This window comes from Gordionus sp. m RMFG-2023, chromosome 1 (assembly GCF_954871325.1).
Source record: "Gordionus sp. m RMFG-2023 chromosome 1, tfGorSpeb1-WG-v2, whole genome shotgun sequence".
NCBI classification, from domain to species: domain Eukaryota; kingdom Metazoa; phylum Nematomorpha; class Gordioida; order Chordodea; family Parachordodidae; genus Gordionus; species Gordionus sp. m RMFG-2023.
Window position 1 is genome coordinate 51,756,959 of NC_088775.1, and position 127,545 is coordinate 51,884,503.

At 27.0% G+C, this 127,545-nt stretch overlaps 2 protein-coding genes and 3 long non-coding RNA genes across 6 annotated transcripts; 2 read left to right on the forward strand and 3 right to left on the reverse strand.

Annotated features, from left to right (window-relative positions):
* Window positions 1-14,200: 14,200 nt before the first annotated feature.
* LOC135931885 (uncharacterized) lies at window positions 14,201-105,751 on the reverse strand. 2 transcript variants are annotated; one of them, XR_010573196.1, is made up of 4 exons: window positions 105,642-105,751; window positions 15,906-16,029; window positions 15,803-15,864; window positions 14,201-14,768 (listed from the first exon to the last, which is right to left on the reverse strand). It is a non-coding gene; the product is annotated as an uncharacterized LOC135931885 (long non-coding RNA). The 2 variants fall into 2 exon arrangements; XR_010573195.1 differs by lacking the exon at window positions 105,642-105,751 and having other exon boundaries at window positions 15,906-16,105.
* LOC135922360 (uncharacterized) lies at window positions 76,366-78,121 on the forward strand. Its single transcript, XM_065456742.1, has 9 exons — window positions 76,366-76,527; window positions 76,572-76,637; window positions 76,678-76,734; window positions 76,777-76,842; window positions 76,883-76,939; window positions 76,982-77,047; window positions 77,092-77,151; window positions 77,195-77,260; window positions 77,304-78,121. The coding sequence occupies exons 1-9, from the start codon at window positions 76,488-76,490 to the stop codon at window positions 78,119-78,121; spliced, it is 1,296 nt and encodes a 431-aa protein (XP_065312814.1). The 5' UTR covers window positions 76,366-76,487.
* On the reverse strand, window positions 100,172-100,694 carry LOC135922820 (uncharacterized). Its single transcript, XR_010571039.1, has 3 exons — window positions 100,504-100,694; window positions 100,341-100,460; window positions 100,172-100,297 (listed from the first exon to the last, which is right to left on the reverse strand). It is a non-coding gene; the product is annotated as an uncharacterized LOC135922820 (long non-coding RNA).
* An 8,966-nt stretch (window positions 105,752-114,717) lies between the features above and the next one.
* Window positions 114,718-115,515, forward strand: LOC135927118 (uncharacterized). The gene has a single exon (XM_065463058.1). It carries the CDS (start codon window positions 114,718-114,720, stop codon window positions 115,513-115,515), a length of 798 nt encoding a protein of 265 aa, XP_065319130.1.
* Window positions 115,516-116,110: 595 nt separating this feature from the next.
* Window positions 116,111-116,874, reverse strand: LOC135928152 (uncharacterized). Its single transcript, XR_010572250.1, has 3 exons — window positions 116,763-116,874; window positions 116,553-116,722; window positions 116,111-116,132 (listed from the first exon to the last, which is right to left on the reverse strand). It is a non-coding gene; the product is annotated as an uncharacterized LOC135928152 (long non-coding RNA).
* Between the last annotated feature and the right edge of the window lie 10,671 nt (window positions 116,875-127,545).

The following is a 127,545-nucleotide window of genomic DNA, read 5'->3' on the forward strand; positions in this document are numbered from 1 at the left end:
AAATTTGAGATATTGTTAATATTACGAAAATAAGAATATTCACATATATAAAAATGAGAGGAGGATTTTATACCAGTTCTGAGGATGCTCGACTTAATTTCACCAATATCCAGATAATGGTATATTTATTATTTTTTTAAAAAAATCTAAAATTATGTCAATTGAACGAAAAAAGTATGCAATTTTTAAAACTTTTGAGTAATTAAACTTTGAATTATTATTACATATCATGCCCCTCTTTTGGCAAATTATCATTCCTCACTAAATCAGGTAAACTTTCATTTCATGGTCCCAGATCTTCAAGATGTCCTGCGTCTGGATTTTTCTTCTTCAATCCCTCTTTACCACCTTCTAGCCTCCCAGCCTTATTCTATAATCCTGTTCTGCCATCCTTAAGTAATAACGACCCAATAAGCAATAATGACCTTGATGATAATAATCTTTTACCCACTAATGTTCCTCAACCCCATTGTGTCCAGAACATCATGACTAATCCATATGCCTACAATCTCAAAAATACCTCGTGGTGCTCGCTTTTTGACAGCCCAAAAATTACTTGATCTTATTGGTTTGCTTAATAACAACATCAATAATTCAGAAAATTGGAAAGATCTATTCTTTCACCCCTACTCATCTGAGTTCTCCTTCTCATAAAGATAACCTATCACGCCAAATAAAATCTCTTTTGACCTTAATGCCCTACCTTGCTCCTTATTCACTAAAAAGCAAATCAACAACTTTCAACCCTCAAATAGTGTTGTTAAATTGCCGGGTCGGGTCAGCTTGGCCGAAAACCCAGCAAGGTTTGAGCCGAAAAAACGACCCTAAACCCGAGTGATTTAGCCATAGATCAGACCCGACCCATAAGGTCTCATGAGCCGGCCCATCTGATCGGCTTGCTGGGTCGGCCTGCTGGGTTGGTTTGCTGGGTTGGCTAACTGGGTCAAAAAAATATTAAACCAGTTTGTTTTAATCCGGGTTCAATGTTTTTGATATTAGAAAGATGTTCAAAAATCTTTGGTTCTAGTAATAAATTGTCACTGTTATTATATCTTATTCCATGAGGAAAAAATAAATTGTAAATTTTTTTTAAAACATATCTTAGGCCTAGTTAAAAGTTTTAGATACTAGAATAATGTTCTAAAACCTTTGGGACTAGTAATAAATGGACACTGCCATTATATTATACTCCACGAGGAAACAATAAATGTGAAAATTTTAGGCCTAGTTTATGGTTTATGATATTAGAAAGATGTCCTAAAACTTTTGGGTTAGTAATAAATTGGCACTATCATTATATTTTACCCCACGAGGAAAAATAATTATGAAAATTTTTTTAAATTTTGTTTAAGCCTAGTTAAAAGTTTTTGATACTGGAAAGATATCCATAAACTTTTGGGTCTAGTAATAAATTGGCACTATCATTATATTTTACTCCAAGAGGAAAAAAATTTATGATTTTTTTAAAATGTTGTTTTAAGCCTTGTTAAAACTTTTTTATTTATGGTAAAAACGTGTTCTAAAATATCAAGTCTAATAATAAATTGGGACTGCCATTTTATTGTGTTCCTCGAGGAAAGAAGGAAATTTTTTAAAACATTGTTTTAAGTTAAATTAAGCGTTTTTGATACTAAAAAGATGTTCTAATACCTCTGAGTCTAGTAATAAATGGGCACTGCCATTATATTTTACTCCAAGAGGAAAAAATATGTTATAATTTTTTAAAAATTTATTTTAAGGGTAGTTTAAAGTTTTTCATACTAAAGAGACGTTCTAAAACTTATGGGTCTAGAAATAAATTGGCACTTCCACTATTTTACCACGAGGGAAAAAATTATGCATTTTTTTAAGATGTTGTTTTAAACCTTTAAATATTATGTATTAGAAAGATGTTCAGGAACCTTTGGGTCTAGTAATGAATGGGCACTGCAATTATATTTTACTCCACGAGGAAAACATAAATGTTAAAATTTTTTTAAAATTTATTTTAAGGGTAGTTTAAAGTTATTTATACTAGAGAGATGTTCTAAAATTTTTGAATATAGTAATAAATTGGCACTTCCTCTATATTTTACCACGAGGAACAAATTATTAAAAAAAATTTTTTAATTTTGTCTTAAGCCTAGTTAAAATTTTAATACCAAAAAATGTTTTAAAACTTTTGGGTTTAGTAAGAAATTGTCACTGTTATTATAATTTAGTCCACGAGGAAAAAATTATGAAAATTTTATAAAACTTTGTTTTTATCCTAATTAATAGTTTTTAATATTGAAAAGACGTTCAAAACTTTTTTGTTTATAAATAAATTTATAGTGCCATTTTTCTAAACTCCATGTGTGAAATGTAAAATGATAAAAAAAAAACTATTTCGTTATGTTAGAACCTAATAAAAAGTTTCTGATATTATAAAGATTTTGTTAAACCTTTGGAGCATTAATATGGTGTCACTGCCATTATAATTTATTCGAAGACGAAAAATTTTATTTTAGATCTTTGCTTTAAGTTAATTTATATAAATTTGATATTGGAAAGATGTTTTAAAACTTTTGGGTTCATTAAGTAATTTTTAATTTCATTACTTTTTAACTTCACACATAAAAATCTAGAAATAAAATATTATATACTTGTTTTGAGCCATGCAAAAAGTTTTTGATATTAGAAAAATATTCTAAGCCTTAGGGTCTCGTAAAATTTTGATACTGCTATTATTTTATTCTTTTTTTTTAAATTGGGTTGAGGGTATAAAATATGAGTAGTATATCATTTGAAACTATTTAGGAGATTGGTAGTTAATAGAAAAGACAGGACAAGTTCAGCAAGGATCTCATTTTCTAATTTACGGCATTCGGATAAATGAATTTTCCCTAATTTTAAAATATGCTAAATTTCTTTTATATAATTACTATACATATTTTTCATCAAATTTTAAAAATTTGAAACACAAGATTATATTTATTTAGTTTAAGATCTTGGAAATAATTTTAACAAATTTTGAACTATTTTTTATAATTTATGAGTTTTACAAACAGTTATTATATTTACATATTATTTAAATCACGAGTTGAGTCTGCCATAATACGCCAATTTATATGTTCTATTCATTCGTAATATTAGTGTATTTAAATTACATACATGCAATTCTCGAACGTCGATTATTCATTCATATGAAGTTACATCATAAAAATAACAATGTTCCCCTTATATCTGTTTTACAAATTATTATATTCATATCTAAATATATAATCAATAAAAAACTTACCATCAATATCTATAATATGTAATCATAAATCATAATAAATACCTATTACTACAGGCCTTACCCCATAAATACTATCTACCACTGCTTCATTATAAATTATAATTTTAAATTGACTTTTTTTTCTTTGGTAATTGTGTGAATGACTTATCCAAAAGCATAATATTCGTGCTTAAAAATATATCATAGACAAAATTTTGAAACATTTAGATCTTAAGAGTTGCTACTAATTAGGAATTAAATTATTTTTATTTATGAACTACTCTCCCTTTCTTTTTGGAAATTATCATAACAATTTTTAATTTATAAGATATCTTTAGAATTATTTATTTATCGTAAATAGTCTCTTTTACATTTTATAAGTAAAAAATTTGCAAATACAAAATATATAATACGCCACATTTTCAATATCTTTATTATTTTCATAAATAAAAAATAAAAATTTATATTCATAAAATAAATTTTATAAAATATTCTTCGCGCAAATTTAAAATGTTAACATCCCACGAATTCACACATAGACATTGTTTCAAAGTTGTCGCTGACATTCGATTCCTTTACTTAGTAATAGTGTTGCCGGCCCTAGAAAAAATACGTTCGCTGGCTACGGACGTAGATTGTTGGGATAAGTAAAGCTTTGGAAAATGTTTCGAGTTTCTACACCACCAATCCACTATATCAACGGACGTTTGAGCTACCGGATCTGCAAGGTATTCTTCGATTTCTTCTGTAGCTAAATTTGGTATAATGTACGCATTCCTTAATATAAAATATTTAAATTAACTAATTATTATATCGTCGAATCTATTGTAAAACCTTGTAACAAACCTATTTTAAAAATGCCTATTTTGCAACGATATGTTTTATTAATATTATAAATTCTTAGGACTCTATTTTTTTAAATAAATATTTTAATTAACTCCAATAACTGTTATAAATTTTGTTAAACGTAAGCATAATATTTAAATTTAGTCTCTCCAATTAAGTTTTAAAAATGTTATTTAGGTTTTATAATGAGTATTCTAAATTAAGTATTTATATTTACCTTCTTAGCTCGTTCAAAATACTAACAGACATTAAATTTGATTCGTTATTTTCCTCTTTTTCGAATTCATATATTGATTTCATGTATTGTAGTCATTTAGGGCTGGAATGGAGGAGCGCCTCTCCACCCCTCCTTTAAATTATATGTATAAATTAAATTATTTTATAAATATTAATAATATTTGTTAATTAAAATTCAATAAAAATCATAATTTATTTAATTTAAATTTATCCATTATTAAATGTTTAGCCGAGTTTTATATTGATTTATCATCTAATCATTTTAAATATTAAACATCAAGTTTTTCCTCTTTATATTGAAAATTTTTTGGAAAATCTTGTAAGTCAATATTCATTTTATAGATATATAACAAAAAATAATTTTAGATATTATGGATTTAGTGATCATAAATGAAGAAATCGAATTTCCATTTCCATCATATAAAAAATATCTTAAACTTTTAAAAGATTTTAATCCAAATGATCAAACAAATTTAAGGGCAAAATGTCTTTTCTGTTTGAAAACTATTTAACTTTCAAAAGTGAGCAGCTTCAATCTAAAAAAGCATCTAAAAGTAAAAAATCTTTCTTTTAACAAAATGATTTAGAAGATTTTTTTGGATTCCATGAAATTGACCATCAGGAAGATAATATATTGCACAAATATTTTTTAAATAATGATACCAAAATTACTATTTTTGAGAAATTCCCTTAATTAAAAAATATCTTTATTAAATATAATACCTCGCTTCCCTCTAGTGCTCCTGAGGAGCACCTATTTAGTATTGCAAAAGAGGTCTTAGGGGAGAGGCATGAATGTTTGTTAGATTCTAATTTAGAAAACTTATTACTTTTAATTGCTAATAAAAGGTTATAAATATTTTGATAGATTATAATATAAATAAAACTTTTTGATAAAAATATATCATTTTATTTAGTATATCTTCTAAAAAAATGAAAATCAAAGGAGCGGTTATGGAGTGGCACTCCATTACTTGAAGCGGGAGCTAGCTCCTTTTAAAAATGTAGTAGCGGTAGCGGGAGCTATTTCCTCTTGAAAAGGTAGTAGCGGGAGCGGGAGTTAGCTACTTTTAAAAAGGAGCGTTAACAACTCTGCTTATTAATAATGTATTATGATATTTCTGTGCATTTTGAAATAAAAAATATTGAAAAAATTAACACCCTATTTGAAATAAATGTTGATTATGACACACTAAAATAATAAAATTTTGAAATTGCAAAAAAACTAAAATCTTGTGTTGTTAAAAAGTGAGTTTTTACTGCTCAGACCGAATCGGAGTCCTAAAATTTGGCTCAAGCTCAAACCCACTCAGGAGTTGGATCATGCCGGCACTGGAACTTCTCAAGTGTAATTTTGAGCCGAAGTTTATATTTTTATTTTACTATTTAGAAAGAATATAATACAATAATCTAGAATTTGTGTACCATGCCAAGCTGCCTCTATATTTTTTTTGCTTTTAACTTTTTTTTAATATAATAATTTTTTTTTAATATAGAAATTAAAATATAAACAGTAGTTTCTAGACAATCGCTCAAATATTGATGCATCTGCGATTGAGGATTTTTATAAAATAAACATTTTTATTCCCCTTATTGATAAATTTTTATTTCAATTAAAGAAAAGAATATTATTCATAATTTTATATTAAAATGCTATTTTCTTTTATCGGTCGAGTCCAACTGTTGATTACATTTGAAACACGAGTGGATAGTAAGAAAATCTTTTACAATGCAGTAGTCTCACATATGATAGTTACTTTGTGATATCGAATTTTGGTAAAAAAATCTTGACAGAATAGAGTATTCTTTAAAACTAAAAAATGTTATGCAAGCTCTTTCCATGTGCACTTTAGATTCCCTGCCTAAAATATCAAAACATTATTAATTATTTTAGCTCATCTACCAATTCGTATCTTCACTAATGAAAGATCTTTTTCAACTTTAAAAAGGTTAAAAACTTATTTTAGAGATACCACCGGTAAAAAACATTTAAATTTAACCTTATTAAATATTTATAAGGTGATTATTATAGATAAAAATTTGATTCTAAATGAATTATCCAAATCTCAAAGAAAAGTAACCTCATAATCATATTTTTTCATAAAATGAATTCATAATTATAACATTTATATAATTTTTGTATTAACTCATAAAATTTATGCAATTAATCAGGGTTGGCAAGTCGGTCAATTGACAAGTCTAATTCAGTCAATTGACCTGGTCAAACACTCTAAAAAAAATATGAAGAAAAAAATATTAAAAATATGTTTAAAAAGAGAAAAATGATATAAATACATGTCATCATAATGTATTATTTTTAGGTCCCTGAAGGTGGTGGTTGTCGTAAATTATAATATTTTTTTTATATTTGAAATGTCAATCATTTCAACTTTGATTTTTGTATGTTTTTTTATGATTTTTATTACTCATTAATTTTTTTATGAAAAACTTATTGAAATGGATTAATTTTTTATCAAGTGGATGTAAAATTAAGGGAGGGATTTTCATCTATTTTTCTAGCGTGTCGACGAGTTCCTTTTGAATGGAAAAAGGAAGTTGACGAAAAGTTGGATCAATGGATTAAAGATGGTATTATTGTTCCAGTGGAATATAGTGTATGGGCAACCCCTTTGGTACCGGTTAAGAAATCAAATGGTAAATTGAGGCTCTGTGCGGATTTCAGAGTAACTTTAAATCGATGGGTAGCAGAGGTTAAATATCCGTTGCCTCGAATTGAGGAAATTTTGGCTCAGTTAAAGGGGGTAAAATATTTTTCAAAGGTTGATTTTTCGTCATATCTACAATTACCTTTGAGAGAGGAAATTCGTAAATTATTGACGATAACGATTCCTAAAGGGTTGTTCGCTTTTTGTAGATTACCATTTGGGTTGAGTGTGTCGGCCCCTATTTTTCAGCGTACCATGGCGTCCATTTTCCAAGGACTAGAGGGGGTATTTTATTATATGGATGACGTACTGATTACAGGGATGACGCCTGAACAGCATAACCAACGTTTGGAAAGAGAATTCATGGTAAAGGCTTGAGAGCCAGTAAGAAGAAAAGCATTTTGGGCGTAACGGAGGTAGAATATTTAGGCCATCAAATAAATGGGATTGAGGTGAAGCCATTACAAAAAAATTTGAAGAATATATTAAATTTGAAGCAGCCCAATAGTAAGGCTGAGATGCAGTCCTTTTTGGGTATGGTAAATTCCTACCATCGTTTTATCGAGGATTTTGAGAAGGTAGCTGCCCCGTTGTATGAGTTATTAAAAAAAGGTGTTCCTTTTGATTGGAAAGTGGAACAACAAGAAGCGTTTGAAATTTTAAAGGGAAAGATTGGGGAAGAGCCAATTATAGTATGTTTCAACAATGATTTAGAAATCATATTAGCTGTTGATGCATCTAACAAAGGAATTGGAGGAGCCTTATTACATTTAATTGATGGTGTGGAAAGACCCATCCTTTTTTTTCTCGCGAGTTTTTCGGGATGTAGAAACGAGATATTCTGTGATTGAACAGGAGGCCTTGGCCGTGATTTTCGGTTTGACAAAATGCCGTGAATATTTGATTGGTAAAAAATTTGTAATTTTTTACCGATCACAAACCGTTAATCCACTTATTCCGTAAGGATAATAGGGAGTTGATGTTATCTTCCCGGTTGCAGCGTTGGTTATTGTTAGTGGGCAGTTTTAACGTGGGGGTTAGATATCGTCGAGGAAAGAGAATCATTTGGCTGATATTTTGTCTAGGTTAGGTTCTGGCTGTGCAAATCCGGAAATAAGTGATAGGATAAGTATTGATAGAGAGAAGGCTTTAGTGCGTACTCTGTCGTATATTTTAAAAGGGGGTCCTACCAACTGGTAGGATTTTAAAACAAATACTGTGAACGACAAAGATCTAGGTCAAGTAAAATTGAGTTTAACAGGAGAAAAACCTTGGAAAAACAAATATGATTCCTATAAAAAAATACAAAAAGAATTGTCTATTGTTGATGATTGTATTATGAGGGGAAACAGGGCCGTAATTCCTTATAAATTACGGAGTAAAATTATGAATATATTGCATGCCGGACATCAAGGTCGGGAGATGAAATCTTGGGCTCTGGAATATGTATGGTGGCCTGGTATGGGCAATGATATTGAACGGATTACCAGGAAATGCGTTCCTTGTAATACCTGTGCCCCTATGCCCCGTAAAGAAGTAGGGCAAGTTTGGCCTAGATCAAAGAAACCTTGGGAACGTATCCACATCGATTTATTTGACATTGATAAAAAATCATATTTTTTAGTGGTAGATTCATTTTCCAAGTGGATAGAATATGCAGAAGTGCATGGTTATACCACTAAAGTAGTTATCAAAAAATTAAGGGAATTATATGCCCGATTCGGTTTTCCCGACATGATAGTGTCTGATGGGGGTCCCGCCTTCGTCAGTGAGTAGTTCAAACATTTTTGTGCTGAGTCACAGACCCAGTATATTCTTACGCCGCCATATCATCCCAGCTCGAATGGACAAACTGAGAGGATGGTAGCAATTGTTAAAAATTGGATTAGGAAGGCTGGTGATCGTAAGGAGGAGGCTTACATGTCTCAATTATATTACCTTAATTCTCGCAATCGAGAGGGGGTTACGCCTGTAGAGTTATTTTTAGGTATCCTTTAGATTTCTTAAAACCAAAAGGCAAAATTGGGGATAAAGTTTTCAGTGGGCCAGAAGGTTTGGACCAGATTGTTTGACAATCGGGGAAAGAAGTGGGAAAGAGGTCGGGTAGTAGTAAACCGGGGTTCGAAATTAAGTGAAATTTTGTTAATAACCAGGGTTACTGTGATCCGTCATCACGATCATGTAAAATTGGGATAAAATAAGAAGGGTAAATAATATGAGAAGATATACTCGATTTTTTTTTGTTCTAATTTATCTTAAAAGTAATATTTAAAAGGTTTATATCGGGTCAAGGTTCAAAATATTTGGTCATATTTTTATGTTATTCAATTTATAAAGGTATTAGACAAGGGTTAAAAAATTGTTTGGTATGAGCTTGTACAAAAAAGAAAAGAAACAAATTTTTGTATCTGCCAGATAATAGGGGTGATAAATCATTTTTTTTTTCAAATGAATAGAAAAGTTTTTCATGGTATTAAAAGGTTTTTGTTCTCAGAGTAAGTCGAAAGGTTTTTATTTGGATCAATAGAATTTTTTTTAAAAAATATTTTATAAAAAAATGGAAATTGTTTGCTTAATGTTATTAAAAATTGTTTGTCGTGAGTAATATGTTTTTGTAACCAGATGACTGTTTTAATGAATAGGAAGATTTTTATGGTATTAGTAAAGGTTGGTGGATAAATTTTTGTTTTAAAAAATTTTTTTATGGCCATTATGTTTATAAGTCAATTAGAGAAGACATGAATAAGGATTGGGGGATTCGCCTGATTGACCTAATATTTGAATAGAAAAGTTTTATTTTTGTGTTAGTAAAAAAGTTTTTGTTTGGTCATGTTTATATTTTGATTATTCACATTGATAAAAAGTTTTTTTTTTAATCAGCAGTGTCTGCCAGTTGTTATTTTTTTTATCTGGTTTTATGTTGTAGCCAGATATAAAAGTATATATTTGTTGGAAAGAAAATACAGTATTATTTAGTAAATGTCTTTTTATCATGGTGCTTCATAATATATAATGAAAAGAAAATCTTAAACATTTGGTAAAAAAAAATTTTTTTGTTAAATTTTTGTTCTCCCAGCCCTTCTGTTGTATATTTTTTTTTCTCCTAACTTATTTTTATTGGAAATTGCCTCTAATTTTGTAATTAATGTTAAGGAATGAATAATACTGACCTGGGGATTCGCATGACTGGGTTAGATGTTTTTGTGGATAAAATATTCTTTTTGAGGCTTAAATATCATTAATTTTTTTTACGGTCACTTATGATAATTTATTCTCTTTTCGTTTGTGTTTCACTTATGTATTTTAATAATTTTTTTTAAAAAAAAATAAAAATAATAATAATTTAAATAAATTGCCAAAATCACATATGAACGTATTCCCCATTATCAGACTCTTGTCAAGTTAATTATCAAGCCAATGCTCATGGAAGTTTATCGTTTAGTCAACCTTTCGGAGCTATGACAACCAAGCCCCGATAACGATGTATGACGTCAATGTAGACGAATAGAGATCATATCCCTTTACGCTATGAATATGATATGGTATGATAATTCGTATTAGCCAATTACCGTTCCAACAATTTACACGAAGATGTCCATATAGCATAGCTTTGTAGACCATGAACATTCATTATTCTCTTAATATCAGTAATAATCAAGAGGCGTAATTATATAAATATGGAGTAAAAGTAGACAACGGGATATCAGATATTCTTCCTATGAACATGATATGAAGAAAAATTCTCTTATTATAATAATCCACAAAGTTCCGCGATACTTACATCCGATAATTCTAATTATATATCGCGAGATTTTACATGATTCACCTTATTACATCGAAAATTTTGTAATAGTATGCAATATTATTTTTTTATGTACATGCCATTGGCCCATAAAGGGGTGGCATGTAGTAAATTATAATATTTTTTTATATTTGAAATGTCAATCATTTCAACTTTGATTTTTGTATGTTTTTTTTATCGTTTTTGATGAAAAATGATTTTTATTACTTATCAATTTTTTATGAAAAACTTATTGAAATGGATTAATTTTTTTATGAAAAACTTATTGAAATGGATTAATTATTTTTATGAAAAACTTATTGAAATGGATTATTTTTTTTATGAATATTAAAGAAATAAAAGTGTATAAAAAACCCATACGTTTCTTTGCGATTTTTGTAATTTGAATAAGTTATTTCTATATTTAGATCTTTGCCAGTTTGGATTGTTTGCGTATTTTTATTTCTATTTCGGTTTTTTTTGAGGTTGTTTAAATTTTTGACAGTGGTGACTAATATTTTAAGTGATATAATTAATTTCAGAAGTATAAACGACATAATAGTTATATGATAATCAATAATTTCCGTAAGAAATAATCAATTCCGTTTGTCAACCATGCTCAATTAAGAGACTACCAATTTCTAGTTTTATTTTTTTTTTAGAAATAAATAGGTTGATTTGGGATATTCTTATAAAAATAGAAATCGATTGAAAATCTTGACATCAGGATAACCGATTAAAAATATTAAAGAAAATGATAATATTGAATATGAATTAGAACACTACTGAGAGCTAAACGTTAGTTATTGAATTACAATGAATTTAAAAAATTGATAATATCGATTCATTCTACTATTATATTCAAAATAAAGTTAATATTGACTTATATATTTATATTTGAAAATATCGTCTTATTTTTATCATTATTTGCATAAGAATCACTTATATTTTATGTAATTGTTAAATTACTTTTTTTTAGAGTTTTTATACAGTAAAAATTTTTAATATTATAATCTGTATAAAATACCTACATTTTGAAATTTATTTTAAATAATAAAAATATATAATGAAATATTCTCTAAAATTTTGTTGGTTCGGGGCCGAAATATTCCCACAGCTGTTTGGAGTCAAATGAAAGAAAGATGGTGAATACAAACAAGACACATTTAACATTTAAATTTAATAAATTTTAAAATATTTATATTATAATTTATGCAATATATATTTATGAATATTTAAATATATCTAAAGTAATATTTAAGTATATATATAAGGTAATATTAAATTATATATAAAGTAATATTTAATAAATAATTATATATATCTAAAGTAATATTTATATATATATATAAAGTAATATTTAAATATATATATGAGGTAATATTAAATTATATATAAAGAAATATTTAAATATAAATAATTAAAATATTTATATGATAATTTATGCAATATATTATAAAATATTTAAATATATCTAAAGTAATATTTAAATATATATATAAAGTAATATTTAAATATAAATATAAGGTAATATTAAATTATATATAAAGTAATATTTAAATATATATATAAAGTAATATTTAAATATATATATAAAGTAATATTTAAATATATATATAAGGTAATATTAAATTATATATAAAGAAATATTTAAATATAAATAATTAAAATCGTTATATGATAATTTATGCAATATATTATAAAATATTTAAAAAGTAATATTTAAATACATAAATAAAGTATTATTAAAAACCTTAAATATATATAAACTAGTATAAAATAAAATATAGGAAGAATGTATTTAAATTCGCTAAAATAATTGGTTAATTTATAATTAATAAAGTTTTGCCACCATAAAGTTTTTTATGATAAATGATGTAATGATACGAGTTTTCTAAATAAAAAAATGTAACCATAAAGTTTTCTAATATAAAGATTGTTTATTTTATTTTAAATTATTAATTTAATTTTATATAATATATTTTAAAATTTTACATTTTTTTTATCAAACTAAAAAAATCAGGTTTATATAATAATTTTCATATTAATATATAAAAATTTATATAATAAAAATCAATCTACACAATTTATAAAAAAATCAATTTATATCAACATAAAAAAAACAATTTAAAGGTTAGTATTAATCGGTCATATTAACAATAATAATTAATTAATATAAATGATAATTGTTAATAACAGAATGTAGACTATCTGGCTTATATTAATTGTTAGGTATAAAAGATTATTAAAATTTTTTAATTACTTCTAGTGCTGTAAACGTTACTACAAAAAAAGAAACGCATTACAGTTACTCGTTACATCTGAAAAAGGGAACCCGTTACGGTTACCTTAAAAAGAAACGCGCATTGAAGGACTTGTCTTTATCTGAAAATCTTAGTAATTCAGATATGTCATAAGAGTCGTCATATGCAATTATCCTTATTAATATGACTATCTATTAATTTCCTTCTTTCCCATGCTTCCCTTAAAAATGGCTGCAGAGTTTGAAGATTGCCCCCATTTTATTCCATAATATCTTACTTAGAAAATGTAATTTTTAAAATAATTTTAGAGTGTACATCGTCGACATGGACAAATCGGCCAATAGAGGAATCATGCATACACTCCTAAAAAATCGTAGATAACATACAAAACAAAATATTTTGAAAAGATGATGATGGAAATAACAGTCGACCTGGACAAATCGGCCAATGGAGGATTCAGACATACACTCCCAAAAAAAATCGTAGATACCAAGCAAAACAAAATATTTTGAAAAATTTATGTGATTTTTTAAAAGAGAGAAGAGACTTACCTAATTTTCTCTTGGAGAACATATTGTTTCATTTGAATAATATAACTTATTTTTTTATATATCATTTATATAATATTATAATAATTTCTTATCTGTAAATTTAAAAAAAATTTGATAAGCAAAATAATAATTGTAAGATTTGAAATATATAATATTCACTGCTTATAATCACCTCTGAAATAGATATTTTTATGAATAAAATTCAAGGTTACAACGTTAGTAACTACATTACTTTTTTTTACATTACTTTACAGCACAAATTAATATATAAATATTTATATTTTAGAAGGCAGATTTTATAATTTTTATTCTGATCATACTTAGGGTTGAACATCTATCGGTTACCGGATTAATTTATTAATCTATTTAATTAAAACCTATGATTGACCAAGACATATAAAAGTTTAATAATAAATTAATCAATTGTTTTAGTTAAAAAATCAGCAATATATATTCAAAAATGATTATTTGAATAAAATAAGGATTCAAAATTTAAATTTTGTATTTCTTTTATCAATTATCTCCTTCCTTATAATTTTTTAGATGGTACAAAAAAATTTGAATAATAAAATTTTATGTTACAAATTTTATAAATTATGGATTTTCTCAAATGACAATAAAATTTAAAATATCCTTTATTAAAATATAATAAATAGTAATATGACATTTTAAAACAACTACAACTTAATTAATATGGAGAAAAAAATTTCATAGATGGAAAAGATGTAATCCATTTCACCAATCTTTTCCTCACAGATATAACACCATTCAATCTCAATATAAATATAAACTTTCAATATAATTTTACTTTCCCAAAGAATAATAAATTCAATTTTTATATGTTAGCATTTTTTACAATTAATAATAAAAATATCTAAAAAACAATTGAATTTGTAATAAAATGAAATTTACATTGAAACATATTCACCACCATCCTGATAAATCTAAAGAAGAGCATTATGCAATTATGAATAAACAAAGTACAAATTATCCCCACATCACTGTCTCCAACTTCTTGTGGAGGATTGAACATTTGACTTTCTTCCAACAAGTTCCCAGAAATCCCCACATCACTGTCTCCAACATCTTGTGGAGGATTGAACATTTGACTTTCCTCCAACAAGTTCCCAGAATTCCCCACATCACTGTCTCCAACTTCTTGTCAAGGATTTATCAAAGGAGGCACTAATGTCGTGATTAAGGAAAAATATATTAAGAAAAATTTGATTAAATATTTATAATAAAATTTAAAAATAATTTTGTAAAATACTTCCTCCTCTTCCACTCAAAATAATTATTGTTCTTCTAATGTTCTATTTCTTAGAAAATATAAATATTCCTAATTTTATCCATGTGTTCAAATACTGTTAAAATTATAAAAGATATATGATAAATTTTAGAAAAAAAAATTTGCCATACATCATTAAAACCAATTACCTTGGCCTAGTTCAGAAAAATATATTCTAATAATATAGAATCTTGCTAATACTAAGATAGAATCTTGCAAATACTAAGATAGAATCTTACTAATACTAATATGTAAATATTAATTAAAACCAATTACCTTTGCCTTGAGGTACTGTATTTATATTTGATATTAGCTTTTAAGGTTTAGTCTTTATTTTATAATTTTCTACAAAAATGGTATGTAAATAGCTTTTGAGGTTTAGTCTTTATTTTATAATTTTCTACAAAAATGGTATATAAATAGCTTTTGAGGTTTAGTTTTTATTTTATAATTTTCTACAAAAATGGTATGTAAATAGCTTTTGAGATTTAGTCTTTATTTTATAATTTTCTACAAAAATGGTATATAAATAGCTTTTGAGGTTTAGTTTTTATTTTATAATTTTCTACAAAAATGGTATATAAATAGCTTTTGAGGTTTATTTTTATTTTATAATTTTCTACAAAAATGGTATGTAAATAGCTTTTAAGGTTCAGTCTTTATTTTATAATTTTCTACAAAAATGGTATATAAATAGCTTTTGAGGTTTAGTCTTTATTTTATAATTTTCTACAAAAATGGTATGTAAATAGCTTTTGAGGTTGTCTTTATTTTATAATTTTCTACAAAAATGGTATGTAAATAGCTTTTGAGGTTTAGTCTTTATTTTATAATTTTCTACAAAAACGGTATGTAAATAGCTTTTGAGGTTTAGTCTATTTTATAATTTTCTACAAAAATGTGTATGTAAATATTAATTAAAACCAATTACCTTTGCCTTGAGGTACTGTATTTATATTTAATTGCTTGGTTTCGTCTTAATTTTAGAATTTTCTACAAAAATGTGTATGTAAATATTAATTAAAACCAATTACCTTTGCCTTGAGGTACTGTATTTATAATTTTAGAATTTTTTTGGCTTTATTTATGTCTACCCTATAAATGTAAGGATGCGAAAAAGATTCCGATTCCAAGCGCCGATATTAATTTTAGAATTTTCTACAAAAATATAATTTTATAATTTTAGGAAAAATAATTTGCCATTTGACTCCAAATGGTTTGATGACAAAAGAAAGAAAAATGAATCGGACCGATACCAATATCCTTAAAATAAAAAATATATTCTATAAAGAATAATAGCGCCTGGCTTCTAACACGAATTAAATATATCTATTTATTTGACAAAATGTAATTATATCGCAAGATAAAAATTTAAGCCCCGACCCTGTTCGAAAAAAATATATTAGGCCTTAATCGAAATTATTTTTTTAAAAATAGGGTTCGGGCGTATAGTGCCATCTAAAAGTTATGGAACAAATTTAGCTAGCTCACTCATGTTGCTCATCGAGCTAGCTTAAATTTTTTCCTTCAAAATAGAGATGACACTATTTCTACATAATTATAATATTAAAATTCTTATTCACAAATAAATAAATTTCTGCTCAAAAGTCGGCTTGAGCCAACTACTGATCCGACTTGAGTCTGAGTCGATTTTTCGACTCAAAAACTGACTGAGTTTAGGGCTAAGTTGGTTTGGCTCAGCTATTTAACAATACTAATCTTATTACTTAAAAACGAAGGTTAAACAAGGTAAAAAAAATATATTAATTATAATCATCGTTCGTTACAAATTTTCGGCCTAATAATTTTACGTCTTTTATATATTAAAATAAAATTACTTGTTGATGTAATTATGCAATATGTTCTATTACACAGGGAGCATATGCCCCTTCTTCGGTGTTTCCACAAATATTTTTTTGCAAAGGTCATTGCTAAATTTCAACGGGATCAAACTTTCATCTCGTATCTTTAAAAAATTATCATTTATATGATTTTATAATATAGCTAACAGAAATATAAATTTACCTGAAGATCTTCACCAAATTGAGATTGACTATTCAATAGTGAAGATTCAAAGAAATTTGTGGAATCATCCAAGAATGATAAACTGTCTGATGGGGTGAAAATAATGTCATCCTGATCCATAATTTATAAAAGTAATCAATTTTTTAAAATTAAAAAAAAATCTATTTTAATAAAATAATAAAAATTTTATTTTAATAAAAGTAATTTAAACACATGCATAATAATTATAATCTTTACAAATGTACAACAAAAGAAATAAAAGAAATTTCAATAATGCTTATAAAACTGAAAAATATGGTCAATATGTTTCATTAAATCATCATAACATATTATTATATAAAAGTTATAAAAATATTATATTTTAAAATAAAAATATGTTGGTTTATATATCGGGCTGCAAAGAAAATTTTCTTTATTCGAACGAAAATGTAAACAGAGGAACAAAATAAATTTCCACATCATTTTATAATTTAAAAAAAATATCAATTTTTTTTCAAAATTTTTTTCTTTTAAGATATTTTTCTGGCATTCTGTTACACCCTTTTTGATTATTTATAGATATTTTATAACAAATAAATAAAATATATCTATTACTCACTTGACTGTTAATTTCTAAATTAATGTTTTCTAGTTTTCTAAATTAACTATATCTTACCGATAAAATTTTATTTTTTATGATAATGTTATTTTATACATCCGTATAAGATTAATATTCATCATGACTAGGCACCTTACCTTATAGACCCAAATAGTATGATAAAGGTATATAAATTTGATGTTAGAAAAAAACTATGAAAAGCAAAATATAATTTTTTCCGATTACAAAGTGAAGTTAAGAATATATAACGTAAGGAAAATCTATCAAGTCATATGTATTTTACTGATTACATAATATTTAGTTAGAAATACAATATCTAAAATGAAATTTTTTTTAACTAAATAATTAATAGCTATTTTGTATTTACTTACCTTTTTCTCCTTCACACCCATAACTATACCTCACTCTAGAACTACAAATTGGATAGGGCGTAATTCCACTCATTTTGATAAATATTGTACAAGTGTTGGTATCTCTGAGAAAGAATATTCAGCAAAATTATAGGGAGGGTGGGCCTCCTTATAATTTACATTCGCTTACTTTCGGCAGATCTATGACCAATGTGATAGATAAGATAAGAAGATATAAAAAGTTATAATAAATAAATTTAAAAAAACATCTTTCTAATTTTAAAAACAATGAACCCGGATTAAAACAAACTAGTATAATTTTCTATATATTCAACAAATTGACCCAACAAGCCAACCAAGCAAGCCAACCCAGCAGGCCGACCCAGCAGGCCGACCCAGCAGGCCGACCCAGTAGGCCAACCCGGGTCGGCTTAACAGGCCCAATGGGTCGGGCTGGGTCGTGGTCAATTTTTCGACCCTGGCTCTGGGTTTGGCCAATTTTAAGAACTTCGACTCGCGTGGTCGAAAAATACCAACCATTTAACAACACTACCCTCAATGTCCCAGAAAGCCAAATTGATTGGAAAAAAAATTAATTTATGCAACATTAAAAGCACACTAAACAATGCAGTTTCCAATGATGTGTTTGCCCCAAATGACCATTCAACTATACAATCCCTTTTATCTAAACATCCCCAAGAATATATTGGCACTACAGCTGCCACCACCATATCTCTAGACCGACTTTCAAGTTCCGAAATTATCAAGGTTATTCATTCATTTAAAAAGGACTGGAGGATTATATGGTTATCGAGCAATTTACCTTCAGGATCTAATAAAGCTATCCATTCCTTGCCACCAAATCAGCCTTTACCATACTTCTTAATAACGTCTTTAATAGGGCTGTGCCGATCCACATATTTTTCACCGATCTATCCGATCCGATATTTACCGATATTGCTTCAAACACGATCCGATACTGATCCGATATTTATACTGATTTTTAATCACCCCCGTTTGAACCAAATGTAATTAATAAATCAATATTTTTTATCCAAAAAATCTTATAAATTTAATTTAATTTTTTTATTTATACAATTAAGACTATAATATAAAAATATATATTTAATAATATATCCATTTTATGTTGGTATGAATTAAAAAATTGTAATATTTAATATTTAAAATCATAATATATTAGATTTTTTTAATAAATATGAGAGCCTCCAGATTTTCTGGGAATAGGCTTCTACGATCGATATGAACTATCTATATCTCCTGCCGTACTGAAGGCAGACTCAGATGATTCCGCAGATAACGCATTTTGCAAAATTATCTTTGTCTTTTGTAAAATATTTATATAATTCAGATACCATATTTTAAAAAATTCTTTTATTTAAAGTATAAATAAAAAAATTGGCGTTATTTAAAAAGATTTAAATAAATAAAACTTTGGGTGTTCCTTTCTATTTTTATAAAAAAAAACTTTTAAAATACTATAAATATATTTTAAAAAAGAAATAAAATTTAAAAAAATTATTTAGAAAATATTATAATAATGTAAAATAAATATACATATAAAATAAAATAACAAAAAAAAGAAAAGTAAAAAGATCGGATCGGTTTTTACCGGTATCGGCCCGATCCGATATTTTTGGAAAACGCTAAATATCGGTACCGATCTGATATTTAATATCGGCACAGCCCTAATTTTTAATAACCTTGTTCCTCCATGTATTCTACCCTTAATTTTTGGTGCTTGACTCATTGCGCTATCCAAAAAGGATGGAGGCATTCGGCTCATTGCTATTGGGTCCATCTTCCGAAGAATCATATCCAAAATCATTTGTTGGCGCTTAAAGGCAAAACTTTCAAATATTTTACATCCTCACCAATTAGGTTTTAGCATTCCTGCAGGGTGTGAACAGGGTTGCCATGTCGTTAAAGTTTTTTCCTCGGATAGTGAAAAATCCAACAATGTAGCTAGCCCCATAGTGGTAAATATAGCTGATTCAGGGTTATCAATGATTTATATGTCAGCTTTATGCGCTGATAATGCCTCTGAAATTTTGGCAAAAACCAAAGTTACCTAATTGAGGCAGCAAAATAATGAATTAATACCAATTAGAGTTAATGAATTAAGAGAGTTGGTGAAGTGGTCTGACTTGGAATGGTGTGAGTTGTTGCGATATATACCTATCAGGTGGTTGTCATTAATACCTGCCATCGATAGAATTTCAAAATTTTACAAACCCTTAAAAAAATACTTCTTAGATAGAATTTTAAAATTTTACAAATCCTTAAAAAAATACTTCTTAAATAGAGATTTTAAAAGCTGTCCTAAAATTTTGAAAAAATTTATCGTATGAAATGGCGAGAAGCATATTTGGGATTCGTTTCACATGTAGGAAATTTACTACATGCAGTAAATAATCAGTTGAAATCAGAATATTCTTTATTAAAAAAGATTCACAAAATCATGCTACAGCTCTGTTCATCTATACATAAAATTGATAATAAATTTTATAGCGCTATTGCTAAAAATATTATATTAAAATGTTCAAATAATACTCTAATTAATACATTTTTAAATGAAGCAGATATTTTTATTATGACAATATTAGAATATTTACAATCAAATTTTGATTTTAATAACTCTATTTACAAATGTATAAATATGACCTTGGAACAGAAACCATCAATTGATAGTTTTTGTAATTTAATAAATATATTAAAAATACCGAAAGACATTGATGTCTTGTTTTAGGAGATTGTAATTTTCTCTATTTTTTATGATTCACCAAAATACTTAAAGTTAGATGGTCTAAAAGCAGAGAAGAAATGGGTATAATTTTTTCGTAATAACGATAAATCCCCATGCTTGGAAAAAATATGCGAGCATGTCTTCTCCTTACCTCATTCTAACGCCTAATCCGAGCGCATTTTTAGCCTGATAAGAACTGCCTGGAAAAAGGAGAGAAATTGGATTGATTTAACAACGTGACTCAATTCTGTAAATACACTCTGTTTTTTCCAAATTCATTGAGGCATTATCAGATCAGAAAGCTGACATGCAATATATTGATAATCTCGAATCTGCTATATTTACCATTATATGGCAATAGCTATGTCTTTGGATTTTTGAGGGGAAAAAATTTAATAGTTTTATTGAAACGACCTTTGTTTTATTGAACGTGATAATTAAGCGCCTATCCCTATAATATTTATACATACACGGTAGATTTATAATTGCGGTCGTTTCGCGAGACATTCGCATAAAATATATTTTTAATTGTAAAATTAAAATCGTTTTTTTTTATAAAATTTTATCTTGTTTTCTTTTATATTTAAAAAAGAATCGTTGGTTTTTTATAAAAAAATATATATTTATAAAATCAAGATGTTATTTTATTTTGAAAAATAGTTACCGACTTTGTATTTATATAAACTAATTATAAAAAATAATGGGCGGATAATTAAGTCAATTCAAAATCCCGGCCGAAGCCCGCAAAAAAATTAGCAATTTTTATATTTCTACAGCAATTTTCATATTTCTCCCGCATAATACCAAATTTCCCTCGCAATTTGAAAATTTTGTGGCAACCCTGGCTATGATACTTGCATTTGGATAATTTTTGACTATTACCGCTGTCCATAACGGTAAAAGTTTTAGAAGGTGTAAAATGGGAGTAATTATCTCAGGAAGATATTGTAGATTGTCATGATCTCCATGATCTCCTAACATAATTTTGGCTTCTTTTAGAATATCAGAGCCCCATTTCGCGAATATATTACCACCTGAATCAGAATCGAGGAAACAATCAATATCATATAAAAGCTCCACATTGTTATCATTCTCTTTTTCTGATCCATTTTCTCAAAAGTCTATATTAAGACTTGCAAACGCAAATTTTTCATTAGCCAACTTTTTGCGATTTCACATTTAGTAATTCTTTAGGATTAATATTACTCATTTCGTTTCGCTTAAAGCTATAATGAATATTGAATATAGTTTTTGGAATATTTTGAACATTTCTCCTGCAATTTAAAAATTTATACCTGGCAACCCTGGGTGTGAAGCTGCTTCACACATCGCACGCCATCTACTCCACAAATCAAACAATATTATTTTAAAAAAATTAGATTTTAACAATGCATTTAACTCCCTTAAGAGAGAATATTTCATTCCTTCTTTTTGTAACACATTCCCAGAATATCAACATATATATCAGCTTGGTATGGTCATGTATCTTTTTTGAAATTTCATGAAACTACTACAGAATCCAGTCAAGAAATACAACAATGGGACCCCTTGGGTCCCAGCTATCTTCTGTGATGATATTCGCACCATCATAGACAACATCAACAACAAATGCAATGTCATTTCATAGACGATGAATTAATTAAAATTCCATCAATCATTTCTGATCTCACGGCTTTCCCTCAATTACAAAAAATGATAATTTTATATGACCAAAAACTTATATCCTACTCCTGATTACTTTTCTATAATCGAGAAATCAAACTTTATTCATTTAGGCTCACCTATTGGAGGCAAAGCAGCAATATCCAAATTTACCGAAGACTTCCTGATTAAATTCGACATACTTCAGAAAATTTTATGATTTTTACCATCTCATCATGCATTCTTTCTCCTAAAGAATTTCCTGTATATGCCAAAAATATTACATGCCTTCCGTTCCGCTCCTCTTTTCCAATTCCCAGACATGCTACTAGATTTAGAACTTAAAGTTAAAATTTCTATTGAATCAATACTCAACCTCAAATTCTCGCCCATTTGCTGGATGCAAGCCGCTCTTCCATGTAAATTTGTGAGTATAGACTTTCGATCCCCGGTCTTATTGAGTATTGCAGCGTTTCTCTCATCATTCACCAAAAGTCAAATAATTTAAATTTTTACCATAACTATAGATCCCCTCTGGGGTTGGCACTAGACCTATGGAAGTATCATTTAAAAAGGACTCAGCTGGAGGATTAGATGGCTTCCAATTCCTTTATCCTCCAGGCAACAAGATTGGGACTTACCTTTAATCCAGCATTCCGTTGAATACCTATACTTGAAAGGACATTTCCTTGTTCTTTAACCCAGATATCCCCTCCCCAACAAATCAAAGTATTGATCCCCCCCCCCTCCATTAAATCAAAATAGTAATTCTCCATCATCATTTCAAAATTTCAACACGGGATATGTATGGCTTGAGGCTATCCCTAGCTCCAACCTTCATCTGCTTCTTTCCAACGAAGAACTTCGGATAGGAATAGGTTTTCGTTTATGCTGTGATATCGTCACACCCTCATCTTGCAAACAGTGTCAGCTTCCTATCGACAGTCTAGGCCATCACTTTCTTCACTGCCGTTTATCTAAAGGCCGCTATCCATGCCACCAAGCAATAAATTCAATTATTGCTAGAACTCTCTGTTCAGTTAATATTCCATCAACTTTTGAACCTGTAGGTCTTAATCTCGATAACAATATCAGGCCAGACGGAATGACGCTTATCCCATGGAGCAGAGGAATCCCGCTAGCCTGGGATTATAAATGCGTTGATCGCTTTGCATCTTCCTTTTGCTCTAATTCCTTAGTTAGGGCTGAAATTAGAAAGATCAATAAATACATTACCATTCCCAATAATACTCTAACTCCTATTGTTTCTGACACAATCGGTACTTTTGGACCTAGAGTATTGGAATTTTTCAAGGCACCCTGCCAAAAGATACATTTAATTTCGGGGGACTTTCAAGAAGGTTTTTACCTACGCCAACGTATCTCAATGGAAATTAGTAGGTCGCATAGCATATCAATCCATGGTGCTATAACCTAGATGCACCTCCTCATGTTCTTTCTCTTTTTTTTATATTACATTACAGTATTTTATTACCTTTTTTTAAAAAAATATATATAGATTTTATATAGCTTATCCTTTTATTGTAAATTGTTTGCATTTTTAAATCGGTATTTTATTCAAATTATAAATAAATATGTGAATTCCATATCAAATCAACCAAGGTTTCAACCCGACCCCTTTCAGTTTTTCTTAAATTTTGCATACTGGTAGTATATACTATAACTAAGAAAAAAATGAAATTTTACCTCTCAACAAGGTTTACCCGCTAAGATATGGGCGTTTAAAGCGCGGAAAAATGGTACATTTTTGACAAAATGCACCTCATTTATTTTCAAATATCTCGATAAATAATTATGTTAGAAAAATAATTTAAATTTTACTTTGTAGCTTAATAAAAGTTCTTTAAAATGACATAAAAATAATTATAATAGAAATATTATAAATATCGATGACCGGATGTATAAAACCGGAAACGGCCATAAAAAAGGTATATTTTTTTTCAAAATATTTTTCCTGTAGATAGATATTACACTGCTTTATATTTGTGCCAAATCCTAGATTGGGATGAAAATGGGTCTAAGAATTATGACCCTTTATATGGCTTAAATTGATCAAATTTAACATAATATCTTCATTTAATGAATACTTATGAAATGTTTATTTAAAAATTATGTCTAAATGATAGGCCCTTACCTTTTTTATCTTTAAGAAAACTTTTAGGAAGTGGCTGGGATATTTATTTAATACTCAAGTAATATTGTAACCTTGACAAAATAATTCTAAACATATTTATAACTTTATTTGTCTGAAATGCATAATTACATATAATATAATAATTCATAATTATATTTATAATATATCATATATGAAATCATCTAAAGAATATGAATAAATTTTGACTTTTAATTTGTTTTCGTCTAGAGGAATAAAAGCATGGTACTTTTGTGTTCCCGAAATTCTTTTTGCTCTAAAGAACCTGCTTTCTAGATGATTTTCCATGTTGATATATTCATTATTGCTTACAAATATATAATTTACTCCATGTATATTATTTTTTGCAAAGTTAAATAAATCCATTATTGTCAAAATATGATTTTGGTATGGGCGTTGTAAGCTATTTCGAGCTGCTAGCCGTTTTGTAACACCCCCTAAACTGTCACAAGGGCTTTTGCCATGAGCTGTGGCAAAAAAATGCCATTCAGCCTTTATACCAAAATCATTTTCATGATTATAGAGATTTATGAAGTTCTTTTTATTTTTATATTAGGTTATGGCCCCATTAGAAAAATAATAAATTTTGGTCAATCTATCAAATCTTTCTTTTAAGAATATTATCATTTTTGTTTGAAATAAATAAAAAGCACATGCATTGTGCTTTAAGCAATCGGATATAATCACAAGACTTATATGTTTTAATGTGTTGTCTTCACGGTAATAAATAATAAATGGGTGAAGAGTGGACTGATTATTTGTCCAATGGAACCCTTGTGCATTATCTTGCACTATAAATGCGTAGTTTTCAGAAAAGTCAACAATGACTAGAAATTCGCCAACATTTTAATTAGATTTTAAAAAGTTTTGAAATAGTGATTGTTGTGAAGCTATGAAGGAGTGAGGGATAAAATTGTTTAATTTCTCAATTAAATAATCTACGAATTTGTCTGCTGATTTTGTCAGCGTTTCGAGGGTAGTCCTATCAACGGCTAACCATTGTTTGAAAGTTATATAATCAATGGAATTCTCGTTAAATAATATAATCAGACTTTCTTTTATTTTCGAAGATCCGAGACAAAATTTATATTTATTTAGATAACATCCAGGCTGGGCTGGATTGCAAAGACTTTGTGCAATGCAATGTTTGTAATTGCTGATTGGAGGATAATTATAATGATCAATATCGTTTGTTAACTGTTTTAATTTTCCACCTATTAAGCTTAAAATTTTGATGTAATGTGCAGATACACATGGTATGTGTACCTGGACCTCCTGCGAAAACACAGTTTTTAGGACGTAAGAAAGCAAATCTACTCAGACCTAGCTGTATCGTTATGAGTCTCTCTCAAGTGAATGAAAATTTCTTTCAGTGGCGTCACTAGGGGGGGAGGCGCAGGGGCTCAAGCCCCCTGAAAAATTTGAATAGCCCCCTGAAGCAAAAAAAAAATTTTTTTTTAATGGTTTCTTAATATCCCCTTAAACTAAAAAGAACTTTTTTTGATTGTCCACTGTTTATTATAATTCTATTAAGTAATATATAGATTTAATTTTATTATTTAAAAATTAATAAGACTATCTAAATTTTATTAGATTAGATTAATACATATAAATTATATTTTCACTATGTCAGCTTGCAATCAAATTCTTTGTTAAAAATAAAATATCAATACCATGAATAATCTTTAGTTGAAGTTTAATTGATTTTTATTAATTAAATTATTATATAACCCTAATTAAATAAATATAAAGATTTATTAATTGAAAATTAACAAATTTAATATTGTAAGCCGAGTTTAAAATCACTATTTAAATAAAATGACTTTGCGATTTAAAAATTTAAGCATTAAAGACTTTATGAAAAAAACTAAAGATAAAAGTAGCAATAATCTTGAGGACCAAAGAAGAGGATTCAATAATAAAGCTGGTGATGAACAAAGTATATTTTATACAGTTTTTAAAATTCAAACTTTGATTTAGTTGAAAGACGATTAATTGTAGTTTTAAAAGATATAAATATTGAAAACAAAAATGTTAAAAGAAAGAAAATAGGTAAATAAATTTATATATAAGTCTGTGTCCAAAATGTTTGAAAAAATCCTTAAAATTTTCACAAATTAATAACAAAACATTTTGGACATTTAAGTTTTAAAAAATAAAAATTTGTTAGTTAATTATCTATTTTAATGGAAGGTTTCTTTTTCACTTGATCATAATTGAAGTTATATGTTTTTCCTATTTCCTCCCAAATTTGCCTAATTTCTATAGAATTATTTAAGTCATTTTTCACCAGAGTTTTAAACAATATTGATTTCTTTAGTTTTCAAGTTAAGCAAAAATTGCTTTACAATATATTTTCACCTTTCAGGAGCAGGACACTAGAAATGGGAAATTTTTTTTAAATTTTTCTATTATAATCACATAAGGTGATGTCAAAATATTAGCTAAATAAAACATAGTAAATATTTTCTATATAAATAGTCAATATCTTAAAAAATCATACACTATTATTCTTTTTACATTAATAAAGATAATATTGGCTAAATTGTTTACTCAATAATTCTTTCATAATTTGATAATTATATATTTATTTGTTTATCCTAACTTAATAATAAACTATATTTTAATAAAAATGCTAAATAAATTTAGAATAGTTTGCTTATTTATATATATTTTTGAAAAATGGACACTATAATTTGGAATATTACTTTTTATATATTATATTTACAAAAATAAATACACTGAAAAGAAATACATTTTAAAATTAATCTTATTTAGATTCATTGAATAATGAAGAAAGTATTGTGAATGACATGATTGTAAATAATGTAAGTACAGAAGGAAAGAAAATAGGTAAAAAATTAATTTATATATAAGAAATTTTATTTGTAAAATAATAGAAGCACTATGTGTGGCTCAATCTGAAGATATATGTGAGATCCAATGTACAGATATCTCTGAATGTATTAATTTTTTAAATATAATTAAATTTTATATAAAATTTTATATAGACATAGAATCTGAAGAGGATACTACAACAAGCCAGATTCTTGGTAGCAGTAAATATAAAGGTATATTGGATAAAGAAGTTTTATTGCAACAAATTACATTTGATGAAATACATTTTAAAATTAATCTGATTTAGATTTATTAAATAATGAAGAAAGTATTGTGAATGACATGATTGTAAATAATGTAGGTACAGAAGGAAAGAAAATGGGTAAATTAATTTATATATAAGATATTTTATTTATAAAATAATTGAAGCAATATGTGTGGCTCAATCTAAGATATATGTGAGATCCAATGTATAGATATCTCTGAAGGTATTAATTTTTTAAATATAATTAAATATAAAATTTTAGGCATGGATTCTGAAGAGGATACTACAACAAGCCAGATTCTTGATAGCAGTAAATATAAAGGTATATTGGATAAAGAAGTTTTATTACAACAAATTACATTTTAAAATTAACCTTATTTAGATTTATTAAATAATGAAGAAAGTATTGTGAATGACATGATTATAAATAATGTAGATACAGAAGGAAAGAAAATAAGTAAATTAATTTGTTTATAAGATATTTTATATTTATTTATAAAATAATAGAAGCTATACGTTTGGCCCAATCTAAAAATAACAACTATTCAAGTATTTTTTTCATTTTAACAATATTTTTCTTCAAATATATAATATTTGTCATAATTTTCATAAAAGCAATAATATTTTAATTTTTATATTAATATTTGTCACTTTTTTAGAAGTGCTTATACAAGTATTATTTTTATTTTAACAATGTTTTTCTTCAAATATATAATATTTGTCATAATTTTCTAAAACCAATAATATTTTAATTCATTTATTAATTTTTATCACTTTTTTCAGAAGAATTAGATCTGGGTACTAAAACAACTGGTCCTATGCAACCTATATTAGGTGCCTATCTATATATTGGAATGGGTATAGATAAACGATGCTTACAAACTCAGTGGTACAAATCCTTTCCCTGGATTGAATATGGCATAACCAGAAACTCTATTTTTTGTTTTCCTTGTCGTAATTTTCCCACTCAACCTCAAAAAGGATACCTTTTTAATCAAGGTTATCAAAAATTTCGTAAGGTAAAAGAATACTTAACAACTCACGGAGCAACAAATGGTCATGCAACGAATGTAATTCTCAGGAACCATTTTAAACAATCTTTGATAGAAGGCACCATTAAAGAAAATTATAGCTCTAACTAAATCAACAATACTTGAAAGAAGAGAATATTTGAAACGATTATTCAAAATTATAATACTATGTGGTAAGTTATAACTTCCCCTTAGAGGTCATTATGAAAGTAAGACAAGCAATAATCAAGGAAATTATTGTGAAATATTAAACTGTTTGAAAGAGTTTTTTAATAGCATATAAACCACCAGGCAATGCTCATTATTGCTCACCTCAATCACAAAATCAAATGCTGTCTGCAGCTGGAAACTTAATCGTAAAGTACATAGCATCAGAAATAAGGGAGGGAGGCTATTTTGCTGTCATGGCTGATGACACTCGTCATGTTAGCTCATATGAGCAATTTAGTGTATGTGTTAGATATGTTGATAAAACAAAAACACCAAAGGAATCTTTTATATCTTTTCAAAAAGTTGAAGACTTAGATGGAGAGTCATTAACGAAGACATTAATAACAACCTTAAACAACAATTCCATAAATGCAATTTGCGTTGCTCAAGCATATGATGGTGCAAGTGTTATGAAAGGGCATCTTTCAGGAGTCCAGGAAAGATATCGCCAAAATCACAAAATGGCTATATATGTGCACTGCTATGCGCATAAACTCTGCCTGCAAATCAGTACCTCAATCTAGAAAGTTTTTTAATGTATTAGAAGGTATTCATGCTTTTTTCTCAATATCTGTTATCCATCACAATAAATTTCTTGATTTGCAATTAAGATTAGGGTTAAAATCCAAAAATATTGATGCCTTGAGTTCTACACGTTGGGGATCCCATATTAGAACTATAGAGGCAGTAAAAATGACTTTCCCTGCAATTATTTCTTATCTAGAAAATATAGACCATGGTGATGTGGTGAAAGCAAAGGGAATTTTATATATTCTTTTACAATATGATACAATTATGTGTATGTTTATATTCCAAAAATTATTATCTATGTGTTCCAATATTTCTATTTTTTTGCAAAAATCAGATTCGGACATATCAACAGCATTGGCTCTTATTGAGTCACTTATCAGTTCTTTTTCAAATTTAAGAAATAATTCGTATTTTTCTTCATTATTTACCGAAGTAAATAAATTTTGCAATTTATATAATATAAAAATAACAAATAAAAGAGCAAATATACCTTCTACCATTTTGAATAATTATATTCAAATAGATGATATTGTTTCTTCTAATCATTCTGATCAAACAGAAACTTTTTATAAGTGTCATGTCTTTTATCCAATTTTGGATATTATGATAAATGAATTAAAAAAGAGATTTTGCCAAGAAAACACAGATATTTTAATAGCTATAAATGCTTTACATCCCTCCTCCCCCCTTTTTTTAAATAATGATATCATTAAATCATTTATCTTACATTATAATCTTCCTGATCCAATGGAAGAATACATAATATTAAAGGCTTATATTTTAACCTATAATAAAAAACACGAATCTACGTGTAAATCAATAATAGATTTGATAAAAATCTTACCCATAGATATATTCCCTCGTATATTTAATTGCCTTAAAATTGCGTTAACTATACCTCTTAATTCCTGCTCATGTGAAAGATCGTTTTCAGCATTAAAACGGGTGAAAACATATCTTCGATCGACAATGGGTCAGGAACGATTAAATTCGTTGGCTCTACTGAGCATAGAAAAAAATATTATTAATACCATTCCTATAGATCACATTATAGATGAATATGCAATAATTATTAGCCGGCGTAGAGAATTAATTTTATAAATAATTTAACCTTATAATTTTTGAAACGCAATTTTAGGCGTTAGTATCTGCGAGTAAATATATCGTTTAATATTTATTTTATAAATTTTTTTTTCATATCCAAAATTAGCTAAAACACATGGTGCTTATAAAAAAATTCTTTTTGAGATAGGAAAAAAACAGTAAATGCTTTTTTTTGATATGACCAAAGTTTCTGAAAAATTTAATTAAAAATATTTGAATACATTGACAATACAATAATATATAAGATCTTAATTGCTTTCATCATATCACTATGGTACTTATTTTCTAGCTCCCAAATTATTTATTTCTAATTTGGCACACTTAAATTGTAAATAACTCAAGGCTTCAATATATTTGCATAATTTCTTCAAAACATAATTTCTTCCAAGATTTTAGGTGTTTTTGCTTTATCAAATCTAACATACTAGATTTTGATATGAGTTAACATCGTGTATGTCATGGCTATGACTGCAAATTAACCAGCATCTATTATTTGTGTGGCTATGTAATTTAAGATTATTACTACAGCTGCTGAAAGCATATGATTGCATAATTAAGATGAGCAACAATGATCAACTGTCCAGTAGTTTATATAGGATTAAAAATGGAAGATAATATTTTAGAAATTTAATATCTCACAATAATTTTCTCGATTACTTATCTAGCTTCCATCATGTCACCTAAGAGGAAGCTCTAACCACCATTTAGTTTTATGATTTGGATTGGTCGTTTATATTCTCTTCTTCAAGAATTGTTAATTTGGTTAGGTCTATAAATTTTTCCTTATTAGTCCATTCTATAAAACTTTGTCTAAAATGGTAAGAGAGAGTTATATTAGTTTCATGACCTTTTGTTAATGTTAGTTTCTTAGAATTATATTGCCTTATGGGGATTTTAAAAACATTAACAATTGAGGCATATGTATGAATTAATTAATCGGTTTTATCACTTGTAATTCTTTAGACGCGAAATTTTTTATATCAGCAATTTAAAATACTTTATACTGTAGTAAATCGATTTTGTATTGAAAAATTTGTAGAAATGTATTGTTTTAATTATTTATATTCTAGTTTTAATTATTTATATTCTAGTCTTAATTATTTATATTCTAGTCTTAATGATATTTATATTCTAGTCTTAATGATATTTATATTCTAGTCTTAATGATCAATATTCTAGTCTTAATGATCAATATTCTAGTCTTAATTATTTATATTCTAGTTTATTTTGTACGTATAATATAATAAAAAACAAAATATGAAAATAAGAATAATCCTTCAAGAGTTTAGTAATTTTTAAAAATATATTTATATATTTTTTTTAGTTGAGCCCCCTGAGATTGTAAAGGCTAGCGACGCCCCTGAGTTCTTTAATATTACATAAAATTAGTCTTTTCTGGACTTGATTCTTTTTCCCATTTACTTTCATTGATATAAAATTATTTTTGCCTGGCATAAGCCGACTATTTTCTTCAGAATTATAAAAATTTTTTACTTTCTCCATAATATCTTCTAAAATAATACGACTTGGCTTAATAATATTGGGATTCGAGAGAATACCCTTTTCCCTAACTAATTGCTTGGCTTTTCTGGCCATAAAATTTGTTGTGGAAAATTCTTCTTCAATTTTTTTAACAGTCCATGATTTTGGTAAAATTGTTAAAATTAATATTTTTTCGCTGCGAGAAGTTGTTATTAAAAATTTTTCTTTCAATTGATTTATGATTTTAGATTCATATTTTTCAACTTGATCTGACTCTGAATTTATACTAAAAATATCCTTTTTAATCTTTTTCTGAATTTTAATAAATTTTTTTGTAGAATATTTTTTTTCACTAATTCGCTTCTTTTTAATAGGAGTCTCATCTAAAAACGGTAATGTCTCATTTAAAACTTCTATAGAAATATCTCTATCAATGTATTGTTCGGGAATTGTGGAAATAGATGGTAATGGTAAGTCATGTTCCGTGGATATATTTTTTAATTTTTTTCGGCATTCACTGCAAATTTTATCTTTTAGTGTTAACGACTGGTTTTTTTCTATCATCCATTGCAAGACATTTCTCAGGTCTTTACGAGTGGAATGTTTTTTATAGTTGTAAGGATTGGAGCAATACAAATTAATTGTGTTCATTAAGTTAAATAATTGTGTAATTAATAAAATATTTGTTATTTGATAAAAGAAAATTATGATTATGATTTTAAAGAAGTAAAAAGAGCTAACACATTTACGAAAACTACAATTGAATGTGAATTTATTTCAGACAAATAAAGTTATAAATATGTTTAGATTAATTTTGTCAAGTAATTTCTAGTTACATATTACTTGAGTATTAAATAAATATCCCAGCCACTTCCTAAAAGTTTTCTTAAAGATAAAAAAAGTAAGGGCCTATCATTTAGACATAATTTTCATTAAATGAAGATATTATGTTAAATTTGATCAATTTAAGCCATATAAAGGGTCATAATTCTTAGACCCATTTTCATCCCAATCTAGGATTTGGCAAATATAAAGCAGTGTAATATCCATCTACAGGAAAAATATTTTGAAAAAAAATATACCTTTTTTATGGCCGTTTCCGGTTTTATACATCCGGTCATCGATATTTATAATATTTCTATTATAATTATTTTTATGTCATTTTAAAGAACTTTTATTAAGCTACAAAATAAAATTTAAATTATTTTTCTAACATAATTATTTCTCGAGATATTTGAAAATAAATGAGTGCATTTTGTCAAAAATGTACCATTTTTCCGCGCTTTAAACGCTCATATCAGCGGGTAAACCTTGTTGGGAGGTAAAATTTCATTTTTTTCTTAGTTATAGTATATACTACCAGTATACAAAATTTAAGAAAAATTGAAGGGGGTCTGGTTGAAAACCGACTTTTTTTTGTTGTTTTGATATGGAATTCACCATATATGTTTTTAATTGTTAATATGTATATGAAACCTTATTTAAAAAAAATTTGATGGTAAAGGGGTAAATCAAATTATTCGTAGGTATTTATATTTATGATTCCTATAAATATCAGATTAACTCATATATTTTAATTTTTGGGATTTCTAACGATTAATGGGACTGTTAATCTCTTTTTTACTAAGAATTCTAATAAATTTTTTATAGTAGCTATTTATAAATATATTTTAATTTCTAACGATTAATGGGACTTTTCTTTTTTTTAATAAAGAATTTAATAAAATTTTTATATTAGGCATTTATATATATTTATTTTTTGAGATTTCTAACGATTAATGGGACTGTTAATCTCTTCTTTTTTTTACTAAGAACTACGTTAATAAAATTTTTATAGTAGGTATTTTTAAATATATTTCTATTTTTTTTTGAGATTTCTAACGATAAATTGGACTATTAACTTCTTTTTTTTACTAAGAACTCCTTTAATAAAATTTTTATAGTAAGAATTAATAAATATATTTTAATTTTTTTGAGATTTCTAACTATTAATTGGACTGTTAATCACTTCTTTTTTTTACCAAGAACTCCTTTAATAAAATTTATATAGTAGATATTTATAAATATATTTTAATTTTTTTGAGATTTCTAAAGATTAATGAAACTGTTAATCTCTTCTTTTTTTTACTAAGAACTCCTTTAATATACTTTTTATAGTAGGTATTTATACATATAATTCCTATAAATATCAGTTTTGCTCATATTTCTTTTGAGATTTCTAATGCTTAATAGGATTGTTAATTTATTTTCTTACTATAAACTTTAATAAAATTTTTATCGTAGGTATTTATTCAATCTAACTTTAGATACATAGGAAAATTTAGGTTTATTTCAAGTGCATAATTTGACAACACAAAACATTTAATTATTATTCATAATAAAATTTTTATAAAAATTTGCGAATATAAATTTTTTTATTCATGCCTGTTGATAATATATAATATATTTTATAAGGATTTAACTATATATATCAGGTTAAATAAATAATGTTATAATAGTGCGCGCAACAATAATATAAACGATTATTATCGATATAGGATATCACAATACAGGCGATATTCCTGTATGCGTCTTTCGATGCATTGACAGAAATGGAAATAGCAACCCGGTACGATGCCGATGAGGTTTTGTCTTAATGCAGCTTAACCTTAATTCATAGTGGCGCGATTGCGATTTAGTCGCGATAAATACAAAATGCAGTAAATATTTACCGATCGCGCGAGTTGAGTCGCAAAAGCTAGTCGCCACGATTTTTTAAAAATACAAATCATTTTGTATTTGTCGCGTGATTTTGGAATATTAATTGGTTAATACTGCCTTTGGTGAATACATCACAAGTTATTTTACATTTAGTGGTAATTTTAATATAATCTTAAATGACTCAATTTTTGAAATGAATTCAATGACTACTTTTTTTGACGATATCAAACCTATGAATCAAGATAAAATGATCATTTAAATTACAAAAGTTCTCATTAGATAAGGAAGGTGAATTTATACCACCAGATGTTACAGGTGTTTAATGAAATAACAGGGGAGATAAATGAATGTAAAATATAACAGAGGAGATAAATGAATGTAAAATATAACATTTGAATTGGTAATATATTTATTATTTAGCTGATCTCATTGATAGTGACAATATATTGGATGATATAATTATTCCAAAAGTACCTGCGCATTAATTAAGCTTAGTACTCAGTCTGGTAGTTAATAATATCTAAAAATATATATTATTATATTGAAGAATCCATGTCTTATGTTGAATCTACAAGTTCATATTGTATTGATTATGTTTAAAAAGAATAATAAATTTTATTTATAATTCTATTGATATACTTTTATATAATTATCAAATTTAACTTCTAATAGTATGCATGATTAACCCTTCAATACTCCAGTGAAAAAATGACATTAGTACACGGATGGGGTTTAATAGACCCCAATTTCAAATGTATATCTTGTAATTTTTAAAGGGATCCGAACTATCCGGGATCATCACGGGATTTAAAGGGATAACTAAAAAATTAGGGTCTTAAGATAAGGAATGATAGATAATACGGTATAATATCACGTTTTAATCGTGATAAAGAGGAATCTTATTTTAAAAATCGTTTTACGCGCGTTTCGTTTCGTTTTATTTCTTTTTAATTTTATTGTTATTTATTAATTTTTAATGTTATTATTTTTTGATTTATGAAATAAGATATGTCTAATATAGGGTATCAAACGATAGCTAATCAAAAGATCTATTCAACTGGAGGCCAATCTCTCCTCCTTAATGAGCGAGTCTAGGTCTGGGGGGTAAGGAATATTTTTATAAAAATAAAATATCGATATGGGTATCAAATAATAGCTAATTTTAATATCTTTTGACTGAAAATCTTAATTCTTGGTCTTAATGATATGACTTGATCTTTGGGGGGGATGTAAAAAATAATAATTTTTGAAATGGGTGTCAAATAAAAGGTAGTTAAAATATTTTTTTATTGTAATAATAATAATCACATAGAGGGCGGGTCTAGGTCTTGGGGGGTCAGGAATATTTTTATCAACACAAAATATCGATATGGGTATCAAATAAAAGCTAATTTAAATAGCTTTAGATTGAAATAATTCATTTTTTGTCTTGATGGGTATATCTTAGTCTGGGGGGTAGATAGAGAGGAGGAGGGTGGAAAAAATAAATTTTTTTGATATGGGTATCAAATATAAGGTAATTAATATTTTTTTAGTAATATTAATAATCACTCATAGAGAGCGGTTCTAGGTCTTGGGGGTTCAGGAATATTTTTATAAACACAAAATATCGATATGGGTATCAAATAAAAGCTAATTTAAATATCTTTCGATTTAAAGTATTTTTTTTTGTCTTGATGGGTATGACTTAGTCTGGAAGGTGGATGAAGGGGGGGGGGTAAAAAATAATTTTTTTTGATATGGGTATTAAATAAAAGTTAATTAAAATATTTTTTTATTGTAATAATAATCACTCATAGAGTGCGGGTCTAGGTCTTGGGGGGTCAGGAATATTTTTATCAACACTAAATATCGATATGGGTATCGAATAAAATCTAATTTAAATATCTTTAGAAAGTATTTATTTTTTGTCTTGATGGGTATAACTTGGTCTGGGGGGTGGATAGAGGGGTGAGGAGTGTAAAATGGGCATCAAATAAAAGGTATTTAAAATAATTTTTTATTGTAATAATAATAATTCCTTATACCAGGCGGGTTTAAGTCTTGGGGGAAGGGGGAGGTCAGGAATATTTTTATCAACACAAAATATCGATAAGGGTATCAAATAAAAGCTAGTTTAAATATCTTGATTGTAATAATTATACTCTAACAAGACGGGAGATCTTAGGTGGTCAGGAAAATTTATATAAACACAAAATATTGATATAGGAACCAAATAAAATGTATTTTAAATATCTTCTGACTGAAAGTATTTATTATCTTAAAGGGTTGGACTTGATCTGGGAATGGGGGTGGGGGGGGGTGGGTAAAAATAAAAATTTATATGGATATCAAATAAATAGTATTTAAAAAATCTTTTGATTATATTAATTATATCAGGCTAAGCGGGCATCTTAAGATATCATAAATATTATTATTAACGCAAAGCATAGACTTGGGTATTAATAAAAGTTAAATACAAAATATTTAGACTTCAATATTAAATATCATTATATGCAGGGGTTAAATATAGTCATTGCTTTTTAAAAACTCATTGTAGCCTAATGATAAAATTATTTGCTAGCAACTTAATCTAATTTTTAATATTTTTAATCTCAAAATTTCGGCTATATTTGAAACCATCGATTCACAAATTTTAAAATGACATAAATTTTTTATTGCAGTTATAAATTATTACACTTCTTTATAAGCAAATCATCTCTATTATTATATTTTTTTTCAAGCCATATAATCAACACATATTTTATTGATTTTGATAATTGAAATTTAAAATATAATTTTGAACAATTATTTATTATTTACACAAATAATATTTAAGTGACATTTTGTGGAACATTAATGTTTTAAAACATTAGCATTTCTTATTGTTGCAACTTTTGGCAATTGCAAATTGATTTACAATTACCATAAGAAGATGCACTTTTTGATGCTTTTATTATGGAGATGATCTTATTAGGAATGGTCAAAATAGTAAATTTTATTGATTTATGAACGTTCGTTTTTAAAAATGGGGAATCAATTTTTCCCAAATTAGTTCGAACCCATAATTTCTTGTCCTCCATTTGGATAATTTCGGCTACAATATTTTTGGGGCATAGATTTGATCTATCATTTTTATTTATTGGGATCAGTACGTGATCCCTAATGGAAAATTTAATTTTTTTAATTATATTTTTGAAAACATTATCTTGCTTTATCTATTAAATGTGCAATAAACGATGGCAGTCTAGCTAAAATATTTTCGATGCTATTGCCTATTGAGTTTGTAGTATTTTTATCTTTCCATAATATTGTGTTGCCAATTTTATATTTCGTTCTCTCCGAAAGAATATATTCAATATTATAAAATGATTAGGACCCACTCTCTATGAGTGATTATTATTATTAAAATAAAAAAACATTTTAATTACCTTCTATTTGATACCCATATCAAAAAAAATATTTTTTGCCCCCCCCCCTCTATCCACCCTCCAGACCAAGTTATACCCATCAAGACAAAAAATGAATACTTTTAAGCTAAAGATATTTAAATTAGTTTATTTGATACCCATATCAATATTTTGTGTTGATAAAAATATTCCTGACCCCCCAAGACCTAGACCCGCCCTCTATGAGTCATTATTACTACAATAAAAAATATTTTAATAACCTTTATTTGATACCCATATCAAAAAAAATATTTTTTACAACCCCCCCCCCCCCCCCAGATTAAGTCATACCAATCAACAAAAAATAAATACTTTCAATCTAAAGATAAAATTAGCTCTTATTTGATACCCATATCGATATTTTGTGTTGATAAAAATATTCCTGACCCCCCAAGACCTAGACCCGCCCTCTATGTGATTATTATTATTACAATAAAAAAATATTTTAATTACCTTTTATTTGACACTCATATTAAAAAATATTATTTTTACACCCCCCCCCCCCCCCCCCCCCAGATCAAGTCATATCATTAAGACCAAGAATGAAGACTTTCAAAAGATATTAAAATTAGCTATTATTTGATACCCATATCGATATTTTATTTTTATAAAAATATTCCTTACCCCCCAGACCTAGACTCGCCCATTAAGGGGGAGAGATTGGCCTCCAGTTGAATAGATCTTTTGATTAGTCGATTGATGCCCTATATTAGACATATCTTATTTCATAAGGCCAAAAAAACAACATTGAAAATAAATAAATACCAATTAATTTTAAAAAAATAAAGCAAAACGCAAATTAAGATTCTTCTATATCATAGTTCAAAGGTGATAATGACGTATATTTCTTTATCCTTTAAAAAATTGAATTTTTAAAGGGATCCCTTTAAAACCCGTGATGATCCCGGATAGTTCTGATCCCTTAAAAAATACGACATATATATATCTCCAGTTATATTTATTATTTTTATTTAATATTTGGATATAAGATAGCAATAACCTTAAACTTGATAAAATATTTATTTAATATGTTAAATTTGACATGCAAAACATTTATTACATAAAACATTAATGTGTTCTAAACATAAATTTATTTTACATATTTGAAAAAAAAAATTTTATTTTTTTATTTTGATGGTTAGATTTAAAAATTCCAGCTAAAGGAAGATTTCCAAATAATGTCTTGAATTGTGTTACATCAACTTCTTTGGTAGAACTTTCATATTGGTCAGTATAGTTTTTACATATAATTTCAATTTTTAATTGGTATAATAAATACTCTCTTCAATTATTTTTGTCAAAACATTTTTCTGGAATGTCAGCTTCTTTCCCTTATTCTCTTACTCCTGGCAGATGAATTACTAAATTTTGTTGATGAGTTCTTATTCTTTTAGGAAGATCCTTTTTCCATTTAGTAAACTTATTTTTTTAGCTAATTTTAAAGAGAAATATACTATGATAAATGATTTCATATTTACCTAAATAATATTAAGTTTATTGTCTTCAACTAACATTTCTTCTTCATCTAATTCAGATTGTGTATCATGATCACTATCAAAGATTCAAATTCATACACTATTAAAAATCGTGCAGTGTTATCTTCATCCTCACTATTAATTATATTGTCATAATCACCTCAAATAAAATGATATTACATCTTAAATAATTATATATTTAGTTTCAAAATCTGCAAAAATCATTATAAATGATAAAAATAATTTGAGAAATGAGTCAGCTGGCGAAAAATAATAATAAAAAAACTTCACCAGATAAAATCTTTACGTTTTCTTTTTCATATATCTCATTCAAAGATATTTAAACTTAAAAATTTCTTAAAAAATTACATATTTACTCTGGTGGGGTCTCACAAACCCCAATCAGTCACAAAATGCTTGTATCTTAAATACTACTCAACAAAAATTATGAAATTTGGAATATAGATTCTAAGATATATTTGATGATGCTACTGAAGAATCCAGATCATAATATTTAGCCATTTTTATGTAATATCATTTCTAGCATGCCTGGGGTTTCATATACCCTACCAGAGTATTGAAAGGTTAACCTCAATAATATAATATTAAATGTAGGAAAGTTATAATATTGTATTACAAATATAATATTCAAATTATAACCGTTTAAAATATATAAGATATTAAATTTCCCACCAAGTTAAGATCTTCTATCAATCTTTTTGTTTACCAGGTTCAAGTTCATCTATTTATTTCTACTGTTTTATCATCTCCTAACTTTATAATGTCATTTGATTTTTTAGTACGTTTTCTTTTTCTTCTTCCCTTTTCCGGGATTGTGATGGCGGATTTCCCTGGTATATGGCAACACTTGGTATATCTCTGCATTGTTTTTGACATCCAATACAGTTGTTTACTAGTTTTTCGACATCTTTATCTAATTGGTCCCACCATATATAATGTCTCGTAATGGATTTCATTGATCTAATACTCGGATGTCCCTTATGCAATATATGTAAAACTTTTTTTTGAAGTGAGTACGGAATAATTATTCTGCCATTCCAAAATAAAATACCGTCATCATTCTCTATTTCATCTATTCTAGTTCTAAAAGCTTGTAATTCTTGTACTTGATTTTGTATATTTGTACCATTTCTTTTCTTGATAGAGTTAATATGTCATAAGTAAGATTTCTTGTATATTTTACTGTTTTATTTTCGCTTGTTATTCTATCATTATTTTTCTCTATTGGGTTTGGCGATAAAGCATCTGCAATTATATTATTAGCGCCATTCTTGTACATTATATCATAATCATATGCATATAATTTATAAGCCCAATGTAATAATCTTTGGTTTGTTAATGAACTTAAATCTCTGTTATTACCATATATCTTTATTAAAGGTTTATGGTCTGTTGGTATTGTCCATACAAATAGTTGTGAAATTTTTCTATGCCGTTTATTATTGCTTTGGCTTCTTTTTCTATTGTAGAATAATTCTTTTCAGCATCATGATAGTTCTCGAGGTGTAAGCTAAGGAAATTCGTTACCATTATCATATTTTTGCATGAGTACAGCTCCAAATCCTTATCTGTTTCTAATATTATCTCGAGGTCCGGTTTATAAAACTGTATAGTATTTTGTTCAGTTTGCTTTTTCAAATAATGTGTCATCTTTTTTAGTCCAATTCCAAACATTTTTACTAGTTTTATTATGTAATTCGGCTATGATTCCATGTAAGTTTGGTATGAACCGTGTATGATAGTTTAATATAACTAAAAATAATTTTGTCATGTCTACTTTTGGAGTTGTATATTTTTGTATTGCAATTATTTTATTTTTATCGTATTCCAATTTGATCAATTATGTATCCTAAATATGATACTTTATCTTTCATAAAATTTATTTTGCTAGTTTTGACTTTTAATCCCGCATTTTGTTTTTGAGGACTTGTTTTATATTCTCTATATTGTCTGTATCATTTTTTCCTGTGGTTAAACATCATCTAAATAAACTGTTGTATCTTTACGGTCAGCCAGTAAATTGTCCATATACCGTTGAAATATTATTAGTGCTGTAGCTATACCAAAAGGTAATCTTAAATCGGTAGTATCTATTTGGTGTCACCATTGTTAATAATTCTTGTGTCGTCAATGCTCATTTGTAGATATGCGTTTTTGAGACCTAATGTTGTATATTTATTTCCATTAGCAATCTTTGCGATTAATTCTTCAAGCGTTGGTAGAATGTGATAGTTTTTAGTAAAAATTTATTCAATGTTACTTTGTAATTACCACATAATCGTAGTTCACCTGAAGTTTTACGTACCACTACCATTGAAGTACTCGAGGTTACTCTTGTTGTTGATGGATCTATTTCTTTATTATGTTATTTTCTTAACGTTTCAGTTCATTTTCAATTTCTACTTTTAAAGGTAATGGTACTCTTCTAGCTGGCAGTGCAATTGGTTTGTATTTTCTTCCAATTGTAGTTTTACTGGTTCGACATTTTTTATTAATCCTAATTTATTATCAAACACCGTAGCAAATTCTTCATATAGCTTGTCAATATTCACGTTACATTTAATTTTATCATCTAATTGCACTTTTACATAAGCTTCGCCTAAATTTTTATTCTATCATTTCCATATGAAGTTGGAGCTCTAGCCATTCTAAGTTTTGGCCTCCCAATTTTATTACATATTGTTTCATTAATGATGGTTACTGCTGAACCTGTATCATATTCCATTTTAATTTCGTGGTTGTTTACTAATACCGTAATTGTTGGGTGCTGTTCATATTTGTAGACTTTTCTTATTGAGAAATCTGAATCGTTGATGTTTCTATTGTAATTTATACCTTAAACATTTCTTCTAGTTTTGCAACTACATTTGATTTCTTACATTTGTTGCACGTTTTTCCGTATGCTGGACAATTTCTAATAGCATGAAAACGATTAAATATAGCATGGTTTTCTTGTATTATTATTATTTGTGTGATATTTATTATAACCTTGCATTGGTTCTCTTTTTACGTATGTTTTATTTTCATTTTGATAGAGTCAATTATCATTATGATTATACTGTCGGTTATTTTTATCATTTCTAATCATTTATTATTATCATTATATTTGGTCGTCTCTTCGATTTTATAAACCATTTTAGTAGTATTAGCTCATTACGGATTATGTTGATCTGCGACTTAATCTAATGAAATCAATTCTAGATGCTAAAACAGTTCTTTCATCTTTATAAAGTTGTTTTGCAATTTTGTATAGATCTGCCCATACCACATCATCAATTTTTCTTGGAAAGGGTAATTTTTTTATACCAGTTATAATATTTATTCCTCCATAAGCTATAAATAATTTTTTCAAAGTGGCGTCAGCTTGATGAATATTTTTAACATTCAGAATATATTTTGATGTAGTCTTTATAGTCAAGAAAACATTCATCTTTTTGAAATCTTTTACTATAATTTTATCCATAATTTCTAAACAGTTTTTTATAAACAGAAAAAAAAAATTACAACTCTATATAATATTTAACTTGACCGAAAACCACGACTTTTTTTATACCTTGTCGTCCAATATTGTATAGATTATGTTTAAAAACAATACTGAATTTTATTTGTAATTCTTTTGAATATATATACTTTTATATAATTATCAAATTTAACTTCTAATAGTATGCAATTTGATTAACCTCGATAATATAATATTAAATGTAGGAAAGTTATAATATTGCAGAGTTGTTAAGGAGCTAAAAAATAGTTTTAGATATTATGGATTTAGAGATCATAGATGAAGAAATCGAATTTCCATTCCATCATACAAAAAACATTTTAAAATTCTAAAAGATGTTAATCGAAATGATCAAACAAATTTAAGGGCAAAATGTCTTTTGTGTTTAAATAAAAGTATTTAATTTTCAAAAGTGAGCAACTTCAATAAAAAAGCATCTTAAAGTAAAAAATCTTTCTTTTAAATACAAAATTATTTGGAATATTTTTTTGGATTCCATGAAATTGATCATCAGGAAGATAATATATTGGACAAATATTTTTTAAATAATGATACTAAAATTACTATTTTTGATAAATTCCCTAAATTAAAAAATATTATAAAATACAATACCCTACTTCCCTCTAGTGCTCCTGTGGAGCGCCTATTTAGTATTGCAAAAGAGGTCTTAGGGGAGAAGCGTGGATGTTTGTTAGATCCTAATTTAGAAAATTGATTACTTTTAAAAGCTAATAAAAGGTTATAAATATTTTGATAGATTATTTAATATAAATTGTTAATATATAAATTTTGCATAAACTTTATATATTTTTTACTTTTGTAATTAAATGACCTTTTATATTTTCCTAATTTTAGTAAATTTTATTTGTTAAAATTTAACCTATTAAAAAACTTATGTAAAAAGTGTAAATTAAAATTGTATATATATTATATAAAATTGTAAAATTTTTAGTATTTAGTTATAAAAATAAAATAAAAAGAATTAATTTTTACATTTTGTACTTTTTTTACTTACCTTCCGTTGTTCTAAAATGGTGACAGCGTATGTAGATAAAATTTTAGCATGATTTTAGATACTGGAACATGGTGAAACTAGACGAAAGAGGATATGGAAATGATGTTAGTATAATTCTAAAAACACGTAAGAGATGATTAAAATGTAAAATTAAAAATAAATATAATAAAATTTTAATAAAAAAATATTTAAAATAATAAACCTATTTGGGACAATAAGAATAAAACAAAATCCATAGATGAATTAGAAAATTATTTAATATACTATGAGAGTAAAGATGTTTTGAGTTTAACATTTAATTTACCAGATGACCTATATTTGCTTATAGACACAACGTTACCGTTATATGGAGCTTCAAGGCAATATCTGTATTAAAATATTTTTGTGATTATAAAGTGGTAAAAGAGATAAATGGAAAAACTAGATCATATAATATATGTTATCCTAATAAAAATTTTAAAAGTCAAAATAATAAAAACTTGAATAAAATTAAATTATGTACCCTTTACCACATGATGTTTGCAATAAGTTAGAAAAAATTCTCAGGTATTCCCTTTGACATATTAATTGATAATTGATCAAAAAAAATTTTTTTTATTTTTCAATTTTTTTTATTTTGACGATAAGAATGTATGTTACATATAAGTCACAAATTGTATTTAACAAACAGTTTATTGTATTTTATATATTGGTATGAAATAAAATAAAACAATTTTTATTTGCATGAAAACATAGTGCGCATTGGCATTTCGAGCATTTTACATATGTAACGCCTTTACACAGAGGATTTTTGCATCTTTGACGATTATTCATCCACTCTGGAAAATGTCCAATTTGATCCGTGCGAATATCTGTGGACGGTACGAAAGAAGTAGGCCCTCTTCTTTTTTTATCTAAGTGAAAATATAATGCAATAATAAATAAATAATCACCTTCTATTAGATTTTCAACCATAGAAGAAGGACATCCGCGTTTCAATTCTATTGAAGCTTCAACTTGACACATTGTTGTGGCTACTTCTTGACGAAATTCCGATAGAGAAAAAACAGAATTGTCATCTGATTTGGCTTTCTCGCCTTGAATTCGCCGATATAATAACCAGGAATTAACAACTGCTATATCAATAAGGTGTTGGAAGACCCTTATATACCATTTTTTGGATCTGGTTGTATTGTGGTATCTTCCAATATTGCTGTCTAACAAATTAACCCCTCCCATATGCTTTTTATATTGCTTGACAAGCATGGGACAAGCTATATTTAGCCTTTTCTTTGTTTTACGGTCATATCGTTCAATATCACTGGGGTAATTTCCCATACAATGTTGACAAAAAAGTTACTGTTTTATTATCTTTCCATACTAAGGAAGTTATATCTACCCCTTCAATATTTGCCATGTATTCAAAGGATGACCCTCTGATCTCTTTTTTCATTTCGATCTCCGTAGGAAGCTTACAATTTGGGATCCTATTCCTCCTTACTGTACCAAGACTGTATATACCTATAAATATGCTTGAAAAATCAAATATATAATAGATTTATTATATCTCTTTTTGCCAAATAAATCAAAAGGTTTATTGAGATATAGTAATTGTCGAAATATAGCTTAAAATTTTGATTTATAGGTATTGTTCGGCTTAGACACACAACAGTATTGCTGGAAGCTCCTAAATCTGGTTCTGTTGTTGGTCTTTTATCAGAATCATTTTCCTGTCCAGAATAAAGTTCAAAATCATAGGCAAATCCTGATACACCGCATAAAATGAAGAATTTAAAGCCCCATTTGTGAGGCTTCATTGGCATATATTGTTTTAAATGGATGCGAGCTTTAGTTGAGCAAATTTGCTCATCGATTGATAAGCATTCCTCTTTAGGAATTGTACGAAACCTATCTTGAAAGTGTTTCACAATCGAGAATACTTTTATAAGCCTATTATGGCCTGGTTGACCTCTTGCTATAGAATTATTATTATCATTAAAATGAAGAATGGATCGAATGCTTTCAAATTTAGTGAGAGTCATAGTCTTTTTTATAAGGTCATTGCCAATTACATCTTTCCAATAGTCTCTTATGGATGGTAATCAGGGCCGTAGACGGAGGGGCCCGCCCCCCCCCCCAAAAAAAAATTTTTTTGGCCCCCAAACCTGGCTCTTTGGCCCCCAAAAGTGGGCCCCAAAAAATTTTCTGCCCCCCCCCCCAAAAAAAAATTTGAAAATTTTTTTTAGAATTGATTATTTTTATATTTTTAATATAAATTTTGAATATTTATTCAAAAATGTTCAAAAAACATGTCTATTTAGAATTGATTATTTTTATATTTTTAAAATAAATTTTGAATATTTATTCTACAAACATGTCTAGTTTGTAAATTTTTTTCTATCCAGTTTTATTTTTATTTTTACCCAATATTAAATTATCATTCATTCATTTTTTTTTCATTTGTTTTTGTTGTGTATAACATTCTCTATAGGTATCACATTTATATTATAATATATAACCAGTTATTTTATTTTACAGCGTTTATTTTAAAATTATGAAGAAACAATCAGTTATTAACTCTTATTTTAAGTTAAAGTTAAACAAATGTCAAGCAACATCACCTCTACAAACTACTAGTAATACTAAATCAGAAATTTCAGAAACTGATTAGACCGATTTACAGAAGATGATTTTAATCTTTTTTCATCTTTTAATACATTCCCCCCCCCCTTGACCCTGATTATTTTTTATCAGATAAAATGGCCCCATTGGAAACACTGCATCATGAAATGAAGATAGCAAAAGGATTGCTAGCTTTAGAAGCTAAAGAAAATATAATTTTGAAAATATCTTACATATTATGTATAAAAAAAAATATAATCATGCATTTAAAGAATTATATAAATACTACTCAGCAGCAATAAACGGCTTCTTGTGAGGCCTCGTTCTCTACATTAAAGAGAGTTTTATCGAGCAGTAGAGAGTCTATGAAGGATAAACGTAAACAAAATTTAGTATTAATGGCGTATGAAAAAAGAAAGAATTTATCTTTTAGTTCATTTATATTAAAATTTAAAAATAAAAATCGTCGTATTCTATTATAGTAATATTTTGTTTTTTATATGCATATTATAGTATTATTTTGTTTTGTATATTCATATTATAGTATTATTTTGTTATTAAATTTTTAATAAAAATAGGAAAAAATTTCTATGAATGCGTAATTATTTGTTTGATTTTAAAAAAATAGTGCCCCCCCCCCCCAAGTAAGCACTTGGCCCACCTAAGTGAAAATTCCTGGCTACGGCCCTGATGGTAATTGAACAATCGACATGAGAATATTTATTCCAATGAATTTTCTTAACTCCATTATAGAAATTTTTATGGGTTTGTTAATATTTTTTAATGCTGAATATTTGGTTGATTCGAGAACTACTAAATCTAGGAAATTATCATTCAAAAAATATGATAAACATTGATAGGGAGTATGAAACCCAGTATCTCGCTGGATAAACTGAGCTTTCCATTGAATTTTAAATAATTTTTAGGGATATTTAAATTTTTTTCCTTCCATATTATATCTCTTGATCTATTAAAAATAGTAAAATTATCTGAAAATGAATTATCATCCTCATTATCGTAGCCATTTTCGCTGTCTTCAGAAGAATAATTGAAATTGATAGGTTTGAGGCCACGACTGCCGGCGAGTCAACTGAAGAGATGGGGGGGGGCTGAGGTGAAAGGGCCGGGATTAGGTTTACCTTTTTTCATCATTGGATAAGTTTTACTAATTTTAAAACAAAATTTAAATCAACGTAAAAATATTTTACGTTAAAATCTAGATAAAAACAAATACAGTTCTTTTCCGTCTATATATAGTTTCTAATCAAAAGAAATAACAACAGATTTCTCTGTTATCGTCCATTCGAAAACTGGTTGGAACCAGTTTCGAGGGCACAATCATAACAGATTTGATATAAATGAATATCGTAAAAACAAAGAAAAATATAAATGAACAATAGTTAATCGAATGTCGTATAAACAAAGAAAAATATAAATGAACAATAGATAATCGAAAGTCGTATAAATAAAGAAAAATATAAATGAACAATAGATTAGAGATCTGCACAGTAAGGCCTGGCCAGTACCCGGCCCTGCTTGGGCCTACTTCTATTAAAATAATCGGTCGGGTTGAGCTGGGCCTAATATTTTAAAAAAAATTTCGGGCCGTGTGGGGTTGGACCTTGGAAATTTTTTTAAAATAAATTTATCAATTCTATATTGAATTTTTTATGTAAAATAAAAATATTTGATTTTATATATTGAAACTAAACGACATATAACATATGACTTTTATTTTGAGTAATATAAAATTAATTTTTATATTTAAATACGGGCCGGGTTTGTAAATTTTTCTAAAAAATAATTCGGGCCGGGCCGGCAAAACTTTTTTAAAAAAAATTTCGGACCGGGTCGAGCTTGAAAAATTAGGCCCGATGCAGATCACTACAATAGATAATCGAATGTCGTATAAACAAAGAAAATTATAACGGACAATGGAATCGTAATACATTAATCGCTTATTAAAAAAATAGCATCATAATGGCTTTTATAAAACATTGTTTTTGTGAAAATAAAAATTTAGAACAAGAAATCAAATTTGAGTCTTATTAGTAACATACATATATATTCGATTATAAAATTTTTAATTAAACTTTTTAAAATATAAAAACGGAAAAGAATATAGGAATATATTAGTTACCTGGTTCATATTTTTTTGAAAAATAATATCAGAGTTTAATATTAAAAAAATGTAATTAAAAATTACGAAAAATGTCAATTTTGAAATATAGGGAACAGCTGACATTAAATACTCACTCTTTAAATAAATATAAGAATTTCTAATTATAAAAATGATTTTTATATAAAAGGAATGTTACTAATCAGTCACATAGTGAATTTTCGCGTCAAAATAATTTACACTGTAAAATTTGTCAGAAAATTCACTATGTGACTGATTAGTAGTCATATGTAATAAAGCTCTTTTTCAACATCAAGATATTTAATCACTTTGCTTCTCTTTTTAATATTTGTTTTAATTTTCTTTATTTCCAAAGTTTTTTTAAATTTTTTATTAATTATAAAAATTTTTATTTTATTATTTTCTCTAATTTTTATTTCATTTTTGTTTTTAATCACTAATATTTCATCAATTATTATCATATGATATATTTCTTTTAATTTATAAGAATTTATTTCTTTTTTATTGGTAAGGGGTTAAGAGTATGATATGGAGATCGTATGTTGAAGATGGAAGGGGAAAGAGAAATTTTTTTATAAAGAATAAGTTGAAGAGAAATTATGATATAAAAAAATTGTTTAAATTGAAAAATAAAGGAGTAAAATTTAAAAATAAAAATAATTAAATAATAAATAAAAAATTATAATATAAAATGAGACAATTCCAAATATTCTATTATTCTATATTCCAAATTATGATTATTATTCTATGAATGATTCTGATAAATTATTTGTTCCATTATAATTTCAATTATTCCAAAATTATTTTATTCGAGATATATTAATTTACAAACATTGATGATAATAAATAACGAGATGAACAAGCTAATGGGAGGATGATATTCAAGCGAATGATTAGACGATAAAGACAACAAGATACGAACAAACCAATGAAAGAGATATTACTCAGGCGAAACAACGAACAAAATATAATATGAAAATTCTTTTACAAACAAATGAAAAAATTTTTAGAGGGGGAAGAAGTGGTAAACACGTTCAAGTTCAAAATTCGAAAATTCTAAGTCAATTAAAATTCGAAAATTCAAAGTCAAGTTCAAAAGAGAGAATATGACCACGACATAGAAAATGATTGTTATAAATAAATAAAATTTTGTAAAAAAAATATTTATATAAAATTTTGAATGAGAAATGGGATGATCAATACAAACAGCAAATCAACAAGCTATGTTCAACCAACGTGCAACAACGATGTTTCATGATGTTCGATAATCGATTCAACAAACGATAATCAAATGGTCAAACAAACAATCTAAAGATATACGAACAAATGACTAATGGAGCAATTGAGAAACAAATGACTGGAAGTGAAGATAAGAAACTGAGGAAAGAAGACATTAAAAAAAAGAGGGAAATTTTAATATATAAATTTTGCATAAACTTTATATATTTTTTACTTTTGTAATTAAATGGCCTTTTATATTTTCCTAATTTTCGTAAATTTTATTAAAATTTAACCTTTTAAAAAACTTATGTAAAAAGTGTAAATTAAAATTGTATATATATATATATAAAATTGTAAAATTTTTAGTATTAGTAGTTATAAAAATAAAATAAAAAGAATTAATTTTTACATTTTGTACTTTTTTTACTTGCCTTCCGTTGTTCTAAAATAAATAAAGCTTTTTTATAAAAAAAATGATTTTGTTTCGTATATCTTCTAAAAAAAATGGAAATCAAAGGAGTGGTTATGGAGTGGCACTCCAATACTTGGAGAGGGAGCTAGCTCCTATTGAGAAGGTAGGAGCGGGAGCCGGAGATAGATACTTTTAAAAATGAGCGTTAACAATTCTGTAATATTGTATTACAAATATAATATTCAAATTATAACCTTTTAAAATATATAAGATATTATAAATGTCCTAAGAGAAAGTCTAATGACATTGGTAATTTATATTCATTATTTTTTGTAAAAAAATTTAAAACATTTATAAAATTAGAAGAAGAGTAAAGAATACTAAAGATAGAGATGCTTAAATATAAAAAAAACTGAATATGGCATATGTCTTATATTGAGGGAAAAATTGGATAAATGTACAGAAAAATGATTTAACTGATCAAATATATGGTGTTCTATGCAATTTTAATCTATAATATTTATGTATAAATTAAATTAAATTATTTTGTATATATTTATTTTATTTGACATAGATATTTTGTATATATATTTGAAATAAAATAAATTTTCATAAATATAGATACCTTTAAAATAATATACTATATAGTTTTTTTAGTGACACATTTCTACATATATACTTTATAATGAGTTTAGACTATATTAAAAATAATTTTAAAATATAAATAAAGTACAAAATAAGATATAATTTAATTTATAAAAAATATAATTATAATATTTTTCTATAATATAGGATTTTTGAATAAATATAAGCATGATAAATTTCTATTAAATTTTGCAATAAGTGTTTTCCATCAATACTACCCATACAGTTAGGTAAATTCAATTCCTTTACCATTCTCTCTAAGTCAGTGAGAGAAGGTGGTGGCATATGAATGCTAACAAAGGTTTGCCATATAGTTAGGCATGTTGTTTTATATTTTTTTGGATGGTAGAAACCTCCATTTTGAAGGAATAAGCTAAAGTAGGACAGGGGCGGACTGGCGACGCTACGGCCTCGCAGGCATTTTTTTCATAGCGGACTATACCTTTCTATTTTACGGGCCATCGGCCTGCTTTTTCCCGGTATTCGACCGTGTTCCATTTGGCTTCTTCTAATTACATGATTTTTATTACCTCTTATTTTTTAAACTAAGTTCAAACGATTTACATTTTTAATAAAAATAGAATCGTGTGACACGATAATCTTATATTTAATTTTAAAAAATTGATCTAAAATTATTCATTGCACATCTAAAAAAATATTCAATGTACATATATTTTTTTATTTTATATTAGATTTACAACGATATTACACCATAAAATCAAATCATATATCACGTGTTAAATATAAAATAATACATACTCAATATATAAAATCAATTAATTACACATATAAAATTATTGCAATTATACAATTTTACACAGAGAATAAAATTGCTTGCACTTATAAAATCGGGCACCAATCATATTATAAATAGATATTAATAAAATTTAAATACAAGAAATAAGATAATATATAATTTTTACTTTAAATGTCTTTTTTATACACGCATATTATACACTTGTTACATTTATTATCACACTCTGAGTTATTATCATATTATAATATTCCATCTACTTCATTTGACTTCTCACTGGTACATACGATATCATAGTCTGTTACATTTAATTCTACTATTAAATCTTTGAATACACTGGCAAATGACTACAATTCGTTACATAATTTAACACTCAATATATTTGCCAATTGTGCCCGTTTTTCCATAGCCTTTTCAGAAATACCTTTACTATTTATTTCATCAAAATGCTTTGGATGCAAATATTGCACATTTATAAGTTTCCTAATTAAAGCTAAAATAGATTAACAAATACTTTGGTCATTCTCATATAATTAAAAAATTTCGCCCCTTCTCATGATGATTTTGTATAAAAATAATAATTTGACTAATAAAAGTTTATGAATTAATAAAATCGCTTTGTACTATGAATGAAAATCGCTGCGATCGATCCAGCTGATCGTTCGCTATCGCGGCTAAATCGCAAAAGCAATAGCGCTTCACTATTTCATCATTTTTAGAGTATTCATGTAGTGTTGTTAAATTGCCGGGTCGGCTTGGCTGAATACCCAGCAAAGTTTGAGCCGAAAAACGATCCTAAACCCAAGTCAACCGATTTGGCCATAGATCAGACCCGACCCATCTGGTCGGCTTGGTGGGTCGGCTTACTGGGTTGGCCTGCTGGGTTGGCTTGTAGGGTTGGCCTGCTGAGTTCGCTTGCTAGGTCAGCCTGCTGGGTCGGCCTGCTGGATTGGCTTATTAGGTTGACTTGCTGGATTAGCTTGATGTAGAAAATTAAACTAGTTTTTTTTTAATCCGAATTTAAAGTTTTTAATTTTAGAAAGATGTGCAGCTTTGGTTATAGTAATAAATTGGCACTGCCCTTATATTGTATTCCACGAGGAAAAAAGTAAAATGTTTTAAAACTTTGTCTTAAACCTAGTTATAAAGGTTTATTATACTAGAATGATGTTCTAAAACCTTTGGTACTAGTAATAAATGGGCACTGCCTTTATATTATACTCCACAAGGAAACAATAAATGTCAAAATTTAAAAAAAAAATTTAAGCCTAGTTTAAGGTTTTTGATATTAGAAAGATGTCCTAAAACTTTTGGGTTAGTAATAAATTGGCATGGCCATTATATTTTACCTTACGAGGAAAAATAATTAAGAAAATTTTTTAAATTTTGTTTAAGCCTAGTTAAAGGTTTTTGATACTGGAAAGATATCCTAAAACTTTTGGGTCTAGTAATAAATTGGCACTATCAATATATTTTACTCCGCGAGGAAAAAAATTTATGATTTTTTTTAAATGTTGTTTTAAGCCTTGTTAAAAGTTTTTTATTTTTATAGTAAAAACGTGTTCTAAAATATCTACGTCTAATAATAAATTGGCACCATTTTATTGTATTCCTCAAGGAAAGAAGGAAATTTTTTTAAAACGTTGTTTTAAGTTAAGTTAAGCGTTTTTGATACCTCTGAGTCTCGTAATAAATTGGCACTGCAATTATATTTTACTCCAAGTGGAAAAACTATGTTAAAGTTTTTTCTAAATTTATTTTAAGCGTAGTTTAAAGTTTTTTATACTAAAGAGATGTTCTAGAACTTTTGGGTCTAGTAATAAATTGGCACTTCCACTATATTTTACCACGAAGGAAAAAATTATGAATTTTTTTTAAGACGTTGCTTTAAACCTTTAAATATTTATGTATTAGAAAGATGTTCAAAAATCTTTGGGTTTAGTAATGAATTAACACTGCCATTATATTTTACTCCACGAATAAATAAATGTTAAAATTTTTTACAAATTTATTTTAAGCGTAGCTTAAAGTTCTTTATACTAGAGAGATGTTCTAAAACTTTTGGGTATAATAAATTGGCACACCACAACAAAATTATAAAAAAAATTTAAAATTTTGTTTTAAGCCTAGTTAAAATTTTGATACTAAAAAATGTTCTAAAACTTTTGGGTTTAGTAAGAAATTAGCACTATTATTATAATTTAGTCCACGAGGAAATAATAATGAAAATTTTATAAAACTTTGTTTTTATCCTAGGTAATAGTTCTTAATATTTGAAAGATGTTCAAAACTTATGTTTATAAATAAATTTATCCCATTTTTCTAAACTTTTGTGTGAAATGTAAAATGATAAAAAAAATTATTTATGTTTAGAACCCAATAAAAAGTTTCTCATATTATATTTTCTTAACCCTTTGGAGCATTAATATGGTGTCACTACCATTATTATTTATTCCATGAGGAAAAATTTTATTTTAGATCTTTGTTTTAGTTTATTTAAATAATTTTGATATTGGAAAGATGTTTTAAAACTTTTAGGTTCAATAAGTAATTTCTAATTTCATTACTCTTTAACTTCAAGCGTAAAAATCTAGAAATAAAATATTATATACTTGTTTTGAGCCCGGCAAAAAGTTTTTGAAATTAGAAAAATATTCTAAACCTTAGTGTCTCGTAAAATTTTGACACTGCTATTATTTTATTCTTTTTTGGGTTGAGTTTAAAATTTTTGGTATAAGATTTGAGTAGTATACCATTTGAAACTATAGGACATTGGTAGTTAATAAAAAAAGACAGGACAAGTTCAGCAAGGATTCCATTTTTAAATTTACGATATTCGGATAAATGAATTTTCCCTAATTTTTAAATATGCTAAAAATATTTTGTATTATATAATTCGTAATTACTATACATATTTTACATCAAATTTGGAAAATTTGAAACCGAAGTTTATAATTATTTGGTATAAGATCTTGGAAATAATTTAACTATTTTTTATAATTTGTGAGTTACAAACATTTATTATATTTACATATTATTTAAATCACGAGTTGATTCTGCCATAATACGCCAATTTATATGTTCCATTCATTCGTAATATTAGTGTATTTAAATTCCATACATGCAATTCTCGGGCGTCCATTATTCATTCATATGAAGTTACATCATAAAAATATCAATGTTTTCCTTATATCTGTTATGTATTGATACAAATTATTATATTCATAAATATCTATATTATAATCAATATAAAACATATTATCAATATCTATAATATGTAATCATAATAAATTCCTATTACTACAGGCCTTACCCCATAAATACTATCTACCACTCATCATTATAAATTATAATTTTAAGTTGATTTTTTTTCCTTTGGTAATTGTGTGAATGACTTATCCAAAAGCATAATATTCGTGCCTAAAAATATTATCATAGACAAAATTTTGAAACATTTAGATTTTAAGAGATGCTACTAATTAGGAATTAAATTATTTTTATTTATGAAACCCTCTCCCTTTCTTTTTGGAAATTATAATAATTTTTAATTAGAATTATTTATTTATCGTAAATAGGCTCTTTTACATTTAATAAGCAAAAAATTTGCAAATACAAAATATATAATACGCCACATTATCAATATCTTTATTATTTTCATAAATAAAAAATAAAAATTTATATTCATAAATTGACTAACAAACAGTGGCGTAGACAATAGGGGGGGGGGGGGGGGATGGAAATTTTTTTTTTTTTTTATAAAATAAAAAATTATTATTTTTTTATTGCGAATAATTATATTTAAAAAACGGTTTCAATTTAGAGAAATAAGATAATATATTATATATAATACAATATGAATATGAATATCACAATGAAATATATTTATAAAAAAAGGAGTTTTAATTTTAAATGATCACATCGTTTAAAAATATATATAAATTATATGAACTAAAATATTAAATAACAATAAAAGAATAAAGATATATTGTATGTAAATAATTTCTGGCATAGTTAAATTTATTAAATAACAATAAAGATATTTTGTAAATATTTTCTGGCTTGGCATAGTTAAATTAGATATTTATAAATTTAATTATTAAATATATATTTTTAAACTATATAGATAGTTTGTAAATTTTAATTTTTTATAATTTTTAAATATGGATATCCGTAAGTTTTTTTGTCAACAACAAAAAGAAAAAGGTATATAAAAATTTAAGTTGTGTAATTTGAATTAGAAATATATATAGATGTTGCTCTTGCTAGTAAAAATCAGCCATCAGTTGAGTTGGTTTACGTTGTATCCTCAGATGACGAAGGTAATGGTATTATTTATAATATCTTTTATTTAAATCTTGCAATTAGAAAGACCAGACATACGATTACCACGGACAACTACCTAAAGCTTTTTGAAAGCTCCTCTAAAAATGCTACTTACCTAAGTCCCACTATTCAAAATGAAATAATATCAATATGCAATCAGTTTATATTAAAGGAAGTTTCTTCAAAAGTCAAAGCATCACCATTTTTTAGTGTTTTGGCGGATGAAACTTCCGATATTGGTAATATTGAACAACTATCCATAGCAATAAGGTTTATTGATATGGAATCTGGTAATTATAAAATGAAGGAACTATTTGTTCAATTTATTGAATTACCTGACACTAAGTCAGAAACGATTGCTAATCAAATTATTAAATCACTTCAAAACCTGGATTTTAATTTAAATCTACTGAGAGGCCAAGGGTACGATGGAGCTCCCTCCATGAGTGGCCATGTTAAAGGGGTCAGTCAAGAATTAGAGAGCTTTATAGCACAGCTCTTTATGTTCACTGCAGTTAACATTGCCTGAATTTGATGATAACTGAGGCATGTGAAATTAGAGACATCCGGAACAGTTTACGTAAAAAGATTTTGATTTAATTGAAATTTATTAGATTTTATTATGTATTATAGATATCTTTATATAATTTTTATATATTTTTCAAAATTTAGAAACGATATCGTCGGTTTGTGACTTCTTTACCCCACCCAAGAAGAGAGAGATTTTTACCCAAACGTTCGATGAAATTGAATCAAAAAATTCAAAAAAAAAATTAAAAAGATTTTGTCCCACAAGATTCATTGAAAGACAACAATCGGTGAAGGTTTTCATCGAGTTATATGAGGTTATTTTTGCGGCACTGGAATCATACATATTACGCAAAGAAAAAGATTCCGCAGATGCGGAAAATCTTTTACAGGCTATTACGAAGTCTCAATTTTTAATTTCAATTCAATGTGTTTATTTTTTATTTAATTATACATATGATTTTAGCAAAATGTTACAAAAAATTGATTTGGATTTAAGGGAGGTTATGGGATATTGTTGAAATATTAACAAATATCAGATATAATGTGGATGAAAAATTTCACGAAATATATGAGAAAGTAAAGGAGATCGCTAATATGTTTGGGATTGAAATTTTTAAACCTAGAGTAGTTTCTAGACAATCCAATCGCTCAAATATTGATGCATCTACGATTGAGGATTTTTATAAAATTAACATTTTTATTCCACTTATTGATACATTTTTATTTCAATTAAAGGAAAGATTTATAAGTCACAATTTTATTTTAAAAATCTTTTATTTTCTTTTGCCGGTTGAGTCTGAATTGTTGATTACACTTGAAACGCGAGAGGATATTAAGAACATCTCAGAGTTTTATACTGATGATTTATTAGGGTCGTATGATAAGTTACTTTGTGATGTCGAATTTTGGTATAAAAATCTTGGCAGAATAGAGTACTCTTTGAGACCAAAAAATGCTTTGCAGGCCCTTTCCATGTGTAATTGCACTTTAGATTCCCTGCCCAATATCAAAACATTGTTTTTTATTTTAGCTACTTTACCGATTAGTACCTGCACTAATGAAAGGTCTTTTTCAACTTTGAAAAGGTTAAAAACCTATTTAAGAAATAGCACCGGTGAAAACCGTTTAAATGGATTAGCCCTATTAAATATTTATAAGGAGATTATTCTAGATAAAAATTTGATTCTAGAGGAATTAGCCAAATCTCAGAGAAAAGTAGACCTCTCTTTATAAATTCAAATCATATAATTGTAATATTTTCTTAGTCATAAAATTTTTATATGAATTATAATGAATTTTTAGTCATGATATTTTTATACTATATTTAATAATAGTATTGCACCTACAATAAGAATTATTTATATAATATATTCATTTGTATTAAATATAACTGTTAAATTATATTTTTTTAAATTGCATACAAGAATTACTTATATTTTATTGTAATTTTATTTTTTTTAAATATAGATATTTACAATCAATTTTTAAAATAGTAATCTGTATAAAATTTCTAATTTTGAAATTTATTTTTTGTATATAAAATAAACGCATAGTTAAATAAAGGGTTTATACTAAATAAAATTGTTAAATTGTATTTTTTTAGCAAGAATTACATATTTTATTGCAATTTTATTTTTTTAAAATATAGTTATTTACATTCAATTTTTAATATAATAATCTATATAAAATTTATATATTTTGAAATTTATTTTTTTATATATTATTAAAATAAATACATAGTTAAATAAATAAAGTTAATAATAAATAAAATCTCTGCAAAATATTGTTATATGCAAAAATTTAATTAAAATAATTATTTTTAACATAGAATAAGATATATTGAGTTGATCATAAAATTGGAAGGTTTGGAGGGAGGCAAATTTTTTTTACATCGAATAGATTGAATTAATATACAATTTACTAAACATTGATAACATTTTCAAAATAATGCTTTCAGTCGCTTATTAATTATATATTTGGCATTTTAATTCTAATATTTTTTAATATTTATGCTGGCCTGGGTATAATACACAAAATATTGGCAAATTTTGATAAGGGGGTTTGGGGGCGAAGCCCCTAAAAAAATTTTCAAACCCCCCACCATGGATTAATCCTGGCTACGCCACTGCTAACAAATTATATAAAATATTCTTCACGCAAATTTAAAATGTTAACATCCCACGAATTCACACATAGACATTGTTTCAAAGTTGTCGCTGACATTCGATTCCTTTTCTTAGTAGTAGTGGCGCCGGCCCTAGAAAAAATACGTTCGCTGGCTACGGACGTAGATTGTTGGGATAAGTAAAGCTTTGGAAAATGTTTCGAGTTTCTACACCACCAATCCACTATCAAAGGACGTTTGAGCTACCTGATCTGCTAGGTATTCTTCGATTTCTTCTGTAGCTAAATTTGGTATAATGTACGCATTCCTTAATATAAAATATTTAAATTAACTAATTATTATATCGTCGAATCTATTGTAAAACCTTGTAACAAACCTATTTTAAAAATGCCTATTTTGCAACGATATGTTTTATTAATATTATAAATTCTTAGGACTCTATTTTTTTAAATAAATATTTTAATTAACTCCAATAACTGTTATAAATTTTGTTAAATGTAAGCATAATATTTAAATTTAGTCTCTCCAATTAAGTTTTAAAAATGTTATTTAGGAGGTTTTATAACGAGTATTCTAAATTAAATATTTATATTTACCTTCTTAGCTCGTTCAAAATACTAACAGACATTAAATTTGATTCGTTATTTTCCTCTTTTTCGAATTCATATATTGATTTCGATGTATTGTAGTCATCAAATATTCTTTTAAATTTTTCATAATAGTCAAGGTTATTTAGGAAAACTGGTAAAAAGTTTTTTTTGATTCTTGGATCAAGAAATGAGCATGTATAATTTGCAAACATGGTTAAATATTCGATATAAATATAACATTTTTCCTTCATTTTTTTTGCAGCATTTTTTATTATGCTATTTTTATTAGATTCCGCAAGCGATAACGAATTCACAATATTATCCAGATACAATGCTGACATCCCAATTGTAGATACGCCGAACTTACTTCGCACGTTATTTTATAGAATGGATATAAAAAGGACTCCAGCTCAATCAATAACTTTGCCTCCTCTTGGTTCAAATGATCTTTATTGGGTAAACATCTCTTACTTATATTAATGATGGCATCAATATTCTATATTGAAATATAATTATAAACAGATCAAATAATGAAATATTACTTTATTAACAATAGTTATCAATAAATACTTACTGTTCCATCTGGTGGCTATATCGTGGAATCCTACAACCTCCACTTAAAACCATATATTCTTGCATAAATTTTGGACTTATATGCATTTTGCTAATTAAAATGTGTATTTTTGCAAGATATGTAGTCATGCTATCTAAGCCAACTTGAACGATTAAATTAATGATGTGAGCTAAGCATCTGTTATTATTCGCATTGACGTTACCATTATTTTTGAAATAATCTACTAACAAATCGGTACTATTACGTTTGCTGCATTATCATGTGTTATAGATAATATTTTTTATTCGATTTGGAATTCCTCGACAGTTGATATTATTAACTCAAATATATCTATTCCGGCGTGAGGATGTGGGAACTCTATTATATCAAGTAAAAAAATTTTGATCTTCCATTCACTCTTTATAAAGTGGACGGTTAACGCACAGTATGATAAGGAATTAAGTCCTGACCAGATATCTGTGGTTAATGACAATTGACAATGTTCTTGATTCAAAATTTTTATTATATTATTTTTGGCACAATTATATATTGTTTCTAGGTGCTTGGTGGCAGTTTGCCTGCACCATATTTTCACATTCTTATCCAAATATTTAAATATGTCTTTAAAAGATTGACTCTATCGTATGAAACGCAATATTATTTTTTATCAAATATCTAAGCACTAATTTGTTGCAATAAAGATTTTCATCAGCGGATAATTTCCTCGAACCATACAATGTATCTGGTACTTTAACAGATTCTGAGGATAAGGATTGTGGGTGTAGAGATACAATATGTTTTCGCAAATTGGCTAAAAATATAAATAAACTTTTGACATGAAAACTTCATTATTTTTGCTCAAATAATCATTAATTTTTTTTGTAATATCTTATTAGCAGAGTTGTTAAGGAGCGCCGCTACATTTTTTCAAAAACACCTGGAGCACCACTCCTTTCTAAAATTGAAGAGTGGGAGCGAGAGCTAGCTCCTTGTTCCACCGCTCCTTTAAATTTAATGTATAAATTAAATTATTTTATAAATATTAATAATATTTGTTAATTAAAATTCAATAAAAATAAAATTTAATTTAATTTAAATTTATCCATTATTAAATGTTTAGCCGCGTTTTATATCGATTTATCATCTAATCATTTTAAATATTAAACATCAAGTTTTTCCTCTTTATATTGAAAATTTTTTGGAAAATCTTGTAAGTCAATATTCATTTTATAGATATATAACAAAAAATAATTTTAGATATTATGGATTTAGTGATCATAAATGAAGAAATCGAATTTCCATTTCCATCATACAAAAAATATCTTAAACTTCTAAAAGATTTTAATCCAAATGATCAAACAAATTTAAGGGCAAAATGTCTTTTCTGTTTGAAAACTATTTAACTTTCAAAAGTGAGCAGCTTCAATCTAAAAAAGCATCTAAAAGTAAAAAATCTTTCTTTTAACAAAATGATTTAGAAGATTTTTTTGGATTCCATGAAATTGACCATCAGGAAGATAATATATTGCACAAATATTTTTTAAATAATGATACCAAAATTACTATTTTTGAGAAATTCCCTTAATTAAAAAATATCTTTATTAAATATAATACCTCGCTTCCCTCTAGTGCTCCTGAGGAGCACCTATTTAGTATTGCAAAAGAGGTCTTAGGGGAGAGGCATGAATGTTTGTTAGATTCTAATTTAGAAAACTTATTACTTTTAATTGCTAATAAAAGGTTATAAATATTTTGATAGATTATAATATAAATAAAACTTTTTGATAAAAATATATCATTTTATTTAGTATATCTTCTAAAAAAATGAAAATCAAAGGAGCGGTTATGGAGTGGCACTCCATTACTTGAAGCGGGAGCTAGCTCCTTTTAAAAATGTAGTAGCGGGAGCGGGAGCTAGCTCCTCTTGAGAAGGTAGAAGCGGGAGCGGGAGCTAGCTACTTTTAAAAAGGATCGTTAACAACTCTGCTTATTAGTAATGTATTATGATATTTCTGTGCATTTTGAAATAAAAAATATTTAAAAAATTAACACCCTATTTGAGATAAATGTTAATTATGACACAATAAAATACTAAAATTTTTTGAAATTGCAAAAAAACTAAAATCTTAGTTAGTGTTGTTAAAAAGTGAGTTTTTACTGCTCAGACCTTGAGTTGGAGTCGTAGGCTCAGGCTCAAGTCCACTCAGGAGTTGGATCAAGCCGGCACTGGAACTTCTCGAGTTTAATTTTGAGCCAAAGTTTATATATTTATTTACTATTTAGAAGGAATATAATAAAATAATAATCTAAAATTTGTGTACCATGCCAAGCTGCCTCATATATATATATATTTTGCTTTTTAATTTTTTTTACATAATAATTAATTTTTTAATATAGAAATTAAAATATAAACCATTTTTTTCTTCCAAGCTAATGATATTTTGATAAATAATCCTTCATTAACTCAATGTTCCCCGTTTTCATGAAATATTGTTTTATGTCCCACTACAATCTTTCAATTGTTTAAAAAAATTTTAAGAAGATTGCTCAAAGATTTTTTTTATTTTATATTTTTTATGATTTTATTTCTTAATTTTTTCATAAAATTTATATAAATATTAAATTATTTTTTTTATGAATTTTATATAAACATTTTAAAGGTGGTTTATTAATATTAAATATTCTTTGATTTTTTTAGCATTTTAAAAGATGGTTTTATTGATTATTTTTCATATAGAGCCTTTTGAGTTGACTATTGATATTTTTATCATATCAACAAAGTTAAGTTATTTTATTTTATAATTATTTCCATTTTGCCTCATGTTGGAAAATCCTCTCGCTGAGCCACTTGAGTGGACTTTAGAATCTTAGGTAGCTATTCTTATTTTTAACAAGTATAAATATATTTAAAAATTCTTCCACTCTAAATACTTTTGGATAATTTTATGAATAATGCTTTAGTTTCTAAAGTAACTTTATTTTAAATAATAAAAACACAAAAACATCTAAGATTAATTTTTCTTTTAGTGCTGCTTCATCTATTTTACTTTAATATTTTTTATATACAAATTGATTAGGTAAAGAATGCATTTATATATAATAAATATCATAATATGACACTAGTGGCTAAGGCATGGAGGGGGGGAGTTGATATTTTTCAGTGTTTTTGCTGATTAGGCATGGGGGAAGGGGGGGGGGGGGGTAGTTGACATTTTTTAGTGTTTTTGCTGATGAGACATCTGACATGGTCAATATAGAGCAACTATCTATAGTCATTAGTTTTATTGATCTGGTGTCAGGAGATTTTAAAATGAAGGAACTGTTTGTTTAATTTATTTCATTGCATTATACTAAATCGGAGACGATAGGGAAGAAATTATATCATCACTTCAAGGCTTAGGGTAAAATTTGAACTTGATTAGAAGCCAAGGATATGATGGACTTCCTCGTTGAGTGGTCATGTTACAGTTGTGCGGTCAAAGATAACAGAGCTTTACAGCACAGCCCTTTATGTTCAATGTAGTTCACATTGTCTAAATTCAATTATATCTAAGGCGTGTGAAATAAGGGACATTAGGAACAGTTTATGTGAACATATTTTAATTTAATTAGAATTTATTAGTTTTTAATATTTTTATGTATGTTTAATATACATTATCTTTAATAATGCTAATTAATATATTTTACAAAATTTAGAAAGAATATCTTTGGTTTGGAACTATTTCACACCACCCAAGGAATTGTTTATTCAAACTTATCATGACATTGACTAAAAATCAAAAATAGAAACTAAAAAGATTTTGTCAAACTAGATTCTTTTATTTAATTTAACCTGAACGTGATAATTAAGCGCCAAGCCCTAAAATATTTTACACAAACACACTGAAAATGATAAAATATGAATGATGTTGATTTATTATTGGATGAAAATAAAACAGGATAGAAAGAAATTTAAAATTACTCTCTCAATTATTTATATATTAAAAACGTTTAAATGCTAAACAAAATTGTTAGAGAGAAATTAAAAAAATTGCGCTAGATTTTTGCAGGAGATTTCCAATTGCGGTAGTTTAAGCGGGAGTGAGATGTCTGTGTGTAAACTAATAAATTGCGGGAGTCTCCCGCTGATTGGGGGAGACATGGCCCTGTTCATGAGTCGGTGAAACTTTTTATTGACTTTATTATGTTGTATTTGCAGCATGCAGCACTGGAATTTTATATATCAAACAAGGAAAGAGATTGGCATATGCTGTGAATCTTTATGCTATTATTAAGCCACAATTTTTAATATCTATTTTTTATTTAATTATACATGTGATTTTAGCAAAATGCTACAAAAAATTGATTTGGATTTAGAGGTTATGAATGGAGCGTTGAAATATTAACAAATTCAGAGAATATGGATGAAAAATTTCATGAAATATATGAGAAAGTAAAGGAGATTGCTAATATGTTTGGGTTTGAAATTTTTAAACCTAAAGTAGTTTCTAGACAATCCAATCGCTCAAATATTGATGGATTTTTATAAAATAAACATTTCTATTCCCTTTATTGATAAATTTTTATTTCAATTATTCACAATTTTATTTTAAAAGGCTTTTATTTTCTTTTGCCGGTCGAGTCTAACTGTTGATTACATTTGAAACACGAGAGGATAGTAAGAAAATCTTTTACGCTGATGCAGTAGTCTCACATATGATAGTTACTTTGTGATATAGAATTTTGGTAAAAAAATCTTGACAGAATAGAGTATTCTTTAAAACCAAAAAATGTTATGCAAGCTCTTTCCATGTGTAATTGCACTTTAGATTCCCTGCCTAAAACATCAAAACATTATTAATTATTTTAGCTTCCTTACCAATTCGTATCTGCACTAATGAAAGATCTTTTTCAACTTTAAAAAGGTTAAAAACTTATTTTAGAGATACCACCGGTAAAAATCATTTAAATGTAACCCTATTAAATATTTATAAGGAGATTATTATAGATAAAAATTTGATTCTAAATGAATTATCCAAATCTCAAAGAAAAGTAACCTCATAATCAAATTTTTTCATAAAATTAATTCTTAATTATAACATTTATATAATTTTTGTATTAACTCTTAAAATTTATGCAATTAATCAGGTTTGGCAAGTCGGTCAATTGACAAGTCAAATTCAGTCAATTGACCTGGTCAAACACTCTAAAAAAATCTGAAAAAAAATAATATTATAAATATGTTTAAAAAGAGAAAAATGATATAATTACATTTTGTATTATTTTTAGGTCCCCGAAGGTGGTGGTGACTAAAATATTTTAAGTGATATAATTAATTTCAGAAGTATAAACGAGATGTTTAATAGTTATATGGTAATCAGTAATTTCCGTAACAAATAATCAATTCCGTTTGCCACCCATGCCCAATTAAGAAACTAACAATTCCTAGTTTTACTTTTTCTTTAGAAAGAAATAGGTTGATTTGGGATATTCTTACAAAAACAGAAATCGATTGAAGATCTTGACATCAGGAAAATTGATTAAAAAAATTAAAGAAAATGATAATATTGAATATGAATCAGAACACTACTGAGAGCTAAACGTTAGTTATTGAATTACAATGAATTTAAAAAATTGATAATATCGATTCATTCTACTATTATATTCAAAATAAAGTTTATATTGACTTAAAAAAACATTTATTTGAATTTTCGTATTTGACCGGTCAAATACAAAGTACTGTTACTGTGTATATTTATATTTGAAAATATCGTCTTATTTTTATCATTATTTGCATAAGAATCACTTATATTTTATGTAATTTTTAAATTACATTTTTTTTAGAGTTTTTATACAGTAAAAATTTTTAATATTATAATGTATAAAATACTACATTTAGAAATTTATTTTAAATAATAAAAATATATGATGAAATATTCTCTAAAATTTTGTTATATCCATATTTAAAATAAAAAATATATTCTATAAAGAATAATAGCGCCTGGCTTCTAACAAGAATTAAATATATCATTTTATTTGACAAAATGTAATGATATCGCAAGATAAAAATTTAAACCCGACCCTGTTCGAAAAAAATATATTAGGCCCTAATCGAAATTATTTTTTAAAAATAGGGTCGGACCAAGGGTATAGTGCCATCTAAAAGTTATGGAACAAATTTAGCTAGCTCACTCATGTTGCTCATCGAGCTAGCTTAAATTTTTTCCCTCAAAATAGAGATGGCACACTATTTCTACATAATTATAATATTAAAATTCTTATTCACAAATAAATAAATTTCTGCTCAAAACAGCTTGAGCCAACTCGTGAGCCGACTTGAGTCTGAGTAGATTTTTCGACTCAAAAACTGACTGAGTTTAGGGCCAAGTTGGCTTGGCTCAGCTATTTAACAATACTAATCTTATTACTTAAAAACGAAGGTTAAACAAGGTTAAAAAAAATATATTAATTATAATCATCGTTCGTTACAAATTTTCGGCCTAATAATTTTACGTCTTTTATATATTAAAATAAAAATTACTTGTTGATGTACTTATGCAATATGTTCTATTACACAGGGAGCATTTCCTAAGCCCTTTCTTCGGTGTTTCCACAAATATTTTTTTGCAAAGATCATTGCTAGATTTCAACTGGATCAAACTTTCATCTAATATCTTTAAAAAATTATCATTTATATGATTTTATAGCATAGCTAACAGAAATATAAATTTACCTGAAGATCTACACCAAATTGAGATTGATTATTCAATAGTGAAGATTCAAAGAAATTTGTGGAATCATCCAAGAATGATAAACTGTCTGATGTGGTTCTGATCCATAATTTATAAAAGTATTCAATTTTTTAAAATTAAAAAAAAAATTTATTTTAATAAAAGTAATAAAAATATTATATTATATTTTAAAATAAAATTATGTTGGTTTATATATCGGGCTGCAAAGGAAATTTTCTTTACCCTGAATTCATAGTGGCGCAATTGCGATTGCGATTTAGACGCGATAAATACAAAATACAGTAAATATGATATCGCATTCATAGTTACCGATCGCGCGATTTGATACTCGGCCGCAATTTTTTCAAAATACAAATTATTTTGTGTTTATCGCGAGATTTTGAAGTAGTGCTTCGTTAAATACAGATTTTGGTGAATTTAGCTCAAAATTTTATTTAGCACTAAATTTAAAATAAAATGAATTCAATGGCAACATTTTTCGAAGATACAATAACAAATAATAATCAAGTTAAAATTATGATTATGATTTAAATTTAATTTTTTTTTAGAAAATAGATAAATCTTCATTTATTCTTTCAGTTAAAGAATATGAGTGCTTATATAATAAGCATCATCATTTATATAAAAATAATATTTACAAGAACAAAGTTTGGGGATTATTAAGAGTATAAGACGACTGGTAATAATTATGCATACATATTATATTTATAAATTTTTTTAGGAACATCTCTCAAATCTCTCTGGAAAAATTTGAGAGATTGTTTCATAAAAGAGAGACAAAAGTTAGTTAAATTGAAAAGTGGGTCAGAGGCTGACCATCAAATCACCGGCCTTTCTATCAGGATATGCTATTCATGGTAGAAACCATAACACCTAGATCTCAAAAGTCCTTTTTAGATAAAGAGGACTCTAGTTCTATAGAGGTTCGTGATATTTTTAATGAAATGACAGGGGAGAGAGATGATTGTAAAATATAGCATTTTAATTGAAAATATATTTATTATTTAGGTGATTTCATTGATACTGACAATACATCAGATGTTACAGTTATTAATAAAGATTCTGTAACACTAAATCTTAATGATTCTGTTAATTAATATTCTCTAAAAACTTATATTATTTATATTTAAGAATCTATACCCTGTGTTGGATCACCTAGTTCATATTATAAATATCCTAAGAAAAAAAATATAATATGGGTAATTTATATTTTTTAATTTTTTGATAAATTTTAAATAGATGAATATAGGGACCTAATTAAATTTGAAAAAGAAAAATCATTATTAACATTGGGATTGCTTAAAAATAAATCAACTGAATATGGAATATGTCTAATGTTGAAAGAAAAATTAGATGATTGTACCAAACAGGAAAAAAAAGAAATAACTAGAATACTTGATATTATAAAAGATTATTGATTAAAATTATTTTGTATATATTTTTGTTATTTGAAATATATATTTTGTATGTATTTATATTATTTGAAATAAACATTTTGTGAAATACATTGAATGATATAATTATTCCCAAAAGTCCTGCATTAATTAAGCTTTGTACTGAGTTTGGTAATTAATAATGTCTACATATATATTATTTATAATGAATGATCTTTATCTTAGAGAAGTTTAATGACATTGGTAATTTATGTTTACTTGCTTTATAAAAATATTTTAAATAGATGAATTTAGAACATCTATATAACTTTTTTAGTGACATATTCCTACAAATATATTTATGAGTTTATTTTTATTATAATATATGTAAAATACAAAACAAGATATTTATATAAAATACAAAATAAATATCTATAATATGGGATTTTTATATAAATATAAGCATAATAAATTTCTATTAAACTTTGCAATATTTGTTGCTGATTTAATTGATTGTGGTTTAAATAAATTTTCAGGGGGTGATTTTATTTTAGGATTAAAAGAAATAAATCTTTCCTTATCAATAATTATATTATGTAGTAATGTGCATGTTTTTATGATATATTCAGTAAGTGATAGTTTTGTATCCATAGGACGGTCAAAAACATTTAGCTCTCAAGATGCCAAAAGCACATTCGACTTGTATCCTAGCACGAGATATCCGATAATTAAAGGCCTCTTGTTGAGGGGTAAGGATACCTTAAAATAATAAGGGAAACAAATTTTAACATATAACTAATAAAATTTTAAATTTCTAATAATTAAAATAATGGCCATTAATAATGCCCAAATAATTGCTTTAATATATTATATAAATATGATATAATTAAATATTCTTTTACTATACCTTTATAAGGCTTTAAAATATAGGACTGGATAGGCATCATCAGTGACAAAAAAATGTGGGAAAATGAGGCTGGAATTCGGCAATCTTTTAGAAGGAGGTAATTGTATCTCTCCATTTTCTATCATTTTGTATATTTTAAAGTTAGCAAAAACACCTCCATCAGATTCACTGCCAAAACTACCTACATCGACTGTTATAAATTTGCCTTTGGCATCCACAATTCCTTATTTTTACAATATATAAATAATATATTTTTTCAAAAATTATATTTTTGTAATTATCAAGTTTTCATTACAATGTTTAATTAATATGGAAATATTTAATTAGCATAAATAAAAAATAAATTCACAAACCTTGTAAAACCACAGAGAAAAAGTGTTTATAATTGTAGAACCCACTGCCAGAATGAGGTGGCTTTCTAATTCTGCAGTGTTTTCCATCAATACATCCCACACAATTTGGTAAATTTCATTTCACTTCAAACTCCTTTTAAATAATAATATATATAAATATAATATACACTATATTATACCTTTGCTATCCTCTCAAAGTCAGTGAGAGTAGGTGGTGGCATATGTTTGCCTACCAAAGTTTGCCATATAGCTTGGCATGTTGTCCTAATTATTTTCTGGACTGTAGATATGCCTATTTTGAAAGAATAGGCCAAAGTAGGATGTGCTGGGTTTGGAGCTACGACCGCGTGCGGTTCTACCGTGGGATAGGGAGTGGGATCGACAGAATTCGTGGGACCCGGATTTTCAGGTTGGTTGACGTTGGGACCGGTTTTTATCTTAGTCATCATCCAGGATAATTTTAGTAATTTACTTTATTGTTTAAATGTCACAATTCACAAAATAAATAAAACTACGCACAATAATTATTCATAAAGAAAGGTAATTTAAATTTCACAAAAAAAAGAAAATCTTTAATAAAAAATAATCCAAAAAAAAGGTATTTTTCCAACCTTTATAATTTTTGAAACAAAGAGAAAAAAAAAGGTTGTTATTTAATCGCGATACAATCATTCTTGAAACTGGTTAGAACCAGTTTCAAATGCCATATAAAAATAAGGTATAATATCAATTTCATAACAAAAAAAAGAAGATGGGAAAACAAAAGAAGCAAGAGGAAAAAAACGTAAAGAAAAGAAATAAGTTATACGGGACAAGTGGGGAGATAGAACATAACAGGATATCTACAGCCTGTTGGTAAATATCTAAATAAAAAATATATTTAAATAATAAATTGCTTTATTTTTACCTTAAACAAATCATAAGCATTTCTTCTACACTTATAGGATGTTTAATAAAATTTGTACATTTAGTATAAAATAAAGGTTTTATATATTTTAGTATATAATAAAATGTTTCCTAAATTAAAATAAATTTTAGATAAAATAGAATAAAATTACTTTTGTCATTCTCATATAGTTAAAAAATTTTGAGTCATTTTTAAAAGTTTTGGAAAAAGGATGTAAAATTCACTTTCCTTTCTTTTATTAATATTAAGATTATTTAATCTTCTACTCTTCAACATCATTCTGTAAAAAAATAATAATTTGAGGATGGCTACCATTTTGAATTAATATAAGGTCGTATCCGCAGTAAACAGTGCCTGCTTTAACAATCGCTTTGCAAAATCAATGAAAATCGCTATGAATTCAGGGTTATTCGAAAGAAAATGTAAACAGAGGAACAAAATAAAACATCACATCATTTTATAATTTAAAAAAAATGTCAATTGCACAGGGAGACCTGACAAAAATAATAAATATTGTTTATTATTTTTTTTCAAAATATTTTTTTTCATTTAAGATATTTTTCTGGCATTTTGTTACACCCTTTTTGATTATTTAAAGATATTTTATAACAAATAAAGAAAATAATCTAAAAAATCAAATTTTAGGGCTCCATCCAGATGGTAAGAAAAAGTTTTATTTTTTTGAAAATAAAAATTTATTTTTTAAGAAAATATCTACTCTATAATACTCTATTGAATGTTAGTTTTCAAATAAATGATATCTAGTTTTTTTTAAATGAACCATAACTCTGAAAGGAAAATATTTTGAGAAAAGATATCTATTACTCTCTTGACTGTTAATTTCTAAATTAATGTTTTCTAAATTAACTATATCTTACCGATATAATTTTATTTTTTATAATAATGTTATTTTATACATCCGTATAAGATTAATATTCATCATGACTAGGTACCTTACCTTATAGACTCAAATAGTATGATAAAGGTATATAAATTTGATGTTAGAAATAAACTATGAGAAGCAAAATATAATTTTTTCCGATTACAAAGTGAAGTTAAGAATATATAACGTAAGGATAATTTATTAAGTCATATGTATTTTACTGATTACATAATATTTATTAAATGTACAATATCTAAAATGAAATTTTTTTAACTAAATAATTAATAGCTATTTTGTATTTAGAAGATATAGTTTTTATTTTCTTACCTTTTTCTCCTTCACACTCATAACTATACCTCACTCTAGAACTACAAATAGAATAGGGCGTAATTCTACTCATTTTGATAAAATCTGTATTACAAGTGTTGGTATCCCTGAGAAAAAAAAATCAGCAAAATTAAAGGGAGGTGGGCCTCCTTATGATTCACATTCGCTTACTTTGGGCAGATCTATGACCAATGTGATAGATAAGATAAGAAGATATAAAAAGTTATAATTTACTTTTAAATAAATTTAAAAAATTGAGCCGAACCAGGGAGTGGACGATGAGTATTTTTGGTTTTATCTTTTATATAAATGCTTTTTCCTAAATATTTTAAATTATGGTCGTTATTTCAAAAATTTCAAATTCTTTTAATAAATTGTAAATATTTTTGAGAGAAGAGGTTGCGGGAGAGATGGTTTAAAAATTTTTTATAGGCTTAAAATGATATTTAAGAGATCAAAACTTCATTAATGTTTTACCTGAGTTTATTTTAGGCTTATTAGGGAAATACAAAGCTATAATTTCGTTTGCAACAATTTTAATAAGGGATTTAAAAAGAGGATGTCTAAAAAAGTATAGGGATAAGGGTAAGAGATTAATTAAAAAGAGGATGATTTATTTTTTAATGCTAATCGTACCTCTGCAGGTTTGTAAACTATATGATTTCTTTTATATAATTTTAAACATTTGTAATTTTGTATATAAAATCGCCTCGAGAGTCGACTCGAGTCGGGTCTTTATTTCGACTACAAACTAGGCTCGAGTCCAAGCTAAATCGACTCGGCTTAGCAGTTTAACAACATTAAATTGCACAATTAAAATCCTTGATTTCATATTTAAAATTATTACATATAGCACTACAATATATAAATAATACAAATCATATTAAACCTTTAATAAGATTGATTGTATAAAATCAAATAGAATTTAAATAAATAAATTAAAAGAATGATAAAATTTTTAAAACTATTAAATCTCATTAATTTAGAATTTTAACGTAAATAAAGAAAATTATTTCTCGTTGAATTTGCATCAACAATTTACTAAGGATATCAATAAAAACTGATTACAATTTATTGTATCTCATATTTGTCCTAAGCCTATTTTAAATTTACTAAACTTTCTTTCACATTTCAATTGCAAAATATATTAATAAAAAATAATCGAGATTATTATAATCAGTTGTGTGCAGATTTTGGGAAAAAAGTTTAAAATATCGTAAATTACATACCTTAAGGACCTTATTATTTTCCCATTTTTAAAATCTAACGAAGAGCATGTGTTGACAATATATTGTGTGTCATTTAACGTAATCTTTATTTTTATTATTTTTAAAGGAAAATCCATGATATAAATTTTTATTTTCAAATTTTATAAATGTTTTGTTGTTTGTGGTCTGATCTTGTGTTGCATAATTGTCCAAAAACTATTCTTATTAGGCTTAGCCTAAAAATTAGCTGAGCTAATTAGGCATTGGCTACGGATTTCGGCTAATTATCGATAGGCATTACACAATTTTTCTTTATATTTATTAAAAATTATTTTATTTATATTTATAATATAACCCTGAGGGCGATTAGCAGAAATCCTTATCCGATGTATAATTTTTTATTAATTAGTTTTGGCTATTTTTATCTATAAACAAGGCTGAGGTTAAACAACTTTGACTAGAAAATTTTTTTTATTATTCACGGATTGGATATTTTATCTCCATCCATTTCTTCTAGAGATCATAAGATCAACTCATTTCATGCAATGTCTATAACATATCTCTCAAAGCATCTACTTGGATTTTTTATTCATTTTTATTATATTCGTTTTAAATATTGCCTTTACTTTTATTAATGGAAAAATATTTTATTTTTCTTTCGGTTAACAAATATTTTAATGATTTTGAATTAATTAATATTTCAATAACTGATTTAATTTTTTTATTGAAACATATACATCAAGGAATGGACAAACCACAGATATGTGTTTTTTAAATCATTTCAAAAAAATTTATGATAATTGGTGGATTGTTAATTGAAAGAAAGTACGATTTTAAGGCTTCATACATTTTAAGAAATGACATAAGAAAATAAAAATTGATCATATTTTTATGATAATAAGTTGTTTATAATGAATTCAGAAAGGTACATGATAGGGAGGCATAAAAAAAGAGGACAAATTAAAGTAAAATTAAAATAGGTACAGTACATCTTTTTGGGGATTTATCGTTATTTCTAAAAATTTTTACCCATTTCTCCAATGCTTTTAGACCATTTATTTTGGAGTATTCTGGAGAATAGAAAAAATAGGGGGTATAACAATCTCCCCAAACAAGATATCAAGAACTTTTACTTATCTTTCTTTTGGAAACTATTGTCGAACTTTTATTGACATCATATATGTTTGTAAAATTCATCATAAATTTTTGTAAAAATCACAAATTACGATAGTTCAAATTTTGCTAAAATTATTTGTCTCACATACATTTTCCAAATTTGATATTAAAAATTTGTAAGAGTTAAATATTTTTAGTATTATATGGACGATTTAAGATCTATTTTAGGGTATAAATTTATATATCGAAGTGTCTTAAATTTTAAAATGGGATGACTGGTCAACTTCCCCAGTCTTTTATTCCACTACCAATCCCCTAAAAAGTTTCGAATGGTATACCACTCATTTCTAATACCAAGATTTTAACTAAATTCAAGTTAAAAAAAATAATATTAAATTAATTTACACTAAACACTAGGGTTTTAGAGCTTTTTTCTAAATCAAAAACTTTTTATTAGGCACAAAACAAAGTTCTTAAAATTTTTCAAATTTTTAATTATCTCGTGGATTAAAGAATGAGAGTGACAACTTATTACTACACCCAAACTTACTATTGGGCTCAAAACATAAATATACATTTTTTTAATATTTCTAAATTCTAACGCAAGGAATTATAAAAAATAATGTCAATGGGAATCTCTCTATGAAATCAAAGGTTTTAAAAAAAATTTATAGTATCAAAAACTTTTAACTAGTCTCATAAAAAAGTTTTTAAAAATATTCATATTTTAACCTTCCTCGTGGAATGAAATGGAATAGCAGTGTGGATTTACTATATGAACCTTGCTCAAAACATAAATATATAATTTTGTTTTTACATTTTACACGGGGGTTAAAAATATTAGCACTATAAATTTATTTGTGAACTATGTTTTAGAACATCTTTATAAAAACAAAAACATTTAACTAGGTTTAAAATAAATTTTTAAAAAATTAAATAATTTATTTTTTCTCGTGATAATATATTTTTTCTCCTGGGGTAAAATACAATGGCAGTGCCAATTTATTATTAGAGCCAATATCAAAAACTTTTAACTACTTAAAACATAATTTTAAAAAATTATTGTGATATATTTTTCCTCTTGGAGTAAAATAAAATGCTAGTGCCAATTTATTACCAGACCCAGAAGTTTTGAACATCTATTTACTATAAAATACTTAAGTAGGCTTAAAACAAAATTTAAAAAGATTTCATAAATTTTTTTCATCGTTTGGTAAAATATAATGGCAATGCCAATTTATTATTAAACCCAAAAGTTTTAGAACCTCTTTCTATTATCAAAAACTTTTAACTAAAAATTTAAAGCAAATTTTTAATAAATTTTCGTAATTTTTTTCCGCATGGACTAAAATATAATAACAGTGCGAATTTATTACTAAACACAAAAATTTTTGAACACTTATTTTAGTGTCATAAAAAATTAATAATTTAGTTCCTCGTGGAGTAGAATATAGTGAAAGTGCCAATACAAAGGTTTAAAACAATCTTTCTAATATTGCAAACATTTAACTAGGTTTATAACAACGTCTTAAAAAAAATTCACAATTTTATTTTCCTCATGGGTTAAAATATAAAAGAAGTGCCAATTTATTACAAGATCCAAAGATTTAAGAACATCCTTCTAGTATCAAAACTATTAACTAGGCTTAAGTAAATTTTTAAAAAAATTTCAGAATTTATCCTTCTGGAGTAAAATATAATGGCAAAGAAAATTTATTACTAGATCGAAAGGTTTTAGAACATCTTCCTAATATCATAAACATTTAACTAGGTTTAAAACAAGGTCTTAAAAAAATATAAATTTTTCCTCGTGGAGTTAAATATAACAGCAATACCAATTTACTACAAGACCCAGGGATTTAAGAACATCTTTCTAATATCAAAAACTTTTAACTAGTCTAAAGATAAATTTTTACAAAATTTTCACAATTTATTTTTTTCTTGTGGAGTGAAATATAATGATGGTACAAATTTATTACTTGACCCAAAGGTTTTAGAACATCTTCCTAATATCATAAACATTTAACTAGGTTTAAAACAACGTCTTAAAACAATGGACAATTATTTTCCTCGTGGAGAAAAATATAATAGCAGTGCAAATTTATTACTAAACTTAAAGGTTTTAGAACATCCTCTTAATATCATAAACATTTAACTAGGTTTAAAACAACGTCTTAAAAATAATTCGCAATTTTTTCCTCGTGGAGTAAAATATAACAACAGTGCCAATTTATTACAAGACCCAAAGGTTTAAGAACATATTTCTAGTATCAAAAATTTTAACTAGGCTTAAGATAAATTTTTTAAAAATTTTCACATTTATATTTTCCTCGTGGAGTAATATATAATGGTAGTGCCTATTTAGATTTCCGTGCCTATGATCGTATGGACACTTCATCGTAAAGTTTCGTCCAATTCTGTGATTGGTCCATTAAAGTGCGGGAAATACAAAAGTGTAAACATATTTTTAATTTTAATCATAATAATGGAAATTAAAACGGTGTTAAACAATATCAAACTTCTTCTTGAGAGAAGAATTAATCCCACTATAATTCAATGTTAGCAATCTAATTATATATAAATAATTTAGTTTTAATTTTAGAAAACAAAATTACTAATAAAAAATCCAAAAGAGGATGTGATATTTTATGTTTTAATGATTTAGAATATACCATCCATAGAGTAATAAATGCCACATCGTATTACAGGTGTAGACAAAGGAGTTGCTTAGGACGGGGTATTTTACAATCAGGTAGGTTCACAGAGATGCAGGATCATACCATAGAACAGTGTAAATCACATATTGGTAAATATTTTTATAAATAAATCACTAAATCAATTTATTTTTAGGCAATATGTTTACTCCATGTCAACCCTTAGTAACACAGAACATGCAACCTGTTAATGCCATATCAAGTTTCACAAATTAAAATTTCTATAATCAATTTAATTTTAGGCAATATATGTGCCCCATCTCAACTCTCTGTAGCAAACTACCAAACAACTATAACTAGTTTCATCAATTATTTTATTTTTATAAACAGTTTATTTTTAGGCAATATGTTTACTCCATGTCAACCCTTAGTAACACAGAACATGGAACCTGCTAATGCCATATCAAGTTTCACAAATTAAAATTTCTATAATCAATTTAATTTTAGGCAATATATGTGCCCCATCTCAACTCTCTGTAGCAAACTACCAAACAACTATAACTAGTTTCATCAATTATTTTATTTTTATAAACAGTTTATTTTTAGGCAATATGTTTACTCCATGTCAACCCTTAGTAACACAGAACATGCAACCTACTAATGCCAGATCAAGTTTCACAAATTAATAAATTTTATAATCAATTAATTATTATTAGGCATTATATTAACTCAATCTCAGCTATTACCAGCATTTAATATACAACCTACAATATCTAGTAATTTTTTATAACTTATTTTATTAAATTATTTTTTAAATAGGTACAGAAGATGTAAATAATGCCCAAATGCTATTAGAATTACAATATGCTAGCATCCAAAATTCAAGTAATAAATTCATGATTTAATTATTTTTATTTATATATCATAGATATTCAATACATTAAATCCTCAAAGGGTAATTATTGCCTTTACTATCAAGGATTTCTGTACATAAGAGATTATTGTAGGAAGGATTCTATATATTACAAATGCCGTCAAAATTTATGTAATGGACATGTAATATTAAGAATCCAAGATTCTAGAGTTGATATTAAAAGGGAACATACACATGAAGAGGACAAGGATGAATTCTTGGGCCTTGAAACAAGAAACAGTCTTAAAACTGCAATGCAAGCAAACCCATTAGAATCAAGAAAGACAATATATAATCGAATTTTAACAGAAAGGCTCCATAACACTCCAGATATCTCAGACTTCCCTAATGCAATTCCACCATTTGAATCAGTCCAAAAAACAATGATTCGAATGATCAAGCAGTCACGGCCAGCTTTCCCTCTTACAACAGGTGAGCTAATATTACCAACAGAATACATCACATTTGAAGGGGAACCATTCCTCTTAGCCAATGATAATAATGAGATCCTAATATTCTCAACACATGAATTTATTAGAATCCTTGCAGAGGTTGAAACCATCTACATGGATGGCACCTTTTTCATTTCCCCCAAAATTTACAAACAATTATACACTTTTCATATTTATTATAAAGAGCATATGTTAGTAACCATATATGCTTTATTGCCAAATAAAAGTAAAGCTACTTATATAAAACTCTTCCAAATGATAAAGAAGATATGTGAGGACTATAACTTAATACTTAGTCCAAAATATGTTCAATTAAATTTTGAACAGGCAGCCATAAAGGCCTTGTATGATGTATTTATAAATATACAAATCAAAGGTTAATTAATAATATTCTTTATATTTTTTTAATTTTATAATTAGGCTGTTTTTTCCACTTTACCCAAAGTGTTTGGAGAAAAGTCAATTCCTTATTGCTAAAAAAAATATATCATGAAAATCCTATCGCCAGAAAAATTGTAAGGAGGATGTGCATTTTACCTCTTCTCAAGCTTGAGGATATTGATGATGTCCTAGATATAAGTAAAAGTTTGGCCCAAATAAATAATATAGACCTAAATCTTTTGTTTCTATATATGGATAAAAACTGGACAGGTAAAATAAAAAATATATTAATATATATTTTTTTTCTTTAGAGGGCGTAATTCAATGTTCTCAAGGGAGATCTGGAGTAGATATGCAATAGGTGGCCCGCGCACAAACAATCACCTTGAAGGATGGCATTCAGCCTTAAATAAGTCGGTGAAGTCATCTCACCCAAATATTTATTCCTATAACGCTAATACAATTGGACCATCCTCAAGCTAAAGAAGGTTCAAATTGATCTAGGGATGACGCTTAAGAAAACAAATACTAAATATATATTAAAAGAGAGAAATTTGGAAAAATTGACTGTACAATACAATAATTGTATCATTAATAAATTAGAATTTGCTGATAAAGCATCAGCTTATATTAAATTAATATATAATTCAAATTTATTTGATAATATATAATTTTTATTATTGTACTTTATATTGTAAATAATTTATATTTGTTTTATACATGCTAAATAAATATTAGTTGTTTATATTTTTGTATTCGATTTATACATTTGAAATAATTAACATATGTCATATACATTATAAATTTGAATAATAAAATAAGCTTCTTAATTTGCTGTAAAAATTGTATCCTAGGTTGTTCTTTTGATATTGTGTAAGAGCTAAGATAAAAAGATAAATTTTTGCCATTTGAAACCTGCTAAATATTCTATATTTGAATAATAATATATATTAAATTTTACCATTTTAAACCTATTAATCTTCTTAATTTGCTGTAGAAATTATATCCTAGGTTGTTCTTTTGATATTGTGTAAGAGCTAAGATAAATTGTTACCATTTGTAACCTGCTAAATATTCTATATTTGAATAATAATATATATTAAATTTTACCATTTTAAACCTATTAATCTTCTTAATTTGCTGTAGAAATTATATTTTGCCATTTGAAACCTGCTAAATATTCTATATTTGAATAATATATATTAAATTTTACCATTCCAAAAGAATTATTAACATTTAACGTAAGATTATGGTAAAAAATTAAATTTTACCATTTCAAACCTATTAATCTCCATTTTGAACGAATTGGACGAGTTGGACGAAAAATACGATGAAGTGTCTTACGATCAAAGGCACCCCTACCCCTATTTATTACTAGAACCAAAGATTTTTGAACATCTTTCTAATATCAAAAACAATGAACCCGGATTAAAACAAACTAATTTAATTTTCTATATATTCAACAAGTTGACCCAGCAAGTCAACCAAACAAGCCAACCCAACAGGCCGACCCAGCAAGTCGACCCAGCATATCGACCCAGCAGGCCGACTCAGTAAGCCAACCCGGGTCGACTCAACAGGCCCAATGGATGGGGCTGGGTCATGGTCGATTTTTCGACCCTGGCTCATGGTTGGGCCAATTTTTACGACTTCGACTCGAGGTCTTGGTCGAAAAATCCCAACCATTTAACAACACTATATTCATGCCATAATAATCTATATAAATTAGCAAAAGTCAATCCCATTTTTAAAGGATCATTAATTTCTTATTTTATCATTTATTTTACTTTATTCAAAAAAACCTTTTAATGTTAAAGAATCATTATTAGTTTTTTATCACATCATTTTTCAAAAAACAATTTGGTTATATTTTTTTTTCCCTTTCATTATGTGCATATAGATATTTATTATGTTTTTTATTTCATTTTACATTATTGCTAAGAAGGTATTTATAGTAAAGAAGTCTATTGTAATATTTTATCATATTATATATTATATTTGCCAGTTAGATATGATTATATATATATATATTTACGATTAATATAATAGGTGTTGTTTAACTTCCTAATGTATTATGTACACATCAATCTCTTAACGTGTAATTATATATCGCCATTTGTAATTATGCACCTTATGTTTAATTATACTGAATAAAATGTCAATGAAAACTGATACCTATTAAATGAGTTATAGAAATAAATAAATATAAATAATGGTTCTACTTTCGTTAAAGTGGCGACGACGTGGATTCTAATATTCTAATTAAAACAAGTAAGTTATTAATTTTATAAATTATGCCTCAGTCCAAAAATACTACTATAATTGATAAGTAGAAAAATATCAAATTAATGGGTCTATACAACGTTGGTTCCAAACTGGACACCGACCGATCAAGAAAATAAGGACCTGTTCATGATAAGTTTTGGCGCTGAGGGCATTGACATTCTCAAACAATATTTATTTTAAACCATTCTAACGACTAAATTTGATAAGATAAGGAGTGTCTCGCTACATATTTTTGAGAAGAATAAAACCATTTTCGGTAGTAGATTAGACTTCATAAGGTTAATTAGGAATGAGAATGAACCAATTGGGGAGTTCGCTAATATCAAAATAACTGCGAAAGCGTGTTGTTTTACGCCATCAGAAGTTGATGGCCGGTTAAGAGATCAATTAGTTGCGGGTATAGATCTACAAGGTCTCGAAGTTGAACTTAGAACTAAATATCCTTTAGCATTGGATGTGAACAAAAAACCCCTGACGTTCCAGTTCGTGCTAGATATGGCCACGGCAACAGAAAATGCTCAAAACGAAATAACTATCAAGAAAGACTTGGTAAATAGTGTAAGACCGCAAGATTGCAAACATAAAATGCCTAATTCACAAGAGTGTGTTAAGAGAGACAATAATTATAGGAAGCCTAATAACAAGTTTTACGATAATAAATGTAAGAATTGTGCCGGCTGGCATGAAAGATATTTATGCCCAGCAAAAGACAAAACATGTTTTAAATGCCGAAGAACCGGAGATTTCACAGCATGTTGCCGTAGTAAGCCCGTATATCGTAATTTAAACTCAGTGAAACCACATTTTCACTCAGGTGATTCAATTAATCTCTGGACAAGGGGATTAAATAAAAGAGCAAAGATAACAGCCAAAATAAATGGACTTAGTGTCACTTTTGATTATGATACAGGAACACAATCCTCTATTATAGGATTGAATATTTGGGAAAAAATTGGCAAACCACTAACATCTTCCACAAACCCATTAGCAGCCTATGGAGATAAGCCTTTGGATTTTATGGGTGAAGCCATGGTTCGTGTGCAAGTGGGGAAGGAAATTCGCAATTTATCAGTTATTATAATAAAGTCAAATGACCTACCTCTGTTTGGGTTGCCATGGATTTTAGCATTTGGGATCGAGTTACCGAGACAGGTAAGCATACAACAGGTTCTCAAAACGAACTTAAAAACAATAACATCAAGTTGCCACCAAACCAACGATGCCCCGATATGCCGCTCGAATACAATCGGTGCTCACACGGGTGGATGTCACTAACGCAAGACTCGATGGGGCATTTGTTAGCTAAACAGTTTAAAGCTGCTTTGACAGAAAACCGGGGTTGATACGTAATTTTGCGGTGCGACTCCAATTAAAAGATACGGCTCTTCCAAAATCGTTTCCAGCACGTCGAGTGCCATTTCCGTTACGCAGAGCGGTTGAACTAGAACTGGATTGCCTTGTGTCTGCGGAGATTTTGGAGCCCATCGATTCCTCTATAACTAGGGTGCCATGGGCAACCCCAACAGTAAATGTCAGGAAAAACAATGGCGAGATTCGTATTTGCGCAGATTTCTAGGTGAGTTTAAATCCACATCTATTATATGATCATCACGTTATTCGCTGGATGACTTATTGGTTAAGATTCGGGGGGGGGGGCGTTTTACGGTGATAGATTTAAAGGACGCGTATCTACAAATGGCCGTTGAGCCAGAGTCCCAAGAATATTTGGTCTTCTCAACACATAAAGGATATTTTCGATACCGAAGGATGCCGTTTGGGCTTTCGTGCGCACCAACTATTTTCCAGCGTTACATGGACAATGTTGTGAAAGATTGCCCGATGACTGGAGTGTATTTGAACGATGTAATTATCTCCGGCAAAAATGACGCCGAACATCTGACTAATTTAAAAATAGTACTCGATAGACTGCAGGAAGCAGGCCTCAAAGCTAAATTTAAAAAAGTCCAATTTCTACGGAAATCTATTCGTTTTTAGGTATCGTTATCGACCAATATGGGGTACATCCAAGCGAATAGAAAGTTAAAGCAATCCAGACCGTACCTAACCCCAAGAATGTTCATCAGTTACGTTCATTTCTTGGGCTTATCATGAACGGTTTATTCCCAATCTTCATAGTGAAGCAGCTGTGTTACATCGATTGACTAGTGTAAAAGTACCATGGTGTTAAACTAATGTGGAGCAGGAGGCTTTCGATAAAGTTAAGACATTGTTATCAGCAGAAGAAACCTTAACGCCTTATAATGCTAAATTACCGTTGATTATGGAGTGTGACGCGTCAGATACAGGACTGGGGGCTGTTTTACTTCATAAGGTTTCACAAAACGGAGAAAAACCCATATCATTCGCCATCGGACGTTGTTACAGTCGGAGAAACATTATGCGCCTATCGATAAAGAAGCGAGGGCATTGTTATTTGGAATAGAAAAATTCCACAACTTTATTTACGATCGAAAATTTATACTTCGGACAGACCATAAACCCTTGGAACGGTTGTTCGGGGAAAAGAGGGATCTGCCAAAGATATCGAACAATCGTCTGACACGTTGGGCCTGGAAAATGGCCGCTTACGACTTTAGCATGGAATATAGATCTGGTTGTGAGAATGTTATAGCAGACGCCTTATCTAGGTTACCGCTCCACGATATCATACCTAATCTGGATACCAAGCATGCATTGGCGATTCGGAACGTAAACTTAGAGGATATGCAGGTCTCAGAGGGAACCCTGCTCAAGAATTCAATTAAAGATCCAATACTAAAGCGAGCGGCACAACATATTGAGCGAGGGTGGAGAGGTTTTAATCGGAAAGAAGAACCGGAGCTAGTAATCTTTCCCACCCAACGAGAGGAATTAACAGTAGACAGGGGAATAGTTGAACGAAATGGTAGATTGATAATCCCTACGAAACTTAGGAATTCAGTGTTGGAAACACTACATCGGGGACATCCGGGAATGAACGCGATGAAATCTATTTTTCGGTTGTATTGTTGGTGGCCGAAATGCGAAGAGGACATAGAAGGGTAAGCTGTGTGTTGGATGTCAGAAAAATCGACCGAACGTAATGGAGTTACCACTATACTCATGGAATTGTACCAAAGAGCCATGGGAGTGTATACATCTAGATTTTGCGGGACCGGTTGACTCTTTATATTGGCTAGTGGGAGTAAATTCACACTCAAAATAGGCTGAGGTAGACCTGATGAGAAACACATCGGCGAAGGAGATGATAACGAGATTAAAGAAGTGGTTTGCTACCTTTGGGGTACCTAAAAGCATTGTAACGGATAATGGACCTCAATTTTTTTCAATAGAAGCGATTTTGTGAAGAAAACAACATTTGCCACATTCGTTCAACGCTGTACCACCCGAAGACAAATAAGCAGGTGGAACGAACCATTCGAACCTTAAAAGGGAGGTATTATGCCAGTCGAGAATCAATTAATGACCCGCAAAAGACGATGACTCAAACGGTAGCAGCGTATAGGCTGGGAGAATATAGTTCGACGGGTAGGTCACCAGCGAAGATTATGTTCGGTCGTCAAATAAGAACTAATCTAGACTGGGCTAGACCAGAGGTGGGAATGGAGATTGATAAAACCAATGATAAACAAAATCAAGAACGTGATACACATTCCAATTTTAGGGAATTTGACGTTGGTCAGCATGTGTGGGTAAGGAATGAAACCACTAAGGGTTGAGAAAAGGGGTGATTCAGGATAGAAAGGGATTATATTCCTATGTAGTCAAGACCCCAGATCGTGTAATACGAAAAGATGCTGACCAGCTAAGGGACCGTTTGATATCAGATACGACGGAGAGGGTGATCGCTGACAGCGATCAGAGAGAGTGTGAGACCCCAAGGCAAGGGCGAACACATAAGCCCCGAAACGAATGATTGAAGAGATATAGACATCTCTCAATTAACATAGGGGGGGGGGAAATGTAGTAAAGAAGTAATCTATTGTAATATTTTATCATATTATATATTATATTTTCCAATTAGATATGATTATATATATATATATATTTACGATTAATATAATAGGTGTTGTTAACTTCCTAATGCATTATGCACACACCCATCCATTAACGTGTAATTATATATCGCCATTTGTAATTAAGTTGCACCTTATGGTTAAATTATACTGAATAAAATGTCAATGAAAACTGATAGTTATTGTGAATGAATTATAGAAATAAATAAATGTAAATAATGGTTCTACCTTCGCTAAAGTATTCAAAGCTAAAAAAATTTATATTTCATATTACTTTCAAAAACAGTTAGAACCATAATATTTCAGATTTATTATTTTCTTTTTATTGTATATAAGGAACTGATTTTATATATGATTATAACTTTTTGACGAAGAATAAAATTTATTTACTCATCGAACTTTGTGCAACTCTATGACATTAATACTATAGACTGCCGATCGTAATGCTAAAATCAAATTTGAAGTGGCAAAAATTGAATTGAGTAGCAGCCATTTTGTGTTTGGAGCTTTTAGGAAAGAAACGTATGATAATTTCATAAATTTCAGATTTATTTTTATTATGTATTATATTTATAATCTTATATGTTTTACAATGAATAAAAACCATTTTTAGAGCATTTATGGTTATACTGTTTTGATTATTGCCTAATGTAAACAAAAATTAAAATTAGATTTTAGGCAAAAATTTAACAGAGCTGTACTTTTTCAAGGGCATAAATCAAGTATTATAAAAATATGTTATTTAACTTAAATATTTATAGGTCAAGGAAAAATTATGGTGATTATTTGTAAGCAAAAACTACTCTTTATACCATATACTTTTGGTTATAATAATACATTTATTTTATTAGAAGTAAATATAACATATATATATTATTTGTATTTATTATTGTAAAAATTTATAAGATTATTTTATTTTTCACAATATACATATTCATTATTGATTTTTGTACTTTAGTGAATTAAATTTAAATAAATATATTTAGAAATGGATAGTTATAATTATTAAGGAATAACATAATTCAAAGCAAAAATAAAATATAAAAAGACTTATAAATTATAAAATATAACCTCTTTTTAGCTGCTAAAAAAATAAATACAAAAGAAATTATATCAAAATTTTTTTTGTATAATTCAAAATATTTATCAATAAAATCATATATATTCAATTATATTTTTGGAGTAATTTCTAAAATTCCAAATCACATGTTAAATATTTTCATAGCAAATCTGACATAATAATTTTTAGGAGAAAAAATAGTTAATGTAAGCTGCATCTTTAGATTTAATTCTGAATATTTAATTTGAGATATCATACTTATGAAAGAAAATTTTGCTTCCTGAACAATATTTTTGGTTACAGTTATATGCACTACAATTTATTACCATTTTCTTAAAATATAAAAAATATATTAAATTTTATAATAAATTTCAAATCATAATATATCTTTCCTCACTTTGATTTTTGTTATTGAATATATAAATAATATTAAAATAAAAAATATTCATTCTAACTTGATAAGTCTAAATATATTTGAAAAATCTTAAAGATATTCATGAAGTATTAAAGAAAACAATAAATCCTTACTTCTCTGGAAATTACAAAATTTTAAACTATATTCTTATTAGTATAGAGATTTTCTTTTATATTGATTAGTCTATATAAAATATTAAATTTCTTTCCTAAAAGCTCCAAACACAAAATGGCTGCTACTCAATTCAATTTTTGCCACTTCAAATACATTAATCGGCAGTCTATAGTATTAATGTCATTGGTGCAACTCCTCTAATACTTCACCCATAAACAGTAATTCTTTATCATAATTCCATGAGAAAGTTTGTAAATATTTCACTCAAAATATATATTCATGAATACATAAAAGAATTTAAGAAAGAAAAAAAATTAAATCAAATAAATAAAATAAATATTAATTTTTGGAAAATGAAATATAAATCTATGATAAATATTTAATTATATGATGAAGATATTATTAACACATATATTTTTTTGATATATTTATTAAAGACTAATTAATAATTCTGTATTTATATTTTATATTTAATAAAAATGAATTTTAAATCAAATGATCATATATTTTATTAAATTTTTAATTGATTTTTAGTATTTGCCCAGTTAAGATAAATTTTACTAAATCCGAGAAGTTTGTTTATAATGAAATATACTGTTTCCCATAATCTAATACAAACTATAGCCTTAAACCCAGAGTTGTTAAAGGATCGAATCAAAAGATCGCCGATCCTGGATTCGATCCTAAATTTGTCAATTTTCTCGGATTTAGAATCCTGACCTTGAATTGAGGATCGTGATAGAGATCTTTTTTTTAAATATTCGATCCCGATCCTTTTAAAAATTAATTTTTTACTTAAAATAAATAAAATAAAAATTTTGAAAATTAAATTAAATTATTATTTTTTAAAAAAATATCTATCTACATCATATTTTATCAACCACCATTCCACCAGATTTTATATTTCAACAATTTCCCAAATTTTTTGTACGAGATTTAGAGCATACAACTACAAGTTTTATTTATTTAATTTAATTATTAAATAAATTCAGTTTAATAATGTCCTCTATAGATTTCGAAGATAATAAATCTACTACTATTGATTTGACAGCAGATATAAGTGAGAATGAGAATCTTTTACCATTTCATAATTTACGTAAGTATTTTACTTTATGTTAAACGGATGGAAGTAACTACGACTCAGTCGAAAACTGAGTCTAAGTTTTGGGTCGAAAAAATCGACCCAAACTGACTTGAGTTATGAACTCGAGTCGTGAACTCGAGTCGTGAACTCAAGTCGTGAACTCAAGTCGTGAACTCAAATCGTGAACTCAAGTCTATATACTTGAGTCGACTAGAGGACGAATATTTCAAATTAATTATTAATAATTAAGATTTGTTCTGTTTTTTACATTTTTTTATTTTAGACTTCCAACTTGAGATTTAAATAGGAATTATATACTTTAGTCAACTAGAGGACGAATAGTTCTATGAATTTGATTCGACTAGAGGACGAATATTTCAAATTAGTTATTATTAATTTAGATATTTGTTGTTATTACTTTTTTTTTAGACTTCCAACTTGAGTTGCAAATAGGAATTATATACTTGAGTCGACTAGAGGACAAATAGTTTTCTATGAACTTGAGTCGACTAGAGGACGAATATTTCAAACTAGTTTTTATTTATTAAGATATTTGTTCTGTTTTTTACATTTATTTACTTTAGACTTCCAACTTGAGTTATGAATACAAAATATATACTTGAGTCGACTAGAGGACGAATAGTTATACTTATATGAACAGAAGACTAGAGGACGAATATTTATTTTATTAATTAAGATATTTGTGATCTATTTTTTACATTTATATACTTTAGACTTTGAACTTGACCATGAATACGAAATATAGAATTGAGTCGACTAGAGGACGAATATTTCATATTAGTTATTATTAATTAATTAATTTGTTCTGTTTTTACACAGGATAATTATAATGACCAATATTGTTTATTAGCTGTTTTAATTTTCCACCTATTAAAATAAGCTTAAAATCTTAATGTAATGTGCAGATACACATGGTATGTGTACCTGGACCACCTGCTAAAACACAGTTTTTAGGTCGTAAGAAAGCAAATCTACTCAGACCTAACTGTATATCGTTATGAGTCTCTCTAAAGTGAATGAAAAGTTCTTTAATATTACATAAAATTAGCCTTTTCTGCACTTGATATTTTCCTATTTACATATAAAATTATTTTTGCCTGCATAAGTAGTGTTGTTAATTGGTTGGTTGTGTAGAGCCCAGACCCGGTGTTTGGGTCTAAAATATCGACAAAACCAGCTCTGAGCATGAACCCCGAGCACAGACCCGGCGTTCAGACCCAAGGTCCAGATCCGGATAGATGGCACAAAGGTTTAGACATCTATTATCGAAAACTGTTTTCTGGTTAAAATATTGATTTAGCCGTTTTTAAAAATCAATGGAAATCCTGTTCACATTATTTAATAAATATATATTTTATTATATAATTGAAAACAAACTCCCTTTTTTGCTTAAAAATACAGGGAAAGCATTATAGGTAAACCGAATGTTAAAGACTCAATTTGGCGCCAATTTTTATTATTTTTTGATAGCCCTTTAGAGAATATTTTTACTTACAATATGATATATAATTAGTTTTTGAGATATAAGCATTTTAAAAATTTTACAGATTTGAGCCCCTATATCTCAAGAACCAGGTGTTATAGCGAGCTAAAATAAACGGCTTTCTCATTTATTTACCCTTCTAAATAATTCCAGAAATAAATGAAATAAAGGCGTGGATAAAATTTAATTTTAACTATTTTATATAATTATTTTTACTTTTTGCAAAGTCATGTCTGATAGATTTTTTATATATTTTATAAACAGACAAATAGATCATGTTTTTTTTCAAATAATATTTTATTCTTTGTTTATAAATTTTTTTATGTACATGATGAGAATTTATTTTTTAGGTATAGAAATTAAAATATAAATCATTTTTGGTTGTTGCTATTGTATTATTTTTTTATGATATTTTTTATTTAAAAAAAAAACTTTTTTATAATTCAAAGATTCAAACATTAATAAATCTAAGAAGTAATTATGGTCTGTCTGATCAACAAATTCTTGAATAATATAAGAGATATATAAAATAGTGATGTTTTGGACGGCCTGATTAAGATTTTAGCCAAATTAATATTATGCAAGATTGGAGATTTGGCAAATAGAGGTAAAAATCTTTCTGCCATATATGTGTAAAATCTACAGGCTTACAAAATATAATTTTGGTTATAATCTTAATTGGGCCGTTCAACAATGCTAATATAAAACAGCTAAAAATTTATTATTAATACTTTCTAATTTTCGTGAAGAGCTTAAATTCGAGCATAAATTTATTTGATCAAAATTATTCCTCAATAATTTAAAAGAGATATAGAACTTAGCTAAAAAGTTATCTAATATTTTTTAATTTTCAAGAAGTCTCATATTTAGGACACAAATTATTTCTTCTGCTTAATTAATATTTCTTCAATAAAAAAAAAGTTTTTAAATTTAATATTCTTATTTAAAATTTTTTACATAAAAAAATAAAAAATTCTTTGAATCTCCTACAAAAATACGAATCAAATCAAATATTTACATAATTCGTGTTTTCGAATCGAATAATTATATTATTCGTATTAGTACGAATTAAATAATTCCTTATTCGTATCCGTTCGAATAATGAAAACATTATTGGATTTGATTCATCGAATATTCGATGCCAAAAATTAAATTCTTCAAAAATATATTCAAAAAGGATATTAAAATTTAATAAGTGGTTTATAGATGTTGAAAAAAAAAAGTAAAAACTTTGGAACTTTTAAATACTTAAGAATCATGTCAAATATTTCTGGGTTTGAATATTTCTGAATAATTTGAAATATTAACAAATAATTTGGTATATTTAATTACGAATAATTTCTAATATTTATAAATTATTTCAAATAATAAGAATAATTCGATCGAATAATAAATAGATAAAAAAAATATTCCACAGATAATATATTTTCTTCATTCGATTCGAATCAAATAATTTTCTTATTCATAAAATACGAATTTTATAAAATAAAATCGAATAGTGAATAATTCGTTTTAGGTATAATTTTATTTTTTGTTAAATTTTACTCAATTTTCTACAAAAGAAAATGATGATATTAAAGTTCGAATCCAATATACTAATACAGAATTTTATTTAAAAAAAATAGTTTCTCGTTTTAGAATCATAAAGATTTCAAAACCCCAGTATTGTCGTAATTTTTAATGGGATCAGAACTATCCGGGATCATCGCGGATTTTAAAGGGATCCCTTTATACAAAGAATTATTTTAGAAAAAATCAAATATCTTCATTTGAACATTATGATATTTTTTTTGATTTTATACAATTTGTGAAACCTTAAATAAAAGCTGTTAAAAAGCCTATAATCTTATATTAAATAGATTTTTACCACATATCTTCAAATTATTATATAAATTACACAATATTTATTTATTTTGTAAACATAAAATAACTTTTTAACATAATACAATAAATAAGATATAATATATATATAAATAAAATATTTTATATTATATCTCTAACAAAATAATTTTGATATGGGTATCAAATAAAAGCTAATTTAAATATCTTTCGACTCTAAGCATTCATTTTTGGTCTTGATGGGTATGACTTGGTCTGGGGGGTAGATGAAGAAGGGGGGGGGGGTAAAAAATAAGTTTTTTTTGATATGGGTATCAAATAAAAGGTAATTAAAATATGTTTTTATTAAAATAATAATAATCACTTTAAGCGGGTGGGTCTAAGTCTTGGGGGGTCAGGAATATTTTTAAAAAGATAAAAATCGATATGGATATCAAATAAAAGCTAATTTAAATATCTTTTGACTGAAAACATTCATTCTTGGCACCTATCTATGATACATCCTCACTGAATTTTTAATTTAACATGTTTAGAATATATATTTTTAGCTATTTGCTTTAAAAAAATTGAAAAAAGTTCAAAAATAACGATTATGACAATTGTCACCTATCTATGATACATCCTCACTGAATTTTTAATTTAACATGTTTAGAATATATATTTTTAGCTATTTCCTTTAAAAAAAATTGAAAAAGTTCAAAAATAGCGATTATGACAATTGTCACCTATCTATGAAACATCCTCACTGAATTTTTAATTTAACATGTTTAGAATATATATTTTTAGCAATTTGCTTTAAAAAAACTCAAAAAAGTTCAAAAATAGCGATTATGACAATTGTCACCTATCTATGATACATCCTCACTGAATTTTTAATTTAACATGTTTAGAATATATATTTTTAGCTATTTCCTTTAAAAAAATTTGAAAAAGTTCAAAAATAGTGATTATGACAATTGTCACCTATCTATGATACATCCTCACTGAATTTTTGATTTAACATGTCTACAATATATATTTTTATCTATTTCATTTAAAAAAGTTCAAATATAACCATCATGACAAATGGCACTTTTCAAAAATTTTAAAATATAACTATGATGAATAGTTAATCAGAGCATTATAATTTAAAGAAGCTTTAAGTAACTTTCCCGCCTATAATATTAATATATACTAAATGTTATTTGACTTTTGGTCGAAAAAAATGATCTAGATATTGGGTTAGGGGTGAAAAAAAGCAACCCTAACTTTAAGTCGTCTTTAAAAAAAAGATCCATATTTTGGGTCGGATTGAATAAAACGACCCGATGTTTGAGTCTGAGTCAGAAAAACGACCCAAACTTTGAGTTGGAGTCGAAAAATACGATCTAAACTTCAAGTTTGAGTCGAAAAATATGACCCAAACTTCAAGTTTGAGTCGAAAAATATGACCCAAACTTCAAGTTTGAGTCGAAAAATACGACCCAAATTTCAAGTTTGAGTCGAAAAATACAACTCAAATTTTGAGTCGGAGTCGTAAAAAACGACCCATATTTTGGGTCGAGGTCGTTTTTTTCGGCTTGGATTTGGGTCGGAGTTGAAAAAAACGAACCAAACATTGAGTCGGAGTCGAATAAAACGACCCGAGATTTGGGTCGGGGTCGCGACTTGCGGCGTTTTAACAACACTACTTATATGAATGGAATGATGTTGATTGATTAAAAATAAAACAGGATAGAAAGAAATTTACAAACTAAACAAGTTTTTCGAATAAATATTTAAAATTTATTTTAAAAATATAAAAATAATAAATTAATGTCTCTCAAAATTATTATTTATATATTGAAAATGTTTAATGCTAAAAAAAAATTGCGGGAGTTAATAAATTGCGGTATATTTTTGCGGGAGATTTGCAATTGCGGTAGTTTTGCGGGAGAGAGATGTCTCCGTGTAAACTAAAAAATTGCGGGAGTCTCCCGCTGATGGGGGGACAAAGGCAACCCTGCTACTAAGCCTCTGATATCTGGTAAAATTATGGGCCATCATAGGCATTAAAAGTTATTAAATTTAATCAATATTATACATATGATTGGTCAGGCCTGACTGTGAAATTTGAAAGGGCTAACTTTTGCAGATACCTGATTAAAATGAATGAACACTTATTTAATAATAAATTAATTATCTATTAATATAGATTTCCTTCACTATATGATGACAATAATATATTGGCATCAATAATTCACCCAAAATTTAAGCTAAATTGGCCTTATATTAATCTGCCACAAAATCTGATGCTAAAAAAATGGTTAATTGCCCATTTAGAAAATATACAGGGTCAACCACGTGCAGATGCTTCAAATGAATGCATTGATGAAATCGATACCCTTTTTGGGAAAAATTCATCACAAAATGCTCTTTCCATTAATAATTTTTTTTATTCTAATGATGATTCAGTGAATATTTTTAATAATTATATTAATTTAAAAAAATATTTATTGAATATAACACACCCTTGGAGCGCTTGTTTAATAAAGCTAAACATGTACTTAATGAAAAACGTGGTTGTTTAAATGATGATAATTTAGAAAAAAATTTATTATTAAAGGCTAATTTTAATTATAAATAAATATATTCTAATTGTTATACTTATATTATATTATTCAATTACAATAAATTTATACCACATTTAACTAATTTTTATATTAGTTAATTTTGCATCGATCAGAAATTTAAATAAGAAAAGGATGGTGGTGATCGCGATCCTTTTTTTAAAAAAAGGTCGATCCTGGATTTCGATCCTCTTTTTTTCAAAAGATCGTGATCGGGATTCGATATTTTTAAAACAAGCCTGCTAAACTAAACCCTATTGTGGTCGCCAAGCTTAATATTCATTAAAAATTTATTAGTAAATATATTTAAAATGACAACATATATAATATTAATCTTATACATTTAATAAAAATTAATTTTAAATCATATAATTATATATTTTAATTAATTTTAAATTGGTTGTTACATAATTTGTCCAGTAAAAATAAATTTTACTGAATGTGAGGGGTTCGTGTCTAATAAAGCATAGTATTTATCATATTCTAATATAAACCTCTATCCTTGTAACTTACAAATAAATTAACCCCTAATACAGTTGGGAAATTATAGACTTAAGCCAAATGGCCTATTAGCAAGAAATAAAAGCTATATTTTTCTTATTCATACAATTGAATTATATTTTAACAAAAAAAATATACACCTAAAAATTTATGGGAGATAATTATTTAAATAAGATTGGTATAAATGATATCTATTGCTAACTTTTCAGTAGTATGTATTTTATATATCATTTTTTTAAATTTTGATCACTCCAAATAATAGTAGTTGTTAATTTTTTAAAAATAATTTTTGCTATATAAAATAAAATAAGATGGCAATAAATTCGGAAATTTAGAATGATTGAGAAAAGAATAAATATAAAGAAATATATTTTAAATTATAATTATGTCTTATTTTAAAGATTACTTGGATACTTTAATGCTTTTGCCTTATGGTAACTTATTCTATAAAATTGAAACATAAAACAATCCCTAGCAAGCTTCAAATTTACAAAGAATGGCTCATTTTTTATATAAATTTTTCTATTGGATTTATTTTGTTAAAATATATAAGTTATCTTTTGATATTATGTTTTTAATTAAATAAAGTTTTAAAAAAAAATTACTCTTAATGAGGAGTCCAAAGCTCAACTACTTTGGGCCCTGTTATATACTTAGAAATATTATTAATTTAAAATATTGTTTAATTATATACTTGGTAATAGTATTATAAAATTAAATATCATATATTCGCATTACTAATTTGGACTATCCATATTTGCGTATATAAAAACCTAGTAATTTTATTTTATATTATTATAATTTTATTTTGTATGTATATATTATACAACATGTAAATGTAAAAAGTATAAATAAATTATTATTAAATTTTTTGATCAATAAAAAAAATAAAATTTGATTTTGAAAACTCTCTGCCTATTCCATCATTCTTTATGGTGGCAGCGGAAAGTGTAATGGACATAAATTAATAGTTTTCAACCTTTAAATTCTTCAATAAAAATAAAAATTTAGATACTATGGAAACAAAAAGACTTGGTGATGTATGAGGATATAATTATATTGGCAGTGGGGTGATACACCAAATGGAAACTAAAACTAAGATGGTCAAACTTGACGAATGAGGATTCTGAAAGATTTATTTAATTCAAATCATGTAAGAGATGATAAACATGTGTCGTATAAAAATATAAAAAATAATATAGTAACTTAAAGGTTAAAATAGTTTTTTAGATATGTAATATTAAATATATATGAAGATATTAAATAAAATTATCTAAAGTGGGATCAAAATAATATAAATATATCTATAGATAAAATATAAGAATATTTTTTAAATTTCGATATAATAGACAGTAGAGAGATAATTCTTAATACCAGACAATTTATATGATGTTGGAAGCTATGGAGCTAAAAGATAAAAGTTCAACATATGAGTAAGTAATGATTAGATTAAAATTAGAATATAATTATAAATCACTAATGAAGATAAAAGAAACACCTAGAACAACACATATCTAATTATCCTAATAATAATTTTCAATCTAAAACTTATAAAAATAGTTATAATAAATTATTATCATAATAAGAATTCAAATAATTATTATAACAAAAATCAATATATTTATAAAAAGGTTGATTATCATAATACTAAATATAGTAATAAAAGTTATTAAGAAAGTATAAATAATGAAAATAAATATTATTATGAGACAAGAAAAAATTATCATTATCATAATAAATTTAAAAATAACAATAACTTCATGGTTTATTAATGAGATTATTATTCTAATTTTTATCAAAACTGGAAAGACGTTAATTGGGTAAATATGAAAAGTGTAATTTTATTACAAAATGTTATGGACATGTATCGTATTAAGCTAATAAAAAATTTGATAATTATAACTAAAAATTTTATAGTAATTTCAACAAAATTCATATATGAAGATAAAATAGAGTCTTATAAATTAAAATATATAAATCATATGATAGAATAAAAAGAAATACTAGTAATTAAAAAAATATGTGATAATAAAATAAATCCAATTTATATTAAAGATGATAAAGAAATTGCAAAGAATAAAAGTATTATAAAGAGAATAGAAGACAATACCAATACTGGACATGTAAATTTAAGGTGCGATAAGGAGATTATTTTTAAAAAAATTTGAGATTAAACGAAATATGTTTTACAAAAAGTAATGATAATCTGAAGAGGAATTATAATATTAAGGCACTTTTAAATATAAAAAACAAGGGTGTTAAAAACTTAAAAAAGAAGAGGGAAATGTGCATAATATTTTATTTGCATATTTTAACCTCGTGGATTGAAATTACTATTAATATAAACCTAAAAACGCGACAAATAAATTCGTATTTGATTCCATACAAATTATTTATTCTAATATTCGATATTCAATTCAAAATATTCCAAAATTCAATATTCCAATATACGATTATTATCCTTATTCTATATATTATTCCTATATAAATTATTTATTCCATTAATTATTTTATTCGAGGTAAATTGCTGATAATAGTTAACAAATAAAAATAATTAAAAACAATGATAATAACTACATGTGATAATGAACGAGATCAACAAGCTATTGAGATGATGATCAAGCTAATGAGATGATGATGATCAAGCGAATGATTGGACGATTAGGATACTAGCGATTCAAACAAACCAACGATAAAGATATGATTTAGGCAACAACAACAATGGCAAAAACTCTAAACAATGAATAGACAAAACTTAACGATAACCACTCACTTCAAATACAGCGTGGAATAATTTAAAAAAAAAGGGTGGATTGTTATATACTAGCAATCATCTACACCAGGATTTTCCTAAGGGGGGAGGGGAATTAAAATTTTTTTGAGGGCTTCTACTCCATACCCCATTTTGGGTCATAAAATATTTTTACAAGATAGGAGGTTATTTTAATAATAAAAAAAAAAAATAATATCTTAATTTTTAATTCTATTGATTTTTATTAAAATTCATATACAAATATGATAAAATATTATTATTTAAAAATTAACATGGATGGTATGTTATAAAGTCTATGGTAAAATATAAAAATAAAAAAAAATCAGGTGGCGAGGTCGGGCCAAGATGTTTTGAATATTTGATTAAAGAGATGGCTATTTTCTGCTTGAGTTTATAAAATGGAGAAAGGTATGATTTTTTGATTGATTTGGATATTATCTTGAAGAGATCTAATGCCGCTTGTCCAAAAGAGCAGGTTGATGTATCTGCTATGGGAACAAAGTTGTCACACATTAAATGCGAGTATTTTTGATTTTTTAGAGATTCAGCTCTATTAAGGGGATCATGCAAATTATTAGATGGGGCCATGAGATCAATGCAGGTAAAATCCTACATTAAAGGCTTTTTCATTAAAAAAAGTACGATTGTTTTGCCATCAGGGCGTTTTTTATTTAAAAAAGATGTCGGGTTTAAAATGCATGGAAAATTGGCTTTATTTTAAAAAAAGCTATTAATATATTTATTTTATCATGTCGGCTAATTTTTGATATAAATTTACTGGAGAGCGTGTCCACCATATGCGTCTGCCGATTGATTGCATTTAATGTAAATATAATGGTTTAGGAAAGGTACGCCCAAGGGTAAATTGATTGCATAACGAACATCGTTATCTATTAGCTGGTTATTTAAAATGCTGGGATATGAATCTAACCATTCATGGCCAGAGTTGTTGAAATTAAGAGATCTTAGGAGGGATTTATATTGGTGATCATCGCTCAAGTTGAGATAAGCTAAGGAACAAGATACCAATCCTTGATCCCAATCTTTTTGTTTCGTTGAATCTGGTGTGGCTGTGTTTGGTAAGACATTAATATTCTAACAACGTAAGGCTTCATCTATCTATGGTAATAATTTGCAAGGTAATATTTTTTACTGATAAGGCTGATAAGATGAGGAAACAAGGGCTATACTTAATGCCGATCTTAGGCCTAGTCCTCCGGATTTACAAGTGAGAGTTGCTTGAAGTCATGAGTTAGAATCGAGTTTGATATTTAATAACTCTGTGTTCTTTTGTAGTATCTTATATTCGTATTCTTTTAAAAGAATTTCAAAAGAGAAGGCACCAGAAGTTTTTAACAATACTGGATTTGTGGTATTAAAAGGGAGTTTTTGACAATATAATATGCTTGATGGATGGGTAATTTTTTTTAAGATCGATAGTTTGGGGAAAAGTGATTGAAGGTAATTATTTAAAAAATTAAAAACTCCCTCTGCACCTCCCAATGGGGCTCCTAATATACTGAAATCTTGTAAGAATGTCCGTCTAAAGTTATCTAATATGGTGTCTGTTGGACGCGGAGAAAAGTAAATTTCGCATTAATTTATATTTAAGGATAAATTAAGTTCATCAAAGTGTTTGTTGATTATATCTAGACAATTCTGGATTGAAGAATGGTCCCCGATATAGTACAATCGTCAGGGTACCAAATGTGTAGATTGAGTTTGCATGAGAGGGCAATATCACTTATTAAGTGTTTAAGGGTATAGCAAAAAGTAGTGGTCCTAATGGGTCACCCTGTTGGAGGCCTTCTGCAGAATTAATAATATAATCATTAAACTTGAGTAAGGAAGGAATGCCATAGCTAAGATGGATGTAATTGTGGTAGTTAGGGAATGTTTCCAAGAAAGTATCGATCATTTTATTCTTATTAATTGAATTAAAGGCATTGGATTTTGCTATATAATCTTCAGGTTCGAGGTTGGATAAAACTAGTTGACTGCAATGGATTGCGGCTTCACAGCTTCCTTTTACTCCAAATCCGGTAAGGAGCTAAGCTTAAGATTATTGTAGATTTTAGTCGATTACAAATAATTTTTGAAATGGTTCGTCGGTAGAAAATTCCAGTAGCTATTGGGCGCACTTGATTTTCAGCTATTACAAACGCAATTAGTTGAGCAACAAAGATTATTGGTGCTAGTTTATGTGGTAATTTCCCGTTGATAATAAGATTAAAAATTTTCGTTAAAGAATTAAGTAGAAATTCGGAACTGTAAACCCAAGAGGTCGATAATAAATGAGGATCGAAGGTAATCCAGTCCTGGAGCAGAATCGTTTGGAAAAGATTTAATAGTGGTTAAGGCATTTCCGGGAGTGATATTTATCTTTAAATTTATTATAGGAGAGTGTATTTGGGGTTCAGATGTTTTTCTAAAAGTTGATTTCTTGTGGTGATATTATCGGGTGCCAAAGTGTTTGCGTTAGCAAGAACTCCTTTTAGATTGAAATTATTAATCTTATTATTTATTAGTTTGTGTGAGGGGTTACTTAAAGTCTTTTTAGCAGGATCGTTGATATTTGGTGTTAATTTTTTAAAATTAAAATCAAAGTTTTCAATTCTTTCTTTGATGGTTTGGCATAGTGGGGTTGGATTATCTTTTGGTGGATTTGATAATATTAATATTGGGAAATATATCAATTTTATCCAGTTTAGATCTTCTGTATTTTGTAAAATATTATTAATGATTTTGATATAAAAAGGTTAAATTAATTTAAGGGCTGCATTTTAGGATTCGTGATATGGCAGGGCTAAAATAGCTTGTTAAAAATTTTGGGTATTCCAAATCAGGTTTTTTATAAAGATCTTTTCCTGTGTTGGATTTCATTTGGTGGATTAATTGTTAGTCATTTGGGGTTTAGATTAAAGGTGGTGGTGAAATATCTGGTGAGATGCTAAGTGATGAAGGTTCAAGCTGGGAGGTTGGAGGTTTATTACTACCTGGGCATCTTGAAGTGAGTGGTCTATGGATGGTTATTAAATTGTTATTTTTTATGTTAATAATTCTAAAGCAATATGAGCAAGTTCTCCTATTGCTCATGTTCTCGTTTAGTGATGAAGTTGGGTTATCTTAATTTTAAAATTGCGATTATTATTATTCTTTGTCTTTAAATTTGTTAGGTTGATAAAAATAGTTATGCAAACATAGTTAAATTTATTAATTTATTTATACCATAATAAAAATAAATCAAGCCTGACTATAATTAATCTCATTGAAATTGTTAAGACATTATATCAAAAAATAAGCTTGAAAAAAATAGGAAATATATCTTTATTAGTTTATTTAAAATATAATAAATTATTTATATATATAATATAAAAATTTGGCAATAATTTATTCCAAACAAGTATAATAAATTTTTTTACAAAAATAAGTAGACATATACTACCATTATATACACACTAATCACCCGTTAAGAATGACGGGGAATTATAATTTGAGATATGATTTAGAAATTTATATTTAAAATTACAAAAATGAAACAATATCTCTTATTAGCACCCTAAATACTAACATTATTTACCAGAGCTCCTGTTAGTCAGAATTGCTGTTCACTCCCCACCGCGTGAAGGTAGGAGATGAATTTTAGGGGAGCAAAGAAATGAAAAAAAGAATGAAAAAAAGAAGGAAGAAATAGAAAAAAAGAAGGAAGAAATAGAAAAAAAGAGACAAAGATGTGAATTATAAGTAAATATAATAAATATTTATACTTCAAGAGTTGATGATTATCGGGTTACAACACATATGCATTTGTAGCCATATAAAAAATATAATATATTAAATTTAATAATATAGAAAATTTTACCTAAAAAAGGAGATTTAAAATATTTTCAATATTGAGAGGGATGTAAGAATTTTAAGCATTAGTCGGGTATATCACCGTATTTTGACTTTTATTTGTTAATGTTTTGCCATGGCTCGTAGTTTGCCGTAAATATCCTGAAATAAAACGTGTAAATTGAAATTATAAAGTAGAATTTACTGTTGTTGGTGAGGAAGATGGTTTAGCGATGGTGAAGAAGTTCTCTTTTCTTTGCTCAATGTGGTTTCGTTTTTGAAGATGATGTTGTAATTTCCTTGCTCGTAGTTTGCCGTAAATAACCTGAAATAAAACGTGTAAATTGAAATTATAAAATAGAATTTACTGTTGTTGGTGAGGAAGATGGTTTAGCGATAGTGAAGAAGTTTACCTTTCTTTGCTCAATGTGGTTTCGTTTTTGAAGATGATGTTGTAATTTCCTTGCACGTAGTTTGCCGTAAATAACCTGAAATAAAACGTGTAAATTGAAATTATAAAATCAAATGTATTATTTTAAAATGACTCCATAAATCTGAACTTTTTATACAGGACTCTATAATATCGACTTTGGAGCCTTTAGGCACTACTGATAAAGCCTGTCTAAAATCACCACCTAATAAAATAACTTTTCCGCCAAATGGGTGGGAATTTTTCAAAATGTCTTTAAGTAATCGGTCAATGCATCGCAAAGCGTGTTTAATCATCATTATGGCCTCATCAATAATAATCAATTTGCTATTTTTAATATCTAGAGCTAGCTAACTATGTAAATTCATATGGAATGTAGAAGTTTCAAAGATATGCACAGGTAATTTAAATCCGCTATGGATGGTTCTTCCCCCCTTTAAAAGAATAGAGGATATGCCGGTGGTTGCAAAAGGCAATACAATTTGATTTTTTGCTCTTATATAACACATTAAGGTATTGTAAAGATACGTTTTACCTGAACCTTCAGGGCCATCCACTAAGAAATATCTTTCTGGAATATTTTCTAATTCAATCGCTTGTATAATTAAATCAAAAGCATATTTTTGTAATCGGTTTAATTTATATATACGCTCGATTGAATCGGCAGCTTCAACATGGGCATCATAATGTTGTTTTGGGGGGATTTTTGTAGGTGAAGGAAGATCAAAACTTTGACAGCGTAAACCATGATCAAGAAAAACGTTTTCAATGTCCATTAAAGCCATGTTTATTGCAATTACTTCTGAATATTGACGCAAATAATCTTCAATCATCATAAATCTGAACCTATTCCATAGATATGCAGGATTTTCAGGCTGACAAAAAATGCAGATAAAGGCAAAAGTAATCCGAAGTTGTGACGGCATTTGATATATTGATCCCTCTTCTAAGCTTCCCACTCTTTATCATCTGATAACAAATTTCTTTTAATAGCTGCCTCTTTAAAAGTACTCATTAAAATCCCATTAATAGTTTTTAAATAATCAAAACTTGTAGCCCCGCAAACACGAAGTTATAATAATCGAAGGAAGAATCGTTCACCAGAATTAGGATGAACGGAATACATTCTCGAAATTATATTTAATCCTTTTTTTCTTAGTTTTCAATGGTAATTTGTAAACACATAATGATAAGATATTTCCCCATAAAGATATTGTCTAGCATTTAGATCTGTCTTATTTAACTCAAACCATGCCGTTAAAGTAGTATGGTAATTTTCTGATCTCAATAAAGCATCTCTTTCATGTCCAGCAGTGAAATATACTGGCTTTTGTAAAGGTAAATGAATTCCTAAGCGAATAACAGCGTGCGAGCGGTCATGCATATTATTTTCTAATAATCTCCACATTGATTCACATGCACTCACATATCGCGCATTTAAATGTGATTTAATTTCGTCATGAATATTTATATTTGAAGCAACATTAATGTCAACATTAGTACAGTCATAGCCCTTATAAATATACTTAAAGATATATTTTACCGATTTAATAGATGTACAAATTTCCACGTTAATATAAGCATTGAATTTTAACATTAGATATCAATTATATGGAATAACATAACGATTATCCGTAGGTTTACCGGAAAGAATTGTAATACCATTATCTCGCCTTTTATAATATGGATACCCATCAAGGTCTTGTTTCCATTTGAAAATCCTTAGGAAATTTTTTGGTACATATGCCCTTTTCCATGCAAGGCGATTTGGGGTTAAATATCCCGCAAGGACCATGTATCATAAAATGGGTAACAATCTGAAAAAGTTTAGGTTCGAGAATTTTATCTGGAATTTCAGCACAAACAAATTTATCTATAGCTTGAGATGTTTCAATTTTGCTATCATCGTTTACCTCTTTTTTGGAACTCGATTGTATATATAAAAGCCATAGATTTACCAAATAAATTTTTTTTATTTATATCGAACAATAATTCATTTAATTTCAATTTAAAAACACGGGCTATTAAATCTGGTCTATCTGTAGGACTTTGCCCGGGAAATAGATTTTCCTTAATTTCACGCCAATTAGGATTGCATGTAAAAGTAATAAACAAATCAGATTTGCCAAATTTGAGCACAATGGTCATTGCATCGTGATAGCGTTTTCGCATATTTCTCTGAGAACCTTGAAAAGATGATGGTAATATTACTGCTTTACTGGTAATTATATTGTTTGACCTTGTTTCCAAGTAGTCCATTAATCCAGAATATTCATCTACTAGTAATTTTGGCTGATTTTGTCTAATAAAATTTAAATCATTCGCCTCGACCTGTAAATAGGAATCAACAATATATTGTTGTGATAATTTCCCAGCAAAAAGGATTGGGTTGAATTCATTTTCACGAATTGCTAATCTAAATATTTTAAACTGTAGTAGTGAGATATTTGCCCTTGTACATCTTCACCCTTTAAATCTGGTTTCCAACCAGGGTCACCAAAAGGAAATAATAGAGGATATACCATTGGATCAAGATTAGGGCTTAATATATTTATATTTATCAGATCACTACCATCAACTCGAGGATAGACCTTGATATCCCGTTTAAATGGGGGTTCACCATCATCATTTGTAAAAATCATAGCTACTTCATCTTATGAGAAAATTAATACCCTAATTTTGCGTAGCATATTAATTTACTATGTTATTTATATATTTTTTAAATTATCTATATTATTTTATATAGATAAGCAATATACCTAGGAATCCAATCTTATTTTCTATTTATTTTAGGATAAGTCCATTTCAATTAAATCTAATAGAGACAGAGAAAGGACAAATTTAAAAATATAATTTACATCTATACAAACAAAATGATTATATTATTCATTTGCCTCTAACTATTCTCATTTCTAAAAAGGTTTTATATTTTGTTTAATTATTATTTATTGCTATTTAAAATATTAATTTTTTTAAATTTAACTTTTTTGTTTAATTATTATTTATTGCTATTTAAAATATTAATTTTTTTAAATTTAACTTTTTACAAAAGAATAGTTGAAAGCAAATGAGTAATTAAATTATTTTGTTTGAATAGAATAATAGATGTAAATTTTATATTATAGAATTTGATCCTTTCTCTGTTGTGAGATATAATTTAAATTGACTTATCTTAAAATAAATGTATAAAAAAGAATATCATATTTTTTTGAAAAGATAGGATTCCAAGGTATATGAGAATTTATTGTTATTCTTATCTATATAAAATAATATAGATAACTTAATATATAAATAACATAGTAAATTATTATGTCACAAAAAAATAGGGTATAAATTTACTTATAAAAATCTAAAGTCTGATAAAATGAAAAATATATAACTGAGTCATGAAATTTTTTGTATTGGTTAAGGGTTCAATGATAGGTTTGTTAGTGCTTAATAGAACAAATTATTACATATCCTTTATTGGTTGAATTTAAAAAAAAATGAATATTAAATTAAAAAGAATATGGAAAATAAGGTTACCTCTTTTATTGAAAGGATAGGATTATTAGGTGAAAGAGAATTTGTATTTTTTATTGTTATTCATCTATATAGTTAAAATTTACCTATAAAAATTAAAAATTTAAATAGTCAGATAAAAGGAAGAATCCATACTTATGACTCATAGATTCTTGAATTTGGTTAAGAGTAAATAGTAGGTTAGGCAGTACTAATTATATTTATCCCATCTTTAGTAATTTTAATTTATGTGCACAATAAAAAATCATTTGAACTAAATTTTTATTAATTTATTTGCAATTTTAGAAAAATTTTAAAATAACCCCTGATCTTAATAAATATAAATTTCTGAATAAGATCCCATTAAATAGGAAAATTTCTAATTATCCATCATTGAATAAAGGAGAAAATTATTCCCCATTAATCTTGATGGGCTATCAGCTAGTTTAATATATAATGATATCAAATGTTAAATTTATACATAAATTCAAGAATTAAAATAGTCTTTAAATAAATATCTTATTCCTCTTGAATTTTTCATAATCAATAATATATTTTACAGGCATTTTCAACTGAGCACTTTATAGATTTAGAATTAATGGCAAACTTATCAGTAGTTATGCCAAATGTGCATTCACTCACTACTTAACTTATAATGCTTTGCTTCTGGATTGTTATTTTTCATAGGATAAGGTTTCATAGTTTTTTTAAGGTGTTTGATATTGGTTTTTCTAACTCTAAAATAATAAAAAATTATTTATTAATATTAAAAATTTACTTTGATATAAAGTGCTTACCATCTAATGAGCCAGGTTAAAATATTTTTGTGCAATCTAAAAATATATTAATATATCTAAATTTATAATATCTTCTCCCAATGTTCTCTAGTTGGAACTGGCATATGAATATCTTTTAAAGTTTTCTATATAGCATCACATACCTCTGGAATGATGGTAACAATGCATTTTGCTTATTCTGCTTTTTAACTTGGTTTGTTTTTTCTTATATTGGTAGTTGGGTTTTGTTGAAAAATCTAATAAAAATAATATAATTATATATAAGAACTGAAAAAATTATACTTGGTTGCTGGATACCATTGCTTTGATATGTGAAGTGAATGAAATGGTAAGTGTATGAATGCTGAGCTTGGTAAGGTGATTACTATTGGACCGATTAAGCTATAATCATTTTTAACAAATATGTTTTAAAAGAAAACTATTGGCTAAATTTGATTGACGTTTTTTGAGGATTATATATATATAGATTACAATAAATATTTTAATAAACTTTAGTAATCAATGTTTTTGTTAATAAATATAAGCAACAATTAGCATTCAATTCTTTAATGCCATTATTTATTTATAATAAAAAATGATATTAAAAATTAATCATCCCACAATGGATATGATATACCTTATTAAATATTGACGTACTGAAATATAGAATTATCTTTTTTAACATTCTTTAAAAAATATTTTCTGATGTCCTTATCAATATTTTATAGTCTTCTATAAAATATATAATTCAATATTACTAAAAATTATTTGATTGTCATATGATAATATATAAAATTACGTGATACGTGATAAAAGCGTTTTCGCCCTCTGGTTGTGGATACAACAGAGCTACGCTAGGTTTTCCTCAAAAATCCATCAAACTGGATAGTTAACTAAGGGGAGAAAAAATGAGGAGCCCTTCACACGTTTGTGGGCAAGCCGCACGTACTTGTACGCGCAACAGTCCGAGAACTGTTGCTTAAACGTCTATAGGCTAATAGAAAAAAAGAAATGGGCAAAACAAAAGCCTATACCCAAGAACTGCAAAAATAATTTAATTACTTTAAGGGTGGGTGGTGGCTAAGTTTAAGTTTAACATCTTTAATGTAAGCCTTGATAATTACTATCAATAATTGAGAATGTGTTCATATCAATTGAAATTAGAATTTATTCATGAAAATAAGAAAAAGCTAATGGGTTTACCGCGAATTGTTTAAATAGGTGAAAATTCCAGTGAATAGGCAAAAACTAGTCAGTAATAGGTTTATGACTATCCAGCAACGAACACCACGCAACAAAGGTTTTTTTTCTTCTCTTTTTCCAGAGAAACAAAATACTCTACGGAGTGATAGATAGATTAAATAGCGAAAAAAGGTCTTTGATATTGATAAAGATATGAGAGAAAGGAACTATGACGCAGAAATAGGAACCACCGTAAGTTTTAGGAAATAGAAAAGTAATTGTAGGCCAGGATTAACAAAAGGCTCTTGTCTTGATTGTTATATGATAGTCTATCACTCACGGAAATTACCAACAAACATAATTACAAACCTCGCCCCCCCCCTGTCGATTGGTTTCTCCATAAATGAAATAAGTGGTCAAAAACTAAGGGAAAACAAGGCTCCGGGGTTAGATAATGTCACAGCAAAAAAACCAAAAATAGCACCTCTAACAATATCTCGCTACCTATTTGCCCTCTTTCAATAAAATATGGGAGAGCGGAACTGCTGCAGTGGGATGGAATAAGTCCTACCTAAGTAACTACCCAAAAAACTAAGACCACAGAAATTAAAGGGTTACTGAGCTATAGCCATCACATCCTGTAGCATGGAAAAAAAAAATTTTTTTGGTTCACTCAAAAAACCACAAGACATTTGGAAACCGAGTTGACATAGACATTATAATAGAAAAAGATTTAAAATTTGAAGGGAAATAAAATAGAGCTTGCGTATAAAAAGTAAAAGTAAAACTTTACAAAAATTTTGTTTAATAGAAGACTATGGAAAAGGAAATGATTAATAAAAATAAATAAGTAAAACAATAATAAGGGGGAAAAATTCAGGGTGGGATAACCTAATCACTTTACAATAACCAAAATTATAAATTATATTAAGTTCTAAATAAATAAATACAAATATTAATAACAAGTTGTATAAGACATTCCCAAAAAGCAAGAAAGAGAAAATTTAAATGTTAAGAAAAGAGAGATCGATGGCACCCAATATTATAAAAAACTTTTAGTTTAATAGAAACAAAAAGAAATTAATATAACAGTGGCGCCTATAAAGTTAAAAATATGAAATATTAAAAATAAAATTTTATTTATTAGTTATATTTTTAGTCAAGACAAAAATATATAAGAAAAAATAATAATTTCCTGAAAAAGTCGTTTGAATTAAAAGAAAAACATAAATAGAATTAATAAATAGACAGAATCAGTTAAATAGAAACATATTTGGGAGGGAGTCATAAAAATATTAGCGAGTGAGAGAAAAGGGAGATAAAATAAGCGTTAAACTAATATATATAAAAAATATATATATAGTCTAATATATGTAATATAAAATAATTTATACATAATATAATGTTAGCGTTGTGTTAGAGATCTATATTTATATATAATCTAATGGACATGATGTTAGAAACCAACCTAAAATATGCATACTAAGGAATATATACATAATATGTACTATGAATATATACATAAATAATATAGTATAATGCAATATATATTTGCATTAATCTAAGTAAAATGTAAAATAATGTTACAATGTGCTAACATTAATATGTTATGTCAAGCTAAAAAAGTTTTAAGCAATAAAATTCTAAAAATGAATTAAATTAATATATTATGTGAAGTTAGAAATATTTAAAACTATAGAATTCCAAAAAATTGAGTTAAATTTAACTAAGTGAGTTAAAAACTTACAAATACTTAAAATATCAAATTTAAACTAATCCAATTTTAATTAATATACTTATAGGACAAAAAAGATCTTTAATTAAGAAAAGTCGAATCATAAATAATGTTATCATAAATGCCAACAAGATGAACTACTTTTGTGGAAATAAGAACTAAAAAGATAAATGAAAGCAAAGAGCTATAACATAATTAATGTAATAATGTATATTTAAATAATAAAAGTGGCACCACTTTTAATAACAAAAGTATTATGAGGATAGTAAATGAAAAACATTTAGACCTAAAGAGAAATATTCAGTCAACTAAATATTTGAAAAAAAAATTAATAAACTATTTAAATTTTAGCTAAATAAGATATCTATAGTAACTAGAATTTAACCCTTGTGAAACTAAAACCTTTAACATTTAATAAAATAAAATGTCTAATTTTTCTAATATGTATATAATGTAATATATTAATGTTGAGAAGTCAAAAACTTTGACTAATTTAGACTAATGTTTATAAAATGTAATTTATATATATATTGAGAAGTCAAAACATCAATTATTTAGTTTAAGAACTAATAAAATCTACTAAATTTAACAAATGTGAAGCAAAAACATTTAAATGTTATAATGTATACTAATCCAATGTACTTATTTTATGAAGTTTAAAACATACTTTTAACAAAGTATTTACTATATATGAAATTTAAGCCCACTTTAAAACCATTAAAAGTATTGAGTAGCTAAATATATTTGTTATATATTGGTTAAATCTACATTAAACAGAAAAATCTACTAAAACCAATTTAAGATCTAAGGACAAAAACAATAAAGTATATTGAGACCATTTCAAAATAAATAGACTATCGCAGTGTAGACAGATTACAGATAAAAGTATTAAAAACTTCATATATTTGTAATATGTTAATTATATTTAAAGTTATGGTAACAATAAAATACATAAAGGCAAAACCATTTTAAGTTACTAGAATATAACAAGGTAGACAAATTACTGACTACATATTTCTTAATTTGTAATATATAGTATTAGTAATTCTCAGAGAGAGGTTAATGCAGCATTTTGATGAAACAGCTAGAGGAAAAATAAAATCAAAATATACCTGTTTTGAGAAGACTGAAAAATCAACCACTAATTGAAATAGGTATTGAAATCAGATGGGGGAAAGGTTTCAAACAATTTTGGTCTCTTTCGAAACTACATTACTGGTTATCATGTTTGAGGTATTCTTTTTAGAAGGAACCAAAAACCCATGGAATAAATTGATATGGAATGCGATTTTTTTTTCCAATAGAAAATCACTTTATAGAATACTATGTATCCGCTGACAAATAATGGATAACCAAACTCAATATATAAAATTAGATATACTATAAATCTAACAAAACATAATACTCCACGGTTTGTATTGTGCATTAACTTTTTTTATTTAATTTAATTTTATCAATAATTTTATATTTATATTTTACTTTAATTATGATAAATAAATGAAAGTTACTCACTTGATAAAAAATTATATTTGATATATTATATTATTTAGCAATTTTATGGATCTATTAATAGTAATTGCAATACATTTCACTTTAGTCTTAAGACTTATCTTTGGCTTATATTTCATTTCTTAAAAAACATTTTTGATTTAACTTTTTAAATATATAAATGCTTTTTTCCAAAAATGTATTAATTATAATGAATAGATTTAGTTTAAAAAATATTTGCTTTTGCATTCTTTCTTTCAAATTATTATTTAAAATATATGCATATTTGGGGAACAGGGGGTGGGAAGAGGACTTAGGAAGATATTGTTCTTAACCAAAATTAATATAATTTCAGAAACTTATGAACCATTTGGAAAATATTTATAACAATTTCTAACAGAATTCTTGAGATTTTCTCATGGTTCTTTAGGGTTTCTAGTTAGGTGGTCCATATATTTGTCTGAATTAAACATAGGCTACATTTTAGATAAAAATCTGATCCATACTTGACCCTAATTTTTATAATAATCTGGCCAAATTTATGTAATTTGGGAAAATTTTTGTCTTTAAATCAAAATCAAAATCAATAACATTAACAAAATGGGATCCAGAATTGTTAATATAAATATTTTGCTCAAATATTTTTTATATTTCCATCATCATATCTAAATAGCGGATACATTTGCTGGAATGTAGCTCCATACTTAGCTAACATCATAAGCGGGGTATTGAGAAATGTGGCAACACTTCGGATTTCAATATCAGTTGCCCATTCAGCATTCTTACATGTATTTTGACCTTGAATATAATATTATTTTTTATCATTTTTTTTTGCAGCATCATTAAGACAATATGTGATCAAATCAAACCATAGAAGCCTTGTTTTTCTGTAATCTCCATACTTTACATCAAATTATTATTTTCAAAAATATGATTGGTTTTTAGAAATAGTAACATAATTATATTAAAAAAAAAATAATGTTGTATTTATATAGGATATAATCATTAAAATTTAAGGTAATGATAGAAACATAAATATATCCTATGAATATTAGTATAAAAATACAATCATAATTTATAAAATAAAATATGAACTATATAATCAGGTAAAATTTTTTATCATTTTTAAATTACCGGTAAAAACAGTTCCCATCTGCTTTAATTGTTTCCAATTATGATGGAGTAGTTAGCATCCATCCAATATTTTGGGGGACTTTCATTTTTGTTAACACTAAATTTAAGTGAGAAACATGCCATTTCCTCCAAATATTGGTAGTTGGATTATGAAAATGTTTAAATGTATGTATAATTTTAACGAATGGGTTATCTATGGCCTCAAATATTACCTGTTAATAATTACAAAATCTAACAATTTTTTAACTTTGAGTTTGAGTGTACAAAGTCTACTAAATCCAATTGAAGATCCTTCAAAATGCATAAAAAAAATTTTTAATAATCTAATTAAATAGATTTATAAATTTGTTTATATCAATAATATACTTTTGATAAGAATTATTTTTAAGTCAACAAAGTTTTGGAAATTATGGTACTGTTCTTGATAGCCAACATCATATATTGTAATTAAATCTCAGCAGACTTGTTAACCGATCTTTTTAAACCGATCGAATCCCGATCACGATCTTTTCAAAAAAAGAGGATCGAAATCCAGGATCGATCTTTTTTTCTATTTAAATTTCTGAAGGAAATTTCTGACCGATGCAAAATTAACTAATATATGTTATAAATTTATTGTAATTGAATAATCTATATATATAATAGCCATATTCAAGAAATGAACGTTTTCGTATCTTGGTAATGTTAATTTTTTTTTGTATCAACTTTCATATCTTCATAACGTTAATTTTTTCACTTTCCTATCTCATAATGTTAAAATATTTTTTTTCCATCAACTTTCCTATCATCTTAATGTTAAATAAATCGAGGGCTATTATTATCTCGCTAATGTTAAAACTTTTTTTAAAAATTTTTTTATGGCAAAATAGAGATTCGAACTCGCGACCTATCGTTCGGAAGGCAAACGTTCTTACCATTGAGCCCCCCCTTCAATATTATATTTTGATATATTTGTGTATATATATGAAGCTTTATATACTTTGCGCATGCGCCTAATTTTGACGTAATTTTTGAATTTCTCACCAATATATTTTTACCGTTTTTCAATTAATTATACCGCCAACAATATTGGAATCTCTTGAAATGACATTAGCTACCCATTTTTAACATGCTTCCTTCATTATTGATTAAAATTTCATAAAAGTAATTATTAAAATTTAGATCTTATAACTATTCTTTAAATTATATTTAGCTATTTGACAAACAAAAATAAATCTCACAATACACCCTGACATTAGCTACCCATTTTTATCATGCTTCCTTCATTCTTGATTAAAATTTCATAAAATTAATTATTAAAATTTAGATCTTATAACTATTCTTTAAATTATATTTAGCTATTTGACAAACAAAAATAAATCTCACAATACACCACAAACAATATTGGAATCTCTTAAAATGACATTAGCTACCCATTTTTATCATGCTTCCTTCATTATTGATTAAAATTTCATAAAAGTAATTATTAAAATTTAGATCTTATAACTATTCTTTAAATTATATTTAGCTATTTGACAAACAAAAATAAATCTCACAATACACCCTGACATTAGCTACCCATTTTTATCATGCTTCCTTCATTCTTGATTAAAATTTCATAAAAGTAATTATTAAAATTTAGATCTTATAACTATTCTTTAAATTATATTTAGCTATTTGACAAACAAAAATAAATCTCACAATACACCCCAAACAATATTGGAATCTCTTAAAATGACATTAGCTACCCATTTTTATCATGCTTCCTTCATTATTGATTAAAATTTCATAAAAGTAATTATTAAAATTTAGATCTTATAACTATTCTTTAAATTATATCTAGCTATTTGACAAACAAAAATAAATCTCACAATACACCCTGACTTTAGCTACCCATTTTTATCATGCTTCCTTCATTCTTGATTAAAATTTCATAAAAGTAATTATTATAATTTAGATCTTATAACTATTCTTTAAATTATATTTAGCTATTTGACAAACAAAAATAAATCTCACAATACACCCCAAACAATATTGGAATCTCTTAAAATGACATTAGCTATCCATTTTTATCATGCTTCCTTCATTATTGATTAAAATTTCATAAAAGTAATTATTAAAATTTAGATCTTATAACTATTCTTTAAATTATATTTAGCTATTTGACAAACAAAAATAAATCTCACAATACACCCCAAACAATATTGGAATCTTTTAAAATGACATTAGCTACCCATTTTTATCATGCTTCCTTCATTCTTGATTAAAATTTCATAAAAGTAATTATTAAAATTTAGATCTTATGATCAGGCCGAGCCCAGGCCTGCAATAAAATTTGTTTTAGTTCAATGTCTGACTCATAGTTAATAATAAAAAAATTCCCAAGCCCAGCCCCATAATTCATTTAAAAATACAATCAGAATATGAAAGTCGCATAGGCCTTGGTTTTTTGATAAGGCCTGGCCATGTCTGCGAAAAAAATTTCCCGGCCAATGTTATCTCTATTTTAAATTTTACTTAATATGATATCTATCACAATTTTAAATTTTATTTTAAAATCTAAATATAAAATTTAATTTAAGACATTGTTATTAAATTACAATAGAAATAAATGGAATATAAAATTAAATTTAAGAAATTGTTATTAAATTACAATAAAAAATAAATGAAAATTATATAAAAGTTGCATTGGACTTGGTTTTTTGATCAGGCCTGGCTATGTCTGCAAAAAAAAATATCAGGCCAATGTCTATATCCCATATTTAAAATTAAAAAATTTTCAAGAATCTCTATTTTAAATTTTACCCAGATATTTCTAATACCCATAATGCTCGCGGGTTACATTGCAACAATTTTACCTCTTTTTCTCTTAAATTTTAATATTTTTATAAAATATATTAATAAAGCATATTTCTTATCATATACACCTAACTAATTAGTAATTACCCACAATAGAAATAAATGGAATATTAAAATTAAATTTAAGACATTGTTATTAAATCAAAATAAAAAAAATGAAAATTTTATGAAAGTTGCATGGGACTTGGTTTTTTGATCAGGCCTGGCTATGTTTGTAAAAAAAAATTTTCAGACCAATATCTATATCCCATATTTAAAATTAAATTTTCAAGGATCTCTATTTTAAATTTTAGCCAATATGATTTCTATCACAATTTAAATTTTGATATTTCTAATACCCTTAATGTTCACGTGTTACATTGTAACAATTTTACCTCTTTTTCTCCTAAATTTTAATATTTTTATAAAATATATTAATAAAGCATATTTAGTATCATATACACCTAACTTAATAATTACCCATCAACCCGTCATTCTAATTAAATTAAGTTAATTTCATAAAAAAAAGTTTCATATATATACAAATATATCAAAATATAATATTGAAGGGGGGGGGGGGCTTAATGGGAAAAAGTTTGTCTTCCGAACGATAGGTTGCGAGTTCGAATCCCAGTGTTGCCATAAAAAAATTTTTACATTAACGAGATAATAATAGCTCTCAATTTATTTAACATTAAGATGATTGATAGGAAAGGTGATAGAAAAAAGATATTTTAACATTAGGAGATAGGAAAGTGAAAAAATTAACGTTAAGATGATAGGAAAGTTGATAGAAAAAAAATTAACATTACCAAGATACGAAAAAGTTCATTTCTAGATTTAGGAATTTTTTTGTGTTACCAGTTATTTGAAAATAATATTTAATTTTTATTCTTTGTAACGTTAATAAATAGAATACTATGGAAAATAGACAATCTCCCAAACAATTAAAGGAAAGTATCCGCAAATTACGGAATCACATAAAATCCAAATATAATAATCCTAAATTAGTTTCATTAACTACAACTCATAATCCTAATTCAAATTTATATCTCCCAATTGATTTATCAATTAAAACTGCTATGATTAGCGCATGCATAAGCCGTTTTCATCAAAAAATTAAACAAATCTTCCCTACCACTTACACTTCTATTTTGGGAAATAGAAAAAGATTAAACATAACAAAAGAAGTTTTATTTTCCAATAATTTAGATAAAATATTTTTATTTTAAGGAAAGTGGTCGTAAAGTGCGAAGTCATATAAAATCCAAGAAACCCAAACCTATAGTAGCTTTAGTACCTACACCTCAAAGTATTAATTTAAATAAACCTTTTCCTATTGATATATCAACTAAAACTGCTAGGATGCGGGCATGTGCTGCCCATTTCGTCTAAAGCTTAAACAGATTTTCCCCACCACCTATACATCTATTCTTAAAAATAGAAGTAATTTAACACATTTTAATACTAATGATATTCACTTAATAACTGAACATACTTGCGGGCCTATGAATATCATATGTCAATTTTGTTTTTCCAGAATTTCATAGCTGAGAGACCGACCGACGGTAAATTCACACAGTGCTGTCATAAAGGGAAGGTTATCCTTACCCAAATACCATATCCTCCTTATTTAAAAAATCTTATATCAAACCCTCAAGATAAGTTACATAATAATTTTATGAAGAACATACGTTCTTATAATTCAGCAGTAGCTTTTGCATCGATGGGCGCAAAAATTTCGGAGCTTACAGGTAGTGGCCCTTATTGTTTCAAAGTGCACGGCCAAATATATCACCGCACATCTAATTTATACCCACCTTCTAATGCTTTGCCTACTTATGCCCAGTTATACGTGTTAGATACGACACAGGCTATAGATAAGCGTATACACCATCCAGCAAATAGTAAATGTAATAAAGATATTATGAAGCAATTAGATCAGTTAATACGACAAATTAACCCCTATGCTCTTAGTTTTAAGACATTAGGTGAAGTCCATCAATCTGCATTAGAATTAGCAACTACTTCTAATACAAAACTCCCAACCATTAATATGATCTTTAAAGGAGATCGTTCTAGCGATCGACGCCGTTATAATTTACCATCTATGGATGACGTAGCTATGATTTTCAATAATGAAGATGGAGAGCCTCCTTTCAAAAGAGATATTAAAGTCTATCCTAAATCTAATGACAACGATCTCATTATTCTTAATGTATTGAGCCCAAATTTAGACCCCATGGTTTATCCTATACTATTCCCTCATGGTGAACCTGGTTGGTCTCCTAATATGATCGCTGACAATTCTGACTAACAGGAGCTCTGGTAAATAATGATAGTATTTAGGGTGCTACTAAGAGATATTGTTTCATTAAAAATAATATTCCCCGTCATTTTTGACGGGTTATTCAACTAGTAATATAATATAACCGATGCAAAATTAACTAATATAAAAATAAATTAAATATGGTAGAAATTTATTGTAATTGAATAATAAATATAACAATTATAATATATTTATTTATAATTAAAATTAGCTTTTAATAATAAAATTTTTTCTAAATTATCATCATTTAAACATCCGCGTCTTTCATTTAGAACATGTTTAGCTTTAAAGGTGTATTATATTCAATAAATATTTTTTTTAAATTAATATAAGTATTAAAAATATTCATGGAATCATCATTTGAATAAAATTTTTTTAACGGAACAAGCATTTTGTACAGTATTTTTCTCCCAAAAAGCATAAATGTCATCCATACATTCATTTGAGGTATCCGCATATGGTTGTTCCTGCATATTTTCCAAATGGGCAACTAATCTTTCTTTTACCATCATATTTTGTGGCAGATTAATATAAGACCAATTAAGTTTAAATTTAGGGTGAATCATGGCTGCCAAAATGTTATGTTTTCATACAGCGAAGGAAATCTATATTATGAAATGATAATTAATTTATTATTAAATAAGTGTTCATTTTATTCATATAAATCAAATCAAGTATCTGCAAAACTTAACCCTTTTAAATTTTAACATCATTTGTATAGTATTTATTTATATTTGAGTCATATCATAAATATTGATTAAATGTAAACTTAATACTTAATATACGAAGAAATTAACATTGTAATTTATTTACAAAGAATATTAATCAAAATATTAGCTTAAAATTCAAATAATCTAATAAATTTTTAATGTCTTCAAAGGCCCATTAATATTTTACTAGATATCAGAGGTTTAGTAGAACTGGCCTGTTAAAAATATTTTACTAAATTTGCCAGATCTTTGCAATTTTTTAATATATTTTGCAGATATCTGATAATATAAAATAATTGCATAAAAAAATATTACCTTTTATCAATACCTCTAAGAACACTATCTACAAGGGGCTGACAATACCGCAGGCAGCTAAATTTCGTTAATTTATCTATCAATATCGATAGAACGGGAGTTAGATTTCCCTGCTCCATATTATCCTCCCGTTCCAAGATTTTTAACGAGATCGCCAAAGGTTCCACAACCTATAAAATTTAAATTTATTTAGAGAAATCATTGTATTACTGTTGCATACTCTTTAACAAAAAAACATTCCTCTTGCCTAAATATTGCAAATCCAATTTGATCACATACTTGTTCTACTTCTGAAAACTTTTCAGAAAGCATCTTATCTATTAATTTCATGGATTGGTAATAAGAATTCCATCTTGTCTTGTTGCGAGATATTAAATATCTTCCCAATTTCTCCAATAAAATATCCGCCATTTTTGACGACATATTTTGTTTATTAACTAAAGCAAAACATTTTGCAAAAGTGGATCCAGATATTCATTTATAATTGAGATCACTATCTGCCATCTCCGCATCTGTTGTTGCAATAAGGTTAAGATTATGGCAACAACAACGTTGATGTTTTGGTAGGCTGATAGTAGGAATAATTGGGTCATCAACGGATAATATGTCATCCAAATTTATAAATTCCATATCACTACTATCTTCTTCATTCTCCAAAAACTCTAGAAAAAATAAATTTATTTAAATATTTTTTGCTAAATATAAATATTACTTAAATGCCTTGACAAAGTTGGTTCCATTGTCAGTCACCATCTTCACCACCTTATCATGAATTTTATAGAACTTGTGGATGCCCATGATTTCGTTGGCCAAAACATCATATGTTTGCCTCCCAGTGATCCTCCTCAGTGCTAAAGCGGCTGACCTTCTCTCGAGGGTTAACAGACCCAGCCAATGTGCAGTAAGTCCAATAAAAGCCCTAATAAAATAAACATTATAAAATTCATATAAATATAATATACCTTCGATGACCACTCCAACAATCAGCAGTGGTGCAACATAAGAAACTTCAGACAAATCTCTTATAAGATTTGTCGTCATATAAGAGAAGGAAGTAGATATCCTGTGGCCCAGTGTTTGGCGAAAAATAATTTTTGTCGCATGAGGAAAAGTTTTAATCATTTTTTCAAGTTAAGGATCATCAACCAGAGACAGTGGTTGGAAGGTGTCAATAATAAAATCCATGATAACCTTGTCTGCTGTTTTTTGCGATACAGCTGGAATGTTTAGATTGTTAAAATTTAATTTAGATTGTCTGGATTTGCAACCAGAACCACTTTGGTTTTGCAGTGATATATTTTTTTGTGTAGAGAATTCGTTGAGGTGTTTAATAATCTCATTTTTAAATTCACTGTGCTTTTTCTTTATAAAAGAAAAAAATAGTATGTATCAAAGTTGGATGAAAATAACTTCTCCTGAATCAAATTTCATTTTTTAAATTTTATATGGAAATTTAAAGTAAAAAAAAACAATGTACAGGCTGAATGTAAAACCTATATAAACAAAAAAATGATAAAGGGTTCAACACAAATTTTGTTAAACATATTAAAGTATATTATTTAATTTATATATGGTTAAAAAATGTTAATATAGGTTATTTTAAATTTTAAGTAATATTGTCTTTGTCTATCATTATTAAAAGTTGCCCAAGATAATATGGGCTAAAGATTTTGATAAAATATTTTCCTATATATGAATATAATTAGCCTTTTTGGCATTTAAGAACTATGGATTAAGGGTTCAACAAATTTTGTTAAACATATTAAAGTATGTTTTATTAGTGGTTAAAAGGGGGTAGGTTATCTTAAAAATTTAAGTTTACAATATTGTCTATCATTATTAAAAGTTTCCCAAGATGATATGGGCCAAAGATTTTGAAAAGTATTCCTATTATGAATATAATGAGGCTTTTTGGCATTTAAGAACTTATGGATTGAGTCAAATGATACAAAAAATACTTTCAATTCAAAATATATTATTAAAAAAAGCCTTAAAAATGTTGTCAAGAGGATTAAATAATCAAGCTCAAACTGAAACTATAATACTAATTAATTAGATTTAACATATTATAATAAAGAAATAATAGAATAGATATTTATTTTTCTTTTGGTGAAACATTGTTAAGTTCAATACAAATAACATTGAACTGGATGTTTTAATTATATTAAAGAAAGTCAAAATACATTATAAAGGCTTAATTATTAGTTATTACACTTCCATTTATTATAAATACTCTTCTTTTGAAAATTAAACTAATATAATAGTAATATTAAAAAATAAATGCCTAATTATTATATATAAATAACAAAACCAAGATTAACTCTTCATCAAATATTTTATTAATTATACTGTGTCTAATAATTCATTTTTTTATAAAGAATCTGTATCTAGATTCTATTTCTGTAGGACCTGCTCAACTCAATAATGTAATAAATTAAATTTAAACATGTTGACATTAAGATTATCAAATAAAAAAAATTTAAAAGAATTACTTGTAAATGTCTCTTTAAGTTCGAGGATTATATTTTGGAAGATGATATTATCTTCTTACAGAGACGGCATTTGGTGCTGATAATATTACAAGAGTTGCTTTCATCCATTTCACATAAAGTAAAATACTTACGTAATTTCAAAAATGGTAAAAGATTCTCATTCTCACTTATATCTGCTGTTACATCAATAGTAGAAGCAATAGAATCGTCTAAATCTATAATGAACATTTACATTTACCTATTAAAATAAATATTAATATATTATTATAAATTTATATTATATAACTTGTAAGAGCTCTAAATCTCGTAAAATTTAGGAAATGAATAAATATATCTATAAAATAAATGGTGGAATGGAAGTTGATAATGGAAATTGATAAAATATAAAGATAGATATTTTTTTTTAATAATATTTTAATTTAATTTTCAAAATTTTTATTTTATTTATTGCTTTTTAAGTATAAAATTAACTTTTAAAAAGATCGGGATCGAATTTTAAACAAAATGATCTCGATCTCGATCCTCAATTTAAGTCAGAATGATAAATCTCACAAAATTGACAAATTTGCGATCGAATCCAGGATCGTCGATCTTTTGATTCGATCTTTTAACAACTCTGAATCTCAGACTATGAAATTTTAACTTTATTATATATATATGATTTTATTTGGAATTGTATGCCTTTTCTAAATAGTGTATTATTAACAATAAATAAAGTCAATGTACATTTTTGTTAATCCAATACTGTAGATCCTAATGGTCTACCACTTTACTTTAATTTTTGACGCAATTAAATTTCTTTCACGATATTATTTGTACATCCATTTTCTTCATTAAAAAATATTGGGCCTGAAATAAACTTCGTTAATATATCTTCATAACTTTTTATCGACTCGGAAATACATATAAATAAATAAAAATAGCATTTATTTCTTAATAGGCGATTTGGCGTAAGTCTATCATCTACCAACACAGTCATCATTTTGGTATTATGAGTTAACCAGCATTAAGCAGTCAATGTATCTTTTCGTTTTTACTATTCGGTGGCTAATATAATATACAATTTCTCAAAATCTAATAAATCCTTATCTTTGTTGCATAGCCTTAGCTAACCCTTTTAGACCATTCTTAACCTTAATGTAGTTTGGCAAAAACTAAAGGAAACTTATTGGCATGATTTTACTAATTTTAGTGGGTTTGGTGTTTAATAAAATAAGTATTTCTCGTCATCTAATATCAATACTAACCCTAATCTTTGTAGAACCTGAACCGCATAGTTTTCTAAAAACAAAAAGAAACTTATTGGCTACTTCGCGCTACTCATTAGCCCTAAAGATCTTTTAGATTTTATCAAATATAGTGGATTTGATGTCTAATAAAATAAGTATTTCCCATATTCTAATATATGCACAAACCCTTATCTTTATAGAACCTGAACAGCATAGTTTTAAAATCAAATAGGTATGCAGCACAGTAGATATCTGGTTTTATAACATAATTAAATAAATAAATATTCCTAAATTTAAGTTCTTATGAATGATTATAAATATTACTAAGTTTTTAAATCTAAATTTTTATTAAAATATTGCATAAATTTTTATAACAATATGAATTGTAGAAAAAATGTTGATCTATACTCCTGAAATCCCAATAATTATTAATACTATTCAATTTCAAATGATTTTAATTATTCCTAAATTTTAACTCTTAAAAATAATTATTATTCCACCAAAATGTAAACTCATAAGAATGATTATTAATATTAAGTTTTTAAATCTGTAATAAATTAATAAAATATTATTTATAGATATTATATATAAAAATAGAATAGAATATTCGAAAATTAATTAATATAAATTTGATGTTTGAAATAAATTGAAATGTAAATTAGTAGTCGTATTGTTTATAAATAGTAGTGGTATTATTACAAATGGCGACGATAAATGGAGAAAATAATTCCTTAAATGGAGATTCAAAAAAATAGCGGATTTATCTAAGATTAAATTTGATAAATTCGAGTTGGACACTTCAATTTATAGATACTTTTCTCAATGGGAAGCCAGTTTTTGGTTAAAAAACGTAAGTCCATTTGAATGTCAAGATAAAGATATATTTTTAACATTTTTTGGCAATAAGAATATTGAGTTGATGGACCGTTTTTGTTATCCTGATTCGATCGAAACTTTATCTTTTAAGGAAATTAAGTCAATATGTTTTAAACTATTTAAACCGACGTCAACAGCTTTTGCTTCTAGATTTGATTTCGTTAGATTACGGAGAACAACTGAAACCATAACTGAATTTTCAGATAAAATTAGAACAATTGGCAAGCGTTGTCATTATCTTAATGATATTGACGAGCGTTTATGTGATCAGTTTATGGTTGGCATGGAAATACCGGGATTGGAAAGAGATCTTAGAGCTCTATATCCCGACGGTCTTGATAGAGATAATAATGTACTGACTTTTCATATACTTGATATGGCATTAGCTTCTGAGCGAGCAGATAAAAAAATGGCAAATAAAAATATGGCTGTTGTTAATAAGATAAATGATAATAACAAAATAAATGATAATGATTATAAACATACAATTAAAACGACGACTACATTTGATAAAGGCTACAATAAAGTCAAGTATAATAATACATTTGATAAAGAGAATAATAAATACAAATATAATAATGATAAAGATTATAATAAACTTAAATGTTATAAATGTGGTTTTATTCATAACCGAGAAGTGAGATGTCCAGCTACAAATACGGCATGTAATAAATGTAAAAAAATTGGTCATTTTGCAGTTTGCTGTAAATCAAAGAATTTAAATTATATAAGAGTGTCATCAAGTGATTCTATTCATATTATTTGGAAGATTCAACAAAATCGAGAGAATCGAGCAAAACTAACTGCAGAGATAAATGGGTTAAATGTTGAATTTGATTTTGACACTGGTGCACAAGCGTCATTGATAGGAATTGATATATGGACAAGTATTGGGCGACCAAATATTAGGCCAACCAGTCCATTGACTGCATATGGTGATCATCCGTTAGACGTTAAGGGCGAGACCCAAGTCAATGTTAGGATTGGATCACAGACAAGGACCCTATCAGTGGTAATAATGAATACAACTGGGGTGCCTCTTTTCGGATTACCATGGATTATAGCATTCAATTTAGAAATGCCTCGTCAGGTTATGATTAAACAAGTACGTAATTTGGTCAACAATATTCAAAAAGAAAAATGTTGCATAACACTTGATTCTAGAATTCGAGATTTGATTAATATACATCAAGAAATTTTTGATGATAAGATGGGACTTATACGTGATTTTGCAGTGCGAATACATTTAAAGGATACCGTTGTACCAAGATCGTTTCCAGCCAGTAGGGTACCATTTCCACTTTGCAAAGCAATTGAAATTGAATTAGACCGATTAGTAGCTGCAGGAATTATCGAAAAGATTGATTCGACTATAACCAGGGTACAGTGGTCAACCTCAACCGTAAATGTACGCAAGAGTAATGGCGATATTCGAATTTGTGCTGATTTCAAAGTTACACTCAATCAGTGTTTATTGTATGACCATCATGTTATTCCTACCTTAGACGATTTGTTAGAGAAAATCCAAGGTGATGATAAATATACCGTGATAGATCTGAAAGATGCTTATTTACAGATGAAAGTAGAATCGAAATCCCAGGAACTACTAACGATAGTGACTCATAAGGGCTATTTCCGTTACCGACGATTGCCTTTTGGATTGGCAAGTGAACCAACTATATTTCAAAGATATATGGATGAGTTACTAAAAGATTGCCAAATGGGTGTTTTTGAGATACTCTTTTATTTTCCAAAATTCAAACTTTTATTTTCTTTTTAAAACCAATAAAAAAAAATCAATAATATATTTTATACATTAAAAAAATCAATAATATTTTAATAATAATAAATAAACAAACATATGCCTAGAACACCTCCCTTATTTTTAAGAGGCATTCTCAGGACACGAATTCAAAATTTTTTTAAAAAAAAACTATTATTCTTTGTAATATGTCAATTTTCATATTGTTGTTGACACCATTAATTGATCGGTCGTATTGTTCATCATTTTTTCATCGTCGAGTTATCGGTCTTTAGCAATTTCGTTAGTACATCATAGCATAATGGATCATTTGCTTTGCATCATCTAAAGTTATCGTATTATCGATCACTAAGTTGGTAGTTAAATGATTGGCTGCATCCGAACTTGAAAGTTGATTATCGCGTCATTGTGGATAGTTTGATAGTTGGTCTTATTATCGCTTATTCTGAATCATTGGTGTAATATTCTCGAAATCATTGTAAATAGAATTTTCCTCAGTCATAATCAACGATTATATTTTTCCTTGAAACAAAATAATCTATCCTTCAATTTTCATTTATTTTTATTATTAATTTAAAATAATTAATATATTTTACCATTTCAATTTTTCACAAACATACCTTTTTAATCGACTCGCGAACTTCTTTTTTTTTTAAAAATGTACTTTACCATTTTTCAATTTTACTAACAAACTCCCTTATTAACTTTTCTTTTTATTCCAACTTATATTTAATTATTATTTTCACAATAAACAATTAATTTGATAAACAAATAACATTACCCTCATTATTTATTTCAAAACATATATTTTCCAAACTTCATTAAATCAACCTCTTGCTGCATAAATTTCATTTTTTCAATAATAATCCATAAGTTGTTTAATTTATTTTTTTCTTTATCGATTCTTCACCAAATAAATTGATTTCTTATCTTAACATTCTATCAATTTAAAAAGTTAACACAATCTACATTACTATAAAATAATTTCCCTTTTCAACTTTTCCTTTTATCTCTCAACTGTTTTTTTTAACACAAGAAAAAAAAACTATTAACCACGATATGCTTCACTTCACTTAATAACAAATATTTAATAAAACCAAAAAAATGACTTGCAATATACATTTTTGTTAAACCAAACGAATTATCAACATATTCAGTTATATTATCTCATATACTAAGACAATTCTTACTTTTACCTTTACATACTTCTAACTATTCAATTATATATATACATATATACCAAACTATATCTCAGTTTTTTTATGATCCTTAAACAAATATTTTAATAATCATAACTCGAACCGAACAAATATTTTAATAATCACAATTCGAAATGACCCGAACAAATATTTTAATAATCATAACTCGAAATGACCCAAACAAATATTTTAATAATCGAAATCGACTCAGATATTCCTGTCCCAATTAATTTAATAATTAAAATGGTTTAAAATATTTAAATTAAATATAATCTTTTATTCTATTCTATATTTCTAAATTCTATATATATATTTTTTATTCTATTCCACTTATTTCCCCCTTTTTTTTTAATTGATCACCATGTCTCATTTCTACACTTTTATTTTCCATTACTACTGAACATAATTTATTCCCCAAATTCTCTATCACCACTCCTTTTTCCCATTTTTTCCCTTTTCCATACATTCTAATCCAAACCAATTGATTCACTATATACTTCACCTGTTTTTCCTTCTCCTGTACCTCCACAATTTCTCCAGGTTTCAACATATCCAAAAATATATTTATTTTTCGACCAAACAATTTTTCCGCAGGCGATTTACCATCTTTGCCTTGCAATACCCATATTTCACTTCGGTTATCTTTAGTTTTCATTAACCAACTTTTAACAATCGCCACCATCCTTTCCGCCTGTCCATTCGAACTAGGATGGTACGGTGGTGTAACTATATGATTTACATTTAAATTGATACAAAAATTTTTAAATCCCATACTAACAAATGCTGGACCTCCATATCCGATACCATAACTTTCGGTATTCCAAATCTCGAAAATATTTTTTTACAAAATTTTATTACAATTCCCGTGGTTAATCCATGTACCTCCACGAATTCTATCCACTTCGAAAACGAATCAACCATTAAAACAAATTTTTTCCCTTCCCACTCGAAAAAGTCCAAATGAATTCTTTCCCAAGGTTCTTTAGTTCTCGGCCAACTACTATTTTTATCTCTAGGGGGCATATTGGCACAGGCATTACAAACCTCACAATTTTCCCCTAATTTATCAATTTCTTCATTCATCCCGGGCCACCATATGTATTCACGTCCCCATTGTTTCATTTTCGTAATTCATTGATGACCCGCATGTAAAACATCTAAAATTTTTCCTCTTAAATTACGAGGAATAACCGCTCTATTTCCTCTCATAATACATTTATCTACTATAGTTAATTCCGCTTCCACATTTTTAAATTTCTTTCCCTGATCACTCCATGGTTTTTTCCCAGTAATCCGCAATTATACCAAATTCAATTCTTTATCCTTCATAGTATATCTCTGAATATCCTCCCATTTGGTGGGACTACCCTTTAACACTTTAGTTAATATCCTGATAAGAGCTTCCTCTCCATTTTCTTCATCAATTTTCCCCTCTTGTTTCTCATCAATGATTTCTAATCTAGACATAATGTCCGGCAAATGATTCTCTTTTCCCTGTCTATACTTCAACTCCAAATCAAAACTTCCTACCAGCAGTAACCACCTTTGCAACCGAGGCGACATCATTAGCTCCTTATTATCTTTTTTGAAAAGATGTATTAAGGGTTTATGATCTGTGTACACTACAAATTTCCTCCCTATCAAATATTCCCTGCATTTTGTCAATCCAAAAATAACTGCCAAAGCCTCTTGTTCTATCACCGAATATCTTGTTTCTACGTCTCTGAACACCCTCGAAAAAAATATTACCGGTCTCTCTATACCCTCTATCAAATGCAATAAAGCTCCTCCAACACCTTTATTCGTTGCATCTACCGCCAAAATAACCTCCAATTCACTGTTAAAACACACTAAAATAGGCTCCTTGCTAATTTGTAATTTTAACCATTCAAACGATAATTCTTGTTTATCTTTCCACTCAAAAGATACATTTTTCCGTAATAACTCATATAAGGGAGCTGCTACCCTTGCAAAATTTTCAATAAATCTATGGTAATAATTTACCATTCCCATAAATGATTGAATCTCCGCCTTATTCGTCGGCTTTCTCATATTTGCAATACTTATCAAATTTTTATCCAATGGTTTTACCTCTATTCCATTTATCTTATGTCCCAAATATACCACTTCGGTAACTCCCATAACACTTTTTTCACTACTCGCACGCAATCCTTTAATTTTTATTCGTTCAAAAACCTCTTCCAACCTTCTATTATGTTGTTCTACCGTTATTCCCGTAATTAATACATCATCCATATAATAAAAAACACCTTCTAACCCTTGGAAAACCGCGGCCATTGTCCTTTGAAAAATTGGTGCCGAAATACTTAATCCAAATGGCAATCTACAAAACGTAAACAATCCTTTAAACGTCGTTATGGTCAAGAATTTCCTCGTAGATTCTTTCATATGTAATTGCAAATACGCACATGAAAAATCTATTTTTGAAAAATACTTCGCCCCCTTTAAATTCGCTAAAATCTCTTCAATTCTCGGTAACGGATACTTTACTTCCACAACCCATGGATTTAAAGTTACTCTAAAATCCGCACAAATCCTTAACTTGCCATTAGCTTTCCTCACCGGAACTAATGGAGTCGCCCATTCGCTATATCCAATGGGACAAATTATTCCATCTCTTAACCAATTATCCAATTCTTTTCCCATTTCTGCTCTCCACTCAAAAGGTACCCCCCTAACAGCACAATATTGTGGAATATATCCTTCTTTCAAACGTATATCTACTTCATAATCTACTAAACGCAGGGTTGGCAAGTCGGTCAATTGACCAGTCAAATTCAGTCAATTGACCGGTCAATTGACCGGAGGAGTATTTGACCTGTCAAATACGGTCAAATACTCTAAAAAATTTAAAGGAAAAATAAATTAAAAATATGTTTAAAAAAGGGAAAAAAGATGTAAATACATGTGATCACAATGTTTGCTTATTTTTCGGGTCCACAATATCAAGAGGAGAACTCACTAGTAGTGTAATTAATGAAGTATGTGATATAATTCAAGAATTAGCTATTTTACAAGGTAGTGATGACCAAAATATTTTAAGTGATATAATTAATTTCAGAAGCAAAAACAGCATGTTTAATATAGCAAAATATGTGGAAAGTAGTAATTTCCAGAAACAATCAATTCCGACCTCAAGTTAATAGATTAAACTTTGTCTACCCTGCCCATTAAGAGACTAACAATTCCTAGTTCTACTTCTTCTTTAGAAAGAAATAGGTCGATTTGGGTTAATACTCTTATGAAAATAGAAATCGATTTAAGATCTAAGATATCAGGAAAATTGTTTAAAAAATATTAAAGAAAATGATAATATTGAATATGAATCAGAACAAGACTCTGATACAGATAGCTACACGTTAGTTACTGAATGAATTTAAAAAATTAATATTATAGATTCATTTTACTATTATA

Bases quoted from the DNA above. Each gene is read 5' to 3' on its own strand.
- LOC135922360 (XM_065456742.1), top strand. From the start codon at position 76,488: ATGCAGGATCATACCATAGAACAGTGTAAATCACATATTG. The intron at 77,152-77,194 runs GTAATTTTTTAT...TTTTTTAAATAG, and splicing joins TATACAACCTACAATATCTA to GTACAGAAGATGTAAATAAT. The intron at 77,261-77,303 runs GTAATAAATTCA...TATATATCATAG, and splicing joins TGCTAGCATCCAAAATTCAA to ATATTCAATACATTAAATCC.
- LOC135927118 (XM_065463058.1), top strand. From the start codon at position 114,718: ATGTCAATTTTGTTTTTCCAGAATTTCATAGCTGAGAGACCGACCGAC.